This window comes from Artemia sp. Qi Xiang Cuo, chromosome 3, assembly GCF_049724085.1.
Source record: "Artemia sp. Qi Xiang Cuo chromosome 3, ASM4972408v1, whole genome shotgun sequence".
Taxonomy (NCBI): Eukaryota; Metazoa; Arthropoda; class Branchiopoda; order Anostraca; family Artemiidae; genus Artemia; species Artemia sp. Qi Xiang Cuo.
The window spans coordinates 14,415,440-14,559,618 of record NC_142796.1 but is presented as its reverse complement, the minus strand read 5'-3'; the positions used below and the strand labels follow the sequence as shown (position 1 = coordinate 14,559,618).

The 144,179-nt window shown below is 35.1% G+C and overlaps 3 protein-coding genes across 13 annotated transcripts in view; 1 reads left to right on the top strand and 2 right to left on the bottom strand.

Moving 5' to 3' along the window:
• LOC148953794 (uncharacterized) overlaps nt 1-15,365 on the bottom strand; it is a 27,212-nt gene extending 11,847 nt beyond the window's left edge. The window contains exons 1-2 of one of the 5 annotated variants that reach the window (XM_089085642.1): nt 15,240-15,365; nt 10,843-11,172 (exon numbers count right to left, since the gene is read on the bottom strand). In XM_089085642.1, the coding sequence (XP_088941768.1) occupies nt 10,843-11,172; nt 15,240-15,246 (337 nt within the window). In that variant the 5' untranslated portion in view covers nt 15,247-15,365. Of the gene's footprint in view, nt 1-10,842; nt 11,173-13,436; nt 13,584-14,713; nt 15,200-15,239 lie in introns of those variants that run through there. The other 4 variants (XM_089085639.1, XM_089085641.1, XM_089085643.1 and 1 more) reach the window with 4 other exon arrangements.
• A 14,719-nt stretch (nt 15,366-30,084) lies between these two features.
• Nucleotides 30,085-84,776, bottom strand: LOC148953793 (heterogeneous nuclear ribonucleoprotein U-like protein 1). The gene is made up of 14 exons (XM_089085637.1): nt 84,682-84,776; nt 81,670-81,871; nt 79,377-79,446; nt 78,200-78,244; nt 72,982-73,242; nt 58,483-58,722; nt 55,170-55,282; nt 52,881-53,144; nt 50,980-51,231; nt 38,703-38,871; nt 38,172-38,345; nt 36,749-36,978; nt 31,765-32,253; nt 30,085-30,319 (listed from the first exon to the last, which is right to left on the bottom strand). Exons 2-14 carry the CDS (start codon nt 81,862-81,864, stop codon nt 30,269-30,271), a joined length of 2,553 nt encoding a protein of 850 aa, XP_088941763.1. The 5' UTR covers nt 81,865-81,871; nt 84,682-84,776; the 3' UTR covers nt 30,085-30,268.
• Nucleotides 84,777-117,113: 32,337 nt separating this feature from the next.
• Nucleotides 117,114-144,179, top strand: part of IntS11 (integrator complex subunit 11) — a 191,858-nt gene continuing 164,792 nt past the window's right edge. For 3 of the 7 annotated variants that reach the window (XM_089086818.1, XM_089086819.1, XM_089086821.1), the window contains exons 1-2: nt 117,115-117,252; nt 131,439-131,536. In XM_089086818.1, the coding sequence (XP_088942944.1) occupies nt 117,225-117,252; nt 131,439-131,536 (126 nt within the window). In that variant the 5' untranslated portion in view covers nt 117,115-117,224. Of the gene's footprint in view, nt 117,253-123,545; nt 123,642-131,438; nt 131,537-144,179 lie in introns of those variants that run through there. The other 4 variants (XM_089086822.1, XM_089086823.1, XM_089086820.1 and 1 more) reach the window with 3 other exon arrangements.

Below are 144,179 nucleotides of genomic sequence, written 5' to 3'. Positions count from 1 at the left end.
ATATGAAAACAAGAAGAATGCAAATAAAGTAGAGAAAGCATTAAGATATGTACTAAGAAGGTGTGAAGTGGAGGCCATGGATAAAATTGCCGAGGATCTGGAAGTGTGGTAAATGAATTTCTTATGCACAATGGATATGAGATTAGAAATATGTTGCCAAAGATTAGGAATAGGGTTTTTGAAAAAGAGGAAGTACCTAGCGATCTTAGGAAGACCCTAATAACACCCCTTATAAGAAAGGTGATAATAATGAGTGTGGCGATTACAGACGCATTAGCCTGGTTTCTGCAGGAAGAAAATTAATGAGTTTGATGATAATTTTTAGACTTAGAGATGCTGTAGAACTACGACTCCCAATGTGGGGTGCACACCCCACCGTTCGACTAACTACACTTTAAAGCCTTAATTGTGAAAAACATTTTTCACGGGAATTACGTCACATTCATATTCGTTTAAAGAGCAAAATTGGTATTCCAATGTCGTCACACACTGTATAAAAGGTGTCGTATTCAGACAATATTTTTCATTGGTATAAAATATGCCCAGAGAACGACCCTAAAAAATATACCAAGTTAATGGCCTTTTAAGCTTTCTTCACGTGACTATACGTAAAATTTTGAATAACAACATTTAAAGTTAACTAGGGGGAGTATCAGGATTGTAGAAATGCTTAGGTGAAGCATGGCTAAAATCGGCTGGGAACCTCCTCTGCTTTACATAGTATTAAGAGAAGAAGACTGAGGTTTTAGGAAGGGTAAAGGATGTGCCGACCAAATTTTTGCTCTTAGGTTAATAATTAAGAAATCCCTGAATCATCATATACCTTTAGTCCTCAGTTTTACAGATTATGAGCAAGCATTCGATTAAGCAGATAAAAGAGCTTTAGCGAAGGTCTTTCCTTGTATGGTATTAATTAAAAAAACTTTTTCCACAAAATAAGTTTTTCAAAAAAAAGTAAAGAACTTTATTAAACCAAGAATGAACAAAAATAGAATCAAATAATCTACCAAGTATACAACTACCACAAATAAGTATCCATAAATAAATGGAATTCAAAATGAACAGAAAATAAAATAAATAACAGAGTCAGCCTCAAAACGAGCAGAAATCAATATGATTAGGGTTATAAATCCCTATGCTTTCTAAAAGCCAGAATATAATTTTTACTTTACTGAAAAAAATTCAAATGAATTTACTGAAAATAAAAAATGTGCACTGTCTGTTTAATACACATATGCTGATATTTATTCCTTAAAATCTTAATTAATTTTTGATTTCTAAAAGTTATAAAAATAAAAACATTTAAAAGAGTGTTTTTCAGGAAAGTACAAATTATATTCTGGCTTTTTAGAAAGCATAGGGATTTAGAACCCTGATCATATTAATTTCTGCTCGAATTGAGGTTGACTATGTTATTTATTTTATTTTCTGTTTGTTTTGTGTTTCATTTATTTATTGATACTGATTTGTGGTAGTTGTATGCTAGGTAGATTATTTGATTCTATTTTTGTTCATTTTTGGTTTAATGGAGTTATTTACTTTTTTTGAAAAACTGATTTCGTGGAAAAAGTTCTTTTCGTTAATTTCTGTTCGTTTTATATTGGCATAGTCTTTTTCAGGGAAATAGACTGAGCCTCTTCTAAAGCTAAACAAGCATCCCTTCCATAAAAACCTTAAATGTCCCCTAGGCATAACTTACAGCCCTTGTCCCTAGTCTCTGGGGTTTGTTTCAACCCCAAAACCCTTGTTAAATGATATTTAGACTATTTTGAATAGAATGGCTATCTCAATATTTCTATTACATGCATTTTGGGACAATACGACGTGTGAGTGAGGTGGGGGAGAGGGGAGGGGGGTAGCTGCCCTCCGATCAATTTGATTCTTAAAAAGAGCACCACAGCGTCTGATTACCAGTCTAAAGAGCCCTCTCCAAAGATTATATGACCATGCTTTCTATAAAAACCTTATATGCCCCCAGGGCATAACTTACAACCCTTGCCCTGAAGGCTGGTGGGGATTTGTTATCATCAAAGATATAATTTCCAGACCTTTCAAATACGTTGAACAAAATGGCTATCTCAAAATTTTGATTGGAAGTGTTTGGGAAAATAATGGGCGTGGGGAGGGGGTATTTGCCCTCTTATCACTTTCACTAGTCCCCTCAATTTCCAATTGAATGAGCCCTTTTTGAAGCTCCTACGGCAAAACTTTCTATAAAAAATCTTACATGCCCCAAGGGCATAACTTACGACCCTTGTCTTTAGGGCTATGGGGGGAGGGTTGTCAACCTCAAAGACATAATTTCCAGACTTTTCAACTAAGTTGAACAAAAAAAAAACATATCAAAATGTTGATCGGAAATGTTTGCGAAAATGACGGGCATGGGGGGGGGGTGATTCTCCTTATCTTTTAAAAACTTTCGACTATTAAAAAGGGCAATAGCCCTCTCAATTTTCAATCGAAAGATTCCTTTTTGAAGTTTTTACGGCAACGCTTTCTATAAAAACCTTATATGTCCCCAGGGCATAACTTAAAACCTTAGTCCTAAGGGTTGTGGGAGAGGGGTTGTCATAGTCAAAGACATAATTTCCAAACCCTTCAACCACGTTCAACAAAATGGCTATATCGGAAGTATTTGGGGAAATAATTTCTGGACTTTTCAACTACGTTGAACAAAATGGCTATCTCAAAATTTTGATTCGATGTGCTTGGAAAAATGGTAGGCGTGAGATGGGGGTTAGTTGCCCCCCAATCACTTTCGACTATTAAAAAAGGCTATAGCCCTTTCAATTTCCAATCGAATGGGCTCTTTTTGAAGTTTCTACGACAACTCTTTTTATAAAAACCTTATATGCCCCCAGGGGATAACTTACAACCATTGCCTTGAAGGATGTGGGGGGGGGGGGTTGTCATTCTCAAAGACATAATTTTAAGAACTTTCAACGACGTTGAACAAATTGGCGGTGTAAAAATTTTGATTGGATGTGGTTGATGTGCGTGAGAGGGGGGTTAATTTCCCTTCAATTGCTGCCGAATTTCAGAGTTCAAACTACCCCTTTCGATACTCAATCGATGCAGCTCTCTTCAAAGTTCCTACGACAACGCTTTCTATAAAGCCCTTATAAGCCCCCAGAGCATAGCTTATAACACTTGCCCTGAGGGCTCTGAGGGGGTTATCATCCTCAAAGACCTAATTTCCAGAAATTTCAACAACGTTGAAAAAAATGGCTGTCTCAAAATTTTGATTGGATGTGTTTGGGGAAATGGTGGGCGAGAGAGGGGGGTTAATTGCACTCCAATCACTTTCTACTATTAAAATGGGCATTAGCCATTTCAATTTCCAATCGAATGAACCCTTTTTGAAGTTTCTACGACAACGCCTTCTATTAAAACCTTATATGTCCCCAGGGCATAACTTACAACCCTTGCCCTGAGAGCTGCGGCGGAGGGGGGGTTGTCATCCTCAAAGACCTAATTTCCAGAACTTTCAACTACGTTGAACAAAATGGCTATCTCAAAATACTGATTGGATGTGTTTGGGGAAGTCGTGGGCGTGAGAGGGGGGTTAGATGCCCTCCAATCACTTTCGACTATTAAAAGGGCACTAGCCTTTTGAATTTCCAATCGGATGAGCCCTTTTTGAAGTTTCTACGATAACATTTCTATAAAAACCTTATATGCCCCCAGGACATAACTTACAAACCTTGCACTGAGGGCTGTGGGGGGAGTGTCCTCCTTGAAAACATAATTTCCATCTGGAAATCGACTATGTTGAATAAAATGGCAGTCTCAAAATTTTGATTGAATGTGTTTGAGGAAATGGTGGGCGTGGAAGGGGTGTTAGTTGTCTTCCAATTGCTTTCGACTATTAAAAGAGCACTAGCCCTTCCAATTTCCAATCTGATGAGCCCTTTTCGAAGTTTCTACGACAACTTCTTCGATACGACGTGCCCTGGTTTAAAAAAAAAGTAATAATACATTGTGCAGCGCTATTGCGCTGCCTATGATACAAGACAAATACATTAAAGTGGTTGGTGTTATGTACGAGAATAACACCGCTGCGGTTAGGTTACAAAATGAGTTTAGCATCTGGTTTCATGTTAAATCAGGAGTTAAGTAGGGTTGTGTTCTATCCCCATTTATATGCATCATTTTGATAGACTGTGTCTTCAGCAGCACAAGCAAGGTAATGGGAAAACACGGAATCAAATGGAGAAGAAAAAATCTCCTGGACTTAGATTATGCTGATGATTTAAGGATCCTCAATGAACATGCTAGCAAAGTGAACGAACTTTTAGAGGTTTTACGATTTCATGGTGCTAGAATAGGTTTGAAAATTAATGTTAAGAAGACTAAGTTGCTAAACCTAGGAATAAGTGCAGATGAAAAGGTGACGTTGGGTAGCAAGAAGACTGATCAAGTGGATAGCTTCACTTACCTAGGTAGGATTATTACTAAAGACGGTGGGAGCACTGAAGATGTCAAAAATAGACTAGCCAAAGCTTAGGGTGTTTTTTTCGAATAGGAAATAAGTCTGCAAGCCAAGATTAGAATACAGGAAGCTACAGTGATGACACTGGTCAAATACGGTTCTGAAGCATGGCCGCTCAAAAAAACGAGGAGGAGGATTTGCTAAATGTTTTCCAGAGAAATCGCCAACGGATTGTTTTGGGTACCCAACTGTCTGACCGTATTTCAAACAGAAGACTGTACAAAAGGTGTGGCTCAATTCCACTTTCTAGGGCTATAATATAAGAAAGGTCGAAATGGCTAGGGCATATTTTGCGGATGAAGGATGACAGATTGCCAAACATTGTCCTTTTTGGTCAACCGTCTAGGGCTAAACGGAAAGCAGGTCGTCCACAGTTGTGGTGGGAGGATGTGGTAAAGAAATATTAAATAGAAATAGGAATTTTTATTTCCTTTTCTTTTAGCACTGAGGACGCATTTGTGGAAGTCTTTGCCGAAATATCAGTCATTTATCATTTTAGTTTCCTTATTCACTGGCTGAAAATCACTATCTAATTTGGTTCTTAATTGTTTTTTTTCTTCTTCTTTGTTTTGTCATACTGATCCGACAGAGATTTAGCCTAAGGACGAGTGACAACAATTCTACATGTGTAATCAATCCTTTATAAGTAGCAACAATTAGCTATGAAAGAGACTAAAAAACAAATACCAGGGTCGTACAGATGGGGGAGGTAATAGGGCAGGTCCCCCTCGAAAACCTAATTTTTCACTCTATGGGAAAATCTTGTTCATTTTGTCAAATTTGTTAATGATTCCACCCCCTCCCCTTAAAAAAAAATTCTGAGTACATGCCTGACTCACAAAATCTTAGCTTATGAACAAATTTTATTTTATTTAATCTTTACTTGATCTTACTTGCATCTCTTTAAATCTTATTTAACAAATATATATATATATATATATATATATATATATATATATATATATATATATATATATATATATATATATATATATATATATATATATATATATATATATAAATATTTTAGGCTTTTGTTTTGTTTTGACATTATTCAATGTTTATTACAATCTTGCCCAATTTTCATTAACATTAATTTTTACCATTTAAAAGGCTCATATTTTACATATAAAGTATTTATATACCATACACCTCAATTTACATCATCAATATACATGAAATGAAGCTACACAATCCAACTTAGTACTGTTTATGCATACAAACATACCATACTTACTTATTCAACTAGCCTGATTACTTATCCTAAGCGTTTCACAAGACGTAAATGACATCAGAGGTTAGGAAGATTACTACTTGAAAGGGTCTGGATTAGTTGTGGATGTTCTGGATGAAAAACGGTAAAACATATGAAAATATATGCAGATAACAAAAAGAGATAGCAAAAGTGAAAAGGTGGCACACCTTCAGAGATCCCTAAATAAGCTATGTATGCACTAGAGTGCCCATGACCATTGTTGCTGCTTACCTAATTGTCCAAAAGCGTTTCAGTTGGCAGATAGCCAGACAGACAAGTATTTGTTGTTATCTTTTACAAATTACATCTGGGGAAATTAGGGTTAGCCAGATAACTCGTTTAAGGGATTCCTGACTAAACTCTGTGATTCTCACAAGTTGGAATTACAAAAGCATTGACATTTTTCAAAATGTTCAAGAGAAGCCAAAAACTGTTTTGGAAAATATGTCCCCATATCTCTATTGAGCTCCAATTGTGCCTTTCTGGCCATCTCATGGTGGGCCTTATATAGCAATCTTTGTGACTGTGAAAGAGTTATGTACTTAACACGTTTTGATCTGCAAAACTAGTCAAAATTTGGATAAAGCATATTTTGAGTGGATTATAGTGACCATTTGCATGTTGAGTTTCATCTACCACTCAGTTCTTTTGAGACATATGCTCCTTCTAGACCCAAGTGGTTCACTGAACAGAACTGGAGTCGTATTGATATATTTACTTACCAGATGCTACTTGATTCGTAGTTAGATGAGATAAGGGTTCCGTTTCATTTGCTTTCACGGGTAAAGTCTGACCGGCTTCTCGATTTGAATTGTTATTTGCTAGAATTGATCCATAGTAGGAAAACGGCTGCATCCGTTGCAGTTCCAACAGAAAAAATAAAGCTGAATACCAGTAAGAGAGGCTGGTCGGATTTTCCTGGTTTGAAGGTTGAAAAGTCTCGTCATGTGTTTTGGAGACAAATCTGGGTTGATTGTGAAAGACCACGATCAGGAAGTGTTTTAAAAATTAAGAAGTTGAGTAAACACCAATATAAAAAGAAGGTGAAGTCATGGAAAAGAAGTCTGGTTAAAGAGCTATTGCGGTAAATAAAAAAATCCTCATCAGCTATGGCGATAAGTGTCTAAACTTATCTGTTCTTCCTGTTTGCCACCTAATAGCATTGAAATAAATAGATGGTTTGAACATTTTTCTTCAATTTTTGCGGCTGATCCTCCATCATTAGAAAGTAATTTCCGGGACATTCTGATACAGCATTTTGATCGACTAAACCAATACAGTAACTGGCTTACTATTACCCCGTGATGTGTTAAATCTTTTGATCATCATCTTCCTCTAGGAAAATCGCCTGGGGCAGATGGTATTCAGCCGGAACATCTGAGATATGGTACCCCTAGACTGTTTAGTCACATAACTTTATTGTTCCAAGCAATAGTATTGCAACAGTCTGTCCCACAAGGTCCCTAAGGATTGTTCTCTGTACAGGTCCATCACTATTTGTTCAGTTCTAGCAAAGTTAGTGGAGAAGATACTGTGCCCTATAATGATGGCACGACCGGCTTTGGGTGACAATCAGTTCGGTTTCCAGTCTGGTCTTGGTGTTCAGAATGCACAAATGTGATTTTTATCCCAATTGTTGAAAAGTTTAAGAAACAAATAACTTCGTTATTTGTCTGCGCAATAGACATATCTAAGGGGTTTGATTATGTTCTACATTCGCAAGCAGTCCTGTCACTACTAAGGGCAGGAGTTGATCCCTTTGTCTGTAAATGTCTGTGGCAATGGTATCAAAAATCCCAAGTAAGAATTCGGTCTGCAGGACCGTTTTCTGGACCTATAGAGATACATAGAGGTGTCACACAAGGCTCAGTAATCAGCCCTGTGATATTTAACAATGCAGTATGTTCTGCGACAAAACTGATAGAAGAACTTTTGATAGAAGATTGAATTGATGCTAGCCATCTATCTTACACAGGTGATCTACTTTTGATAACTGACAATTTAGAATCTCTACAGAAAGCTATTAATGTCGTGTTGTCTGCACTTGGAGATATTGGGCTAACAATAGAGTTGTCTAAGACTGAATTCATTGTTTTTAACGACGAAACATTGCCAAATTGTGTTGTTGATGTTTGCAGGAAAACAGTTGTCCAAAAGGATAAGTTTGAGTATCTTACTTATCCTATGGGAATCCTATCAAAGCCACTAAAAATCTTTAGTAGAGTCACAATCGCTATGTTTTACACGGTAGCCGTTTTTCCCGGATTGCTTAGTATCCAATTATCCATAGCTCTGTTGTAGTGAGCTTTGAATGGGAAATAACACTAAAGTCTAGTGGTTGTGGCCTATCGCTACTACGAGGAGGAATGGCAAGAAGGAAATTACCATTTTCCTTTGCTATGTTCAAAGCGTTTACCAAAATATGTGATTCATGATTTATCGAGGATAAGTCTATGAATATCGAGGATAAAACAAAATCTATGAATAAGTCTAAATTGCAAGAAAGGGAGAAACAAATTGTATGACTCTTCCCTATATGATTGTCGTCAAATCAGTGTTACCAATTTGAGGCTTTAAGTCCTAACTACAGATAGAAAGGTCCTTGTATAGATTATTCGTTGTTCATTAGTTACAGATTATTCAAATATGTCTTATACTGGGAGATACAGCATTCTTAGGCGGTTTTACTATTTCTATGAGAAGATAAAGTAGAAGCACTGTTTAAAATGTTTATATCTAGCTTCAAAGCAATACAAAATTGAATGCAGCAAATCTTGTTAATAAAGACTTGCTATTTTCCTTCAGTAAGAACTTAACTATAAGCTATTAATGTCTATTTCTTATATCCTCAATCAGGCACATACCAAGAATTTTCTTTTTTATGGTGGGTGGGGGGGGGGGAGCTAAATCTATAACAGAACAAGCAAAAAGTGGCCAAATCTGTTTTTTTTTGTGGGACATACAGAAAAATTCACGATGTTTCAAAGGAGGGGGGGGGTACTGTCCCGAAGATCACCCTCCCAAACTGCATGAAAACTGCTCCCAAACTCCTACCAATGTAAAATTGTGACTGACGGCAGTCCGTCAGTCACATGCCTTTTATGCACCGATGCGCTTTTGCGCATTTCAAGGTAATCAGAGTGCCAAATGTATATTTGGCACCCTATAAACTATAAAGCCAAATGCATCAAATTACGCCTAATACAATTGTTCGTATTTCCCGGAATCTCTCATAGTCTAGAACAAGATTAGACCTTCGATTCAGTGCATTGCTTTACTTTGCAAATTATTGTTATCCACTATCATACGTGTACTGATTTTTTTATTATTATGAATGAGCATCGTCACCCCGAATCCATCTTAAGCTAAAAACTGCACATGTGAACCTTCCTAAAAGGCCGCTACAGTCGGTATGATTTTTATTCTATTTTTTGTTGGTGATTTAAGCAGCTCATTCATGTACTAAAGCCGCGTTTTTAAGTTCTCTTTTTTATGGATTTTTGTAAGTGCGGATAAATTTGTTTATCTTAGTGAATTAATTTAATTAATTAATTTTTAATCCTCTTTTTTATGGATTTTTGTAAATGCGGATAAATTTGTTTATCTTAGTGAATTAATTAATTTAATACAACATTCAGCATTTTTGCAGATGGGAGCTTGGAACCTCTATACTAAGGTTCTCTGATACGCTAAATCGGATGATGTGATTTTTGGGTAAAATTTGTTGACTTTTGGGAGAGTTTTTGGGGGATAGTTTTGTTTTATAAATATTTGCTTTCTTATAGTCTGCACCTGTGCCATGGAAGTCAATATTTACTTCCCTACCATTTTATGCTATTCTGTTTTGCAATATTGGTCATAATTGGGGATTTCTGATCATACTTACTGAGCTCCCCATTTACATGAAGAATATTTTTGGATTTGACATCAAGAGTGTAAGTATCTGGCTAATACTTTCATGATTTTTTTTTAAAGAAATTTGAAGGAAAATCGAAGTAAAAACATCAAACTTGTCTTCAATTTCGATTTATCATTCTGTAGACATCACTACCCAGTACAGGGTCAGTGTTATCTTTTCCTGAGTTGAAAAAATGTTCAACTTTTTGTTCAGCTTTGAAAGAAACAGAGATTTCGTTTTTTTTAACATTTTTCCAAGTTCAAATATTAATATTCAAAATATTAATATAAGAAATTACACCAATAAAAAACCGACCATTCTCTTCCCAAATATGTCGGCTATACCTCCGTGCTAAGCATTTTTTCTTTGATTTTGTCTACCCCTCTCCATTCCCATTTCTTGCCACACATCTATCAGTTTCCATGTTTTTACCACTTCTTTTAATTCGATGCTAATGTTCCTTTTAATATTTTTCCAGCTTGAACTCAAAATGTCTTTTTCTCCTGAAACATAGTTAAAGTCGCCCAATAGCAATAGCGGACCAGTTCTTAAACCAAATTCGTTCAAATTTTTTGGGTATTGCGAATATTTATTGGGAAGTCCCATATGGTTCAGAAACTCTTATGTTTTGCAGAGGTACCATATTTTTGAGACAAGTAAGAAAATGGATGAGTTGTCTACCCACTTCAAAAGCCGAAACAGAACAGTCCATGACTTTCTATTGACTAGTCTTGTGCAGTAAAATCGTGATTTTGATTTCATTTGTTTTTCTCCCTTCTATAGTTATTGCAATTTAATTTTGTAGTGTTGTGAGATTTTTTCATTCTTTTTTCTTTCGTTTTTATAACTCCTTTAAGCATTTACACTGTATTTGTATGAAGGGTTGAAATAAAATTATTATCACAATTATTATAATATTGAGAATATCTCAAGAACAAAAAGGAATATGTGCATTTTGACTAAAATAATGGATCAGGTGTGTTGGATTTTAGTAGAGTATAACTCATTTTATAATTCATTTACAACTCAAAAAATAGAATATAACTCATTTTTGACTGATATGTCACTTAACACATTTGGTATTTACACAGCTGAAGTGTTTCTTAATTTGCATCCTTTAACCTTTCAACAAAAGTATTAAAATGTGAAATATGCCCTTTGAATGTGATCAAAAAACTAAGATGAAGCCCTACTTACACCAGTCAAGGGTAACAGAAACTTTGCACATTTCTGGTTCTTTCAATGGTGTCTCATGGAAAAGAACTACGTCAGACATTGGATTCAATAGCCTCTTTGCAGCTTTTTCTTTTTTTGCTGCTATATGTGCTTTCCTTGCTGCGACATAAAGAGCTGTTTTGCTCTTAGCAGTATAATCTGTCTTAGTTTCAGTCGTTTCTTCTGTAACTCTGGCTTCATCTTCCCCTGGTTTCTCTTCTCTTCCCTCAGCCATTTCTAACTTCTGTTGAACTGTTTCATTTAGTTCAGTCATTGCCTCATTCTTGCGTGTGTAAACAACAGTTGTGCTGTCTGTAAGAGAAAAATAAATAAAACTATAAACAGCTGCAACTGGAAACTCATCTTAGTTTGTAGTTATTTGAGGTCAAGACGCAAGCCAACTCTATCTCCACCCCTGCTCTGTTTCAAGTTTCTGCTTTAGCTACCTTGTAATAACTTGTTAAGATTTTTGACATTTTGTTATAATCTCATAATGGTCTTATCTGTGACATCTCATTTATTTAAGATTAAATCTTATACAAAATGATAATTAAAACTCATTAAGATTTAGCAATGTTCAGTTAAATAGAATAACTATCTGTCCCTACCCTATTTATAGCTTCTGCTTTAGCCACTTTGTAAAAAATCCATTCAATGCTTAGGATTTTAATAATAACCTCATTGAAGCCTAATCTAAGATCTTCCTTGTTTCCCTTGGGATATTCATCTGAACTTTTCTAGGGATACAGACTTTGTGAATTCCAATAGCACATTCAAGTCAAACCTAAGCTGCTGTCACACAATATACAAATGGTTCTAGGCTGATTCCCACTGGATGTTGGTAGGGGTGCTACATAATTAAACCTACTTCCCTAGTATAGAAGATGAAGAGGTCTTTATTGCCCTTCAAGGAATTCAAACCCAAACAAAAAACTTCAGATGCTTCTTCCATTGTTTTAACTGTGGTGGAAAGCTTGAGTAACCTAGTTGTCATCAAGCTTCCCACAGCCATGTTCTTTAATCAACTTATAACAGTTAGAAAGTCCCATTAACACTAACTTCTAGAGCCAATATTAATATCTCCAATCACCTCCAAAAACATGGCAATGGGGAGATTTCCCTACTTTTTGACATCAGTGTAATATATTCTCAATGGTTGTTTATTATAGGAGCCAGAGAAACCTGGATTATCCCCACATGTCTGATCACTTGTTTATAGATAGGACCCTTCAACCCTGGAGCTGTTTTATAAGCTCTACACCATCTATGTACCTCTTGATAGTAACCCTAGGACTGGCCTTTTTGCCTTTCTCCTTAATGAATCCCAGACAACATACACCCATCTCTTGGAAGAGATCAGAGCTATAAAATGCCCCCCCCCCTCTCATCCAGTTGCCATAGGTAGACAGTGGTAGCTGTATCAGTTTCTGCCTTAAATTTAACATTTCCTTCTGTGGAGATAAAAGGTTGCTGCTTCCATCTGTGTCAGAGCATCTATTGGAAGTTTTAGGCACTCGGGCATCAGCAGCAGTACAGAATTGACTGATTTTTTGCTGCAGATTCGGAAAATACCAGCTTTAGTGTTTCATCCTATTGTAACATTGTATCATCATTGAAAGATCTCCAGGATGAGATTGGCAGTGATTTTGCTGAGTTAAAGAACTACTTCAAGGATAGTTATATGGGCCATCTAAGAGGAAACCAAAGGATCATCCCTGCTCCCAGTTCCTCCTGAGATATGGAATATCTGAAATTGATACACCCATAGCATTCTGCCAACTAACAACTTGGTGGAGGGCTGGCACACTTGGATGTAAGATTCCATAAGCTGTCACCACCCAAACTCCTGGAAGTTCTTGCATATTCCAAATTTCAACTTCATTCATTGTTTTCAAACAAAATACTTCGTCTTTTTTCAATCCTTTTTATTATATCTATGCAATAAACCTTGCAAAAAATCTTTGTCTAACTTAGCCAATGAAACTCTAGAGTTCAATGTGAATATTTCTGTACAAAAATAGGGCAATAAATTCCTACTTCCCTTAAATTTTTATTTCTGACATATCTTATTATATTAGCTTTGCTGTTTTTTTAAATTTAACTCTGAAGTAGAAATTTAGCCCATTTTTTAAAATAAATCATATATCAAACTTTACCTTGAGATATAGGCCTATATGACTTTTTCACATTGATAAAAAGTTTGGTAGGTAAATAAAGTTCAAATAGGGATAAATTGTCATGGATAGACAGTGTGGTCTTCAAAATTAGTGGGTATTTCATCACAAGTATATTTGAGAATTTACAGACAAAAAATTGAGTTATTTTTATGAAACTAACATAAAAAGTTATTATTTTTTCCAGCAAATAGTTTTGTTTGAAAACAATGTTCTTTGTTTTCACTTCAGAGAAAGTCCAATTTTGTTGCCTAATGCAACTATAACAATAGCCATCTGCATTTCAAGCTCTTTTCAAAAGCATAAAACAATTATCTGTGCAGTTAATTTTGGCTGTTAAGTTACTATTCCTTAATCAAATTTAATGAATTTTTAATAGACATTTTGTTTTTCAAATCTCACCTTTTTACAAGACTGGGAGGGGGAGCATAGAAGAAGGAGGATTACAAACCAACTCTTAATGTTTCAGAACACATAAGTTAAAATGGGGCTTTTTGTGCTTCTCAAGCTCTCCAGACTAGAAGTGGCACCAAAATTACATTTGGTGATCTCAATGGTGCCCTTTTCACGTCACTATTTCATTACTTATATGGGCCTCTGGCTCTTTTTCAGATTTCCTGAAAAAAATATATGTCATAAACTACTGGCCTATTAAGACAAGCCAACATAATAGTTATCATGCCTTAATCACCTTTATATTAAGAATTCTTTCACTATACCATTTTTGTGGGGGTAAAGTAAAGTTAACTCCTTTAAGGAATTATTTATGTTTTTTTTAAGGAACTTTCAAGTTTCTATTGTGTTTCTTTCTAAGGAGGAGTAATTCTGTATTGTTAATTCTTAGGCTACTAGAGTAGCTGAGCATTCTGTGAAAGAGTATTCAGATCCAGTAAAATTCTAGTTTAGCTACATTTTGCTATCTTGAAAAGGGGTTAGGATATGAAAATGAAACTTTCAGTGATGAATCCAGGGCCAAAAATATACTCAGAGAAGGTATTGCCAAGCTTTAATTTTAACCCTCATCTGATTTCCAAGTCTTAGAAATTTGCCAACTTGACAGGTTCATTACCAATTGGAATTTTGACATAACAATATTTTCCCTTAATTTCCAGTTTTTGGCTTCTTTTTCTCTGGTTTAAGTCTTAAAAGTGGAATCCCTGTTAATCAAATAGAATGTTAAGCCATAACAATGTTGTTCTTTCTTCTTAATTTAGGAGATGTATTTGCAGATCTTTGAAACCTCATAAATTGGGTTTGAGCAAAGTTGTGAAGCTGAAAACAGTTTTCTTGTACTTTATTTAAGCACAAGAACAATTTTACAAGGTTTCACTTTTGGTAAAATTCTAGTTTAACTACTTTTTACTATCTTGGAAATGGGTCAGGTTGGGAAAATGAAACTTTTAGGGATAGGTCTACAGATTAAAGGATGGGTAAATGTTTTGCAATTCATATTATTGACTTACAAATAAGGTGAACATACTACTCAATGCCTTTTTTTATGCTCTTTACCAATATAGTAATCATTTTTGTTGCAAATGAATTTCACCCTCACCCTATATATACTGATTCAGGGTATATATTTGCACATTACCCTATATTTCACCCTCACCCTATATATACTGATTCAGGGTATATATTTGCACATTAGGAGGTGGTGGTAAAGTTAAAACTTAGCTTACCTCTCATTTGCATCAGAAATAAATTTTAACAACACCCCCCTCCCCCTAATGTACAAAAATATACCATGAATTGATATATGTAGGGGTGGGGGTAAAATTCATTTGCAACAAAAATGATTACTATATTTCGAAATAGCATAAAAAAAGCATTGATTGGTAGCCTATGTTTACTTTATTTGTAAGTCAATAATAAGAACTGCAAAATATTTACGAAAGTGTGTTCTAAGATGGTATTTTGAAGTACCTATCTCCACTCCTCCCTCTAGATGGCAGTGACCTTTAAAAATGATTGTGTTATGAAAGTGACACCTTGCAAAACAGATCTTGGTATATTTTTACCAAATAATATTATTGACTTAGGCAACAAATAAAGTGAATATACCACTCAATGCCTTTTTTATGCTTTTTCCAAATATAATAATCATTTTTGTTGGAAATAAATTTTACCCCCACCTCTAGGCCTATATATACCAATTCAGGGTATATATTCACTAATTAGAGGTATGGGGGTAAATTTTAAACTTACCTCCCATCTACACCAAAGATACGAAAAAATTTGCTGCTCGCGACGCTTCGCGAGCGAATTTCATGATGAATTTCACCTTCATAGGTTGTGGATTTTGAGCTAGCCAGAAGACACCGTGCGTGTTCATTTAATGCTGCTTCTACGGTTACTGTAACTAACGACACTAACGGCATAAGTTGAAACTTTTAGGAAACGTTTAGGAAGAGTTTCAATTAACCGAAAAACCTATATGCATGCAGGCATTAGAAGGGCATATAAGTACTATAGGGCTCATAAAGACATAGGCAGCGATGCTTTATCATAGCTAGTAGTATCATTGATATTCTAAAGGAGCTAATTTGATTGAAAATTAGAAGTTCTAGTGCCCTCTTAAGAGTCAAAAGTGATTGGAGGGCAATCAGCCCTCCTCTTTAGCTCTTCATTTTACAAACCCTTCCAATCAAAATTTTAAGACAGCCATTTTGTTCTGCATAGCTGAATGGTCTCGTAACTATAACTTTAGGGTTATTGGGTAGGTCAACCCCCCAAGTTTCATAATTTGCCCATTATGCTTAAAAACTAAACGATGCTTGAAAATTAAATCAAACACACTGTTTGTATGCTGGTTGAAAATAAGATCTCAGCAATATACCAAGAACCATTGAGGGTAGTAAGTTCAAATTTTCGGGGCTACTTCTGCTCTTAAAATTTACCTGAGAAATACATGCATAGGGCTGGTCAGTGTGACGTCACACAGCTAGCTTGACCTTGACGTGTTAAATTCAAAATCTGGGTGAAACGTGGGCACCAAATACAAGGATATTTTATATAAATTTCCTTTTTTGTGCTTAAAGCTTATTCAATTGACTTTAAAGCAACACCTTAGGTAGGTTTCACAAGAAATGTATGCAAAATGATACTGATCATTGGTGTTTTGCACCTAGGTCAAGCTTGGCAAAGGTACATTTCTCAACTAAAATCTTCAAGATTGTACCAGGATTCCTCTGTGATGATTTAATTTCCTCAAGAATCAGCAGCTACACAAATACAGGGGGGGCAGCAACCCTTTGTTGATTGAGAGGGGGCAATGGTGGTCATCATAGGCTATAGGCTATGATGAATATTTCTATAAATAAAACAAATTATGATCAAAGTGATTATTGTCAAATCAAAATTGTAAATCACAACTACATATTCACCTCCACCTACAACAGTAGGTCAATTTATACCAAATCATGTCATCGAGTTAGGACTAAATTGAATACACCATTTAATGCCTTTTTTATGCTGAATAGGAATATAATAAGCATTTCTATCAGAAATGTATTTCAGCCCCCCCCACTATATAGGCTATACCTAACCTAACCCTAAATTGGCCGATATAGGGGGGGGGCTGAAATTCATTTCCGATAGAAATGCTTATTATATTCATAATCAGCATAAAAAAAAGCATCAAATGGTGTATTCACTTTAGTCCTAACTCAATAATATGATTTGGTATATATTGACCCAACAGTATAGTTACCCCTCCCCCACAAATGCTTTACATAATGCTCAGATAAGTTTGTCAGTTGCCAGTAACCTACCTTGCCTAGGCTAGCCATAATAACTTTTGATAGTATTAATATTTAATTTATTCAAGATTCAGCAGCTACCCATATCCAGGGGGGCAGCAACCCCATTGTTGACTGAGACAGAGGTGAGGATGATCATATATGATGAATACTTTTATAAGTAAAGCAAAACATGATCAGAGTAATTATTGTCAAATCAAAAACTTTAAAATTAGGCCTACTTACAAATCGAGGCAAAAAAATCAAATCTGACTTATGAATTCATGAGTAATACTTTATATTTTACATATATATATATATATATATATATATATATATATATATATATATATATATATATATATATATATATATATATATATATATATATATATATATATATATATATATATATATATATATATATATATATATATATATATATATATATATATATATATATATATATATATATATATATATATATATATATATATATATATATATATATATATATATATATATATATATATTGGACCCTTGCTGTCCAGTTTGAAGGGTATGCAGTGTATGATATATGATGAATACTTCTAAAACAAAACATGATCAGAGCAATTATTGTCAAATCAAAAGCTTTAAAATTAGGCCTACTTGCAAATCTAGGCTAAAAAATCAAATCTGACTTATAAATTCATGAGTAATAAAGAATGTTTTTAAGTCACTGAGGGTTGTTTTGCACATCATTATCTATTTTGAGGCCATTGAGAAAAGAGAATTGCCATCAGCTGCCAAAAATAACTTGCAACTACCAGAATGCTTGAACCCTTTCCACAATGCCATATTATACTGGATGCAACAGAGGCAGAGATTGTTATCCCAAGAAACATCTTGACCAAAGCAAACTTACTTTTTCAAACTACAAGCAGCATAACACATTCAAAGGCCTTGTTGGAATAGCCCCTTCCAATGCTTATGTGATGTCTCTGCCTGCAGATAGCCATTTGGTTTGGTTCCATCCTTTGATAAATTATAGGCAATATAACCAGCCAATATTGCATAAGCAGAAAATACTGCAACTGTAAACTCTGAAGGAGACTACCAAACAAATGTTATCTAAAGGGTCAAACTATACCAGGTCAACACAGTCTGCAACCTTTTATACCCACAGGAAATTTTTTGCACTGACTGTAGGCAAGGGCGTTCCAAGACTCATTTTATTGGGGGGGGGGGCAATCTGTAAATTTAACCAAATCACTACCTGATTTATGCCAAATTTTTTGCGGAAATCAATAATTTTGCTAAATTTTGGGCAATGTTGCAAAATTTCTGCTGAAATTTTCGCCTTCAGCAAAAATTTTACCAAATGCAAAAACTGTTGGAGGGGCGGCGTGCCCCTCCCGGCCCCGCTTTGGGACACTCCTTACTGTAGGATATGAAATTAGTTTATTTGTAAAAGTTTCAGTTTTTCTGTTGTATATCTTTTGAGCTATTTAAAATAGTGATGTTTCAAAAAATATAGATTTAAGATAGAAAAAAGAGTATCTCAGCTCATAAATAAGATAAGGAAATTAAGTTTGTTTCACATTAGATGTTTTAAATAAGCTTTTATATTCAGGATGCATGCCTCAATTGTCTACAGTTGATTGATGTGATACGCAATGTGAACACTTCTGGAGATACCAAGTTTAAAAAAAAAAAATATATTGGTGATTATAGTGAGCTTAAGACATATGCAAAATTTTAATGTGGCAGTCTGAGTAGTTTTAAAGCTATAACCAAATAATAAGCAAAGCATAGTGGCTATTCACTATGTTATCCTGAGGCCTGGTAACTGACCTATCAAGCTATTAATAGGATCTCCAAGTCTTACAAGCAGGTAAGCCTTCAGCTAGGGGCTTGGTAACACATTGATTTATATTACATGCATTAATATTTCAGGAAATATTGATAAACCTGGAATGGTGATTTACATACCAACACACTACTCCCTTACTCAAGAGTGTTTTGGGTTTCTGTGCTAGTGTATTTTGATTTTTATGGAACATTCTTAACTGCAATTTTGGAGGCCAGATTATGGAATTAAATTATATTTTTCTAGGACCAGTTACATATTACAGTTGTTATATGATTATTTTGTGATTTATGAATTAAATACCAAAAATTACAAATATTAGATGGCAAGTGCCAAAAAAATATTTTGGCAAGAAAATTGTCAAGGTGTTTTTAGATATTTTGTTTTTTGTTTGATAAAATACCTCTTTGGTTTACCATGGTATGCACTTTTTATTTAACTGTATAAAACTACTGTTATTTTTTAGAATTCTATGCTAATTGGTTTCAACTAAAAGTAAATCCAATACAGCTCTGCCAGTATCAGGTCCCTGCTAATTTCTTATAATCATCAAATGGATTGGCAACCAGTCTCCAGGAGGGGATAAAGGTATAAGAAATGCAAGATGAGTGGAAGTCATTACCTTAAAATTACCTTAAATCGCACTTGCTAGCAATAGGACAAATCCTGTGTCCACCAGCTTCAGTGATGATAGTTAATCATCATCTGTGGCGTCCCAAATGGTGCACCACGGTTTGTTGAGCCACTCCCTATCCACTGATGACTTGAACGCATCCACATAAGAGGTCTGATTCATAGATGGGTGTGTATCAGAGGATTTGTCCTGGGTGATTTGGTGAAAATCACAAAATTATACTTTTACTTTGTTTACAAAATTATACTTTTAGTTTGTCCAGGGGATGTACAGAATCCTGTCAAGAAACTAAAAAAAAAGATGCACAGAAACTGTCATAGAGACTATTTGATTCTAATTGGCCTTTTATTTTCAGGATGCCTCATTGTTTTGCTCCTAAATGCACACACCATTCAAGGTATTTCACCTGCAGCTTTTATCGATTCCCTAAAGAGGACAATGCTTCATACAAGCTCTGGGAATGTGCCACACGACACAAAGGTGTCAAACCAAATCAAGAGTCTAGGTTGTGCTCCTGTCACTTTGCTGATCTTAAGAAAAGTAATGGACCTACAATCTTTGAGTGGAATTTGAACAAGAGGTTTGAGTTGAACTTTCCTGATCTAGAGAGAAAAAGAGAGGAGTCAGAAGTAGTGGATATAGTCTTTAGTCCTAGTGAAGCCACTAGCACTGAGTTAGTTGAAACATCACCTTCTCCCTCAACTTCAACTGGTAATCTTGGAGTAATAAGGATGAACCCAGGTCCATCTCCAAGAAAGTCCAAGCTAAGAGTAGAGAAGTGTATCTTAGAGCATGAACTGGACCAGTTGAAGATTCAAAATACTGAGCTGATAAAACAGTTAGAATACAGGTCCTGCCACATGACTTTTAATGAAATCAAGCATGATGACAGGCTTGTAAGTTTTTATACAGGATTACCATCAACAGAAGTATTCATTGCAGTTCTTGATGTTGTGAAGCTTGTTAAGTTTAAATATGTTATGGACTGGAGTGTCTTAGCTCTTAAAATTGAAGACCAACTTTTACTTACTTTAATGAAGTTGAGGCAAAATTTCAAGTTTTTAGACCTTGCTGTCCGGTTTGGAGTGTCTACCACAACCTGTAAGAATGTGTTTGAGTCACTGATGGTTGTTTTGCAAATGATCTTCTTTGTTGAGGCCATTGAGAAAAGAGAATTACCATCAGTTGCCAAAAATAACTTGGAACTTCCAGAATGCTTCAAGCCTTTTCCACAATGCCATATTATACTGGATGCAACAGAGGTAGAGATTGATATATAAAAAAATCTTGACCAAAACAAACTTACTTTTTCAAATTACAAGCAGCGTAACACATTCAAAGGCCTTGTTAGAATAGCCCCTTCCAATGCTGTGATTTTTGTAAGTGAACTTTTCCTGGGTCTGTCAGTGACAAGGAACTGACAAGCCAGTTAAAAGTATTAGAATAAGTTTCAAGCGGAGACCCGATCCTTGCTGATAAAGGGTTCACCATCCATGGCATGCTACCTAGTGGTGTAGACCTTAATATTCCTCCATTTCTGTTTGGTAGACAATTTTCAGACGAACAGGTTAAGCTGACCACCAAAATAGCTCGAGCTCGAATTTATGTGGAGAGAGTGATTCAAAGAATAAAAACTTTTGAAATTCTCTCTAATGTCCCTTACCAGCTCCGAGGTGATTCATCAACAATGTTTCAGCTGTGTGGTAGTTTGGTAAACATGCAATCACCAACCATAAATCCCAGCACTGAATCTACTTCTGAACAAGCAAAAGTTTCAAAGCGGAAACAGAAAATGACCATATTTCTTAACAACCTGGAACAGAATGTTAATTCATAACCAGGGTTACCACCCCTAGTGATTTATCAATGTTTCTAGTGATTATTACATTTCTCTAGTGATTTTTTTTTTCTAAATCTAGTGATTTCTCGTGATATAGCATGTAGAATTATAATTCAGTTGAATAAAGCATACAGGAAGCCAACTAATAATAAAACAGAAAATAGTGGTCCATTTAACTTCCTAATATTTTCCAATTTGGATTTATGCAAATATCAAACAGTTTGTGGTAACAAACTGGAAGAATGGAGCAAAATGGCTTAATAGTAACCAAAAGTCTAAAAAACCAGTTACCCCCCCCCCCCCCCCCCAAGTGATTCATCACTATTTCTAGTGATTTTTAATGTTCTGTAGGGATTTTTTTCTGGCTACTGATTTTAATCTTTTTAATGTAAGTAATGGTTCAATCTTCACTACTAATATCTATTCAAAACTCCAATGATTCTCCAAATTCTATTATTTGTGATTCAAATTCCTAATATGCCCATATAACATCCTATTCTTTAAGTTATAGCTTCATGTACTAATGTATCAAACAGTTGGCTGTAACAAACTAGAAGAATGGAGCAACACGGCTCACTAGTAACTTTTTTACTAACTTAACTTTTATCAGCACGAGCCTTAACTTTTTAGTAAGAAAACTTTTAGCATGTTTTGATATCTGTGAAAATATTTCCATGGAAATAAAATTTCAAAAGTGATTAGAGAAAGATTAGAGATTAAAGTCAATTTTGAAATGAAAGTATGCTAATAAGAATTTTTCAGGCTGAGTTGTCCGCAAGAAATATCATGGAAGGTAGTGGGGAATTTTCAGTAAGGATGGAATTGATAAAAAGCTTTTTTATTATGATAAAACATAAACTATGTTGTTTTACAGTAATGTAGATTCAGATGAGCAGTCCAGACTCTTTTATAGCTTAAGAAATAGAATGTACAACTGTTACTAATAAACAAAATGTATTGGGAGAAAAATATTTTCTATGGATCTATATTGAAATTTTTGAAGGGTGGGACAAATTTTTTTCCATGAACATATAAAAAAAGGTCGTTTTCAAAATTGTTGCTGGTATCCCATTAATTATATTAGCTCAACTAGAGTAAAAAAGAAATAATTTCTAGAAAAAAGTAAAAAAGAAATAATTGATGAGATCATTAATAACCAATTTCCACAAATCAGAGGATTAGCCTAGAGTACCAATACAGGAAAGTAGAGGAACAAAGCAAGGATTTTGTTCTATTCTCTGCATACAGATGCCAAAAGACATTTTGAAAAATTTCAAGGGTAATTTTCGCTTGATGAAAAACAAAACCCAAATCTAAAGGTATTTTTTCAAATCTATGGGGGGGGAGTTATTTCAGCTCCTTCCTATAGGTAAAGAAACATAACTATTAATTACACTGATAAATAGTATTATATTTCTAGTGATTATTAGATTGATATAGTGATTTTCTTCAATAATCAAGTGATTTATGTGCTGATTTAGTTTTTTTTAAAGAATCTAGTGATTTTTTTCACCAAATAAAATGGGATGAATATATAATAGTTTAGAAAAAAATTTAGGCTATATATTTGCACATTAAGAGGTGGAAGAGGGGGGGGGGGAAGCATAGCATATATTACATATGTAACCTAACCTAGGTACCCCTCCCCCTATACCCCAAGAAACAACAGTTTAAACATTGTAAACACCATGAAAACCACGCGATGCATTCCATTTCTCTATAATAGTCTCTAGCAAATAACCCGTTTGGCGGGTTTTGTCTCTTATTAGTATATAGCAGCGACCATATAATGCAACAATATGGTTTTTTTTATTACAATTAACTTGTTTCTATAAACTAGTTAATCATGTCAGATGCATTTTTTGTGACTCTTTAGTTTTTAACGATGTTTGCAGTTTCTTTCTAGCCCTATACTATTTTACCTTAAAGAGGTCAAAGGATCTCTGAATTAGTCATTTATCCAATTTATTTATCCAATCACTTTTACAAGGTTTTGTTTACTTAAATAGTCAGTACCTTAAATTCAATTAGGATCACCAGAAGTCATCTATGTGGTCTTGAAACTGCTGTGTTTTTTTATTAGTACCTTAGCATTGATTGCTGAATAAAGGATATTTGTGTAAAAATTTTGATTTTGTTTTATTCAGAAAACATTTTTAACATGTTTGTACTGACAAGGGACAAGATTATCTATACTGCAGGCAATCAAATTAAATTGTAATAGGCTTTTTAAAGTATTTAGCACTGATGTTCATCTTCCAAAAGAATCATTAATATCATTCCAAATTTTGGAGGGGGGGGGTGTAAACCTCCAGAGAAGCATTTTAGTCACGGCAGTTCCAATGATGTACTTTTTATTTCAATCTGATGCAACTTAGATGAGTTTCACGAATTTTTTTTCAAGATTACAAATTAATGTGAATACTTTAGTCAACTCTAAAAGAATAAATAAAAAAATATAATAAAAATATTAGCGAAATTCTAGACACAGCCAGCACTCATTCCATTAAAGAAGGCAAGACCTCAAGTTCATGAAAATCTTCAATGCGTGGTACAAACATGCACCAAGAATCATCTCGTTCTATATGCATGGATACAGAATCAGCAGGCGACCAAACAAAAAAAATCACAAAACTTTCTGTTTGTCATATACATCTGCCCCTGAATTTGGTGGTAGTATTTCCGCGCAGTTGCATTGTTTTCTCTGAAGCAGAAACCACCACTGCTGTCTTTACAAATATAAAACTTGTCCGATTCAACTAAAGTCATAACAGAGCTATTCCTAGCTGAGAAAGGGCACTTAATTTCAAGTATACCGTCATTGCCAATAAGGCCATCAGGAGAGGCACCAATGATGCCAGAACTATGAAGCCACAAACCTATCAATGAGACATCTTTTTTTTGGAGCAATAAGCAGCAAGTGCAACTGGTTCATGGGTCCGTGCCCACTCAAGAGCTGCAATGGTTGATTTAGGACATTTATTTCCAATGATTTGTTCCACCAACTATTTTCTGGACTTTTTTGATTTTTCACTGAAACAAGACATAACTTCATTGAACATGCTTGCAGTTATCCGCCCTTCACGCAAACGGCACCAGAGATTATTTTTTGATTGTCCTTTAGACATAGTAGCAACACTAACAATTGTCTCCTGGTCAACCTTAAGCTTTTCCAGAACATATTTAAACTGAATTTCTTTATTCTGATCTGAAGCTTTGGCTTCCTTGATAATGCTAATTAACTCAAGTTTGTTAATCTCCAGTGTAGGCTCTGGAGTATTGAGCAAAAAATTCAAAAAAACTTTTGATCCTAAAGGCTTTATCTGCTCTGAAACTCTGTGAAAGAAATTGTCAGGTAGATTAATAGTTAGATTAGTTTTATCACCTCCAAAAAATTCACTAGCACTTTTTTTTTCAGCTGAAGTTTGTCCTTTTTGTTGCCATGTGCATAAAGTATCTGTACAGGTCAAGTTCTTGACCATATGAAGCATCACTGATGCCATATGGTGGCATCTATATTGGCCACGAGGGCTCTCACATTTCCCACCAGGAACACCACTGTCATTTATACTGACTTCCACTGCAAATATTTTTTGTTTCATTGATGCTTTGACCATAGCTTTAGCCACTCCTATCTCACCTGAGTACGAGAAGGACAGAAGATGGCTAGCTTTCAGAGCTTTCTCTCCTCTTTCAATTAATGAGTTTTCATCACCAAAGAACTGCACAAGAGCATAGAAGGATAAATCCATTTTGATCCTGAAAAGACAGAGATTATGTTAATAGGCTAAATAAATGGGAGAAAGAAAAAACAACCTGCAGTAGCTTCAGTCTCAGCTTGTACATATGTGTATTTAAAAAGAGAAGTCTCTAGAAAGGAATACAGAGGTTCTGATAAAGATTTATCTTAGAAATTGTACTAGAAGCTTTAAAGAGGATGTATGACTGGAGAGGCAACTAAGTAGACAGAATCAGCCCATTAGCATGAACAATGTGAGTAGACTTATGGCTTATCAGCTTGTAAGTGAATTTTTAGAGCTCTGTTGAACCGACAAGCAAAAAAAAAAAGGTTGAATATTGGCAAGTAATTTGGTTGACTGGATGACAGAGAATTTGACCAAAAAATATATAGCAAGAGGAAATTCCCAGGAGAAATTTCAGGTTAGTAGGCAATCAAACAACCAGCTAAATTGGGATTATAAATCCAAGTCATGCAAAGAATAGAAATGAATTTATTCCTTGGGCTATGTGACCCTACTCAACTCATAAATAAGATGAGGCAATGAAATTTGTCTTCAAATTAGATCTTTTAAATAAGCTTTTATATTCAGGATGCATGCCTCAATTGTCTATAGTTGATATGATAATTAATGTGAACACTTCTGGAAGTACAAAAAAAAAAAAAACATGTTTTGTTGATTATATTGAGCTTAAGACACATGCACATTTTCAATGTGGCAGTCTGAGTAGTTTTAAAGATGTTGTGACATATTGAAAAGGTTGTGGGCTGTCTTGACCTGCTATAGTTTGTTACTTTAGATAACATTTCTTTGGTAGTCTCCTTCAGAATTTACAGTCACAGTATTTCCTGTTTATATAATATTGGCTAGTTATATTGCTTTTAAGTTATCAAAGGGTGGAACCAAACCAAATGGTCACCTGCAGGCAAGGATATCACATACAGTGGGATATAACCCTCCTCTAATGATTTCAGCCAGTTGTTAAAACAGTAGGGTAATTTTATACAAGATCCCATAACTTATATAGTGACAAGGTGAAGAAACTGCTGAATTGCTTTGTGTAGCCTATGGTCATTCTTAATACTAATACAATAACCAATTCAATTGCAAATGTACCCTTCTTCCTGATGCTCTCAAGTATTGCCCAAGGAATATATATAAAAAAAATAAAACTATGCAATTCATACTTTTAATATGGAGGATTGCTTTACTGATCATGTTAGCATGTTTCTTTCCATTTGGCTATTATTCACTTTAAATTATTTCAAATAAAATTTTGGTAAATTATGTGCCCAATGACAAGATATATTTTAGGCTGAGAAAAAAATTAGTTTAATATATGATTAGATTGATGTAATGGAGAAATATGTTATTTTGGCCCTGTCAAAAGAATCAATATGTAGCCTACATTAAGAAGTGTCTTATATATAGTGTCATATATATTGTCTTATATATGGTATATAAATAAGTGTCTTATATATATAATAAATTTATATAAATAATCCTTTTGTTTGGTCTATGTTTTTGCCTGCTGCTACATCTTTGATGTTACACTGGAGGTACATTAAAGTCTACACCACTGGGTAGCATATCATGGATGGTGAACCCCTTATCAGCAACAACCATCAGTGACTTAATAAATTTCTTACAGGTTATGGCAGACACTCAAAACCAGACAGCAAGGTCCAATATAAATATATATATATATATATATATATATATATATATATATATATATATATATATATATATATATATATATATATATATATATATATATATATATATATATATATATATATATATATATGTACAATATGAAGTATTACTCATTAATTTATAAACTAGATTGGATTTTTTAGCCTAGATTTGCAAGTAGGCCAAATTTTAAAGCTTTTGATTTTGACAATAATGTTACTATGATTTTTTTTTGTTTTACTTATAGAAGTATTTAGTTGTGGGGGAGGGGTAATTAGACTGTTGTAGGTGAGGGTTCATTATATATATATATATATATATATATATATATATATATATATATATATATATATATATATATATATATATATATATATATAAAGCTTGACCTAGGTGCAAAACACCAATGATCAGTATCACTTTGCATACATTTCTTGTGAAACCTACCTAAGGGGCTTCTTCGAAGTCAATTTGATAAGCTTTAAGCAGAAAGAAGCAAATTTATATAAATTATCCTTGTATTTGGTGCCCACGTTTCACCCAGATTTTGAATTTAGAGCGTCAAGATAGGTGTGTGACGGCAGGACTGACCAGCCCTATTGAGTTACTCTTTAATTTCTAACTGTTGAGTACTTTCTTAACTTCCACCTTTAGTGCCTTTGACTTGGAATATTTAGTTTATATATTTCAATCTGTGTCAGCAAGTTTGTATCATTCAAGGATTTGTGAAATGAAGCAACAAAAATTTTGTTGGAACTCCCTAGCGGGATTCTGATAGGGAGAATGGGAATTCCCAAACGTCTGAACTAACTCTAAAGTGGAACAACTGCCTAGGTGTATTTCATGGAGTTTTTTACCTCTGTTAAACAGTGAACATTTCACAGATGTCACCGTATCATGTAACAGTCAAAGCATCAAATGTCATAGACTTGTTCTCTTATCTTGTAGTTCCTACTTTGAAACACTGCTTCTAGAGATTTCACACCCCCATGCTATTATTATTCTAAAGGATGTGAAATTTCATGATCTGCTAGCTTTGGTGAATTTTATGTATACAGGTGAAGTGACTGTTCCACAAGCTCAAACTAGTTCATTAATAAAAGTGGCTGAAATGCCACTCTCCAAGAAATCACTCTTTAAATGATTACTTCTAAATCCACCTTCTCTCCTATGGTAATATAGAGGTTCCGGATGATTTCTCATTGTAACCCACCCTCGCCCGAGCATAAGCTACACCTTGATCTGATTTATTAGCCTAAACTTAACTCAAATTTTCGGTGGTACTTCTGCTCTTAAAATTTTACTAAATCAAAAGAGTTTAATTGTATCCAGCCTGTGAAAGGGCATAAATATAATTTTTTGGGATTGGTATTAACTTTTATTTATCAGGTCAACTAGAGGATGTATATGACTAAATTAAACACTTCTATGTGTGTCATGATTTTCAAAAGAGTTTATGTTATTAAAAATCGCTGAAAAGTTTCTCCAGCATATAATAGAAGACCAAACTATAAATTCTTAAAGGAAAACCGGAAAGATTCAAATTCTGATTTTCTTTTTCCCTGAAAAAGACTATGTCAATATAAAACGAACAGAAATTAATTAAAAAGGAACAAAATGGTAAAGTGGAAATGGACATGTTTTTCCTGAGTATATTATTGAAAGGAAGAGACCACAGGGAACTGCCAAGTAGGAATAGGGCAACTAAAAAAGCAGAAAGCAGGTTGCAAGGGTAAGAAATCCAGACATGGAGGAATGTATACGCAAAATATTCCCTCGAGATTTCTCAAATTAACTGGAAGATGTGATGCAAAGAAATTTATTTTTATTTAAGCTTTAGAGTTTAATTTCAAGTAAGAAATTTTAAATTCCCTAATTTGTCGGATTAATTCAATTCTTAGACATTTTAAGGTATCACTGTCGGTCATTTGGATTAAAAGAATGTTTGCGACATGTTAGGATTCATGTGTCCTTATTTTCTTCCCGGGTTTCGCTCATGGCAATCAAGCTGAAAAGGAACTCTAACCCCAGGAACTCTTGCTTAGAAGAGATTCCGATAAGAACGAATACCAATTTAGTTTTCGAAAATTTAGAAAAAAAAGAGAACAAACTTATCGGCGCACCACTGATAAGTTTTTGACACCGCACCCCCATTTTTTTCTCGCTGCGCTGCGGCGAAGCATAATTAATTCCGCCGCCCCAGATTTGTAATTCAGCGCGGCTTGGAGGACTACTTGAAGCCATTCTCGGAACTAACAGGTTCCGAGCAATTTTTGGGGTACCAGAACCCATTCTGCCAAGCAAGTAATTCTCATAATGGTCAGTAGGTTTTCATTTCTCATTATAGAGCCTACACAACTTTTTTTTTCTATAATGTTGTCCGACAGGCTCATATTAATTTAAAAAAAAAAGTTTTTCTGAGGGAAGTAAAGAGCGAAATAGAAATTTAAAACTAACAAAAATTATGACTTCACAAGCCTATCTAACAGATATCGATAAAACTAGTGCAAATAAATCAGCTGGTGATATTTCCCTATCTTTGTAGGATTACAGACGCGTTCTTTAACTTTTAGTTACTATAGGCTAACCTGTGGTTCCCTCTTTACTAAGTTGCAGCTATTGCTTCAACCATGAAAAATAGTTTAAAAAACCTTCCCATAATGAAAGCGAAATTCTAACACAATACCCAAGATTGTCTGACATAAAAGGAAACAACCCTGCCTAGCCCAAAACAACCAAATTCCAACATAATATCCATGTAATAGCAGTGGGCGTACCAGGTTGTCCAATTATCTGAAAAACAACATGGACCCCATCCAAGAGAGAAATTTAATAAATAGAAATATGAGCAGACAAAATATCATCTTACCAATTAGGGATTCCATAAACATACCATCACCTTGAATGGTTAAGGATATTAGAATCTCTTGAAAAGGCCGATTAGCGTACCTACCATACAGGAGCGAATCCATGGACGTAGGGAGGGGGGGGCAAGATGGTTTGGAAAAAGCAGTTGATAAAACTCCATCACACTATCGACTGCCCCCCCTAGACAATATGCTGCCTACGCCCATGGGCGAATCTCTAGCATCTTTATTGGGGGGGGGGGGGCACGAGGGGTTCGTACCCGAAAAGTCAAGGGGGATCATTTTTTCCTTCACGTTATTGGGGGGCAACTGCCACTCCCCAAACGACGCCCTTGCTACCATAATTACAGTCTAAAATCTATGCTTTACTTCGAATTTTCTCAATTAAATAGCCGTTGGGCGAAAAGCCTGCATTACAAAAAAATATTTTCTATGTTTGTAAGAAAAAGGCACTTTGGAAACATATGCTTCAGTGATTATCTCACAATAAACTGTTTCAAATAGTTCAATAGCATTTCATTTTTCTAATTTTCCATAACACCTGTTTGAGAATTTGCTGAAGAAATATCCACAAGCACAAAAAAAAAAGTGAGATAAGCCATACAAAAATGCGATCAATTTCTGCAATACACAAGCTCATCAGATAGACACAGACAACAAAAAATCAAATAGATAAACGCCATTAAAAAACAAGTAATTTATTAAATGTCATACTAGTAGTCATTATAAAATATTTCTGCTTATGGAAACAGATTTGAACAGACACTAATATGAAATAAAGTGAGACCTTTACATAAAGAATCAACTAATCTACCATCCAGGAAACACTAGGTTCAGGGAAGATGGAACAAAGTTGACAATTCAATTTACTTCCAGTATCCTCGTGTGGCTCCTGTCCCTCCAAATCCACCGTATGACTAAAAATAAATAAAAATATATATACTACCTAATCAAAAATGTGTATCAGAGAGAAAAAGACAGAAAGAGAGAGAAGAATGCAGAAGGGAGAGAGAGGGGACGAGGAGGAGAACAAAGAGGTGACGAAGCTTGAAAAGTAGGCTGGCTTCCGAAAGTGGCACCTTCTTTAAGAAGGGAGAAAAACCGTTTACTGATTATAATATTTCGTCGCCTATATAGATTGCCAATTAGGCTGACATTCTTTTTTACTTAAAAAAAAAGTTTTCTCCCTTGTAAGTGAGAGGGGACGAGGAGAATGAGAATAAAGACCTGACAAAGCTTGAAAAAGTAGGGTGGTTTTCGAAAATGGCACCTTCTCTAAGAAGGAAGATAAACTGTTTGTTAATTATATTTCGTCACCTACATAGATTACCAATGAGGCTGACATTGTTTTTTACTTAAAAGAAGTGTTTTCCCTTGTAAGTGAGAGGGGACGAGGAAAATGAGAATAAAGACCTGACAAAGGTTGAAAAAGTAGGGTAGTTTTCGCAAATCACACCTTCTCTAAGAAGAGACATAAACTGTTTCGTCATAATATTTCGTCGCCTACACAGATTACCAATTAGGCTGACAATGTTTTTTACTTAAAAAAAAGTGTTTTCCCTTGTAAGTGAGAGGGGACGAGGAAAATGAGAATAAAGACATGACAAATGTTGAAAAAGTAGGGTAGTTTTCGCAAATGGCACCTTCTCTAAGAAGGGAGATAAACTGTTTGGTCATTATATTTCGTCGCCTACACAGATTATCAATTAGGCTGACATTCTTTTTTACTTAAAAAAAGTGTTTTTCCTTGTAAGTGAGAGGGGACGAGGAGAATGAGAATAAAGACCTTACAAATGTTGAAAAAGTAGGGTAGTTTTCGAAAATGGCACCTTCTCTAAGAAGGGACATAAACTGTTTGGTCATAATATTTCGTCGCCTACATAGATTACCAATTAGGCTGACATTGTTTTTTACTTAAAAAAAGGGTTTTCCCTTGTAAGTGAGAGGGGACGAGGAGAATGAGAATAAAGACTTGACAAAGGTTGAAAAAGTAGGGTAGTTTTCGCAAATGTCACCTTCTCTAAGAAGGGAGATAAACTGTTTCGTCATTATATTTCGTCGCCTACATAGATTATCAATTAGGCTGACATTCTTTTTTACTAAAAAAGAAGTGTTTTCCCTTGTAAGTGAGAGGGGACGAGGAAAATGAGCATAAAGACCAGACAAAGGTTGAAAAAGTAGGGTAGTTTTCGAAAATGGCACCTTCTCTAAGAAGGGAGATAAACTGTTTGGTCATTATATTCCGTCGCCTATATAGATTACCAATTAGGTTGTCATTCGTTGTTACTTCAAAAAATAAGTTTTTTTTCAATTTATTTATTTTTGAAAGTATCCATTAAAATTAAAACAAATATTTTAGTACCTGTTGCTGTTGAGGCCATGATGAGCCCGCATCATAATTTTGTCCATTCCAAGCACTCTGTTGGTACTGGGGATATGCGGTAGAAGCAGCACTGTACTGGTAGCTAGACTGATTCCACGACTGACCCCACTGCTGTGGAGAATTAGCGACTGGTGGCACCTGCTGTGGACTGGCCCACGATGATAACTGAGTAGCTGGCTGTCCCCAAGATTTACGAGGAGCAACTGCTTCCCTTCCACGACCAGCCAGAGATGCCCCAGCAGCGGGACTACCAAAAGACCTCCGTGGAGCAGAAACAGGCCTTCTATCGCCACCAGCACTGGCAGGTCCTCGTCCTCTAGTATGAAACATGGGCCCACCTCCTCTTGGACGGTCCATAGCTCTTGGTGAATACGCTGGTTCGCCAAAACCATCCTCATAGAAATCCCTAACTGGTGCAACATCACGACGATAGTCTGGAGCGCCACCATAATAGCCGTCATCGAAAGCCTAAATGACAAATTTAAGGTATGATCAAAAATTATAAACTAAATAAAAAACTATAAAATTCCATACATTTTAATTCATTCAACTCTCATTACAATTTAATTAGCAGAACCATTTCTAATTTGTATGCTGATTCTTGATATAAGACTTATTTTACGTTCGAAGTTACCAATTACAAGGACTTACGTTGTATTTTTACAGAAATTATAAATTCAGGTTTAAGCTTGCAGATTATAAAAAAAATTGCAATATAGGAGTCCATAATCACATATTCAGTAAATACTTTTACAAAAATCGTTCGATTTTGGTAATTAAGCATTCCTGAGTTGGTAATTACAAATATGAGACATTGTAACATGTAGGCTCAAAATAAACTGTAAAATATATACTTCACAAACTGTTTTTTTTTCTCAAACAAATCCGTATTGACGGATTTTTCAACTTGCAGATTGTATATCCGAGGCGGATATTGCAATGTAGAAGTCCATAAACAAACGTATTAGATATATTTCTAAAATGGCATTTCAAAAAATTCCTTTCTTAGAGAACTCAAAATAAACTGTAAAATATATACTTCACAAACTGTTTTTTTCTCTCAAACAAATCCGTATTGACGGATTTTTCAACTTGCAGATTTCTAAAATGGCATTTCAAAAAATTTTAAGCTTGTTGAGTTAACATGTAACAGCAATATAACTGGATAAGACCAAACAGAGGTATCTTTCAAACTTTCCGACTCATTTTTTTAAAGAAAGTGTGAGACATGTCACTTTTCATTTGAACGTTGTGTAAATTGTGTTCAAAATAGACGAAAGTAAAAAAAAATATGCCTTTGGGGATGAAATGACCTTTCAAAGCCTCTGAAGTAAGGCTGTAAATTATTTTCGACATAACACCTTTAAATTAGGTGTTGTTTTCTTAGACCACACTGCCGTTCTAAGACGAACAAATAAACTTTCAAATGGGGATAAATCCATTTATTTAGACAGTGAAAAAACAGGTACAGAAGTCCAGATATTTCGGTCACATATACAGCGACCATCTTCAGTAGAAATACAGTATTTCTACTGAAGACGGTCGCTGTATATGTGACCGAAATATCTGGACTTATCCCCATTTGAAAGTGTGTTTGTTCGTTGTAGCTACAGTGAAACCAGAGAGGTGCAGACTTAGTCAATAATTCATGCTTATAATAAAGAGAGGTCATTGTCATCAATTGAACGAGACCCACAAAATAACATAAATTACAAGAAATGATCAAGGCAAACTTAAAATGAACAGAAGTTACCACAACTAGAAATTTAACGCCCTCTAAGCTTATAAACCAAAGCTTTATTTGTGCTTCACTGAAAACATAACATGTTTTAAATGTTTCTTTTTTATAACGTTAACAAACAAAAAAACTTATGACATTTCCAGAAAAGAATATCATTATATACTTTCAATTTACGTTCACTAGTCCATTTCAGTAATCTTGGTTATAATTGTGATTTCTTTTTTTTTAACTTTTTTTTTGAAAAACTCTTTAGTAGAAAAGACTGTTTCTAGTAATCCAAGTAAAACGGTCCGACTCTTTGTTGGGTTGACAGACTTCTTACATCCAATAAGATAAATAAAAGTTCAAATAGGGATAAAATCCTTTTAATAGACAGTGATGATAGAAATTCACAAAAATACCAAATATTTCGGTCACATATACAGTGACCGTCATCAGTTTTAGTGACCGTCACCAGTTTTACTACTGATGACGGTCACTGTATATGTGACCGAAATATCTGGTATTTTTGTGAATTTCTATCATCACTGTCTATTAAAAGGATTTTATCCCTATTTGAACTTTTATTTATCGTCATGGAAAGGCAGTGTGGTCTCCGAAATTATCTATATCCAATAAGACATTAATAGATATAAGTAAAATTGTTATTATTTTTAGTTAATCCTTATTCTCTGCATTCATTTAGTATGTAATGGTTCATCAAGAGGGTAGATGTACCATTTTATCCAGAAGTTGCATATTCCAAGATAAGTTACCGCATTCACAGTCTAGATTATAGACTGTACCGATACCGATGCCTATGAAATTTCATGATCTAGATTGTCGCACGAACAGCATATTTAGAATACAAATTAAAAATTATCAAACCCTCCCCTAGCTCAGTTAGTAAGTGGAAAAAATAAAATAAAAATAGTGTAAATGACAAGGGAATGGGTCGATCTTATTTCCAGGCAGCAATATATATATATATATATATATATATATATATATATATATATATATATATATATATATATATTAAAAAAAAAAAAAAAAAAAAAAAAAAAAAAAAAAATCCTTGGAATAAAAACATGAATTAAGAGTACAAGCGACCCAGAAAATCGGTTGAATATAAATTTTGTGCATATTATGAAGTAAATATTGTGTTACGAATGTTTCCTTTAGGTGTAGTCAACCACTACAAGTTTATCAGAATCCCTTTGACTACCTATCAAATAAATTGAATTTTTACCCGACGTTTATACCGTATGTGCACATGCATATATGTATGTGCAATGTGAATTGTTTTAAATAAGCAATATTTTGGTTCATTTTGTCAGATAATCTTTTTTGCAGACTTATCCATCAATATTTGTATCAAGGACGATGTCTAGATAGGATACTGAACGGCTACGAACGTTCATTTCTCGGCCATTTCTTTATGGACCTTTACGATTATACAAATTGCACAGCATTTAATAGAGTCCAAGTTATATTATGCATATATCCCAATACACCTAAATGGTGTATACATCCAAAGAAACTTAAATGAGTCTCACAAAGGACCATGTTCTCCACACAGTAGCGGTTCTGGCTTCTCTTACACCCGTAACAATTATCTTGATTAGCACCCTCTCCCCCACAAAATTTTCAGGCACAATTTAAAAAAAATCCATTTATTAACAAAACTATTTCTAATTTATTAATTAATTAATGATTTAAGTTTTAGTTATTTTTTAGTTTATTACTTAATTAGATTCATTTATTTTTATTATTTATTTTTATCAACTAATTAACAATTTATTAATCATTTTCATTTATTAATTGCGACCTCTATTTTATTTAAATAAAAACAAAATTTCAAAAATAAAAAATAATAACCGTTAAATTATTTATTTGAAAATTTTGCGACCCTAAAATTTCTGCGCTCAGAGCAAGTTTCCTTTCTGTCCCTCCCCCAAAACCGCCTCTATCTTCGCAGATGCATTTTTGTAGAAAAATTCAACATTTTTCAGCTTTTCAAAACACAGATTGTCAAAATAAGTTGAATTTAAAAAATTTGAGGTACACATCAAGGCATTCACAGACTTAGAATCGCAGTCAATCAGAAAAACTTAAGAGCTTATAAAGAAAAGAGCATTTTATTTGCAATAAATTTCAATCAAATGAAAAGAAAATGACCTGGCTATATTGGAATAAGCCAGGAATAATAAGTGTACAATATGAAAAATGTAGTAAAGGCAAAAAATTCTACCAGCAGCTGGAGAAGGGGAATGAACGAAAATAAGATTTGAGCCTAAATAAAATAAGTTCAAGTGGCTCCTTTTTATGAAAGCTAAGAAAATAAAATGTAAATATACACTTGTTTAAAATATAAGGGTGGCAACAATCAGGGATGTTGGCATAAAAATATGTTTGATATTCATTTGTATAAATCCATTCTTTCCCAGGCGAGCTGTTTAAGTAATATTTAACTTCATTCTTAACCAACATCATTCCGCGCAAGTTAAAATTACTGACAAATTTCAATGTATTCTAGATGGGTACAGTACATGGGAATGCAAACGCTAACTATCCTAAACAATCTTTCGGATAATTCAGATGGCACTGTAGCAAAACTTTACGACTTCTCCGCGTTGGAAAAACGTTTCTTCGTGAGTGGAACTGCCCATGCCATCAAAGGTGGATATGGACGCAATAGTTCAACACACTCAAGAGTTTTGCCTAGTCTAGGGGGGCCACCATACAAACTTAAAAATACTTTGCAATATAAACAATTTTATAAATTATATTAAGGCTAAGGACTGCAAAAGATGTTCTTTTTCTGCAAAACGAAAAGCAGGTCGTCCTCGGTTGGGCTGGGAGGATGTCGTAAGAAAAGATTTAGGAGAAATGGGAACTTCCTGGGAGGATGAAAAGAGGGGGGATTTGAATAGATTGGGATAGAGGAGGAGCGTGCGTAACTGTGTTGGACTTAGGCGGCTTGGTGCTGCAGTGAGTTGGTAGCAGTAGTAGCATTAAGGCTTCTTGAGATAAAAAAGAAGTATAAATTACTACTCACAATAAATTTCACGCCCGCAATCAAATAAGTTTAATGGCAGTATAGCTGACATACGGTTGTTAACAATAAGAAAATCAAAAAGGCTGAAAATTCAACAGATCCTTGAGCTCAATGAGCATCACTCATTACTAACAAATTCCTGCATTATCGAAAAGTATGTATAGTAAAACCATACGACTTACTCTCTCGGGATAGACACCCCCTCTTGGGAACGGGGCTGCTCTTGCCATCATTGATGGGTAGGGAGCAAATCTTCCGCCAGGTGCAGATGGCATACGATCTCTGTAACCCATTGGACCTCGAGGGGGCTCAAAACTTCTTCTCGGCCCACGTCGGTCTTCAAATCTGCCTCGACTAAGGTCTCGGCTACGTGCGTCACGACCACGACCGCGAGTTCCTCTACGGCGCTTATCTAAAAGGTATAATATAATGTTATTGCTTCTTTATTATTGTACAAAAATAATTCAAATTTGACCGTATTTGGCAAGCCAATTTTTCCAAGACAGGGTTTGATATCTTTCATCTATAATAAGTCAATGAATGGGAAAATAGTAGTATTATGGAGTGTTAAATATCGTTATTTTTCAGGGTTTTCTTTTAATCCTGTTCTGCTGTGATACCAAACTGAAGATACTGAATTAAACGCATATCCAGCTATCGTAGAGATCTGATTCTGAGCTGAGATCGAACTCATTTATAAAAGTATTTACCTTTTTCTTCTGGGGTCTGGTGGGTTCCCCCACCCTCCCCCCGAAAATTCTCCCCATATGTAAAATTTATCAGCCTAAGGGAGAGTAAGACAAATAGAAAGAATGAAAAAAAGAGATTCTGGAATATTCCACCAACATTCCAATATACAATAAGAATGTGTACTATTTTAGACGGCCAAGCTCATATAAACCTCAAACCGCATGTCAATGACTAAATATTGGAGCCTGATCTAACCTCAAAGCTAACCTCTAACATCAACCATCTAAACCCTAAACCGCGTACCAATCACAGAATGTTGGACTTTTGCCCCATGTTATTTCTATATGGATAAAGACCTTAATTAGCTACAGAAGAAACTTTCAAAACAAACTTCATTTATAGGGCTTATTGTCATAAGTTTTCAACAAATAATACATGGGATAAATGTGAAGAAGGTGGGATATAGGATGCCAATATCTTTAATTTTATTTCAATAAAATTAATAAAATTATGGCAAAACCAATCATTCCGTAGATACAAAACACAACGGAAAGCAAAGAACAAGAAAGCAAAAGAGCAACATAACCACAATAAAGAACAAGAACGGAACAGATCAATAATAAAAAACAGAAAAGCAAAAGAGTAAAACGACCATAACAAAGAACAAAAATTGAACAAAAGACTGACCGAATCAATAATACAGAACAGAAAACAAAGGGCAATAAAGCAGAAGAACAAACTAACCAAAACAAACAATAAGAACACATCAATAACAAAGATCAAGAAAGCAAAAGAGCAAACTGGCCATAGCAAAGAATAAGAACAGAATAAAGAAAGGAAGGGACCAATACTAAAGAACGGAAAGCAAATAACAGGAAAGGAAAGAAGCAAATAGAAATTTAAAAGAAAGGATACCTCTATCATCTGGCTTTTTCTTCTTTTCCTGGGGCTGCTTTTTCTGTCCGTATCCTGCTTTCACTCCTTCTTCGTTATATGTCTTGACCAGAGCCTCAGCCTCTTCTTTATTCAGCTCCACGTATTCAACAATGTTCAACAAATCTCCCTCCTCAGGTGGAAGACGAAAGTTTGCTAAACACAAAGTAGTAATTTTAGAAAAATGTATAAATATATTTAATATTAAACTTTCTGCATGTAAAACAGAACATCCTACAATAGTTATCCCAACAGGGCTGGCCTTATAAGACAGAAACATGACGATTAACAATCATTCCACAGAGGGATGGTTGTTTTCTGTATACAAATATTGTGTTCTACAACAGTTATCCCACATGGAGATGAGGGAACTTTCAGAAATTTTGGCAAATAATTAACCATCTATACAGACAAATAGACAGAGAAAAATAATTGAGAGAAACTTAATGCTCTCAAAAAGTAGGGAGATAAAAAAAGTAATAAAAAAATGTCTTTCATAGGTTTTTTCTGTACCTTTCATTTCGAGAACTGCCTCGTTTGGCACGTCTTTGCCTTCTTCCGCTTCGCGTTTAGCAACGCGCTTCTTGAACTCTTCATCAGTTGGTACAATGACAATGGCACGTCGAATAAACTCTCCAAAGCATTTCAACTTTCGCCTCTGAGCGGATGGGTAGACGTTGGTCTGTATTGCATAGAGAGAGATTCCATAAAGAAATCAGTATATATATATATCAACAAATAGAATATATATCAACAACTAAAAGCCTCCGCAACCGTTTAAATGCTACTCGAGACTTTAAACAGAATAAGGGGATTCGGGCTTAAGTTAATCTTTTCATGCAAGCTATGTATGTTCAACGTCGTCGGTACACTTGCCCTCTCTCTCTTTAAGACCATTCCTCTTCATATTTTCCAACTTCAGGCAATATAGACTAGCCCCTTAGCCCCCTATGAGTACTCAACTGTTTTTTTAGTCACTAATAAAATATCTACAAGTCGTATAACAAAATAACTATTGAATGCCTTGCTAAAGAACAACTTTATAAATCCTCCACCTCCCTCGCCACATATTTTGCAACATTAGTGTTAACAGAGAACCACTCATAGCTTGCAACTGATTAACAATGCCCAGAATTTATCCCAGCTTTGAAATTGCCCTTTTCTAGCCTATGGCTACGGAGCTTATCATATTATCTATAACCTGAATAATACAAAGACTAAAAGTTCAAAAATTAAACTTCTAGTTACTGGGTACTAAACATATTTAGAACCCATGTGGCTAAGACTTTATACGAGAATTATAAGATTTTATACTCACCAAAAACAGAGAAGAGTGGAGGGGAATGGAGAGGGGGGTTGAATCGATTATAACAACAGCAAAAGAGCAATAAATGCCATGAAATGAGGCCTAAATTCCTCAATTCTTTATTTAAAATTATCCTAGCTCAATAAATACAAAAACTAATAAGTTCTTATACAAAATTGAACATGATTTGTCATGATCTGTCGGTTATTTGGTGCTAAGAGCAGCGTTGCCAGATAAGGCACATTTGCACCATTTGGTCACTTTTCTGAGGTGGCTGCAAATTAAATTCTTCAAATCAGCCTATTTTTCAAAGTGATTTATTTTTATATTGCACTTTCCACGCATATTCGTAAACAAAAATGGTGCCTTGGGCTCATTTGTGCTGTGCTATCTTGCACTAGGTATCTTGGAAAACTGCAGAGATTGTGTTTTTCAAGCTTCGCAACTCAAAAACCTTGAAGTTCAGATAGCCCTTATATATATTAACTATAATGAATTTTTTTTATTCTGTAATGCTCGATGCAATATTGAACAGTAATAGCGATGCATATCAGTGTTCACCTATCATGACCTTGAAGACTGCGAAGTAATTGCTTAAATGGAACAGTAATCCGCTATCAAATTATGAACTTAAAGTCGAACATTTTAGTTTTCTTCCTACGATTAAAAACAATAAAAAAAGACTAACTGTCCCTATAACTAGTCGTTTTCTCTTCATTGCCCAGTGCAAAGAGCGTTGGCTAATTTTCAAATATGGGCGACTGTGATTTTTCAAAATACTGCAAATTCCATTAAAAATTAAACAAAAAATAAAGTCCCCGTTTGAGAGAGAATAGGAGACAAGATTGTATTGATTGTCCCTGTCTTTCCTTTTGGGTCGAAAAAGTCGTTTCTTATCTACATTATCCGACACGGTTTTCTGGTGGTATCAGAATATTGTTGGGTATTGAGATTGCTACTTAAGTTGAACTTTTGAGTAATAAATGGCTGCAGACTTGAGTCTAAACTGCTGAGGATGAATGAATATAATTTATTTTTTACTGAGTGAACACCACTCTCATCCCCCCCCTAACTCCCAAATCCAATCTTTGAATTATTAAATAGCCTATTAAATTAGCTGATTATTGATGAGTGTTGAGCTGCTGTCCCTCCTTTCTAATATCTTCCAAATATCAAATAACTAAATTAAAAACTAGAATATACTAATAAACTATATAATATATAGTAAACTGTATACAATATTACGACCTTTCACAGCAATGTTAGGCAGTCGTCGTGATAAACAATCAGTCTATTCGTCTGATTTAACTTATAGGCTAGGACTATTTCTGTAAACAGAACAGTAATTGGCAATTATATTTTGATTCAAAACATATTCTTCCACAACAAAATATCTGCGTTGGATATAGAAGTGCAGCTGCTGCTCCCTCCCTTCAAATATTTGGTAACTTTTGCTCCCTTCTTAAAATCATACACAAATGCAAAAGTATATAATTTTTCAAATTAGCTTTTTTTATATAGGTTGCCTAGTACTAGAAGTGTTTCTAACAAGCAAACGTGAAAATTTTTTATTTTTCCTTATTTAAAATTCTTTCGATTTCCACTTAGTTAGCATTTGCGACTTTTCATCGCAAAAACAGGCGATAGTAGCGTCAATTATCAGGCTCTTAGTCTGATATACTAGCGTACAGACTACTGAATATTTCTTTAAACGAAGCCATGAGTGTCGATAAACAGGTTTTTCTACAACAGAAATATATAAGTTGAATATTAAAGAGCACTGAGCTCTTTAACTTTAGTAATAACGACCTTCTAATATTTAGTAATTTTTGTTCCCTTTCTACAATCAAATACAAACGCACTTAATTTTTTATCAAATTTGGTCTTTTTTATAGTTTTTTTTAGTGCTAGGAGCGTTAAAAAAACATTCAAATACAAACGCATTTAATTTTTATCAAATTTGGTCATTTTTAATAGGCTTTTTAGAATTTTCTGCTTTTGGCCGGGGGTGGCAATGCATGGTCTAGGATAAACCATTCGATGCTTCCCGTGTCCCCCCCTCCCCAGATTTCTCCAGGTACCCATTTAGAGCTGGGTCGACCCTGGCTGAACTTACAGAGTTACACCATTGACCCCCCCCCTCCAAACCAAAAAAACAGGGGCACCAGGACTCGAACCCCCCATTCTCAAAATTTCAAGTCTAGCGCGCTAACCACTCGGCTAGGACGGCAAGGAGTCCTATTTACACTAGTAAATATGACAAATTATGACTTTTACCAATTCAGAATCCTGTAAATTAAAGACAACTAAATTGAAAATAAAACGGAAATCTTTAGCTTATAATGTGTCTTTTCATAGCAATGAAAGAAGTAGTAGCGATGAAGTATCAGTCTGTTCGACTGATACAGGTTATAGACGGTGGACCACTTCCTTTCAGTAATTAGTCGATATGGCCTTCCCGACGACGGACTAATTCCTCAAATAAAATGCCCATCGAAAGGGAAGTTTTGATTCAAAACAGATTTTTCTGCAACAAAAATATTTCAGCTAAAACTAAAGTTTGTTGAGATGTTGTACCCTCCCTTCCGACATTTGGTAATTTTAGCTCCCTTTCTGCTAGTAAATACAAGTGCAAAAGGACATAATTATCCACGTGTTTTGTCACATTCTAATCTAGGAGTTCTGACGAGAGGTAGGTATCCCACTTCGAAAAGGTTTTAAGTAGACCGAGACGAACTGGCCGAGAAAGCATCCCTTCTGCCATTTCTTAGCCTGAAAATTGACGAAAATCCCCCAACATCTGCGGACATCTGCGTTGCAGTGAAGAAACTCAAGAGTGGAAGATCACCCGGTGAAGACTGCATAACTTCGGAAATGATCAAGGTATCATTGACGACACGCCTCTCAGTGTGGATACCACAGATTGCAACAGTCTGGCAGTCCGAAAAGGTCCCTGGCGACTGGACCAAAGGCATAATTTTAAGCTATTTAAGAAAGGTGATGCACTTATCTGCGATAACTGGCGAGGTGTAAACCTAATATCAGTACCAAGAAAGGTTGTAGCGCTTTTAATACTGGAGCGCCTGAAAAAAGCACTCAATCCGTTTCTGAGAGAAGAGCAACATGGCTTTTGTACAGGTAGATCTTATTCAAACCTCATATTCATGCTCAGGACTCTGATAAAAGACGCAAATGAGTGGTCCAACAAGATATATATGCTCTTCATTGATTTTGAAAAGACCTTCGATTCTGTGGACCGTGACACACTTTAGGAAATTCTACAGTATTATGGTAACCCCAAGAAAAGAACAAGTTTGATCAGGGTCTTTACAAAAATACGGTTTGTTGCAAGATAGAAAACGAGCAACTAGATACTTCAAAATATGTCAGGAGTGCGACAGGGATGCGTTTTATCACCGTTTTTATTTGTTATTGTAATGGGCCATGTTTTGAGAGAAGCGACTGGCTTTCGAGTAACAGTCAGAAATAAAATCCTCTCAGACCTCGACTTTGCGGATGATGTGGCACTTATGGAAATGAAAAAGCAGCGACTCCAGGAGCTCCTTAATAAAGTGAGCGTTAAAGCGGATAAAAGTTGGCCTAGACATCAACATAGATAAGACTAAATCAATGGCAACATCAGGCTCGCCAGTCAAGCTCCTGTACAAAAATCGTAGAGTCGAACAAGTCCATGAATTTAAGTACCTCGGAAGCTGGATCGACTACTCAGGAGAGGTGCAAAATGAGGTCAAGAGAAGAATTGGCATGGCAAACGCTGTTTTCAACTAACTTAAGCCAGTATGGAAATCAAAGAAGTACTCACTTGCACTAAAGCTGCGACTTCTTAATAGCAACGTTTAGTCCGTGATATTGTATGCCAGTGAGTGCTGGAAACCTGATGTTAGGACAGAGAAAAGACTCACAGCTTTCGAAAAGATGTGCTTGAGACGCATGCTGAATATCGGTTGGCGTCAAAACGTCAGCAACATCGAGATCCGCAGAAGAACTGGCCAGCCGATTATTACTGAAGTGCTTAAGAAGAAGAGGTGGAGCTATCTTGGCCATGTCCTTCGGATCGAGGACTCCAGAATCCCGAACCAGGTTCAACAATGGCAGCCGCTTGGGCGTCGACAGACGGGAATACCGAGAAACACGCTCAGACGCACGTACGATCGTGGTCTACACAGTGCTCACATATCACTACAACCACAGTGAGAGGATGTAATCGACGCAACGCCAATACGTAACGTTTACCGAGGCTTCGTCGATGCCCTATGCGCCACAGATGGCTCAGGAGGACCTAAGTAAGTAATTTGGGAGTTCTAGCTTCCTGCTGAATAAGACAAAGGGTGGTTAATCCCGGATTAATATTCTGTACACTCAAATAGCATTTATTTTGAAATTTAGATGTGACTTTTCAAATAAATTTATTTGTGATAAATCACAAATAATATTGGTGACTTTTCACAGAAAAATGGCAACGAACAATCACCAGTTGGTCTGATAAAGCCTTACAGACTACGAATAATTTCCTGAAACGGAGTAGCAATTGACAAAAGTCGGTTTTAAAATAAATTTTACAAATTGGGCTTGGAACAAAGTTACAAGCACTAAGACAAATAGTGCGTTCCCAAAGCTCAAATAATAAAATACCCACTTTAAATAGAGGCAAGTTTTAGCTACGACTAAGCTAGTGTTAAATCCTACCGTGAGGTATGCATAAAAAAATAATTAAAAACAGTAGCGTGTACTCTGCTAAGGGTCAGAGTAAAATTTATTTCAACTGCTCTCTTCCTCATCCCCCATCAAAAATTAGAATTCGCCCCCCCCTCTTCCTTAAGATAAAAAGAGTAGACTTATCAAAATTATAACTCTGGAACTATTCCTATTCAAAGAGAAAATATCCCATCCCCTAAAAAAAGTCTAAAATTGATATTTTACTTTACAAATACGACTTTTTCCCAAATATGGAGCGTATACCTACGCTCCATAAGACCCTTAAATGCCAAGTATACACAAAGAACATTTTAAAACATTCATCGAAAACAGAATTATTCACTATGAAACGATCAATCGTCAAGACTTATCCATCCCTTCAAAGAAGGTCGTTAAAAAAATAAGAGCTACAGATACATTCCTGATGTTAGTTACCTTTACATAAAGGTTAACTATAGCAACCATTAAAACCAGCTCATCCTACTCCAATTTTACGTTCTTTTTGAAAGTTTACGTTCGCAAGCTCGAAACACATGCCACACGAACGTAGTTTTACGTTCGTTAAACTTGCGCTTCAAAGAGCAAAGGCAATTCCATGAATAAAAAATTAAATTCGCATTAACAACATCGTCAGAAAAACAAGCTAACGTGCAGTTGTTTACGTGACCGTTATGAGTTAAATACGTTTAATCAGAGGCAAGACTATAGCGTTGCCTATAGTAAAGGACATACGGCTCCAATGTTTTATTATTTATTATTTTTTTTTCCCCAGAGGCACTTCAAATGGAAGGGGTCTTCGTATAAGCTTCAAAGGGGGCTCAGTTGATTGGAAATCGAGAGTTCTAGTGCCCTTTTTAATAGTCGAAAGTGATTGGAGAGCAACAAGCCCCTCCCACACCCATCATTCCCCCAAACCCATTCAATCAAAATTTTGAGATAGCCAGTTTGTTCAGGGTAGTCTATTTCCAGATAGAAAATATGTTTTTGAGGAGGATACTCCCCCACAACCCTCAGGGCAAGGGTTTTAAGTTATGCCCTAGGGGCATGTAAGGTTTTTATAGAAAGCATTGTCGTAGACTTCAAAAAGGGTTCATTCGATTGGATATTAAAAGGGCTAGTGTTCTTTTTAATAGTCGAAAATGATTGGAGGGCAACTAGCCCTCCCCCCCACCCATCATTTCCTCAAACACATACAATCAAAATTTTTAGATAGCAATTTTGTTCAGCGTAGTTGATTTCCAGATAGAAAATATGTTTTTGAGTAGGACACTTCCCCACAACCCTCAGGCAAGGGTTTTAAGTTATGCCCTGGGGGCATATAAGGTTTTTTATAGAAAGTGTTGTCGTAGAAACTTCAAAAAAGGCCCATTCGATTGGAAATTCAAAGAGCTAGTGCCCTTTTTAATAGTCGAAAGTGATTGGAGGGCAACTAACCCCCCTCTCACGCCGACCTTTTCCCCAAACACATCCAATCAAAATTTTGAGATAGTCATTTTATTAAACGTAGTTTTAAGTTCTGGGAATTAGGTCTTTGAGGATGACAACTCCCCACAGCCCTCAGGGCAAGGGTTGTAATTTATGCCCTGGGGGAATACAAGGTTTTGTATAGACAACGTTGTCGTAGAAACTTCAGAAAGGGCTCATTCGATTGTAAATTTAAATGGCTAGTTCCCTTTTTAATAGTCGTAAGTGATTCTAAGGCAATTGCCACCCTTCCACGCCCACCATTCCCGAAACACGTCCAATCAAAATTTTGATATAGCCATTTTGTTCAACGCAGTTGAAATTTCTGGAAATTATATGTTTGAGCAGGACATTCCCCCCACAGTCTTCAGGGGCAGGGGATATAAGTTATGCCCTGGGGGTATATATGGTTTTTATGGAAGGAATGCTCGTATAAACTTCAAAGAGGGCTAATTTGATTGGAAATTGAAAGTTCTAGTTCACTTTTTAAGCGTCAAAAGCTATTAGAGGGTAACCAGCTCCACCCCCCCCCCAAATGCATCCAACAAAAATTTTAGTAGAGCTATTTTGTAAAAAATAGTTGAAAGTTTTGTTATATTGTCATATAACAAAAATTCTGGTGTCGACACAACCCCCAAGGGCCCGGGTGCATGCATTGTAAGTTATGCCCTGGGGGCATATATGGTTCTTATGGGACGGATGCTCGTTTTAAATGCAAAAAGGGCTGATTTGATTAGATATTGAAAATCCTCGTTCACTTTTTAATAATCAAAAGAAATTGGAGGGCACCTACCCTCTCTCCACGCCCTTTTTTCCTCACAACCGTCCGATAAGAACTTAGAGAGTTTTTTTTTTTAATAGTTCAAAGACCAAATGACAAAAACTCAGGTGTCGTCAGAACCCCCCAGGGTCCGGGCCAGGCGTTATAAGTTATGCCCAGGGGCATATATTGTTCGTAGGAAAGGGATTCTCGTATAAATTTCAAAGAGGGCTCATTTGATTGGATATGGATATTGAAAGTTCGAGCTCACTTTTTAATAGTCAAAAGAGATCCGAGGGAAGCTGCCCCCACCCACGCCTTCTTTTTCAAAACCCATCTGATGAAAATTTTGAGATAGACATCTTGTTAAAAAAAAAATAGTTCAAAGGTCGGATAAGAAAAACTCCGGTGTCAATACAATCCCCCAGGGCACAGGGGATGATGTTCTAAGTTATGCTCTAAGGGCATGTATGGTTTTTATGAAAGGGATGTATGTATAAACTTCATAGAGGGCTCATTTGATTGGAAATTGAAAGTTCTAGTTCACTTTTTAAGAGTCAAGAAAGTTAAACTAGTCCCCCCACGCTCTTTTTTCCACCCGTTTCCCCCCTCCCCTCTTAAGGATATAATCATTTCATGAACTTTGACAAATTCTGAGTTACAAAAGCGAAACTTTCAGAAACTGATCTGCAGAAGACACAAAGTTCAAAGAAATCGTTTTCAAGTTCATTACTTTTCTGCATCCTGATGTATAAGGTCTTGAAAAATGTGCCTTAAATTTGAAACATGAAATAATCTTAATATGGCTCAAAATCTTACAAAATTTGGATTTTCTTTTAGAAGGCTTGAGACAAAGACAAGCAGATTTAAACTAGAATTATTGAACATGATAACCCCCCCCCAAAGGTTGATACAGGTATAGGATCTCTTAAGTAATTTCTGAAAGTTCAATTCTCCCAATGCAACTATTTTCCAAAAAAGCAGAAAAATATATCTGGAATTTCAGCTGAAGGTAAGCTAAAAGATCAATCACTAAAATTTGTCGATTCCTAAAAAAGAAACAAAATACAAAATTTGTCTCCATCACTCTTTTTCGTTTCGCCTTTTTTGAAACTACACCAAGTTAATTGGATATTGTATTCAAAAGCTAATGTTCATAGAATCGAAATACCTCCACATACCATTTGATGGACTCTTGAATTAAAATCAAGTTCGTGAACTACGATGAAAAAGTTGAGAGACTAAAAAAAAGAAGAGCCAAGACAGATAGTCTGGGTGAGAGGCAAAACTGGCATAAGCCTTTTTCAGAATTGTATATAATTGATGTCACTTCATTTCATGACTCCGGGGGGAGGGGGCATGATTACCAACGCTGCAATTAAATTTCATTCGTAATATAATTTGATAGTAATATAAATACTAGGAAATTTACAGTTCTCGCAAATGTACAAAGAATACAATAGATTCAATGAAAATAGTTGTTTATTATTATTCTTTTTTAAGATTGACTGTAGCAGTCAATAGCAATATATCATCCGAAGCAATTTTATATTCTATTCAAAAATTCACGCTCGTAAACTTGAAATTGCTCTCGTAAACTTGAAATTGCTCTCGCAAAACATATGCTACAAAAAAGAGGAATACTTCTCCTTAAATCACCTCATTCGCAGAAAAATATTTAGTTATTTACTAATAAAACAGCAATCGTTAAGACCTATTTGACTTTGAAAGAAGTCAATAAAAAGTATCGCTGTACAATATTTTTCTTCGTTTGTGGCTTATTTTTCTTTCTTTTTTAAGCCAACTCATTCTACATCAATTTCAGCTTAAAAATCCACTCAGCTTAGAATACCTTATTACAAAATACGCTGCTTGATAGTGGCTTAAAAACTCAACTTAAAACTCATAGTGGCTTTCAATTTATCTGGCCACTTCACCGAATAAATTTTTCTTCTCTTTAACTTTAAAGTGGACTTTAGCAGTTAATAAAGCTAGTTTATCCAAACAAAAATATTTTGCCTCAACCGTCCCCAACCCCTAGACAAATTTTAAGATTTCCTTCCCTCATCCCTTCCCAAAACTCTCTCTGGAATTTTCAACCTGATTCCTCAAGCCATGTTCAAAATGTTCCAAATACATGTTTTGATACTGGATTTATAAATTGCCTTTCAATTTGCTCTTCACTGTGGCAAGGCGAATTGGCCTTCGTCGTGGCCACATATTCTAAATTCCACCAGAAAGTATTGATTAAACTAAAAATTTCATACAGCTTTCTTCGTTTGTAGCCTTTTTTTCCTTTCTTTATTAAGAGTGACTTTAGCAGTCAATAAAACTAGCTAATCCTAGATCGATTTCATAATCGGCCTAAAAGTCCACATTCATAAACTCAAAACATAATCTTTAATATTTTTAAATATATTGTCTATGTTCAGTTTTTATATCTATACTTAAATATTTTATGTTTTGAAAATCTTATAGCTATGTTTAAAAAGACATGCTTATGATTTTATACCTATGCTCCGTAAGACCCTTAAATGCCAAGTATACACAAAGAACATTTTGAAACATTCATCAAAAACAGAATTATTCACTATGAAACGATCAATCGTCAAGACTTATCCATCCCTTCAAAGAAGGCCGTTAAAAAAATAAGAGCTACACATACTTTCCTGATGTTAGTTACCCTTACATAGGTTAACTAAAGTTTACATAAAGGTTAACTATAGCAACCATTAAAACCAGCTCATTCTACGCCAAGTTTACATTCTATTTGAAAGTTTACGTTCGCAAGCTCGAAACACATGCCACACGAACGTAGTTTTACGTTCGTTAAACTTGCGCTTCAAAGAGCAAAGGCAATTCCATGAATAAAAAATTAAATTCACATTAGCAACATCGTTAGAAAAACAAGCTAACGTGCGGTTGTTTACGTGAACGTTTTGAGTAAAATAGGCTTAAGAGAAATGGTCATTACTGAAACGTCAAAATCGACTCAACCTTTTAAAATATAACCTTTGTCATTCTATAATCAACGTGTGTAATTTCCTTAAAAAAGACACGCATTTTGAATTGGAATAGGAACCGAAACAACGGTTGGAATTGACTTGCAGTCAATAGAACCAACTCATGCTATGTTAAAATTATATGCTGAATTTTACGTTCGCAAACCGTAAATATCTTTGCTTTTACACAACGTAGTTCCTAAGGAGGAAAGTTAATTCTACGAATCTTAATTAAATTGGTGCTCACAACAACAGTTGAACAAGCTAGCATGTAGTTATGAGCATTAACAGAGTTATGAGTTATGAGCATTAACAAACGTTTCCTAAAACATTTATTGTAACTGTCAATTTCTAAAACTGATTCAATCTTTATTATATTACTACTATCGCTTTTCAAAGAACGAATCATGGGTATAGAACTACGATTTGGACATTAGAAGCTAAGCAACGAATTTAACTGACTTTAGTAGTCAACAAATAGCTTTCAATCCAAAAATGTTAACAATCTAATCGAAACTATACGTTTGTCAACTCGTGATACATGCCACCTTCGTTCGTAAAACTTACACTCCCAATAGGACGAGTGTTCTCCGAGCCGTAATTGAATTTGCGTTCGTTTACAGCCGTTGATTTATCGATTGTTAAAATCGATTCAAACTTTTTTAGATAATCGTACAAAAAACGGGGGTTAAAGGCTTGGATTGACTTTAACAGTTCTAACAACTAGCAAATCTTATGGCAACTTAAAGTTTACGTTCGAAAAACTCAGATTCAGTTACGTTCGTGGAGCTTTGCACCCTAAAGAGTAGGAATAGTAATTCTGAATATGCGTTCGGAACATTGATCGCGAAATAGTTAGCGCGTACCTGTTTGCGCAAACTGTCAATAATAATTATAAAAAAGTTCACCAAACCATTCAGGTGTGGTCATTACTCAACTACTGAAATAGATACAACCTAATAAGATAAACAACTATCAATATTTCAAAATAAATATGTTTATATAACCGAAAATTGATATTGGCCAAACAGCTACTTGGATTAACTTTAGCAATCCACAAAACAGGCTCATTCTATGCCACTTTTACATCCCAATTTAAATTTACGTCCGTAAACTTAAAAGGCGTGTCATATTCCACGTAACGTTCCAAACACAGAACGTTTTCCTAACATTTCGATAACCTCCAAAGAGAAACAATGGCAATTCTCTTAGCTGAAAAACTTGCACTGAAAAAAAAAAATTTAGAACGAGCTAATTTGCAATATAACGTTATGCAATATAACGCAAAGTAAAATTATATTTATCTAAAAAACATTACGAGAAGTTAAACGAAGATTATAAAAAAAAACCGTTCGGTAAAACGCTTACGGCCATTACTCTATTGTTAAAATCGATTCAACATTTATAAGATAATTACAACCATTTTTTCAAAGGGATACAAGTAAAGGACCGGGATTTAGACAGGAGAGGTGAGACTTGAGATTTGGAAGTGCGGGGGGGAGGGGGAGGCAACTGGGTTCAGGGACTTAGTCTTGAGTATACCTGATCAAGGATATAGTTTCTTCTTCTTTTAGCCCCGATGACTAAAAGACGGTTGAGACATTCGGTACATCTTTGAATCAATTGATCCCAGCGACCAGCATAGTTCTTCTTCCTCGTGAGTCCAGCGACTTTCATTTTATCCAACATGGAGTTCGTACCAAGAATATTGTAATTCTTGTCCTTGTTTTCAGCGGCATATTTACTTGCCCAAGTTGTTTTCCCTGAACCTGGCAGACCACACAGCATTATTATCTATAAATGAGAAAAAACATATATGAAAAAAGTGAAAAAAAAAACAGGTCTAGTGACTTATAAAGAGACTTTCGATGATTATTCTCACTACAAGAAAGAGTTTAATTTAAGAGAAAGAGAAAAACGGGTTCAATTTAATAAAGCAGTGACAGGCGTACTAAAAAAAAAGCAACAACAAAATATTAATTAATAACAAAAAAATAAAAAAAAAATCCAAATATTTCAACTCCAAATCCAGGAGCCTTTATTAACGAAAAAACAAACAAACTCAGTTTATCATTTAAAGAACAACAGAAACAAAAAAGAAGAAAGAACAAAAGACGAAACAAATAAATAAAACCTTTTCTCTCTTAAACTCTTTCTTGTAAATGGAAAAGCAGTGTGATCTAAGAAATTATTTACTAATTTGCATTACACTACATCAAAGAGCGGAGTAAATTGACATAAATTAGAGGATTTTGATTTGCTAGACTATCATGCCCATCCACGTACACAGGAGCTTGTCTCGGGGATCACTAGTTGATTAAAAAGAGATAAAAAAACGGAATCGGTTAAGGAAACTGAATATTTTAAATTTAATGTCTGCTAGTTTTTTTGTTATATAATGCTGGATTTTTATTCAGCAATGCCAGGTAAATAGTATATTACAAACTAGGAGCTTAGCATTTCTATTGTCACACATGGATGTTCAGCTGAAACTGGAAAAGAAAACCTATATTTCCTGTAGCATCTGTGTTTTTTTTAGTAGTTTAATGTTTGGAAGCACTGAAGTCAGTTTTATGATAGGAAATTGGTAGGCAATTGTTTTTATTTGGCTGCATAGGGTTTCTAAAGAAACATATCTAACTAATTCAGGTCATTCACTTAATTCAACTATTAACAATTCAATGAAGAGCAAATTAAAATAATCTTATTTTAAGCGCTTTCTCTTAGTGTAAACTAGTGATTAGACACATATAGGGGATGACAGGGAAATTTGATACCTTCCCAATACATCTATATATATATATATATATAATATATATATATATATATATATATATATATATATATATATATATATATATATATATATATATATATATATATATATATATATATATATATATATATATATATATATATATATATATATATATATATATATATTGCGAGGGTCAAATTTTTCAGAAAACTGCAAAATTTGAAACTTTGCTTTTTCTCCTCACTCGGATCTTCCATTCTCTTAGTTGGGCCTCATATCGCTTGGACCTACGGTCAGAGGTGCACTAAGGGAGGGTGTGGCATGGGTCCCCTAAAATCCAAAATTTTCCCGAATTTCTTATTTAAACTTAAAAAAAAAAAAAAATTATTATTGGGTCCCCTTTCGCATACATACCTGCCTTCGGCCGTCGAAAAACTTCACTAGTGCATTCTCTATTTAAAATAAAAACAACTATCTATAGAATACATGAGAATTTCCGTACAATGGCTGTTTTTGAAAAGTTTGAATATAGGTAAAATTTATGTTATGTCATTTATGCAAGTGCCAATATTTTCATATCGAATTTCCAATTTAACAAATTCTTGTTAAAAAAAATGAACAAATTTTGGATTTTGGTTTGAAGTTCCAATCTACATAAAGAAGATATTCAAAACCAATGGCTCACCTCACATTCTTTGCGAGTAGGAGGTGGTTGAGGTCCTTGCACCCTCTCTTCTACAGGAATTTTCCCAATAAATGTATAACCTTCTTGAATGGGAAACCAAGGTGTCTCCATCTGACCAAAGTTGCATTCAAAGTCGCAGTTCTTAGTAAGAACGTGGGGAAAGAGGGCTCTGTTACCAAGTTCCTCAGAAGTGATTGCAAAGGCTTCTCCGAGGTCCTTGTCGTTTTTTGCATAAGATATCTTGGCACCTTCTTCACCGATATCCTTGAAAAGAAAACTAAATCGTTAATTTTACTAAAGAAAATTATATCCAGCAATAATTAACCAAAGAAAAAAAAGAAAAGAAAGAAACAAAAACATGAGGTAATATACATCCTAACACAATATTAGGTTTTCGCTGGTACTCTTACCGACGTGCTACCTAACACTTTCTGTTAAGTTTTTGTAATTATAATGCAATAAAATGTATAATAAGGGGTAAACATTGAACTAAGACAGTGAAAAACTATACAAACTAATAAAAAAACAAAAGAAAAAATAAACTGAATGTTTCGGCTGTACATCCGGAAGCTTTTATAAACGAAAAAAAGCTGTTTCAGCTGTGTAGTCTAGTTTTTATTTCTGCGGATAATGGCTTCCAATGTTGAACCCAAATTCTTTGGGTTTGTTAACAGGATATTCGTTTTTTCACTGTCAAGGTCAAGGCGACTTGGAGTTTGTTCTAGGAGGCGGGGCGAACAAAACAATTTGGAGTATATAATTTTTTTTTCTTTTTTTATACCTGTCCTCCCACCAGCTGTGCTTTGAGCTTTTTTTAAAATTTGCTTTCAAAGCGATTTAGTAGCAGCAAAGAAATGTAATGTTTTATTATTTTCAAGCAAAAATGCCTTAAACGACGGTGTAAGAAATACCAAGTAACTGTGGCAATTATTATTGCACACAAGATAATATGTAAGTAGATCTTATGAATAATTTAAAAGTCACGAATTTTCTAAACTCTGTTACAGATAAGACCGCAGTTACTTGTCGGAGGGACGTATTAAATAACATGTGACTGCGGCAGTTATTATGTTAGTAGAGCCCACTATAATTTAGAAAAACGACGGCAACAACACGAGGATGATATAACCGAGGTTTCAAATTCTAACAGTGCTCCCAGTTCTTAAGATTCTGCTCTAAGCAGCCATATTTTTGAATACTCTAGCCGAGCGATACTTTTTTAAATCACCTCCCTCATTAGTAAAGATTTTGGGTAAGTTTTTCGGTGGGCAATAGAAGTTTAACTTAGGTTAAATAACAATACTTCTTTAATTAGATATTGGTGAAAGTATTCACTCAAAACATTATATGCAAATTTAATTAAAAACAATTTAACAAATTTGACTCTTAAAAAGGTTACTAGAACTTTCAATTTCCAATCGAATGAGCTCCTTCCAAAGTTTTACGACAACTCTTTCTGTACTAAGTACCTTAGTCAGAAAAAAAATTCACTGTGTTCACTTTCCTCTTTAATTTGACAGCGCTATTGCCCTGCCTATGATAGGGCTAGAACACTGTTTCTGATATGAAACAACCAAAAATTTGTTCTGTCGTGAATGAAAATTTCAACGCCTTCTCACTGAATTCACCCGAATGATAAATAGCTAATACCAATGATTCTGTATCAAACAGACCTTTTAGGCTAGCTGCCGGAAAAACGATAAAAGCATTAAAAATCGGCTCTTGATTGGTATTCACCTCAATGAATTGCCTTGTTTCGTGTTTTTTTCTTCAGTCCTGGTTGGACTGAAGCATCTTCCTTGAAGTTATGATTCTAGGACCGTTTCGATCTTTAATTTTAGTTTTAATGATCACGCATTTTATAGCCAGTCTTGTTTTATTTTTGTCTGCGCTTTGCTGGGGACGGCCCTTGGAAATGGAGCAGAAATATTCAATTGGATATAAAAAAATTTCAATGTCTTAAATTAATTCCTCATTATCATATCTATTGTTGTTTGTTCGATAAAATCGTTGTTATTTAAGTCCTACTGTTCCCTTTTCGAAATTTACAGTACAAATTTATAACATTGGAAATAATGATAAGCTTTTGGAATACTATAACACAGCCCCTTACAAAAAAAAAGAAAAAGAAAATATCGCAAATTTCCAATCTATTGTTTTGCACTTTGCACTCTTCCTTTAAGGGGAAAAAGACCCCCTTTCGACAGGACAACCAGCATTCTTAAAGGCCCTTTCAGACTGCCCACACTTTAAGAAAGAACGTGAAGGAAATATAATAAACCATCTCACCAAGTAAGCTGTTAAGACATCATTAAGTCCAAAGGTGGTTCCGTAGTTACTAAATTTCAGGTCTACTGACTTTTTGCCTGTTCCGCCATAACCATAAGACAATGGCTCTTCACCTAAAATAAGTAAATAAAAATAGTGTAATTAGTACAATCAGAAGAATTATAATTTATTCAAGTTATAAATAGAACCTTCTCTTTTGGCTACAGAGAAAACTCATATTTTAACCAAGAATACACCCCTTTGCTTCGAAAAAATTTGTTTGGTAGATAAAATTAATTAGATTAACTTAATTGGGTAAAAATATAGAAAGAAAATTCAGCCTAACTAGCAAGCTAATTGCGTAAATTGGCCAACCTAGTCAAATGACTGAGATTAAGTATGATTCTTGACATTTGAGCTAGTATTTTCCCGAGTACTTTTTCTCTGGAAGGAGTCAATCAATTCTTTCTAATAATTTTTAGTTTTAATTGATAGCTTATTTAATTAATTAATGACTTCCACGTAAACTTTAGCTCTACTGAATTTTTGGCAGTGCTACAATAACCATGAGACAAAAGCTCTTCAACTAAAATGAGTTAATAAATAACACAACTATATATTAAGAACCATAGTGTAATTTCGTCTCTTTTATGGGCATAAATTTGCTATGGGGAACGTGAGGCATCTACCCCTCCAGACCCCCCCCAGCGAAATGTGTATAAGAACTTGGTTCTAGTGGGGCCTAAGTTTGAAAACTGTAGAAAACATGTGACAAAACTAAGTCAGTTTTGACTTGCTTTTGTAAGTCAAAACTGAAATTTCCTTCATTTTTCAAGGAAAATTCCTGGACGAACAGTGAATTGTAATATAATTTCTTCAAAACTAACAAAAAGCGCAAAATGAAAAGTGTTTTCAAAATTTGACTGCATTAGGGGGGAGGGGTAAACATTGTATGACTACAAGTGGAGGTATACTTGCACATGCAGCATTTCTTTTATTAAATCAATTACCACAAATACAAACTAAGTATAACATGGGAATTCAATTGATGATAAACCCGTTATTCACTAGACGAAGCAGGATTATCTTTATCCAAATTTACTAAAGGTAGTTGATAAATTTGAAAAGTCAGAATCTATCTTTTATTTATTATATTTTTATTATATAAAAAGATCTACTACTGTAAATATAAAAATGCTAAATCAATAAGCTAATAAAAATAAACAAATATAAAAATGCTAAATTGGCAGTGGACAGTTTATTCAGTCATCAAAGCACAATTACTTTTATTCAATGTTGTTACCTATAATAATAATCTGTATTTAAAATATGTCGATTATGATCATGAAGTAGAGTCTATAGTCTTTGGGCCTTTTCTTTACGATATGGGCCTCTTCTCTCCAAATTAACTGCCTTCGGCTAGGGCTGCAATGCGTAGTTGGGGACAAATCATCCGAGGATTCCCGTGTTTTCCCTCTAGATTTCTCCAGGTACCCATTTAGATCTGGGCCAAATCTGGCTGACCTTACAGAGAACCACCATTAACCCCCGTTAAAAACCCAATCAGCGACGACACCAGGACTCGAACCCCTGTTTTCAAGAGTTTAAATTCAGTGCGCTAACCACTCGGCTAGGACGGTCAACTATCGCAAATTCGAAACAATAAATATATAAGCTAATAAAGTCTTGACTAATAGTCTTCGGAAATTTTTTTATGACATGAGATCAACTACCACAAATACGAAATGCTAAATAAATAAGCTTATAAAAATGCTCAAGTGGCAATAGACACGTTATTCACTCATCAAAGCACGACTATTTTTATTTTTGATTTACTTTTAAACATCGTCAAACATACATGTCAACAAATCTGAGTTTGAAGTACAAAGGACAACGAAATCCGATCCTCTGAATTGGTTAAGCAGAAATTTACAGATATCTATATGTTTAAAAAAATTTAAGGAAAAACAGACACTTCAATTTTTTTTTACAAAAAAGACCTTTCAAATATAGTTATGCAGTTAATGCTAGTAACAAGTGCAAATTAAAGGGTGAAAAATCAAAAAAAAAGCTAAAAATATTCAGCACCAAACACGTTCAGAAAATGTAGCTTTCTTTTGACGGTGTAGCTGTGTTTGGGAACCAACACTGTTAATGTTCGAATTTTTTTACAGAGGAAAAGTGGTGTAACATTCAACTAAGTTATCGTTAATTTTCTCATGGCTCAACACAGTCGAAAATGTGATGCGGCCTTTAAAACTCCATATTTTGAAAAAAAAAACGAAAGAAAATCTGCACAAATATACCTAATTATTATAACCAATTTTTAACAATATTAAGTATAACAAAATTAGGTAGAATAACCATACCTAATTGGCCCATGGCACAAAAAAAACTGATTGATTCGCTCCACACTTTAAACTAAATCTTAACTTTTGAGAGCGAAAATGGTGTATCTTTTTTTCTCGAAATGCAGTCTTAATAATAGGCCATTTAATTTTATTATTTTTAGCCAAGCCAAACTCATACAGCCAGGTAAATCTAAATTTTCTCCCCTTCCGTAAGGTGATACGGTATCTTAAAAATCGTCTTGCGAGCTTCTGGGTCAGCTGTCCGTCAAACAGACGAAGGGCCCATTAGCGAATACTCCCAGGGGACTGGCTATAATCGAATTTGTGGTTTGACTGAGTAAGCTTATCAACCAAAGTGGGTGACACAGGGAACTCCCAAAGCGGTCAAATTATTCAAATGATGATTCCTTTGAGCTGATTTTAGCGTTTTGATAGCAGGTATGCCAAAACATATTTAGGGACCACCCTTTCCTGACCTTCGAAAAGAAAACTGTTATCTATTCAATCAATCAGACTTCACACTTTCTGACGATGTAAGCTTCATTAAAACTAAACGATTTATAAGATTTCATGGAAAGCAGGTGTTGGTTTTTATTTTTCTCTCAATCATTTTGAGCTCTTATCCAAACTCTACAAGTTTCGGCAAGACCGCCAAATTAATTGTAGATGGTTCGGCCAAACAAAACGAAAAAAATTCTAAAGCACGAGAAAGGGTACCATATGAAATATATACGAGATAGGCGCCAAATCCCTTCAAAATACAATTCCATAGCTATAGCTATACTTCAGTTCATTCTCAGTCTTTTTAAAAATTCTAGATTGTTGGGGTATACATTAACCTTGTTCGACACCTTTATTTCTAAAATAAAAAGCCAAAATATACATATCCTAAACATGTAATACTTAATATATTATACATATAGATAAAAATACGTATTATACAGAAAATATACAAATTATTTACCTAGTTAATATATTCTTACCTAGCTGCATAGTAGAATCCGTAGCTGAAAATCCCACACGAACAACATGGGGATTCACTTCAGCACCCAAATGCTTAACATCATTTTCTTTGGTAATCTTCACTTGGAATACAATCTTCCCTTTGGCAACACCGTAAGTACACCGTGCACCAGCCCACATGTAGCCAAAACCACTAGTAGAAATTGGAGAAGCTTTGTTCATATTTTCCTTGTCAATAACCAAATGCAGGTCACTATTATCTAGAAAATTAAAATTATAATTAAAATTTCATTTTAGATAAATCAAATGTTACCTTACCTTACTATGCCTTATTGTTTCATCTGGTGTGTCTTGGTCGCATGCTCACCGATGGTGTGCGTAGCGCTTCCTTCGACCCTGAGAGCAAGTCGTGGCTGGGGGGCAAATCATCCGACATTTCCCGTGTTTTTACCCCAGATTCCTCCAGGGACCCATTTAGAGCAGGGTCGACTGAGCTTACAAAGTCACACCGCTGACCGCCGTTCCAAACCAAATAACACAGGACTGAAACCCTGCCTCACAGACGAAGCATTTCAAGTCTAGCGCGCCCAATATATATTCAAGAAAAAATTAGAAAAACGTTTAGTTCAATAATACGGCTACGTCGTATCTATAGTCATAATATTTTAGGTTCTCTTTTTAATGCGGTTGCCCTCCCGCATATTCACTATCCTTCCCTTCTTTTTCGAGATCTTTAAAAATCCGAGATTTTTATATTCGCATTGACTATTTTAAATATTCTAAGTTTCCATTTAGTTTTCCAATTTGATTTGATAACACTGAATTAGTCCCGAGACTTACAATTAGAGAGGTTGGAATTAACTAAGATTAAGATAATTTCTAGATTAAGATTAAGAAAATATGCCCTTTTTTCCAGAATTGAAATATGTTTAAAATTTTTATTTTATGTACATATTTTATCAACTTATATTTTTATGTCTATTGTAAATAGCTGCTTTGTTTCATTTGCTGAATAATGTTTTCAATTTTATTTATGTATTTTGTATGCTCCTCAATTTTGAGGGAAATCAATAAATTAATGAATTCGAATGAATTATGCATTAGAAGAAATAAAAATAATCTAAAAACTAAACAATCAAAATTGTATTTTATTAATAAAAAGGTTTATTAAAACAGAATGTTTTACAATACTACAATAGCTTTATGCAGACACAAGCATGCGTATATACATAAAAAATTAAAATAAAATTCCACCATAGCAACTCAAGATAAACTCATTGAAACAGACATAATTATAGTTTTTTTTTTACATATGTAGCTTCTAATTGATAAGCATCTCTTCTTTTAATTGGTTTTTGGCCATTGATTGCCAGTCTAGTTATTGCAGAGCGATCAGAATAAATTCTTATAAACTGCCGAAATCTTCTCTATCTATCTGTTTTAATCTTATTGCTTAAATAGTATATGCATTTTTAATATTTATAGTCTATTCAATTTATTGATTTCATCTAACTTTTTCTCTTTTATTATTTTTTTTAGTCTTCATAATTTTTTTTTCTGGTTTGATCTAGAGCTTAATTGAATCGTATCTCCTCCCCTTCTTTACCGGCTTAAGGGACTTGAAGGATTATTACTACGTATTCAATACATTTCGAATTAATTAAGAATAAATCGTATTACTGCTTATATTTGAAACACTGATAAAATTATAAGTTGAAGGTTTTAATTATCCCATTTATAGTCAGTTTCGCATTTTTCAAAATTATTGATATCAATATCTGCCGGTATTTTTCTGCGGTATTTTTAAATTAATGCATTAAGGATATGCGAAATCAATTATTTGTGTTTATATTTTCTTATAAGTTTAGATTTTTTTTAAAAACTCAGTGATAAGGCATTGTAAATGAGCACATTGTGCATTTTTTTTTCGTATTGGCTAGTAAATTTGATGGAGAACCCCAATTTTTAAAGAAATGTAGTTTCACATAATTTTCGGGGTTTCTTGAAACTTATTTAATTCAAAGGTTTTCTTTAGGAATAAAACCGTTCAAAGCGTCAGTCAACACATATGAATACATTTAAATAAGTTTCAAAGGCCAAACAAAAGCCAAATCAAACAATAAAAAATGTAAGTACAAAGTACAAAAAAAGTACAAATTAAAAAAATATAAAATAAAATACAAAGTATAAAAATAAATAACAAACTCAAACAGGCCATATTAAACAAAGAAACTAGTTTACCAATAACTTTTTCAATGGCAGACTGTTTCTTTTGGAGAGTTTAGTATGACAATGGTTTACCAGTAACTTTTCAATGGAAGGTTGTTTCTTTTATTTAGAGAGCTTAATATGTTTAGAGTTTGGAGTTTAGTATGTTTAGTTTGGAGAATTTAGTATTTTTTATTTGGAGAGTTTAGTATGACAATGGATTACCAGTAACTTTTTCAATGGAAGGTTGTTTCTTTTATTTAGAGAGCTTAATATGTTTAGAGTTTGGACAGTTTAGTATTTTTTATTTGGAGATTTTAGTATGACAATGGTTTACCAATAACTTTTTCAATGGAAGGTTGTTTCTTTTATTTAGAGAGCTTAATATGTTTGTAGTTTAGTATGTTTAGTTTGAAGAATTTAGTATTTTTTATTTGGAGAGTTTAGTATGATAATGGTTTACCAAAAACTTTTTCATTGGAAGGTTGTTTCTTTTATTTAAAGAGCTTAATGTGTTCAGAGTTTAGTATGTTTAGTTTGGAGAATTTAGTATTTTTATTTGGAGAGTTTAATATGACAGTGGTTTACCAATAAGTTTTTCAATGGAAGGTTGTTTCTTTTATATGGAGACTTTTAATATGTTGCTTTGACAAGTTTTTCAGGAGATATGATCTGCAGTATTAAGGGATTCCTTGTGATTTAATTAAGGGTTCTGCAGTGATGAAACAGTTGAAGAACGTCAGCCTAGATACGTAGAAGAAGAAGATTATTCAGTCAAAGAGGTCATCATACAAAGGATCATACGCAGTATATAAATAACTGGCAAACAAGAACAGGCCATATTGATTAGAAATAAGAGATGTTAAATGAGAGAATTTGTTTATCAAGCATGGGAAGAGGGTGATCATTTTAATGCAGAGGTTCTGGTGTATTAACAATAATCATTAAATAAATCAATAAATCATTATATATAATCATTAAATAAATCAAGCATGGAAGAGTGATCTTTTTAATACAGAGGTTCTGGTATATTAACAATAATCATTAAATAAATCAATCAATCATTATATATAATCATTAAATAAATCAAGCATGGAAGAGGGTGATCTTCTTAATACAGAGGTTCTGGTATATTAACAATAATCATTAAATAAATCAAGCATGGAAGAGTGATCTTCTTAATACAGAGGTTCTGGTATATTAACAATAATCTTTAAATAAATCAAGCGTGGGAAGAGGGTGATCTTTTTAATACCGAGTTTCTGGTATATTAACAATAATCATTAAATAAATCAAGCATGGAAGAGTGATCTTTTTAATACAGAGGTTCTGGTATATTAACAATAATCTTTAAATAAATCAATCAATCATTATATATAATCATTAAATAAATCAAGCATGTAAGAGGGTGATCTTATTAATACAGAGGTTCTGGTATATTAACAATAATCATTAAATAAATCAAGCATGGAAGAGTGATCTTCTTAATACAGAGGTTCTGGTATATTAACAATAATCATTAAATAAATCAATCATGGAAGAGTGATCTTTTTAATACAGAGGTTCTGGTATATTAACAATAATCATTAAATAAATCAAGCATGGAAGAGTGATCTTTTTAATACAGAGGTTCTGGTATATTAACAATAATCATTAAATAAATCAAGCATGGTAGAGTGATTTTTTTAATACAGAGGTTCTGGTATATTATCAATAATCATTAAATAAATCAATCAGGGAAGAGGGTGATCTTATTAATACAGATGTTCTGTTATATTAACTATAATCTTTAAATAAATCAAGCGTGGGTATAGGGTGATCTTTTTAATACAGAGGTTCTGGTATATTAACAATAATCATTAAATAAATCAAGCATGGAAGAGTGATCTTTTTAATACAGAGGTTCTGGTATATTAACAATAATCATTAAATAAATCAATCAATCATTATATATAATCATTAAATAAATCAAGCATGGAAGAGGGTGATCTTTTTAATACAGAGGTTCTGGTATATTAACAATAATCATTAAATAAATCAAGCCTGGAAGAGGGTGATCTTCTTAATACATAGGTTATGGTATATTAACAATAATCTTTACATAAATCAAGCGTGGGAAGAGGGTGATCTTTTTAATACCGAGTTTCTGGTATATTAACAATAATCATTAAATAAATCAAGCATGGAAGAGTGATCTTCTTAATACAGAGGTTCTGGTATATTAACAATAATCTTTAAATAAATCAAGCGTGGGAAGAGGGTGATCTTTTTAATACCGAGGTTCTGGTATATTAACAATAATCATTAAATAAATCAAGCATGTAAGAGTGATCTTCTTAATACAGAGGTTCTGGTATATTAACAATTATCATTAAATAAATCAAGCATGGAAGAGTGATCTTCTTAATACAGAGGTTCTGGTATATTAACAATAATCTTTAAATAAATCAAGCGTGGGAAGAGGGTGATCTTTTTAATACCGAGGTTCTGGTATATTAACAATAATAATTAAATAAATCAAGCATGGAAGAGGGTGATCTTCTTAATACCGAGGTTCTGGTATATTAACAATAATCATTAAATAAATCAAGCATGGAAGAGTGATCTTCTTAATAAAGAGGTTCTGGTATATTAACAATAATCATTAAATAAATCAATCAATCATTATATATAATAATTAAATAAATCAAGCATGGAAGAGTGTGATCTTCTTAATACAGAGGTTCTGGTATATTAACAATAATCATTAAATAAATCAAGCATGGAAGAGTGATCTTCTTAATACAGAGGTTCAGGTATATTAACAATAATCTTTAAATAAATCAAGCGTGGGAAGAGGGTGATCTTTTTAATACCGAGGTTCTGGTATATTAACAATAATCATTAAATAAATCAAGCATGGAAGAGGGTGATCTTCTTAATACAGAGGTTATGGTATATTAACAAAAATCAGTAAATAAATCAAGCATGGAAGAGGGTGATCTTCTTAATACAGAGGTTATGGTATATTAACAATAATCTTTAAATAAATCAAGCGTGGGAAGAGGGTGATGTTTTTAATACCGAGGTTCTGGTATATTAACAATAATCATTAAATAAATCAAGCATGGAAGAGGGTGATCTTTTTAATACATAGGTTCTGGTATATTAACAATAATCATTAAATAAATCAATCAATCATTATATATAATCATTAAATAAATCAAGCATGGAAGAGGGTGATCTTCTTAATACAGAGGTTCTGGTATATTAACAATAATCATTAAATAAATCAAGCATGGAAGAGGGTGATCTTCTTAATACAGAGGTTCTGGTATATTAACAATAATCTTTAAATAAATCAAGCGTGGGAAGAGGGTGATCTTTTTAATACCGAGGTTCTGGTATATTAACAATAATCATTAAATAAATCAAGCATGGAAGAGGGTGATCTTTTTAATACAGAGGTTCTGGTATATTAACAATAATCATTAAAAAAATCAAGCATGGAAGAGAGTGATCTTCTTAATACAGAGGTTCTGGTATATTCACAATAATCATTACATAAATCAAGCGTGGGAAGAGGGTGATCTTTTTAATACCGAGTTTCTGGTATATTAACAATAATCATTAAATAAATCAAGCATGGAAGAGTGATCTTTTTAATACAGAGGTTCTGGTATATTAACAATAATCATTAAATAAATCAATCAATCAATATATATAATCATTAAATAAATCAAGCATGGAAGAGGGTGATCTTATTAATACAGAGGTTCTGGTATATTAACAATAATAATTAAATAAATCAAGCATGGTAGAGGGTGATCTTCTTATTACAGATGTTCTGGTATATTAACAATAATCTTTAAATAAATCAAGCGTGTGAATAGTGTGATCTTTTTAATACAGAGGTTCTGGTATCTTAACAATAATCATTAAATAAATCAAGCATGGAAGAGTGATCTTTTTAATAAAGAGGTTCTGTTATATTAACAATAATCATTAAATAAATCAAGCTTGGAAGAGGGTGATCTTTTTAATACAGAGGTTCTGGTATATTAACAATAATCATTAAATAAATCAAGCATGGAAGAGTGATCTTCTTAATACACAGATTCTGGTATATTAACAATAATCATTAAATAAATCAAGCATGGAAGAGGGTGATCTTCTTAATACAGAGGTTCTGGTATATTAACAATAATCATTAAATAAATCAAGCGTGGGAAGAGGGTGATCTTTTTAATACAGAGGTTCTGGTATATTAACAATAATCATTAAATAAATCAAGCATGGAAGAGTGATCTTTTTAATACAGAGGTTCTGGTATATTAACAATAATCATTAAATAAATCAAGCGTGGGAAGAGGGTGATCTTTTTAATACCGAGGTTCTGTTATATTAACAATAATCATTAAATAAATCAAGCATGGAAGAGTGATCTTATTAATACAGAGGTTCTGGTATATTAACAATAATCATTAAATAAATCAAGCATGGAAGAGGGTGATCTTTTTAATACAGAGGTTCTGGTATATTAACAATAATCATTAAATAAATCAAGCATGGAAGAGTGATCTTCTTAATACAGAGGTTCTGGTATATTAACAATAATCATTAAATAAATCAATCAATCATTATATATAATCATTAAATAAATCAAGCATGTTAGAGTGTGATCTTCTTAATACATAGTTTCTGGTATATTAACTATAATCATTAAAAAAATCAAGCCTTGAAGAGGGTGATCTTCTTAATACAGCGGTTCTGGTATTTTAACAATAATCTTTACATAAATCAAGCGTGGTAAGAGGTTTATCTTTTTAATAACGAGTTTCTGGTATATTAACAATAATCATTAAATAAATCAAGCATGGAAGAGTGATCTTCTTAATACAGAGGTTCTGGTATATTAACAATAATCTTTAAATAAATCAAGCGTGGGAAGAGGGTGATCTTTTTAATACCGAGGTTCTGGTATATTAACAATAATCATTAAATAAATCAAGCCTGGAAGAGTGATCTTTTTAATACAGAGGTTCTGGTATATTAACAATAATCATTAAATAAATCAAGCATGGAAGAGTGATCTTCTTAATACAGAGTTTCTGGTATATTAAAAATAATCTTTAAAAAAATCAATCGAGTGAAGAGTGTTATCTTTTTAATACCGAGGTTCTGGTATATTAACAATAATCATTAAATAAATCAAGCATGGAAGAGTGATCTTCTTAATACAGATTTTCTGGTATATTAACAATAATCTTTAAAAAAATCAATCAATCATTATATATAATCATTAAATAAATCAAGCATGGAAGAGGGTGATCTTCTTAATACAGAGGTTCTGGTATATTAACAATAATCATTAAATAAATCAAGCATGGAAGAGGGTGATCTTCTTATTACAGAGGTTCTGGTATATTAACAATAATCTTTAAATAAATCAAGCGTGGGAAGAGGGTGATCTTTTTAATACCGAGGTTCTGGTATATTAACAATAATCATTAAAAAAATCAAGCATGGAAGAGAGTGATCTTCTTAATACAGATGTTCTGGTATATTAACAATAATCTTTACATAAATCAAGAGTGGGAAGAGTGTGATATTATTAATACCGAGGTTCTGTTATATTAACAATAATCATTAAATAAATCAAGCCTGGAAGAGTGTGATCTTCTTAATACAGATGTTATGGTATATTAACAATAATCAATAAATAATTCTATCTATCATTATATATAAACATTAAATAAATAAAGAAGGGAAGAGTGTGATATTATTAATAAAGAGGTTCTGGTATATTAACAATAATCATTAAATAAATCAAGCAGGGACGAGGGTGATCTTCTTATTAAAGAGGTTCTGGTATATTAACAATAATCTTTAAATAAATCAAGCGTGGGAAGAGTTTGATCTTTTTAATACCGAGGTTCTGGTATATTAACAATAATCATTAAATAAATCAAGCATGGAAGAGGGTGATCTTTTTAATACAGAGGTTCTGGTATATTAACAATAATCATTAAAAAAATCAAGCATGGAAGAGGGTGATCTTCTTAATACCGAGTTTCTGGTATATTAACAATAATCTTTAAATAAATCAAGCATGGAAGAGGGTGATCTTTTTAATACAGAGGTTCTGGTATATTAACAATAATCATTAAATAAATCAAGCATGGAAGAGGGTGATCTTCTTAATACAGATGTTCTGGTATATTAACAATAATCATTAAATAAATCAAGCGTTGGACGAGGGTGATATTTTTAATACCGAGGTTCTGGTATATTAACAATAATCATTAAATAAATCAAGCATGGAAGAGGGATCTTTTTAATACAGAGGTTCTGGTATATTAACAATAATCATTAAATAAATCAATCTATCATTATATATAATAATTAAATAAATAAAGCATGGAAGAGGGTGATCTTCTTAATACAGAGGTTCTGGTATATTAACAATAATCATTAAATAAATCAAGCATGGAAGAGGGTGATCTTCTTAATACAGAGGTTCTGGTATATTAAAAATAATCTTTAAATAAATCAAGCGTTGGAATAGGGTGATCTTTTTAATACCGAGGTTCTGGTATATTAACAATAATCATTAAATAAATCAAGCATGGAAGAGGGTGATATTCTTAATACCGAGGTTCTGGTATATTAACAATAATCATTAAATAAATCAAGCATGGAAGAGGGTGATCTTTTTAATACAGAGGTTCTGGTATATTAACAATAATCATTAAATAAATCAAGCATGGAAGAGGTTGATCTTTTTAATACAGAGGTTCTGGTATATTAACAACAATCAATAAATAAATCAAGCATGGAAGAGGGTGATCTTTTTAATACAGAGGTTCTGGTATATTAATAAAAATCATTAAATAAAAGAATTAGGTACTTGTCTGTTAAACGAAACACACCCAAGAGGTGAAGTTAGGTTAATCCTATTGAAATATACCAAAACATGACGATAATATAATTTATTCCAACATCATAGGTTTCTCACTAAAAAAAAAAAAAGCAAATCATAGCCGCTTCCCGAGTGGCAAACCGGTTTGTGTCAGATCTTAGACTGCGTAATCCTTGAGCGTTTTGTTGAACAGACAAGTGCCATTAATTATTTTACTAATTAATGGATTTTATTTACATTAATCAAACAAGTACATCAACCGCCAGAAGTAAAGTTGTTTAGGCTAAACACTTTATGAAAACGAAAAAACCTACTGTTTACATTACAATCATCTAAGAACAAAAAAAAACAAAACAAAAGAAGATTTTTGTGAACAAACAACTCTTTTTTGGTCCTTTCTCAATAAGAATACCAAAAAATGCGTTTTCAAAATTCTTGAGGGAGGGGAGGCGCCTTAAAACAAAGCAAGTTCTGTAGGTTGTTTTAATCTGCTTTATCCCGTGTTATTTGGTTCCTAAGATGTTTTAGACGTTTTTACGTTTAAGTCCAATCCTGTATAATCGGTTTAAGAAGCAGTTAGAAACTCGAACTGTCGACATCAATATTTTTGTCATTGTATTGGATGTCTAACAAAATTGCATCCTTCAAGTACAAAGGACACCTAAAAAAAATGTATTTTCCCCTGGATCCATCTTGGGTCTAGTCCTGACTAAAAAAAAAAAAAAAAAAAAAAAAAAAAAAAAAAAAAAAAAAAAAAAACTACATAATCGCACGAAAACTGCTACTTTTTAAACAAAAGTAGCAAAAATAACCAATGACTACATTCATCATCTTGATAAAATGATACAAAAAGAGAAATTACATTCTAATAGTTCCATTGTAAAAATGTGCTTTTATTTGGTTGGTTTATGTCAGTGACGTATTCGCGTACGCCAATCACACATTTCCTAAGTTTGTTGCAGCAGAGAAAGTCAAATAGCCTCGCATATAATAATATAATAATATATGTTGAAAACCCGTCGTATACAATAAATGTGCAATGACAGAGTATACAAAAATGCAAAAAGAGGAAACAAAACGATAATATGCTAAAGAAAAAAAAAATAATAATAACAACAAAAGCAACAACTTCTTAAATAGTATACAAAATAGTACGAAAAGTGGAAACAGAAAGATAACATACTCAAAGATTACAACAGAAACAACAACTTCTTCGAAAATAGCAACAAAGACAACAACTTTTGAAAAAAAAAAAGAAACAAGAGGGAAAATTAAACAAGCAAACTTGCCCACTCGTGCTTTGGAATTGCTGGTTTTGTTTTTTGCCGGCTAATAAGTGTCTCAACAGCTAGATTTGGGTCCGCTAGGTTGTAGCGCCAAATCCGAAAACTATTTTTTGTCTAAGGTGGCAATTTTAGTAGGTACTTTGCAAAACGGAAAAATGGAGCGGATTTTAGACTTTTCACGGTTTGCCAATAAATTCCAGAAAGGGGTCACATATAATATATGTGGCAGAGCGGTAGCGTTGTAAATACTTGCCAGTAGTGGACGGTTAAATCTCAGAGTGGATTTAACGATCAAAGCATAGGAGCTGGAAACTCGCCGTTCAAGAAGTGAGATCAGGAGGGAGCGGGTATGCTGTAATGAGGAACCTATTGGCAGCCCAAGATATACTATTTTATCAACTGGTTTTACTGAGCAATCACCTAGTGTGATATTAGTAGGAGGGTCATTCTTCCAATTATAAAGCAAGACTTCCGAATTTTGGGAGTTAAATCTCAGACTGACTTTCTTGTCGTTGGACTGCAGACATGAGAATATTTCTGAACGGCGGTTAAGCGTCCGACTGAGATTCAGCGTGTCATCAGCATAGCATACTAGGGAGATGTCAATGGAACTGAGAATGCATGATGAAGGACAGCTGTCTTGAGGTTCAATAATGTAGTTGTTGAAGAAATTGGGGGATAAAACTGCTCCCTGAAGGAGCAGTTTGACTGCACCTCTACGGACTGGTATCAAAGCTGACCGTGGGGCTGGCGGAAGGCCTTTATCGGGAGGGAGCTTGAGTCGCACACAAAGGCAAGAATAAAGATCACGGAAAGCCCGGATGATATTTGAGTTCACTCCTCTTTTAGCTGAGTTTAGCAACATAAGCGCATGAATCAATGAATCAAACGCTCTCTGCAGGTCTAAGCCCCTGATCGCTAGACTTTCTCCTGATTTGTGTGCATCCAGGAGTGCATATGCAACGACATGGAGCGCTTCCACACAACCAATGCCGCGTTGGAAACCGAATTATCTTGGTGGACTGCAACACAGTTTTTCAAACTCATCTACGAATAAAAGTTCAAATAACTTGCAGAGAGAGGTAGCAACCGTGATTGGACGGAAAGAGGAGCATTGCATGGTAACATTTCCTTTTTTAGGAACTGGCGTTAAGATCTCCAATTGAGAAAGTGGTTAGGACAATACCCTGAATGAGGATAATCTGCATCAGGAGGGTTACATGACTAATGAGAGCGGGCCCACCACTTTTTAGATGGAGTGCACTGATCCTGTCAATCCCAAAAGATTGTTTAGGTTTTAGGTGAGAGATGGCCTTGCATACAGCTCCCTCCGTTACAAGATAATCACTCCGAGGACAACTATCTAAGAAGTCATCCAACTCAGCTTCGTATCTTTCGTTGAGGGATGGGTCAGGAGGCGAAAATTCTGACTCATAAAATGCGTACTATTCAGAATCAGGGTCAACAGATGCGGATGAAGACTCATCGCTTTTAGAGGACAGAAAACGCCAAAGGAGTGAAGGATTAATTTGGCCCGTGTAGATTCGATATCAATCATCTTTTGTCTGTGAGCTTTTAGCTCCTTTGCGAATTTTCTTTTTGTGAGCAGGCGGATTGAATTGACTACCCCCGAACGGGGTCGTCCACAAGAAACCCAAAGTTGAAGCCAAAATTTAGACTTAGAATGGGTATCCACTAACTGGATTTTCAGACCAGCCAGGAAGGGTATGATGACGGGGTCTACTTAGAGGGACGGCAGCTTTTTCAGCACAGCGAAGGGCATGGCCAATTTCTGCGCAATAAAAGTCAACTGATAGTTGTGTTTCCTTCCTTGAAAGAGCAGTTAATCCAGAGAGAAGATGGAAAGGGACACGGATCTTACTAAGGACTCTGGCGGCTTCTTCTTGAAATAAAACAGGGTTAATTTTACGCCAATCACGGCGAAACCTAGGAGGTGTTTTCGAAGTTGTTTGCGTTTGTGTATCTGAGCTGTGGCAAGGAATCTCGGCTGAGAACTGTATTGGTAAGTGATCAGACAGCTGAAAATCAAGCACAACCTTGACTGGCAAAATCCTGAGATTTGAGGACGCAACGACGTGATCAAGATCTGATGTGGACATTGAGGTGTGTACATGTATAAAATTTAAATCTTTGCACTTGAGGTCAAACTGGTCTCCAAAAATACCAAGCAACAACTTAGAACGTAAAGACCTAGATAAGAGCGGTTCATTCAAATTGCAATTGAAGACACCAACTAATATGCATTGAAGGTTTAAGGATCTAATACGGATAATACACTGGCCGAGTTTATCACTAGAATAAGTAAAAGCACGCTCCGAACGCTCATCATGGTAATTTGTAGGCAAATATACATTAATGAAAACACAGCCCTCAACATGGATAGCCGGAAGACTATAACTAACTTTAAATGCGCTAGATCTTATGGTCAAAAGACCGATAATGGCAACACGGCCGGAGGGTCGTCCTGTTACACTTAGCTGCTACGCTAAAACAGAATAAACCAATACTGAACTATTAAAACTAAGAATACTTTTACTGCGGCTTGTGACGAAATGTTCTTGTAAACAGACAACTTAATTTTGCTCAAAAACAACATCTAAGATCGGAATTTTATTCGCGAACGAGCCATTAATGTTCCGCGATCAACATTTAACTGCAGAAGCTTCAGATGTCATTTCTTTTGTGGATTACTGTTTGAGGGACATTTTACACTGTAACACGTGTGACTACCGATTTTACATTCAACGCAAAATGACGGCTGTCTGCATGGTTCATCTCGTGTAGAACGATGTTCACTTGAGGCATATCTAGAGCATAAAAGTTCAGCCATACACTGGGAAGCGAAATGACCGATTTTGTGACAGTTATAGCATCGTCTTGGCAAGAACTTAAACGGATCAGCAGGCAGACGCTCGTAGCCGATAATCACCGAAACACTCAGAAATTGTTGGAGCTCACTGAAAGTGTCAAAATACACTTTGAAAGAACGGGATTTTCCGCACTGTTCAGTCTTTGTACTATTCGGGATTAGATTTTTTAGTCCTTCACAGTTTATATTCACAGGGACATTTCGAAGCACAGCTATGTACAGGGGTTCTCGAACAGTAATTTTGAGATCGGGCTTGGAAGATTTCGCTTTCTCAACGATTTTCGCTGCTGCAGCTTTCGACCCATTCGTTTGCAGATTTGCGAAGTTCACTAATGTCATTTGTATGACATTAAGGAACATGATTGGTCCTAGAGTTCCTGCATAAAACTTAAAGCCAATTGGAACAATGAAAACTTGAATTCCATCTGGTTGATTCTTCTGTATGAAATTTTAAACCAATAAAAGAACGGGAAGTCACCAGATTTTTTTAAAAGTGAAAATTCCTATTCAATATATTCATTATTCAATTAGTCAATATTTATAGTAACGTTTTATTCAGTGTTTAACTATTCAATATTTCTGATTAATTGCCAAAGCTTGGCAAATCCAAGAAAATCATTTTTTCGAGGGGACATACCACTGCTACCAGGTATTTTGGAGACTACTTCTAGACATCTTACTATCACAGTAGTAAGTTTTATAGAAGTTATACAGGCGTAAAAGACAGTGATATAAAAATCGTTGAGTGCTATTGATCGTTATGTTCATTTGTGTATGCTGTTTGTGATGTGCGAATATGGCTGTGTGTTGTGTGAATATGGCTACTATGTGAATAAGTTGTTTGTGTTTTAACAAACATTTGTGTTTGTGTTGTTGTGTATATAGCCACTGGCTTTAAATTTGTAATGAATATTAGCTTCATCATTTTAGATATTCCCATTTTATACAGCCTAAATATTTATACACTATACACCATAATTTACACGCATAAAATGAAGCTACACCATCCAACTAAAAGCTGAGATTCTTATATGTTTTCCTTAATTTCAGTCCTTCAACAAAACCAATATCACAAAACCTAGTTTGTTCCCTCACAATAAAAATATTAAAATGCGGGATACGTCCTTTTTGATTTGGTCAAAACAATGAGATGACTTGGTTTGGTCAAAACAATGAGATGATTTGGTAAAAACAATGAGATTTAGTCAGAACAATGAGATGATAAAAGACTTACACCAATCAAGAGCAACAGCATCGCTGTCTATTTCTGGCTCTTCCAATGGAGTCTCTTGGAAAACAATTGGTTGATCTTCCAACTTTCTCTTAACTCCTCTTTCATTAGCAGTTTTAGCATCAGCTTTTTCTTCTTTGACTGGGGCTTCACCTTCCACTGATTTCTCTTCTTTTGCCTCAGTTGTTTCAGGCTCCTGTTTGACAGTTTCGTCCAGTTCAGCCATTGTCTCATCTTTGCCACCATAAACGGCAGTTGTGCTGTCTAAAATAGAAAATCGAATGAAACCATGAACACCTATAGCTACAAGCTCCTAAAAGTATTTAGCTATTTGACGCCGAGACACAGGCTGACTCTTTCTAGACCCCCACTTCATTTCAAGTTTCTGCTTTCACTACCTCCCAAAATATTTATTAAGCATTTTGGTACTTGGGCATTATATGTTCAGTTACAAGGAAACCAGTCACGAAAAACCCATAATTGACGGGTTAATTCAAGACACCTCTAGAAAGTAATGGAATGCATAGCGCGGTTTTCATTGCGTATACGATATTTAAACTGTTGTTTTTTAAGGGTTTAGTGGATGGGGGGGGGGGCGAGGTACCTAGGTTAGGTTACGTATTTATTATATGCAATGCTTTAGCGTCACTTAGTCACATAAGCTGCTGTCACACGATACAATAATAGTTCTAAGATGATTCCTCCTTGGAAATCGGTAGAGCTACATGAGCACAACCACTGCTTTAATCTAGAAGTTGAAGAAGTCCTTTATGCCCATAATGAGACCCGAAAACGAGATAAAGATACCTCAGACACTTCTTCCTACATTATTGCGACTGTGGTGGATCATTACACAAAATAACAAACAAAAGCTATCAAAAGGTTTTAGCGACTAGTCAAAATACAAACACTCTTTGTCATTACCTTGTTTACGGCTTCAGCTTCAGCCACCCCATACAAGATCCATTTAAATTTTGGGCTTTTAATTACAATTTTATTGTAGCCTAATCTAGGAGTATGTTCCAGCTTCAACGAAAAAGTTTATAATATTTAACAACATTAAATATTTTGTTCCAGGTGAGCAACTTAACTGCTGGAGCAATAGAAAATTAGCTTCGCATTAAATTTTATTCAACAGTTAATTAGCGTCTGCAGTTGAGTAACTTTTTCACAATTGTCATCAAATTGCAAATGACCTAACTTATAAGGATTATTATGTATCAAGACATTAACACTCATATTTTTCATGTTTAACTCACTGAAATTACTAATATTTTATTAGTCACTAACTAGTCATATAACTAGCGTCTGCAGTTGAGTAACTTTGCACAATTGTCAGCAAATTGTAAATGACCAATTCTTATAAGGATTATTATGTATCAAGACATTAACACTCATATTTTTCATGTTTAACTCACTGAAATTACTAATATTTTAATAGTCATTAGTTAACAAGTTGTTCCAGGTCTGCAGTTAATTCGTATTAAATTTAAAGCAAATACGTATTGAACTGAAATTCCCACTGTAAACGCACCTTAAGACCTCTCTTATCCCTCATAAGCTATCAAATTGAACTTTCTAAAGGAATACGGACTTTGTGAATTCCAACACTATGTTTGTGTGACTTAATCAGCTGTTACACCAAATACAAAACAGAGCAAGATTGAAATGATTTCTTTCACAAAAGAAAACTTTCAAAATCAACCACTAACATTTATACCTAAAATTATCCTTGAAAGCTGCTTTCTAAAAACAGTAAACTTTTCTATCATTAGTGACCATGCTTCTGCACTATAATTAGTTGCGCAAATCCATGTCCATTAAAATACCTGTGGCATTTTAATACTTTTACTTTTTCTTGGCTCACTCTTTACTAGTCTTCATTTACTTCATTTACACTCTTTACTAGTCTACAAATGTCCTCACACATACATTTCTATAGTCAGAGGAAAACAATGTGCTTTTAGCTATTTCACTTTTTTTTAAATATCACTTAAATTTTTAATAAAATATACTACGAAGCTGTTAACTTATATTCTCATGATCGTTTAACCCTTTCCGGCACGAATTATGAAATCGTCAGAAAATTTCGCTTTTTTTTACGTTTCCTGTGTCCCTGGGCTTAGAAACCGACAAATATTGAACTAAAAAATTTTTATTCCAACTATGAAATGAAATATAAGGTGGTGTCTGGTAGAGACCACTTTGAAACATGTGCAGAAAAAACCTCACTTCTAGTGAAAAGAACTAAAGCAGTTCTTTGTGTAATTCATGCACAATAGAACTTTACAAACTGAACATTGCTATTTTGTGCGATGGGGCTTAATCTTTGTACTGCATTGAGCACATCTTCTTGAAGTAGCTTGAACAGGTAAGTGTTTTGATTGATCCTATCTCTTTTATGGAAGAATGCAAGGCTTGAATTTGGGAAAAACTTCCAATTTTCTGGATGGCTAACCACTCTCACCCTCACACAAATAACTTCCAACCAAACCAGTGACAATGTGAAATCTAAATTCTTTTAGCGTCATCTTGTTAGCACCTGGTATAATGGACAACTTGAACAAGACAAAGGCATTGATCGTTGTAATGTCTACGAAGTGCCACAGTAGGCGGTGCCACCACTCTCTGTCTTTTCTGTCAATCCCATTGAGACTTCAATATATCAGTTTTGTTGACACATCCCATAAACTTGTAGTACTCAATGACCACTTTGGGCATGTAACTAGGGTAATAGATCCATCTTTCTCCTTCCTACCGATCCGTTTCACTTCTCTTTCCTTATGAATCGTCAAAAGAAGTTGTACACATCATTTGTCCTTCCAGTATACACAAAAGATTCCATCTGAACTCACAGCGTAGTCCGAATCACCTCGTTTCAGCTCTTTTTCGGCTTTGAGTTTGGGAAGACCTTTACGGTTTGCTCGAACTGCACCACAGCAGTAGAGCTTGTTCTTCTTCCCTTTTTCCATGAGGTTTACTGAACTGAAGAAATTGTCACAATAAATTTGATATTTTTTGCCTTGCAATCCCGTGGTAAGATCAATAACTACTTCTTTTCTAAGTCCAAACTTTCTAGTGTCAGATAACTTCCTGGTGTAGACCTAAAAATCACAAACGAAACCGTGCGTTTCTGCTCTGACCCAGATCTTGTAGCCTCGTTTTATGAGCTTCATAGGCATATACTGTTTGAAAGCAATGCGTCCTTTGAATTTGAGCATGCTTTCGTCGACGGCCTGCTCTTTGGTAGGCTTTTAAATCTTTCAAAAGCTTGAGCATAGTTCTTCAATCAGAGGCCTGATCTTGTAGAGTTTGTCATAGTTGTCACTTCCTTTCTGAGGTAAGATCAAATTGTTATTGAGATGAACATGAGCAAGAAACCAGCTGAAACGGCCTATATTCATCAGTCCAGAGATGTAATTATCTCTGATTTCATCGTGACTTGACCAGAAATCTCGATAAGATGGTACTGTCTGACACCCATAAGCATACTTATTGCTAAAAAAAAAAAAACTTTCCTTTCATCTCGAGTAATTGGGGTGAACGAAACACCTTTCTGAGTAGCTTAGAAGTTTGTTTGAAATACGATGTGGTCAATCAGATCAAGAATTTATAATTAAAAATAAAAATGAACAAATTTATTTAAGATTTTAGATGCTAGACTCAGTTTTGTGGAAATTGCTCAAGTTTCATTTTTTTTGTTGAGCTGCTGAAGTGGTCTCAAGCTCAAACCATGCAAAAAAAAAAGAACTTTTTAGCATATGCTGCAAGGTGGTCATTGGGGATGACCAGCCTCTCATGTCCAATATCTCCTTATCATGCTTCATATCTGAAACTGTGATGCTACTAACTTGTACTCTAGTACACAAAGAACAAATTGACAGAAAAAAAATATTGAAGATACTACTATTACCAAGTATTCTAAACTGTTATACTTTTTTTTTAAAAAACAGCATGTGGTCCAATCGAAATACTAGATATCCCCTTACTAGGTGTCAATTGGGCTTCCCATAAAATTTTTCCCGTCAGATAGCATTGCTAGGCATATGCTAGACCAGTGGTTTAATATTTTTACCACATACGGATCATGGTAAAAAAAATATAAAAAGGTGGTTTCACGTTGGAACCACTTCGTCGGAAAGGGTTAAGAGTCAAAATTTTCATGTTTCTAGAAAAAACAATAGCACGAAAAAAAAAGGGTAAAACCATATATGTTTGATGTAGTCAGCTAAGGTGTGAAACCCAAATCCCTGCAGAAGTGTCAGATACCTCTGGTACAGGCCTCTTTTGGCATCCATCTTAATTTTGTTTAAGGAATAATTAAAGTTATTCTTGTAATAGGCTTTCTAAAAGCAGCCTACTCTTCTATCACTAGTGACCATGCTTCTACACTGTAATTACCTGCAAGTCCATTAAAATCTCTCAAGTTTTAACCTCTGTAAGGTGTTCATTACAAAGATAAGAAATGTGCTCACACACACATTTCTATGGTGAGAGGAAGACAATATGATTTTAGCTATTTCATTTTCTTAAAAAATATCCCTAATGTTTTAACAAAACACACTATGAATCTGTCAAATTGTATTCTCTGTGATTATTTAAGTGTCAAATTTTTCCCTTTTATTACATTTCTAGAAAGAACAAAAGCAAGAAAAAAAAAATTGATTCAGTCAACAAGTGTCAGATACCTTTAATGCAAGTCTCTTATGGAATTTGTCATGGTTTTTATTATTTTTTTTTTTACGGAATAAATGCCTCTAATGCATAAGTATACAAATGCATCTGACCAACAGCTCCAACAATATTTGTAACTAGTCAATAATTTCAGTAGTTCAAAAGAAATGTTCTGAGTTTTTATTGTCATGGTTTTTATTAGTTTTTTTTACGGAATAAATGCCTCCAATGCATAAGTATACAAAAGCATCTGACCAACAGCTCCAACAATATTTGTAACTAGTCAATAATTTCAGTAGTTCAAAAGAAATGTTCTGAGTAAGTGGTCTATTTCAAGAAAAAAAAGGGGGAGGGGGGGCACTTAGGCTAATGTATTTTCTTTTTTCAACAATGGCCTATACATAGCTCCTTTGGGAATATATATTTTCTAAGTGCAGGTGATCATATCTGCACAGGGTAAAAATAGATATTTTCTAAGTGCAGGAGATAATATCTGAACAGGGTAACAATAGCTATCATGAACAAAGAGAAAACAAAACATAATTACCATCAGCTGATGGCTCTTTGGCTTCACTTGCACTCATATTTGGATCTAGAAAACAAATATAACCATCACTAGAGGAAATAAAAAAAAATACCGTAAGATATTGCAATCTCCAGGACCACATTGCTTCAACCAGTGCAGAATATGGACTAGGCATGCTTCCTCCCAAATAAATCAGGATTAAGTATTATAGAATTCAGGGTTTTATCCTTAAAATACATACAAATCTGCCCCCCCCCCCAAAAAAAAACAACACACCATAAGCACTTGACAAGGTTAAAAACCCTTTCAAACACAAGGTGGTGGGACATAGTAGTTTAGGTAGCGCATATCATTTTGTGCTTCTCAAGATAACTTTTTTTTTTTTTTTTTTTTTTTTAGGAGATAAAACCAATGAAAATTACTGTTATATATAGTCAGTAAAAAAGCTTAGTGTCACAAACATACTGGCATGAAAAGGATTTTCTGGATTCTTGTGTGTTGAGCTGTTTTTTTTACATGTTATAATGAAAAAAAAAACCTGCTCAACATATTTTTCATTCACAAAGTACAAATGACAATCTGGACTTTTGAATGGTTAGAGAATTAGAAGAATGAGCTTAAAAGGCAGAAAATGCTTAATAAAGTAAGTGAGAAAATTCAGTAGTGAGAATGAATTTTACAAATTACATAAAAAAGAAATAACACATTGAACATGAATATTTAAAATAATTGGCTAGTAAGGCTAAAATATTTGTAACAAAACATACTGATACCAAAAACCAATTTTCCTGGAACTTAATATTATATATTAAATTTTTTTACACTTCAATCTTCAGTAAATCAGGAATGACACCCAGTGTACCAACATAGGATGAAATTCCCCATGAAAACAGGGAAACAATCCAAACATTTTGGTATAAAGATGAAATTCATTCAACCCCCCTGAGAAAGAAAGTCATATCCCATTCCAAACACCAACTGCAGGATTATCCATACATAACTACAAAAAACAGGGCTGTGGAGTTGGAGTAAGCTTTAAAACAGGGATGTGAAGTTGGAACCATGGAGTTGTTTTAATAAATTTTGGCTGAATGGAGTTTGAGTTGGTTTATAACTTATAAGCAATTCCATATACCTGAAAAATATACATATGGAACTGAATTATCAATGTTTAACTAGCTTGAACTTTTTGCCTTACCTTCCACAGCTTTTGTCTCATGAGTTTCTTCTTCCTTTGTTTGGTCTTGCTCTTCAGTCATTGACTCATCCTAAATTAAGCAAAAAAAATAAAATAATTAAATGCCTATTGAGAAATTCACAGCCAAACTTAGAACCATTGACAGCCCCACTACATCTTAAGAAAACCCTATGAATTTTAAGAGAATTGGATAATTGTATTATGAAATGACTTTTTTGAAATTTGTCAAATTTCCTATATACCAATAGCTTTTCTCACAAATTGAAACTTCATATAAATACCTTTAAATAACTAAGTTATCAGTTTTATAGTTTTCTTAACTAAATTTACAGTATTGACAATCTCAGCATGTTGACATAAGCTACAGCAAAATTACTCTTTATTTCTTTTTTCTATAAAGGAAATAGCAGTGCATTTATTTAATGAGTAGACATAGAATATGTGCATCTGCCACAACAGCTTCATCATGAACATGTCACAAAAAAAAATAAAGCAGCTAATACTACTTTAACAAAAGTATTTTTGGTTGAAAACATAAAATAAACCACCTTAAATTGTGAATAAACAATACATCAAAGGGTATTTGTATGTTATAGTTCCTATGTTAAGTTCTTCATCTAAGTTAAACCTGCTTCTCTGACTAATCCTAATGAAATATCACAAAATATAATACCTTAGAAACAAATTTGGGCTATATATTTACACATTAGAGAGATGGGTAAAGCATAGAAGGTCTGCATGCAAAATGTGTTAGGCACAATTATTCTGCATATTATGAAGTAAGAATTGTTTTTTAACTTCAAACTGTCCTAATACTTTACCCCTCACCCCTAATGTGCAAATATTTAGCCCAAATTATATATTTCCTGTCTATTCTGTCACTTGTCTCTGATTGTCCCACACTAAGCTGAAAAAAAAACTAACAAAGAGACCAGTTCAACAGGGCATCAATGGATAAAGAACTTAACATAGGTGCTATATCATATACATACCCATCTAGGAATTAGGAATACATAAAGGGAATGCCCCCCTAGATTTTTAGAAGTACCATTAATACATATTTATCCAAAAAATTAAACACAAGAAAAAATCTTACACTTTGGGAAAATACCTTGACTTGTATCATCATTAAAATAAAATTGTTGCTCTCCCCCTCCCCTACATCTTTCTATAGTTGGTGTAATTTTTTTTAGTAAGTCTATGAAGTTTAGTTGTATCCTTATTGACAGTGATATTGACAGTTGGAGCGCAAGTAATTTATCTAAAATATAATATTAATTATACCATCTTGTTTACATCAAATATAATTCAAACTGTCCTAGTAAGTGGTAAAGTTAGATCCTAATTTAACCAACGTTTTTGGATAGTTTCAAAACTATATGTTTGACCATTGGTTGACTGTAGTGCAAAAAAAAAAGAAATATATTCAGAAGTAGGACAAACATCATAGAAACTCAACAGCAGTTACTAAATGGTAAAAGAATGGTCTTGTCTTTAAGTACAGTCAGCTTGAGTCACAGTCTGTTTAAGTTCACAGAATATATATCCCTGTGAAGCTCCTACTCTGGAGATTTTAATGATTCATGCTTCCTTATAAAACATTCCTGCCATGTAATTCTGAATAACCCTAAAGCAAAGGGTATCAGTGTGATAAACAGTGCTTTCCTAAAAAACCACGAACATGCTAAAAAAATTTTTTTTATGAAATCTGAATAATTCACTGGTTATTTCAAAAATAAACTTTCAAATTCTCAACTAGCCTTTTAAGGATTTTTTTGAAGATACCATTCAGTAATGACACCTGTCATTTCTGAAAAGAAATAAATTAAAATTTAAAACTTCAATCAAGAAGTAAACTTGAAAAATAGCAAAAAACACTAATTTTATACTTAATACTAATTTTTGACTTTTTTGGGGGGAGGGGGTTACTAATTTTTGACTCAATTTTGGACTAATTATACTGATTTTTACCTAGGTTTTACTAATTTTCGACTTATTTTCAACTTGGTCAAATTTTTTTTTTTTTTTTGGGGGGGGGGGGGGTCATACCGGGTAACCCCCCTGGATACAGCCTTGATTTTTGGTATTTTCACAGAAAAAATTACCCCCTCACCACATTTTCACAAATCAGCACTCCTATGTCAACTTAAATGGGAGCCTAACTGCAAATGGTCCATTACCTTGGTTTTGAAACTCCCAACATATGCCTAGGAGCTCCTGTTTAGTAAAAACCTGAAGAAAACTCTGAACCTCTCTCTCTCATGTTTAAAGTATTATGTTCTAACTAACTCACCTCTTCAGGCCCTTCTGCTTCTTGTTTTTTAGCACCTTCACTGGATGCTTCTGTTCCATTTTCCCCAAACATTGCTGCCTTTAATCTTTCCACCAAGTCTTTTTTAAGACCTTTGCTATCTAGCCCTCTGTTAGTGAGCTCAGTTTTCAAATCAGCAACTTTCATCTTTTCAATATCATCCCCTGAGAGAGCCATTTTGGTGCTAAAAAAAATTATATTTTTAGTGGCTATTTTGGCATGTTAGATTTTGGTCTGTAATAAATTGAAAATTGTCTTCCATAGGTTAACTTTTGTTGTTTGCAGAAAGTTAACTATTAAAAAAAAAACAAAAAAAAAAAAACAGAATAATAAATTCAAGATCAAGCTCAAATTTTGCATGTATACAAAGTGTGCACAGGTCCAGTAAAATTGCACTGGAAGCCATCTCTTTCTTACATCTTCAAGGATATTAATTCAGAGAGTACACAAAGGATAACATATTCTCTATTGAGTCATTAAAAAAGTTTAATTGGTCTAAACAACATTGTGATAAGGCAAGATTAAAGACTAGCGGCACATCAGATACTTAAAAGCACTTGTTAATTTAGCAGCATTAAAACATGCAGTGGCACTGCAAGTTTAAAACAAAACTGACATTGCCCAACTGTAGGGCAAAAACTGACATTGCCAACCACTCAGGTTGAATTGAGGCATTGAGGTTTGCAAGGTCAGCCTGGTAGCTGAATTGTAGGGTATTTTCTTCTTCTGGTACCACATGGCTGCCACTGAAGGACAACCTTTTATAGTCAAGTTTCAGACATGCAGATCACATGACCAAGGTATCTCCACTTCCTATATTTGATCACTTTGGTTACCAGCGGATATTTAGAATGCATCTTAAGCACATGATTTCACACATGGTTTCTTTTTAAGTATTTGATCTGTGTGCCAAGTTTCAGAACCATAGCAAAGTGTCAAGAGGACATTGCTGTTGAACAGCCTCAGCTTGAGTTGGAGAGAGTACTTCTGGCTGCACCAAATTTGAGACAGTTTCCTGAGAGATGCATTAGCCTGGCAGATTCTTAACTTGACTTCTCACTGACACAATCCTGGGTAAATTTTGACCAAATCATATTATTATGACTTACAAATAAAGTGAATATACCACTTGATGCCTTTTTTATGCTCTTTCCAAACTTAATAATCATTTTGTCAGAATTGAATTTTACCCCCAAACCTATATACCAATTTAGGGTATATATTTGCACATTAGGGGGGTGGGGGTAAAGTTTAAACTTACCTCCCATTTACCCCCCCCCTAATGTGCAAATATATACCCTAAATTGGTATGTATTGGGGTGGGGGTAAAATTTTTTTCCAACAAAAATTATTAACATATTTGAAAAGAGCATAAAAAAGGCATCAAGTGGTATATTCACTTTATTTGTAAGTCAATAATATGATTTGGTAAAAATTTACCCAATCCTGAATTGGGGATGGTACTTCCTTGGTACTTGAATTCTATGACTTGCTCTATCATCTGGTTATTGCATTGTAGGTTGAGTAGAGATCTAGTGTTTACTATACTTTTTGTTTTGATGGTATTTATCTTAAGGCCAAAAGGTTTGGCAGTGTCCCTGACTTGGTTAAGGCAATGCTGGAGCTTTTGTTTGTAGGACTCTAGGAGGCTGATTTCATCAGCAAAATCAACATCTCTGACTGTCTTATTATCTAACTGGATCCCATGTCCATTGTAGGTCTGGAGAATATAATCAACAATAAAAATAAATAGCAGTGGTGATAGAATACAGCCTTGTTTCACCCCTGTCATGATACAAAAGTAACAGGTACTCCCATCACTTGTCTTCATATAGCATTCTGTGTCTTTGTAGAAGGCTTCAATGATTTGAATGAGCTTATCAGGAATACCATAGTATTGGAGAATGTTGCAGTATTGGAAAAACACTGATGGTGATGAGCTTCACTGTATAGAATATTTGAAAATGGAAAAATGTAATCAAACAGCCTATGTTTATTTTTCACAATTTTGATGAAAATAATTGTACAACAGTGAAAATAGTGATGATAAAGGTGCTCCCCTGGAAAATTTGTTAACTAGGATTATTATGCATAGCCTATTATGAAGTAGGCCTAAGAATTGTTTTCTAACATGTCTCTTTATGAGCAGTAGGCTAATGATTCTAAATTTATACCCTAACAGTTTTGCTTGGATGGTAGAAAAAAGCCTTCAAGCTCTCCTCCATAAGGAATATCTTGACATAATTTTATCAGTTAGACTAGCCTATATATTTTATAGGGCAGCTACACAAGGCTATGTTGGTCAATATATACCAAATCATATTATTGAGTTTCAAATAAAGTGAATACACCATTTGATGCCTTTTTTTATACTGATTACGAATATAATAAGCATTTCTAAGAGAAATAAATTTCGGCCCCCCCCCCTATATAGGCTATACCTAACCTAACCCTGAATTGGCATATATAGGGGGGGGCTGAAATTCATTTCCTAAAGAAATGCTTATTATATTCGTAATCAGCATAAAAAAAGGCATCAAATGGTGTATTCACTTTAGTCCTAACTCAATAATATGATTTGGTATATATTGACCTCTATGTTAGCCTATGTAACAAACAATGCCCAGTTTTACAATTTGTGATGTTTGTTAAGTTGTCTATTTCTTAAAAGAGGAGTCTGTCTGTCTAAGCTAAAGAAATTAAACTGCAACAACAATGGATGAGAGGGAGTAAAATAGACTAGGCTAGTAGAAGCTTCAGAGAGCCTTCACTCTGTATACCTCCTACTAATTTTTGAATTATTCCAAAACAAGCATTGTTTAAAACAATGGCAGCCAAATAAACCTGTTTGCCAGCACCTCAGCAACACAACTCATGGTTACATGTAAAAAACTTTTAGTATAATTTCACCAATAGTTTCTTTAAAGAAATTAGAAAAATCTAAATCTATTAAGATAAGGCGAGCTAAGGACTAGGACCAAATATAAGTTTAACCTTTCAAAAAATGTCAATCTTTCCGGCAATCTTACATAAGACAAAAATGAAGGCCGTAATCTAGAATTCTTCTTAAAATCAATGAAAATGATGATTGTTTTTGTAAATGCGTTTATTGGGTGTATTCCTTTTCAGACACATTTTTATGCCAATGCTGTTGATCAACAAGAAATTCGTATTCTAGCGACAAACAGCGGTCTTGTTGACGAACATTGCGGATTATAAGGACACGCAACTGAAACCATTGCTCGCCACCCTGTGGATCAAATCAAATAGGATATTTATAGGCAGAAAATCATGGGAATCCATTTGTCTTACAATCTCAGAAGAGAAAATCAACTATTTTGAAATAAATGTAGTTATTTTTATTGTTAACTAAAACTCTTTCCTAAAATGAGACAGAAGAAGATATTTTCTTTTAAATGATATAACTCTTTTTTCTCTAAAAGGTACTGGAGAAATTTTGTTGTGTAAGTCTGAAACTTTCAGAATTTGATCTGACAGTACAAATAGTTGCTAAAGCAGCACCGAATTTTGATTCGGCGGCAGTAGACGCAATCATGCACGAAGGTAGCACACCACCGGTGGTTTGGAAATTCATTTGGTGATGCACCAGTTAAACTGGTCGTAGGCACACCGTCGATCGACTGAGGCTTGTCCTATATTAAAAAAAAATTCAAAAACCAAAATTTGTATCAGCTCTTACTGGAATTCTTTCTGTTGTCTAAGCTAGATGTCTTGGGATCTACAATTTCTTTTACAAGACATCCATAATTTCAAAAACAAGACATGGAGCTTAATGTATCCTAAGCATTTTCTTGACCAAAATTACCAACACTAATACCTTAAACCGTATCCTAATCGGATTGATCCTATAAAATAGGGAATTAAAATGAATATCCTTGAAACATATCTAATTCTAAATGGCTACTTTGTAAAACCTTTCGAAAATCTGAAAATTAAAACTTGTTCTATGCTTGGATTTCTGGTGCTGTAACCTGCAATCGGTTTCTTTGACTACCCTACCCCTGTGTAATAATTCCCTGAAGCCTCTTTCCGTCATTAACTAAAAAAAAAATTTCACAAAATAAGTTATAAAAAAAAGTAAAGAACTCCATTAACCCAAATATGAATAAGAATAGAGTCAAATAATCTACCAAGCATGATAGTATCCCAAAACAGTATCAATAAATAAGTGAAACTGAAACAAACAGAATTTAAAATAAAAACAGAGTTAAAACTCAAAATGAGCAGAAATTAATATGAGTTAGGCTCAAAACCCCTATTCTTTCTAAAAGCCAGAATATAATTTGTACTCTACTAAAAAAAATCAAATGAATCTACCGAAAAATGCGCATTGTCAGTTTATTATAAATATGTTGATATTTATTCCTTAAAATCTTAATTAATTTTTTGTTTCTTAAAGTTACAAAAGTGAAAACATTAAACAGAACTTTTTTAAGTAAAGTACAAATTATATTCTGGCTTTTAGGAAGCATAGGAGTTTTTAACCTTACTCATATTAATTTCTGCTCATTTTGAGTTTGACTCTGATATTTATTTTGATTTCTGTTCGTTTTGGGTTTCACTTTTTTATTGATACTGATTTGTTGTAGTTGTAAGCTTGGTAGATTATTTGATTTTATTTTTGTTCATTTTTGGTTTAATGCACTTCTTTACTTTTGTTTGAATAACTTATTTTGTGGGAAATTTTTTTTAAAATTAATTTCTGTTCGTTTTATATTGACATAGTCTTTTTCAGGGAAAAAGAAAATATTAGTTTGAATCTTTCCGGCTTTCCTTTTAGAATTTATAGTTTGGCCTACAATTTATATTCTGGAAAAACTTTATCAGTAATTTTTAACAACATAAACTCTTTTGAAAATAATGACACAAATAGTAGCGTTTAATTTAGTCATATACATCCTCTAGTTGACCTGATAAATAAAAGTTAATACTATTCCCAAAAAACTATATTTATGCTCTTTAAAAGCCTTGATATACACACTTACACTGTTTTGATTTCGTAAAATTTTAAGAGAAGAAGTAGCAATAGAAGTAGCTAAAAAAATTTGAACTTAATACCTTCAGTCATTCTTCGTATTTTGCTGAGATGTATTATTTTTAACCAGAATGCAACCAGGGTGTTTTGATTTTATTTTAAAGCAACTTTTAGTTTTAAGTATAATTGTCAAATTACATAGCTGGGGGAGGTTGACCTACTCAAAAAAAATAAGGATAACGCTACTAGACCATTCAGCTATACTGAACAAAATGGATCTCTTAAAATTTGGATTGGAAGTGTCTGGAAAATTATGAGCTAAAGAGGAGGGCTGATTACCCTCCAATCACTTTTGACTCTTAAGAGGGCACTAGAACTTTTAATTTTCACTCAAATTAGATCTTTTAAAATATCAATGATACTACTAGCTATGATAGAGAATCGCTGCCCATGTCATTATGTGCCCTATAGTGCTTATATGCCCTTTTAATACATGCATGCATATAGGTTTTTCGTTTAATTGAAACTCCTCCTAAACGTTCCTAAAAGTTTCAATTTAATGCCATTAGTGTCGTTAGTTACAGTAACCGTAGAAGCAGCATTTTAGAAGCAGAAAATGAATACACACAGTGTCTTCTAGCTAGATCAAAATCCACAGCCTATGTAGGCATTAGAGAATATTTCTGTTTTACGGATGACAACCTACCATCAGTATGCAGGTTGTCAAACGGGCGAATAAGCAATATCTAAGGAACAGTTTCGTGTGTAAAACTTACAACGCTTGTTGTGGGGGAGGTTGAACGAACCAAAAGACAATATTTGCAACATAATACTAATGCTTCTACTCCTACAACTAATGCTACTGTTACTGCTACTACTACTTCTGCTAGTAAGGCTAAGACTACTACTATTAACTATACTACTATAGTTACTGGTGCTACTAATACAACTAATAAACCTAAAGGTATTAGGGTGAAAATTTTGGGCATTTTTGTGACTGTATTGAAGTAAATCGAATCACACTATGCCCATATAGGTTGTCAAGAGGATGTATCAGTAATGCTTCGAGACCGGTTGATGGTATTAAGTTAAATTTTCATCGTGTGTGCAAGGGAATGTTGAAAAAAGGTGCTATTTGCATACTGCTACTAATACTGCTAGTGCAACTATTGCCACGCATAATTACTGAGCCTTTCAACAATGCTGAAAAAATTGATGTCTCAAAACTTTGTTTGGATATTTGTTATGGGAAATGATGGGCGTGAAGGGAGAAGGTTCTCTCAAAATCACTTTGACTCTTAAAAAGGGCACTATGACTTCCAATTTAAAATAAAATGAGGCCCATCTGAATTTAATATGACCCCCTTTCCATAAAAACCTTATATGCACCCAGGGCACAACTTAAAGCCCTTGCCCCAGGACTCTGGGGGGTTGTGCCAACTCTGGAAGCATTGTTATATGTTCTTTGGACTATTTTAAAGAAGATTGTCATCACACGATTTCAATCAGATACGTTGTGTGAACGGAGACAGTTTTTTTTTGGGGGGGGGGACTAAATGTCCTGCATCAGTTTTGAAGCTTAAAAATGGACTAGAACTTCCAATTTTCAATCAAAATAGCCTTTTCTAAATTTAAAGAACCACCACTTCCATAAAAACCTTAAATACCCCCTGGGCTTAACTTACATCTCTTGATCTCTGGGGTTTGTTTCAAACCCAAAAGCCTTATTATATGATATTTAGACTATTTTGAACAGAAAGACTATCTCAAAACTTCTATTAGATGCATTTCGAGACAATACTACGTGGGTGTATGTGTGTGAAGGGGGGGTAGCTGCCGTCTGATCACTTTGGCCTTTAAAAAGAGTACTAGAGCGTTTGATTACCAATCCAATGAAGGACCCTCCGAAGTTTATAAGACTACGCTTTGTATAAAAACCCTATATACCCCATGGGTATAACTTACAATCCTTGCCCTGAGGGCTGGGGGGATTTTTTATCCTCAAAAACATAATTTCTGGAACTTTCAAATACCTTGAACAAAATGGCCGTCTCAAAGTTTTGATTCGAAGTATTTGGGAAAATGAAGGCCGTGGTGGGGGGGGGGGGCTCATTTGCCCTCTGATCAATCTCGGCTAATAAAAAAGGCTCTAGTCCTCTCCAGTTCCAATCGAATGAGCCCTTTTTTAAGTTTATACGACAACGCTTTTTATAAAAACCTTATATGCCTCAAGGGCATAACTTAAAATCCTTGTCCTGAGGGGCTAGGGGGGGGGAGATTTTCAGCTTCAAAGACATACTTTCCAGACCTTTTAATTACGCTGCACAAAATGGCTATATCAAAATGTTTATCAGAAGTGTTTGGGCAAATTATGGGCGGGGTGTGTGTGTGATTCTGTGTCCAATTATTTTCGACTATTAAATGGCGATAACCCTCTCAATTTCTAATCAAATGAGCCCTTTTGGAAGTTTTACGACAACGCTTTCTATATAAACCTTATATACCTTCAATGCATAACTTACAGCCTTAGCCCTGAGGGCTGTGGGGAGGCGGGGGTTGTCATACTAAAAGACATAATTTCTGGACCCTTCAACAATGCTCAACAAAATCGCTATATTAAAATGTTGATCAGAAGTGTTTGAGGAAATGAGGGGCGGGGCGGGGGAGGCATTTGTCCTCCGATCGCTTTTGACTTTAATAAGGGCACTAGCCCTCTCAATTCCCAATTAAATGAACCCTTTTTGAAGTTTCTACGTTAAAGCTTTCTATAAAGACCTTATATGCCTCAAGGGCATAACTCACAATCTTTGCCCTAGGGGCTGCAGGGGGTTTGTCATCCTCAAAAACATGATTTTTGGACGTTTCAACTGCGTTGAACAAAATGGCTATCTCAAATTTTTATTGGATGTGTTTGGGAAAATGGTAGGCATGATAGGAGGGATAGTTACACTCCAATCACTTTTGACTATAAAAAAGGGCACTGACCCTTTAAATTTTCAACCGAATGAGCTCTTTCTGAAGTTTCTACGACAACACTTTTAGCCACCATTAGTGCTTCTTAAAGTACTAAGTTCGATGTGTAGTTTTTCCGTAATTTAGAACAAATTGACTACCTCAGAACTTTGACTTGATGGGTTTTGACACTCATTATGAGAAAATAGTGTTTTGTGCTACAAAAATGGGGAAAATGTCACTCTGCTGTGGCACAATCGTTTTACCCACTTAAAAATTGCACTAGAGCTTCCAATTTCCTTTTCAACAAGCCATTTCCAATATTTTATAACCATTAATATGATATGATCACTCTTGGAAAAAAGAAAAACAATACAAATGAAAACCCGTTCATGATCATTCATCTCAGGAAAAAAATTAACATTTTTGTACATAGGAGGTTGAAACCCTCACTGTAGAGTTTTTATATGATTAATTAAAAAAAAATTCCGAAAAATAAGTTTATCAAAGAAAATAAAGTCCATTTTAAACTTAAGCTCAGCAGATACCTGTTAAAATTCAAATTCATAACAACCAGAAATTACTATAAAAGAATAAATGAAATCCAGAAATTAAACAAACAATCATAGAAAAAACATACAACAAGTAATAATATAAATGAATAAATAGATTTTAAAGCGAGGAATGCTTAGATTGAATATGAAAATCAAGCTTAAAACGAAAAAAAAATATTTTCCTATTGAAGTATAAATGAAACTTAAAACGAACAGAAATTAAATAAATGATCAATGCGAACAAACATACAATAGACATTAATGTAAATGAATAAATAAATCTTGAAACGAGTGAAACTGAAGTTGAATATGCAATTGAACATGCAGAACTTTCGATTTAAATCGAATGAGGCTTTTTCATAGTCTATACGATTACCGCTTTGATAAAAACCTTATATATGAACAATAGACAGCTTGTATAACTTGTGGACGATTGACAACAATGAACGGATTGAAAAAATAGCTTCAATAAGGGTGGTTAGACCATTTCACTTGCTGACACAAAGAGATCATGACTGTTTGGAATTGACCTTAATTGGATTTTGTGTGCCAAAGCAATTTTGCATCTATCGCAGAGTATGTATTTTAACCTTATTTTAAGTATGACAGTTATTTTAATTATTTTAGCATTTTCAAGAATTTCATTTGAGAGAATTTCTGGGTGTAGTTGTATAGCCAAATCTTTATTTAGTTCTAATTAGTTTATTTTGATATGTCTTAACGTCCCCTCAAAGTTTCTATATACAGTTATACATAATAGTTACAGTTATTGAAACCTTTGAAAAAATGGAAACGGATACCGTAAGTTCTTTTCTTAATGGATATTTTCTGCATAGTATGGAGAAAGAATTGTTCTCTAAACATGATGATTAATTAAGAGCCCTTATGTAGGCTAACTGAAAAAATTGAAAACTTCTTTTAATTTATTTTTTATTTTTATTTATATTGTTCCTTAAACTGCCTCCCTTTACTTAACGTCTTTCTTAATGTGCAAATATATAGCTCAAGTTAAATATTATCCTTGAGTTTCTTCGTTGCTAAATTAAAGTAGGCTTTCCTCTTTAGTCGTTGAATAAACTTAAAGAAAAAATCAAGCATCGTAAATTCATTGAAAATAAGTAGGATTAATTCTGGTTAGGCCTATATATTTTAGTATTTGCGGGGGAGGGCAACGGAAGATTGTGGTAAAGTTAACTGAAGTACTCCTAAGAATGATAAATAAGTAGTTTAAAAGGTTTTTTTTAGTTTTTAATAATTTCTTAAGAGGAGGCCACTCAGAAGTATATTTTGGGCACAAAAGTGACAATTTTTTCTTTTTTATTTGACAATCTATTGAACCTAATTGCAAAACTTTTTATTGAACCTGACGTTAGATCATTGTTCGTGAGGAAATATTCTCTGTAGCTGGGGAGCCTTTGCCTCTCCACTAATTCGAAATATAGAAAGTTGGGTAGAACCTCTTCCCCCAACCTCTCCCAAGAACCTCCTGAACAAAAGTTACCGCTCCTGTCTTTTTCCTCTGAATTTATAATAATTTATGGAATCTTCAGGTTAGATAGGGAACCGGCGTGCCGTTCCCGAGAAGTTTCCCAATCCGTCAGAAATTTTTTCATGGTAAATACCCCCTGGTAAAATCCCAAATTCTTTACTTTTAATTGATTAAATATCAATTTTTACAACCATCCCACCCCCTTCCTTTGAACTAATTCTGTCTAGGACTGACGATTAAATGAGAGTCAATATGTTCTGGTGTTAACACATATTTTTTTAATGTGAATTATAAAATACTATGTTTGAATACAAACAAATGTCTACCGCGTGTCTTTACCTTTCTTGGTTTTTCCACCATTCAAATATAAGTAAAACCAATAAATCAGATTCAAATTGGATATAAGATAACATTTTGTCATTGAAATGATCGATTGTCTTTGTGACATGTTTCATTGTTAATAGCCTCATTTATATGCTAATTGTAAATATTAAAAACTATTATATATATTTTTCTAATATTTATCTATATCGTTCCTGAGAGTGTCTCAATTTACTTTATCCCCCCTTCTAGTCTGAAAAAATATATAGCCCAAGTTACATATTCATTTAGAATAAGTATTTCTTGTTATATATTTGTGTATTTGGGGGGGGATTGGCGGATGATAGTGGTACAGTTAAGTAAAACGTTGTTAGGAAAAACAAAAAAGTAGGTAAAAAGTTTTTGAATTTCGTGAGGATCTATTCTTCGTACGGACCCCAAGTCCCTTTTTCTGCTAAGTTTAATTAGTTCATATTAGTGTATTTTGATGTGTCGCCGATCACTTTTGACTCTTAAAAAGGGCACTAGAACTCTCTATTTCCAATCAAAGCAGCCCCCTTTGAAGTTTATGCGACGACCCCTTCTATAATGAAGTGCCTCTGGGAAAAAATAAAGGGAGTGTAGCAGGAGGCGTGCTGCACTCCAATCACTTTTGACTTTTTGAGCCCTCTGAGAAGTTTATACGAGCATCCCTTCAATAATAACCATATATGCCCCCAGGGCATAACTTACAAGGCCTACCCCCGGGTCCTGGGGGCTGTGTTGACATCGGAGTTTTTTGTTATCTAAACCTTGAACTATTTTTATCAGAATATATATCTCAACAATTTTTATCTGATGCTTTTAGGGCGTGGAGGAGGGGAGGGGGGCTAGTTGCCCTCCGATCTCTTTTGATTCTTAAAACGTGAACAAGAACTTTCAATTTCCAATCACATGATCCTTGTCTGAAGTTTTTACGAGCATCCCTTCCATAAGAACTATATATGCCCCTTGAGCATTACTCATAACGCCTGCCTCCGGGCCCTGGCAGGCTGCGTCGACACAGGAATTTTTCTTATCAGAACTTTGAACTATTTTTAATGAAATGGCTATTATAAAAATTTTATTGGATGGGCTTGGGGAAAAAGGGTGTGTGGGGGGAGGGCTAGTTGCCCTCGGATATCTTTTGACTCTTAAACATTGAACTATAATTTTCAATTTCCAATCAAATGAACACCCTCTGAAGTTTATACAAGCATCCCGTTATACGCCCCAGGACAATACTTAAAACGCCTATCCCCCGGGCCCTGGGGGAGTTTTTGTTATCTCATTTTTGAACAATTTGCAAAAAACTGGCTTTCTCAAAACTTGTAGCGGATGGGTCTGGGGAAAAAAAGCGAGGGGAGGGCTAGTTGCCCTTAACTCTCTTGAATCTTAAAGAGTGAAGTAGAACTTTCAATTTCCAATCAAATGAGCCCTCCATGAAGTTTATACGAGCATCCCTTTCATAAAAACCATACAAGTCCTTAGGGCATAACTTAGAACGCCTTCCCCTGGGCCCTGGGGGGTTGTATAGACACCGGATTTTTTCTTATACGACCTTTGAACTATTTTTAACAAAACACCTATTTTAAAATTTTCATCAGATGGCTTTGAAAAAAGAAGGCGTGGGGGGGGGTAGCTGCCCTAGGATCTCTTTTGACTATTAAAAAGTGAGCTCGAAGTTTCTATTTCCAATCAAATGAGCCCTCTCTGAAGTTTATACGAGCATTCCTTTCATACGAACAATATATGCACCAGGGCATAAATTACAACGCCTGCCCCCGGGCCCTGAGGGGTGTGACGACACCTGAGTTTTGTTATCTAATTGTTCAGCAATTTTTAACTTAATGGCTATCTCAAAATTTTTATTGCATGCATTTGGGGAAAAGGGGGTGTTGGGGGCTAGTTAACCTCCAGTCTCTTTTGACTCTTTCCAGTCTCTTTTGAACTTTCAATTTCCAATAAAATGAGCTATCTGTGAAGTTTTTACGAGCATCCCTTCAATAAGAACCATATATTCCCCCAGGACATAATTTAGAACACCAGCCCTCAGGCCCTGGGAGGTTCTGTTTTTTTTATATGATCTTTGAATTACTTTTAACAAAATAGTTATCTTAAAAAATTATTGGATACATTTGGGAAAAAAAGGTTTGGGGGGGGGAGGAAGCTGGTTACCCTCTAATATCTTTTGACTCTAAAAAACTGAACTATAACTTTCAATTTCCAATCAAATGAGCCCTCTCTAAAGTTTATACGAGCATTCCTTTCATAAGAACCATATATGCCCCCAGGCCATAACTTATAACCTTTGCCCCTGAAGAGGGGCAAAGGTTATAGGGGAGTGTCCTGCTCAAACATATAATTTCCAGAACTTTCAACTACGTTGCAAAAAAATGGCTATATCAAAATTATGATTGGATGTGTTTGGGAAAATGGTGGGTGTGGAAGGGGTGTCAGTTGCCTTAGAATCACTTTCGACTATTAAAAAGGGAACTAGCCATTTAATTTCCAATCGAATGGGCGCTTTCTGAAGTTTCTACGACAACGTTGTCTACACAAAACCTTATATGCCCCCAGGGCATAACTTACAACCCTGCCCTGAGGGCTCTGGGGGAGTTGTCAGCCTCAAAGACCTAATTTCTAGAACTTAAAACTACGTTTAATAAAATGGCTATCTCAAAATTTTGATTGGATGAGTTTGGGGAAAATGTGGGCGTGAGAGGGGGTTAGTTGCCCTCTAATCACTTTAGACTATTACAAAGGGCATTAGCCCTTTTAAGTTCCAATCGAATGAGATGTTTTTGAAGTTTCTACGGCAACGCCTTCTATAAAAACCTTATATGCCTCCCAGGCATAACTTAAAACCCTTTCCCTGAGGGTTGTGGGGGAGTATCCTCCTCAAAACCACATTTTCTATCTGATCAACTACGCTGAACAAAATTGATATCTCAAAATTTTGTTTGGATGTGTATCGGGGAATGATGGGCGTAGGAGCGGGCTAGTTGCCCTGCAATCACTTTCGACTATTAAAAAGGGCTCTAACCCTTTGAATTTCCAATCGAATGAACCTTTTTTGAAGTTTCTACGGGACAGCCTTCTATAAAAACCTTATATGTCCCCGGGGCATAACTTAAAACCCTTTCCCTGAGGGTTTTGGGGGAGTGTCCTCCTCAAAAATATATTTTCGATCTGGAAATCAACTACGCTGTACAAAATGGCTCTCAAAATTTTGCTTGGATGTGTCTGGGGGAATGATGGGTGTGGGTGGAGGGGGGGGGGGTTAGCGACCCTCCAATCACTTTTGACTATTAAAAAGTGCACCAGAACTCTCGATTTCCAATTGAATGAGTCTTCTTTGAAGTTTCTACGACAGCCCCTTCCATATGAAGTGCCTCTGGGAAATAAAATAAATAAATAAGTAAATAAATAATAATAACAGAACATTGGAGCCGTATGGTCTTTACTATAGGTAACGTTATAGCGTTGCCTCTGATATATTTGATAGTTTAATTTTCCTCAGGATTAATTGCCTCCTTAGAAGTGTTTTTCCTGTTTTCAAAAATCAGGCTGTTTTTCTAGGATTGTACCTGTGAACTTAGTGAACTTTATATATTCCCGGAGTATTCCGATCATATTGCAATCATTAGGTTCCTCGGAATATTGTAGTCATAGGCAGCGCGATAGTGCTGCCTAAGTAAAGAACGATGTTGCAAAAAGTATTATTTATTATTTTTTTTGTTACTTTTAGACCAGGGCACTTCGTATCGAAGGAGTTGTCGTAGAAACTTCGAAAAGGGCTCATTTGACTGGAAATTGGGAAAAGCTATTGGACCCCCCCCCCAAATCAAGATGCAAAAATAGACGTTATATCGTAGTTTTTTGGCTGTTTCAACGGGGCCCTAGCAACTAGGTCCGTTGGGGGCCCCTTGCAACCATTTCCAACAGGGGCCCTAGCGATCAATTTGGCTGGGACCCTTGCAATCAATTCCACAGGGACCCTAGCATCCAATTTCACCGGACCCTAGCAACCAATTCCACCGGGGGCCCCTAGCAACCAATTCAAACGGGGCTCTTGAAATCAACTTCACCAGGAGCCCAAACAACCAATTACAGCGGGAGCTCTAGAATCCAATTCCATTAGGGCCCTAGAAACCAATTTCACCAGACTCCTAGCATCGAATTTCACATGGGGCCTAGAAACAAATTCCAATTCGGGACCCGCTAGTCAAGTGGGAAACCCCTTATTTTAATTGAGAATGACATATTATCGCATGATATGTTAAAGGTCAGGGCCCCCAGTCAAGTGGGGAACCCCCGGCTGTAACCGAGATTACGTAGTCTCGCGTGACATGTTAGAGGTCAGGGCCCGCCAGTAAAGTAGGAACACCCCGCTGTAACCCAGGATGACGCATTCTCGCCTAACTTGTTAGAGGTCAATGCCTGCTAGTCAAGTGGGGAACCCCCGGTTGTAACTGAGGACCGCACATACGTGGATGTTACGTAATATTTTATAATATTTTCTTCCGGATTTCATTTTTCTTTTAAGGTGTTTTTTTTATTCAAGTCGCTTTTTTTCGAACTTCTATTTTCTTCAAGATTTGTTTTTTCTTCATCGAGACATTTTCTTCAAGGTTTTTTTCTCACGGAACCTTTATGTCACAAAAAGTTTTGTCCACTTTAGGAATCGAAAGAGATTTCCCTCCAATGGAACTATGCATTAGACAGCTGGACCAAGACAGCCTTCCTAATATTACGATTCGGAAAATAATTTCTAGTGGAAATAGTTTGGTTAAGCTTTGGATCGCGTGTTTCATATGTCTGGAATAATTGACATGCGGGGGAGAAAATCAGTTTCTGGAAATTGGTTACATTTGACGTGCATCTTGCTTGCTAAACTCTATTAATGTTCAAATGTGACCTAGACAATGCTTTTTTTATGAAAGTTATTTATTTACAATAGCTTATTAAGTGTTAGATTTCAGTCCCCCTCCCCCGAAAAACGAGGGGCGTCTACTGCCATTTTGTGCCATGAAAAAACATTTTTTTTCCAAATAGGATCAAAATATAAGAGAAATCGATTTTTCATAGGCTAAAGCTTTAGAACAGGAGGTTTTAAGCCATATCTTGGCAGAACACCATGGAGAGGGCGTTTAATACCATTTTGTGTCATACTAGGTCAACTCCAGCATGGCACAATGAACCTGCCCGACGGTATTCTCTGGTGGACATTATCACACCTAAGACATTTTCAACCTTTCCCCAACAAAAATAAGTTTATAAACTAAATAACCATTGTTTTTATTTGAACTGAGGGAACATGCCATTTCATCGTTAGATTGTAATGTTCCTTGGTATTTCACGCTCCCTTCTCCTTATTTCCAGTGATTTTGTAAAATATTTCCCTTTATTGTTAAAAGAACACAGAATTTAAAACATTTTGTTGAATAAGCCTTTACCGTATTCCCACAACATGTAGAAATCCAGAAGAATCCTTAGAAATCCAGATCAATATATAGAAATTCAAGCAAACTCATGCAGCAGAATCTACCAAGCGTGACCACGACATAGCAGGGTAAGAATGCCACCTAGACAGCCAACTGTCGGCTAGAAGACAATCGCACCAGTAGACCATTCCATTAAAGTCAGAGTCTGAAGAAATCAAGGACAATCTCTAGAAAACAAGACCAATTGTAGCGATAAAAAATTTTATGGGACTGGGCTTAATTGCGGTAATGAAGATTGACCGCGTCAAATGTAATCTTAGGCTTTAAAGCCGTGAACTTACACCTTATAAGTCCTCCGATAGAGCCACGTATAGCGCTAAAGATTTTGCCATCGAGGCCTGCGCCACAGCAATGGGGAGTAAGGCAGATTTATTACCGCGCCACCCTCAATTATTGAGAGAAAATAAGATGTGTAGCTATATAAGTGTAACCTCTTTTCCTCGAGCTATCTGGAGATCAGATTCCTGGGAACATACCTTGGAGACATACGAACTATATAATTTCCAATAAAATGAACTATCTGTGAAGTTTCAAGAACCATAACAGGCACTGATGTCATGCTAATAGGTCGATAATTTTCAGCAAGGTACTTTCTACCTTTCTTAAATAATAATTTAAAAACCTCTTTCCATAACACAAGATTTTCAAAGAAAAATAAAGAGAAAACAAGAGCAACAAGCATTCATTTTGCCAAAATAAGTGACATGACACTTATTCTTTTTTTTATTATTTGTCTTTAATTAAGATAAATATGAGCAGAAATAAAGCCAAATAATCTTCCAAGCGCAAACTTATCACAAATCACCTCCGATAAAATATGTAAATATGTAATTATATAAATGTATCCTCTTTTCCTCAAGCTATCTGGATATCAGATCCCTGGGAACGTACCTTGGAGACATACGAACTAATTACCTGTCGTGCGACTAGATACAGACATATAAAACAAAATAAACACAAATAGATGAGCAATAGATTTATTGTAACTTACAGTTTAGGTGTACAACAGGGCTCACTTCAATTGACAGCAAATAATAACCAAGTCTCTACAATGACTGCATAATAATTTGAATCGCAATGCCTGAATGCCAATATAATTCTCCTCTTAATAATCTTCCAAAAAGCACTTTTACCCCACTATCAAACATAGTTTTTTGTCCTGCGCTCTAAAAGCTGACCCACAATTGGCTCAAGTGGCCCAAGGATGCGAACTCCTCATCCAATAAACTGTTTTAAATATTTTTGATGATTTAAACGTTCACACACTCATATAACTAAGACTTCCAGCGAACATTGTATTTTGTAGTTTTTTTATTACCACTATTCTCGGCTAAATTCAAAACCATCTCCCGTGATTAGCGCCGAGATTTGGCTGGAACTAAAAAGCAGTTTTTTCTTTTTGCTGATTAAGAACTTTTCTTTTTTGAAACGAGATTTAACTTAATTAGAGGAAGTCGGAATTATCTTTAGAAAGAAGGAACTTTATTTTTGTATTTTAAATATATCACATTTTACTCACGGTACACAATCGGGAGAAATCAAGAGACCAATGCATAGGAATCAGTAGATCAGTGCATAGAAATCCAGAAAAAACCGTAAAAATCAAGACCAAACTGAAGAAATCTAGACAAGCCCATAGAAATGAAGACCAAGCCATAGACATCAAGAGATCGATACGTAAAAATCTAGAGCAATCCCACAGAAATCAAGACCAATACATAGAAATCCAGACGAACTCGCAAACATCAAGAGATCAATATATAGATATCCACAACAATCCTTAGATATAAATATCAAAATATAGAAATCAAGACCAAATCATTGAAATCATGACCAATAAATAGAAATCCCGACGAATTCATAAAAATCAAGTCCAAACTGTAGATATCATAAATCCGAACAAATTCATAAAAATAAAGACCTAACTGTAGAAATCTAGATCAACTCCATAGAAATTATAACCAAGGCATAGAAATCCAGATGAACTCGCAACAATTAAGAGATAATGTCTAGAAATCCAGAATAATCCTTAGAAATCAAGACCAATACATAGAAGTAAAGACCAAACCATAGAAATCAAGACCAATACATAGAAATCCAGACCAAAACATAAAATCAAGAATCAAGATTATTGATTCTTATTGATTATTGTTGAAAACATAAAAATCAAGAATTTTTCTAAAACCTATCACTTGCTATCGTCTTTGTCAACCTGCAACTATCACTAATTGTGAGAAGAGTTCGTCCTTCTCTGATACACTTATAGTTTTTGCGGATAGTTTTTCCGTTCAAACATGATTGCCCTTTTTGAAAGAGTTATTCAGTGGTTTGATGTTAATTATCTGGCCTTAAATGTTGAAAAGTCAGGTTTCCTTATTTTCTCAAGGGTTTCAGGGCTTGTTCTGGTTTAAATGAAATATATGTATCGAGGGGTTCCCTTAATAGGCCTAGGAATCGTTGTGTTCGATTCTTAGGCGTCCAGCTTGATGAAAATCTCTCTTTCAAGCCTTTTATTAAAATGAGACACATTTTTTTTTAATTTACAAATTTTTTAATTTACACATTTTTTAATTCAAATTGAAATACATTTTTCCAGGGTCAATACTTAGACTCCTATTCTACAGCCTAGTTTAGCCTTTTGTTTTATGCTGTTTTATTATTTGGATGTAAACTTTTCCCTCATCACTGAAGCCACTTTTAAAACTATATGATAAAGCAAGGATTCTTATACAGGATACTAACTGTTACCTACTTAAACCTTTACTTGACTTAAGATCTCTCTATTTTCTGTCTTTTGCTTCTTTTAGTTGTTTGAGGCTTCCTGCTGCCCTATGTAATAATATATTTTTTTAATTTCCTAGCATTCGACTTATTTTTTCCGCACTTCCAATATTTTACAAATACCTTATACTCCGTCAATACGGTCTGACTTTAACCCTTTGATAGCTTGCACTATGATTTGGAACACTCTCCCGGAGTTTGCGCGGGGCTGCCACTCGTTTGGTATCTTCAAAAAGTATGTTAGAGATTTTCTTGCAAGTAATAATTTTTTTCCCGGTTCTCTGATGAGTTGATGTCTCCGGATTTGTTCTGCAATTTGTTTGTGTGTTCTATTCTCTTTTTGTGTACTGTTCTATTATTTGGATGTAAACCTTTCCCTCATCACTGAAGCCACTTTTAAAACTATATGATAAAGCCAGGACTCTTATACAGTAGCACTGCCAATGATATTTCTTATATCCCCTTTGGAACTATTCCTGAAGAATTGCTGATACGTCCCTTGACACCCAGTATGGGACTAGTGTTTTTGACTTAATTAATTACAGTTACATTGTTACCCAACATTTTTGCCTTTATATCCTTAGCCTTAGTAGCAGTAGTAGTAATAGCACCGGTAATAATATTAGCAGCAGTAGTAGTAGTAGTAGCAGTAAAAGTAGAATGAATAGTATTGGTCTTAGCTCTAGTATCAGTAATAGTGGTATGAGTATTAGCAGCAGCATTATGATGTAAATATTCTCTTTTGGTTAGTTCAACATCCCCCACAACAAGCCCTGTAAGTTTCAACTTCACACACAAAATTGTTCCACACGAAAACATATTGTACACACACCAAAGATATTGCTTATATGATCCTTTGGCAACCTGCATGCAGAAGGCGTGTTGTGATTCAGTTCAGCTCCCCCCCCCCCCCCCAAAAAAAAAATCCTGAAAATTTTACCTTCATACCCTTTGGCATATGTGTAATAGTACCAGTACTACTCACAGTAGTAGTACTGGTATTAGTAACACTAGTAGTAGCATTAATAGTAATAGCACTAGTACTAGTAGCAACACCAGTGAAAACTATATGTGTCTTGAACAGTCTTGGAAAGTACAAATTAAAGTAAACTGAATATATGCTATATAATGATATTAATTGTTGGAAGATCATCAGTTCAAGATTTTATTTCACTGTAATTTTTATTGTCATTTTCAAAGATGTAATAACTGGAAAAGAAAATATTTGTAATATAGTTCATTTTCAGTTAAGCGCCGATGACGCAGTATCCTTTAGACTTATATAGTTAGGGAAGGGGACAATATTGAAACTCTTGTTTTTAGTGAAAATATGTTTGTCGTAAACAGACTTGGAAATAAAAAAATAAAATTAATATGAATATTTGATGTATAATGATGTTTATTGCTGAAAGCTCAGCAGTTCCAAATTTAATTTTACTGTAATTTTTATTTTTAATGTTGCAAAAAGTACAAAAGAAAATATTTTTCTTTGTAAATCGTTTTAAGTAAAGCACAAATGACGCAGTAGGTCTTAGACTTCTGCAGTGAGAGAAGGAGGAAATACCAAAACTCTTGTTTGTAGTGATTTCCGCTTGTTTCAACCTTGATTTATATATTTATTTTCATATTCAATTCAAGCTTTACTTGTTTTAATATTTATTTAATCATTTAAATCAGTAAATGTTGCATTTTTTTCTTTGACTGTTTATTTAATTTCTGTTCGTTTTAGGCATCATATATTCTTTATTAGTAATTTGTGGTCGTTTAGAGATGGAATTTTAATATTTATTTGTATCTAATGATCTTAAGTTTATTATGGCCTTTACTTTTCTTTGAAAAACTTATTTTTAGGAAAGTTTTTTTTGATTAATTTTCGTTCGTTTTTTATTGCAAAAAGTTTTAAGTTTTTAAAAAATTCTTTATTTCCAAATCAAGCTTTTTTTCAACATCAAACTATCATCAAAGTAACAATATTAAAGTAACAAAGTAAAGAAAGGATCAAAGTAAACAAGGTATCACGGTAAACAAAGTATCAAAGGAACAATCAGGAACTTGCATATCTTACAGCCCTTGCACCGTAAATGAAAGCTGGCACGTAAATCCCTAAATCCGAGTATCAATATAAACAACATATCAAGGAAATAATTAGCAAGTTACGTAACTCAGAGCCATTTCTCCAAGGCGGGGGGGGGGGGTACCCTGGAAGATGGTTATTTGGCCTTAGACCTATTTTGAACAAAATGACTATCTCAAAATTTTGACAGGATGTCCTTTGGAAAGTCCGGCGTGGGCTAGTTCCCATTCATCACTTTTTACTCTTAAAAAAGGAACCGGAACTTTCAATTTTCCGATCGAGTCATCCCCCTCCAAAGTTGATACCACAACCCCTTCCACAAAAACTTTATATTCTAATAATGGGCCGAATTATAAAAGTTATAATCCTTGCCCCGGGGGATATGGAGGATTTCTCAACCCCTAAAGTATAGTAAGACTCTTAAAAAGTGAACTAGAAAATTCAACTTCCTCTCAAATGAGCCCGCTCTGAAGTTTATACAAACACCCCTCCCATAAGTACCATTTATGCCTCCAGGGCATAACTTACCACGCTTGTCCCAGGCTCTGGGGGGGTTGTGTTACGGAGTTTTTGTTATCTGATGTTTGAACAAATTTTAACAGAATGGTTATTTCAAAACATTTATCGGATGGGTTTGGGGAAAAAAGGGGTGGGGGCTAGTTGTCCTCTAATATCTTTTGACTCTTAAAAAATGAAGTAGAAGTCTCAATTTTCTATGAGACCCCCCTGAAGTTTACATGAGCACTCCTTCCATAATAACCATATATGCCCCCAGGGCATAACTTACAACGCTTGCCTCCGGGAGCTGGGGGGTTGTGCCGACCTAGGAGTTTTTGTTATTTGATTTTGGAACTATTTCCAACCAATTTGTCATCCCAAAATTTTAATCAGATGAATTTGGTGGAAAAGGGGCGTAGGGGGGGGGGGATTGCCTTCCGATCTGTTTTGACTCTTCAAAAGTGAACTAGTATTTTTAATTTACTATGAACTCAGCCCCCCTCAGAAGTTAATCTGAGCACCCCTTCCATAAGAACCATAATGCCCCCAGAGCATAACTTACAACGCCTACCCCCAGGCTCTGGAAAGAGGATTTGTGTCAACTCTAGAGTCTTATTATTGGATGTTTGAACTAATATTAACAGAATGGCTATCTCGACACTTTTATTTGATGGGTTTGCAGAAAAAGGGTATGGGGGGGGGGCTAGTATCCCTCCGATATCTTTTGACTCTTAAAAAGTGAAGTACAACTTTCGATTTCCTATACAAAAAAACTCCCTGAAGTTTATACGAGCAACCTTTGCATAATAACCATATATGCCACCAGGGCATAACTTACAACACCTAGCACGCGGTTGTGCTAAACTAAGAGTTTTTGCTATCTGATCTTTGAACTATTTTTGACAAAATGGATATCTTAAAAATTTTATGGAATGGGATTGGGGGAAAAGGTGTGGGGGAGGGGCTAGTTGCCTTCCAGTCTTTTTTGACTTAAAAGTCCGTTCTTATTACGCCGTCGTCTGTTCTTACCCAGATTCGTCTACTTAAGAAAGGTTAAGATCCTGGCTCAGATGGGTTTCAACTTTAACACCTGATGTATTGTACCGAAAAGCTTGTTGAGCATATCACACTTGTCTTCCAGGCTTGTATTGCGCACCATACCCACTGCTTTATGTGAGGGTATCATGACTCGTGTTCCCAAAAATATAAGGATCCTCAGTCTTGTGATTCTTATCGTCACAGTTTGCTCAGTCATTGCGAAACTCTTGAAAAGATCCTTCCAATGAAAATTTTGGATAGGTGTGATCATGGTGATTATCAGTTTGGTTTTCGTTGGAGCCTTGGCGTCGGAAACGCTCATGCCGTCTTCATTTCTATTCTCGAAAAGCATGTGCCATTGATATATCTTTGGCTTTTGACTCGGTCCTTCACTCGCAAGCTATATTGACTCTCCTAAAATCAGGAGCAAATCCATTCATCTGCGCCTCTATATGGCAGTGGTATCAGAAGGCGGCTACTCACGTACGAGGGGAAAGTCTTTATAGTGGCCGGATTCATGTACGTCTTGGAGTTAAACAGGGACCGGTCTTAACTCCTGTAATCTTCAATAAGGCAATCCGTTCTGCCACACGTAGAATACCACCTTTTCTGATTGATCCGTCTATCGATGCAAGATTTTATAATTTTTATAATGTATTACAGGCAATTACTTGTTAAAAAAAAAAGAAAAAAAAACTGTCTTCCTAATTTAGTAACTGAGATACATGAGCATTTGAACCTTGCTCATCCATCCAATCACCTAAGACGAAACAGTATATCCAAGCCGATAATCCGAAAATCAAGTCCAAAATAGAGCAAAATCAGCATTAATAAGTATAAGTCACTGTCCCAAAACCAAGCCATAGCACCTTCAGTCTACAAAATATAATATTCCCCAAGTAATCACCACATATCAGGGCTCCTTAGATGATAACTCATTGCCTATATATCTTTCGGCGCTTAAATTTCAATTCCCAGGCAAAATGAGCGCGCCATGCCATAAAACTATATGGCATACCCCTATGTAGTGACACCTGTGGAATATCTATGAGCAAACACAATACCAAAAAATATAAAAATATACCCAAAAAATTTTCCAAGCTTCCTTAACCATCATATACCTAGCACTAAATCAAAATAACAACATCCTAATTCTGAAAGAATATCCTTCAGCCAGTATAGCTCCCTAATTGCATAATCCTAACTGTCAGTCAAAAACTTTTCACTTTCGCTCAATTTATTCGAACTGATTTCCATACATCTTACGTTGCTCATTACCTGTATGTGTCAAAATATACCCTAAATTTCAAAATTATAAAGGGAAGAGAGAAAAATAATCATCCAACCAGCTACCTCAAAATATCATTCAAAATATCTTGATAATTTTCAATATACTTAATTAAAAGTTGATTATATTAAAAATTAAGCTTTTAAATTGCCAAGTAAGTTTATTGGTGGAAAAACCTCTTACAATTAGCTTATTGCTAAGTATTTGACTTCTACTTTTAAAATCAATGTATTTGATACAAATTCGTGCATATTTAAAGGGTTCGGAAAAATGTAATGAATATGTTATATTCAAACGTCTCTTACTTTTAGGAAATGGAAAATTAACCATTTCAAAATTAAAATCATCTGTCTTATTATATGTTTTAAAAACAAATGCATTATTTAGTATAAAATTAATATCTAAATCTAGAAAAAGGTCATAATTCCTTTTCCCATTGCTGGATTCTAGCTTTAACTTAGGTGGATATATCCTATTTGAAATCTCTAAAAAATCTGCACAATTTATCACCAGGAGGTCATCTAAATATCTTTTATTATTTGAAAGCAATATTTTATATTACTTGTTTTTTTTATTATCAATAATAAATTCATACTTTAAATAGCTTAAAAACGGGTCCGCTATAAATGGACTAGCATCCCCCCCCCATAAGAATTCCAATACTTTGATTATACAGATTACCATTAAATTTTATAAAAGTATTAAATAGAACAAATTCTAGTAGATCATAAATCATATCTAAGCTATAACATATTGGACTAGTGGTACTGTTAAAGTATTTAGTCCATCTCGCCTTCCTATTATACGTATCAATTTTTGAAAAAGGCCAAATTTGGCAAAAGAAAAGCTTTCTTAATAATATTCTTTAAATTTACATGTACTAAGTTAATTGGTAGATTTGTATATAATGTAGTGAAATCAAATTAGTCCAATCTTTGGGCTGAAACTAAAGCCAGAGAATCAATTACTTGCAATGAATTATTAACACTCCAATGAGACTTGAGATATATGAGATATACGTTTATTAAAAAAGAAAATAAACACTATTCGCCATTTGCCTGCCAAGAAAGGCAATAAGCTTGAAAGAGCAAGCAAGGTTATCACTCTCAGCTAATTAAAACAACATTCATACCGAGCCACTCAACACACAAGAAACCCATCTGATGAATGAATAAACGAAAATAAGAGAGAAAGTGGAAAAGACAAGAAGTAGATAGAAAAAAAACTGGGGAAATACCATAAATAGAATGACAACCTGGAGTGGGCTTGACATCAAATTCACTCACGAGATAAAAGAAACTTCTTTGCCCGTGACTTGAAAGCCGGAAGACTAGGCGCATTTTTCCCACGTTCGGGCAATATATTCCAAACATGAAGACCATAATGGCGAATCACAAAAGATGCCCGAGCAGTGCTCCTAAACTCATGAATTAAGTTATCAGCTTTTCTTGTATTATGATCATGACGGTCTCTATTAAAAGTAAAAAGATTTTCAAAAGCAGGGGTGAGCAGCTGATTAAAATATTTTTACGAGAAAATCGCGACTTGGTAATCTAGAATTTGGGATAAATTCATTAAATTATTATTTTTAAAATGTTCATGAGCACGAAACTCATCAGAATCATCAAATTGCGATAATGATTTTACAGCTCTATTCTGAAGTTTTTATACTCTTTTGTACTTGCCAATACAGAGTATCCGTAGCTAATATATGGATAAAATATAGAAAAATAAATCATTTTTAGGATCTTTTTTGGGACTAGATTTTTAATTCTTCGCATCACCCCAAGGCCTCTGCTTAACTTTTCAGCTATTGCACTTAAATGGTTTTTCCACGACAGGTTTTTTATCAATTAAAAACCCAAAATACTTCGTTGTTGCTACTCTCTTTATCACATTTCTTGTACCGTGATATGGTCATTTCCAGCACTAGACGAAAGTCTAGAAAATATGATGAAATAAGTTTTAGAAAAGTTTAGGGTTAACATATTTTGCTGAGAAAAAGTTAGAAATTGAGAAACTGCATTATTAAGTTTATTATACAAAACATCAAGTGAAGGCGCTGCCAGAAAGACCAAACTGTCATCTGCAAACAGGATGACACCAGCCTCTGACAGGTAATGTTTCACTCGATCAATGAAGATAATGAAAAGTAGGGGTTCCAGGATTGACCCTTGTGGGACCCCGCACTCCATTTTCTTTTTTGAAGATAAATATGACCCATTTTGAACTACCTGATACCGATTGTGTAGATACGATGAAAACCACTCCAGGCTTGAACCCTTCACCCTAATCGAGTTAAGAGCTTGAATAAGCTCTGAGTGGTCCACAGTATCGAACGTTTTTTTCATATCCAAAAACACAGCTGCTGGTATGAGACCAGTTTCAAGTGCATCACTATTCCAATCAACTAATTTCAGAACTGCTATAGCCGTAGATAGCCCTTTTCTGAACCCAAATTGATTCTCCATTAGATTTTATTCTTTTCAATATAATAACTTAACTGGGCATGTACCACTTTCTCATATAACTTAGAGAAAAGTGGGAGAATAGATATAGGTTTTCGATTTGATGGGTCATCTTTTTTCCCTCCTTTATGAATAGGAAAAACTCTTGCAATCCCTAGTGCTTCCGGGAAGACTGCAAGATCTAGAGAAAGGTTGATGAGGTGTGTCAAGACAGGTAATACACTCGTTTTTGTGGCTCTTATGAGTTTCAGCGAAACATCATCCATCCCGCGAGAGCTTGACTTCATCGTAGCCAGGAATTGTGCTACTTCCCGTTCCAAATATCTTGCAAACTCAAAGGAATTCTCACTTGCAGGCTGTCTTTCAAAGACAGATCCAAAAATAGCAGATTTGCATAGTTTAGCCCGTGCTTGATCACAAAGTCTTTTTCCTTCATTTGCAAAATAACCACACAGAAATTCAGATATATGTTGAGAATCAGTAAGACGACCTTCTGTCGTCTGCATGGCTCTCACCTCCTCCTTACTATGAAATTTACACAAGAGTTTATTTATTGTTTTCCATGCATTTTTCATATTCCCTTGATTTTCATGAAATTCATTTTGGAAATTAAGTTTCTGAGCATTCCGTTTTACTGAATTTAAGATATTCCGAAATCTTTTGAATTTTATAAAATTTTCATCTGAATGATCCTTTAAATAATTCACATAAAGTTTGTTTTTCTGCTTTATTGAAACTAAAATAGCTTTTGTTATCCATGGTTTCTTAGGAAACTTTCTTTTACGGTTTATTCTTCGCAAGGGACATGTTTCATTCATTACATTCGTCACTATATCATTAAACAGATCATATACAGTATTTCGACACTTTTCCTTTATTACGCGCGAGACATTTGTTTCATCAATCATATTTGCAAAACTCTTAAGGTTTTTATTATTCATTTTACGGTAAAACGAAGCCCTTTCACTTTGTTTATTTTCCTTTGACTGATTCAGCTTTATTTTACTTATTAAAAGGAGGTGATCCGAGCCATCGGACACAACCACATCTGCTTGGGATCTTTCAAGCAATCCACCATTAACGAAATAATTATCAATTAAAGATGCCGAGAGATGCGAAATCCGAGTTGGAATAGTCACAAGAGGAAAACTATCATGTGACACCATCGTATTAACAAAATCTGAGCTATTCGTTCTTTTCAGTAAATCTATATTAAAATCTCCCATCATAAATTTCTTGAAGAGTTCAAACTCTTCAAGAAAAAAACTAATGAATTGAATGAATGAATGAATTTTATTAATAACCTGTCTTACAATCAACAGAAAAAGACAGAGCACAAACTAGAAAAGAAAGAAAAAGCAAAAACTGGCAAGAAAAACAAATACAAACAGAAAGAGCTACATAATAACACAATTATTTGAGAAGGTGGGCCCACTCGTGATCCAGAAGCTATTTCGCAACAATATGGCGGTTTCTAACAAAAGGTGGAACTTGAAGAAGATATCGGGCATACTTGAAAAATACCGACCTTATGTCTTTCTTGTTTCGTGCACTCAGGAGCTTCCAAAAAGGAGACAGGTACAAGACATGAGGCAAAGCTACTGCAATATAAAGACGAGCCAGATATTTACGGCTTGAATTGGGACGACTAGTGACAACACCCGTATAGGCAATGCGTACTTTTTTAGAAAGGTGTTCAATAAGCAAAGACTGGGTCTCTCGAAGATTACGACCAATCGGGAGGCCAAGGAACGTAAAGTGACTAGACGGTGTTACGGTAATTCCACCAAGTCTGACTGTAGCATTATCTTCAGGGCAATTAAAAAACAAAACAGCAGACTTTTCTACATTAAACTGCAAACTAATATCAGCATAACTTTTTTCAAGACGCGAGAAATTATTTTCTAATGAAGAAAGGAACCAAGACAGATTTAAAAGATCATCTGCAAAACCCAGAAGTGACAAGTCAATATGCTTGCAAATATAACTCGGAGAGATAACCTGTTGTGCATCATTAACACTGTTATTATACAAAGTAGGAGACGTTACAGCCCCTTGCTTAATTCCCTTATGTACGGATATCTCCCCACTAAGCTCACCATCTTGCAAACGAACACAAAATCACATGACGGATATTAGATTAAACTTAGAAATTGTTTTAATAATGGACTTAATCCAATATGATTAAACTTAGAAAAAATTTTAATTCCTGAGCAATATGACTCAAATTTATTTTTAGTTTCTCTTAAAATACATGACAGGTCAGTCGCCGCAACTCTGGTAGGGCATCTTGCTGCACCCGCAATAAGCGTGGTTTCGGGGGATTTTTATGAGATTTTGCCGTCCAATTTAAAAAAGAAAATTTTTTTTTCATTTTCATTGACATTAAGATTTTTTTTTAAAGTATATCCTCTATTCCATTCAATAGACTATTCTTAACATCTTGAAAAGAGTAGGAAGAGTGAATGAGTTTGGTTTATGATGAAAGATTGTGTGACGCTGCTCAAGCCACAATAGTGGCTTAATAAAACGTCTTACATTCTTACCATTTCTACGTTTGTTGATAATGTTATTCAAAAATTTGGTAAGTGCCAGTTAAGTATGATGTACTTATTAGTTGAAAATAAAAGTCATCTCATCTCTTGAACCATTTTATATGTATTCGTTGTACTAAGCTCCTTTGTTAAAACATCACAGTATAGCTTCTGACAAATTATTTCAAAATTATTATTCGCTTTATTATCTGTGCTGACACGTGTGTGTGTCTCCGATAAGATGTTTCCTCTTTGCTTCTTTTATTTTGTTTTGTTTTTTTTCTTTTAAGATATATTATTAATGGCTATCTATATACAATATATTCTATACAACATGTATACAATATGAAACCATATTATGTATCTTTAAATCTGAGGATTATGAGTTACAGTATGTTAAACGTGTATTATGTTTTATTAAGGTGTTTTCTGTTATGATAGCAATTATTTTTTTTTTGTGCTTAGTGTTATTGCCGAGCAAAAATATTATTGTTGTTCTGGTGTGGTTCGCGTCTTTTGTTTTCTTTTTTACTCCTCTTGTGTGCATTTTTATATACAGTGGGTACAAATAAATTATTTTTAAAAGTGAGCTAGAAATATTAGTTTCCTGTCAAATGAGCCCCTTCTGCTGTTTATACAAACACCCCTCCAATAAGAACCATATATGCCCCCTGGCAAAAACTTACAACGCCTGCCCCAAGTCTCTAGGGCGTTGTGTTATGACTTGACTTTTTGTTATTTGATGTTTGAACTAATTTCATCAGAATGGCTATCTAAAAAGCTTTTATCAGATGGGCTTAGGGAAAAAAGTGCGTGAGGGGGTTAGTTTCCCTCCGAAATCTTTTGACTCTTAAAAAGTGAAGTAGAACTTTCCATTTATCGAATTCAATTGGGGAAAAAAGGACTTGGGGAATATTTGCTCTCCGATCCCTTTTGACTCCAAAATGGGCGCTATAACTTCCTATTCCAATCGAATGAACCCCCTCCAAAGTTTATGCGACTATTCTTTCCATATGAAGTGTCTCTGGGGAAAAAATTGGAGCCTTAGTTTAGTTGTGGGCTAGCTGCCATTGGATCAATTTTGACTCTTAAAACGAAGACTAGAACTTTCAATTTCTAATTATTTAAGTTCCTTCCGAAATTTGTACGACAACCTCTTCCATAAAACCCTTACATGCCCCCCGGGGTATAAGTTACAACCCTTCCCCCGAGTTTCGGGAGGAGGGGGTATGTCGAGCCCGAGGTTTGTCATCTGATCGTTTGACTGTTTCAAAAAAATGGCTATCTCAAAATTTTTATCGTATACATTTAGGGAAGAGAGGATGGGAGGGGGGGGGTAGATGCCGGCTGATCACTTTTGATTAATCTTAAAAGGATAAATAGAAATTTCAATTTCCCATCAAATGAGCCACCTCTAATGTTTATACGACCACCCCTTACATAAAACCTTATCTTCCCCTGCGGCATGACTTACAACACATTCCCGGGGCTCTTGTGGTTTGTGCTGCCTCCTGAGTTTGTGTTATTTGATCTTCAAACTGTTTTGAACAACATGGCTATATACAAATTTTGATCATATGCATTTTGGAAAAAGGCGACCTTGGGAGAGGGGGAGCCCAGTTGCCCTCCGATCACTTTTGACTCTTGAAAAGGGAACTAGAAGTTCCGATTTACAATTGAATGAGCCCCGTTTGAATTTTATACTATCATCCCTTCCATAAAAACATTACATCCCCCCTTGGAATAATTTACAACATATGTCCCCAGGTTCTAGTGGACTGTATTATCCCTGGAGTCTTTCTTATATGATCTTTGATCTAGTTTGAACAAAAAGGCTGTATGAAAAATTTGATGAGACGCATGTGGGGAAAAGAGGGTTGGTGGGGAGGAGGGGGGCTAGTTGCCACCGGATCACTTTGAATCTTAAAAAAGAATTAAAACTTTCAATTTCGAATCATTTGAGCTCCCTCCGAGGTTTATGCGACCACTTCTTCCATTAAAACTTTATATGCCCCCAATGCATAAGATACAAGCCTTCCCCTGGGTCCTCGGGGCAGGGGGGGGGTATGTGACTCCTAATTTTTTGTTATTCTCATCGTCGGACTATTTCAAACAAACTGGCAATCTAAAAATTTTGATTTAATGCGTTTGGGGAAAAGAGGTGTGTGTGTGTGTGTTTGGGAAGGAGGTAGATATCCTCCAATTCCTTTCGACTCATGTAAATGTAACAAGAAACTTCAATTTCCAATCAAATGAGTCACCTCTGAAGTTTATACGACCATCCCTTACATACAAACCTTATATAACCCCGGGGAACGAGTTAAGACACGTGCCCCTGGGCTCTGGGGGTTTGCGTCAATCCCAGGGTCTTTATTATGTGATGTTGAACTCTTTTTAACCAAATGGCTATGTCAAAATTTTTATAGGATGAGTTGTCCTCCAATCTCTTTTGACTCTTCGAAAATGAACTAGAACTTTTCATTTCCAATTAAGTGAGCCCCTCTCTGAAGTGTATACGAGCATCCGTTTTATAAAAACTATATATGCCCCCAGGGCATAACTTACTAACCCTGGTTTACTAAACCTGGGGTTTGTGTCGACCCCAGAGTTCTTATTATCTGATGTTTTAACTATTAATGGCATTCTCAAAATTTTTATCGGATGTGTTTGGAGAAAAAGGGTTTGGGGGGCTAAATGCCCTCTGATCTCTTTTAACTCTTAAAAAGTGAATTAAAACTTTCAATTTCCAATCAAATATGCCCTTTCTGAAGTTCGTACGAGCTTTCCTTCTGTAAAAACCATATATGCCCCCGGGGAATGACTTACAACACCTACCACCGGGGGTAGTGTTGACCCCGGAATTTTTTGATATGATCTCTGAACTATTTTTAACAAAATGGCTGTCGCAAAATTTTATCTGATATAATTGGGGGAAAAGGGGCGTGGGGAAGCTAATTGCCTCCCATCACTTTTGACTCTTAAAAAGGGCACTAGAACTACCAATTTCAAATAGAATGAGTTCTCTTTGAAGTTAATACGGCCACCCCTTTCATATGCCACTAGGATGTTATAATAACAAAGCATTGGAGCCGTATGGCCTTTACTATAGACAACGCTATAGCCTTGTCTCTAGCATATACCATATATCAATAATGCATGAATTTACTTACTTAGATTCCTTGCCCTGATAGCTCTGGGGGATTTGACAACCCAAAAGACGTAATTATTGGTTCTTTAAACAATACTGAAATAAATAACTGTCTCAAAATTTTTAATGGATGCGATTTGGGAAATGATGAGCGTGATGGTGGGGGACTGATGGCCATCCAACCACTTTTGACTATTAAAAGGGGCACTAGTTCTTCCAATTTTTTCAGGCAAATGGGCTCCATCTGAAGTTGATTCGCCCACCCATTCCAAATAAAACCTTATATGCCCCGGGACATAACTTACAAGTCTTGAACCAAGGCTCTAGGGTGTTGTGTCAACCCTGTAGGCTTTTTTATATGTCTTTGGACTACTCTTAACAAATGGCTTTCTAATAATTTCAATCAGATGTGTTTGAGGAAAAGAAGGCTTCGAGGTGGGAGAAGGGTAGCTGCTCTCCCTCACTTTTGACTCTTAATAGGGAACTGGAACATTCAATTTCCAATCAAACGAGCCTCCTCTAAATTTAATACGACCACCTTTCTCATAAAAACTTTATTTGATCCTCGGGCATAGCTTAAAACCCTTGCCCCTAGACTCTGGTGGGTTTTTTTTACCCCGAAGACCTTGTTATATGATCTTTAGACAATTTTGAATAAAATGGTTAATTCAATGTTTCTATTGGATGCATTAGGGAAAAGAGGATGAGAGGGGGAGTGGTGCTAGTTGCCCTCCGATCATTAGTGACTCTTATAAAGGGCTCAAAAACTTCTGATTGTCAATAGAATGAGCCTCTCTGAAGTTCTTACGACTGCCCCTTCCATAAAAACTTTATATGTTAATAATAGACAACTAGTATAACTTATAGCCCTTAATATGAGGGTTGTAGGGGTTGTCATCCCCTAAGACGCACTTAATAGACCTTTAAACTATTCCGAACAAAATGGATATCTCTAATTTTGAATGGATATTTTTGGATAAGTGTCGGTATGGGGGAGGGGGCTAGTTTTCCTCCATTCACTTTTGACTCTTAAAAAGGGCACTAGAGCTTTTAATTTCCGATCGAATGAGCCCCATTCAAAGTTTCTAAGACAACTCTTCTAGACGAAGTACCCTGGTCAGAAAAAATAATATATTGTGCTCACATCGTTCTTTCCTTAGGCAGCTTTATTGCACTGCCTATGATAATAGTCTTGGATATTTTTGCGATTTTATTTCTTGTGAGATGAGGATCTTAACTTTAACTTTCAATTTCTATACAAATTACCGAGAGGTCTCACAACGGACTTATTTAGACCACAGTTATGAGCACTAAGCAAGAAATGACTATACACACCGGGATCGAAAGTCCTGTTGACATATAAACCTGCAGCAATCAATTCCTTACCATTACGATTACACTTAGGAGCTATAAGTAATCTATAAGTAACAGTTCAAAAATTTTGCATAACACAGGGACAACGGTGATCTGTGGGTGAGAGAAATACTGCGAGGGATCTATGCCCCTCTTGAGAATATGGGTAATATGTCCAACACTAATGAATTTTGAAAAAAAAAACAGTAGCAAATATCATTTGTAAAAGTAGAGTTAAATTCTCCCTCAACTATAGTCTACCAGTAATGAGATTCATAACGGAAACATTATCATAGACATTATGATTTTATTTTTATTTTTTTAATTTCTAAAAGCCCCACAAACAATGGATCACGATATAACAAATTCCGAACTTTCAACCGACTCTTAAAATTTCACACTAAATCAGATTTAAATCTAGCTTATAGTTCTGGGTCGGGAGGTGAAAACTCAGAACAGAAATATTTAACCCGACATTCTTAAGAGGAAATAAGCAACCAAAGGTTCCCAGGCTAATGACGTGTCTTACCACGCACGAGATTCCCAATTTTATTCTAGAAACAAGCACTGGTTTCTTCTATAATACGGAACCTATGCTTTTCTAGACTCTCCGCAGCTTTTAACTTAGCAAACAGACGGACTCATGGATGACACTAAACCTTGGCTGGCCATTATCACACCACAATTAAAATCAAACCCGAGGGTACAAAGGGCCTCAAGAAGGTGAGGATTTTGATTTCAGTGAGGATCCACAGTACCGATCCACATAATTCGGCCAGGCACGGCAGTAGCCTCAGTAAGTCCCAAGACATGACAATTTTGATCTAGTATATATTAATTGAAATCTGCTTATCTCGATGATTATTATATTGGGTTTATTTTATATTTTTCGTCATTTTTTTTATGAATCAAAGCACCCTGTTCAAAGTATAGATAGTTTGGCTGCTGCTACTCCCCCGTCCGTTCCTTTGTGTTTTATTACAAAACGCTATGTAGTTTGAACAGTGTGTTTTAATTTCTCAAAACACCTGAAATAAATGAAAAAAATAAATAAAATAAAATCACTATAGTAATCAAAATGATTTGGAAGAACTAATGACAAAAAAATTAACATTTAATGAGAGTAATTTTTTGAAATCTGAGCAGTTCAAGGTTTTAGCTTTTATTCAACAGTGATTTTTTTCTATGTTACAATTAAAAAAAAATTTTTTGAAACATATATGTTTTTCAGAAAAGGGTGAGTGAAGTAAAGGACTTTAGAAGGATTATGGCTGAGGAAAACAATGGTATAAGGTTTTAATTATGCCAGTCTAAAGTTTTGATGTGACTCTCACTTTTGTTTCCAATTATTTTCGGGATATACTTTTTAATTAGTAACATATTAGAAGAACGGTTGTCCAAATGTCAATATCAACTAGAGGAGTCGGCTTCGAGGGGGCTGCAGCATTCTTAGCATTCAGTGTAGTAATGGATAGGCTATAAAAAACAAAAAGAAATTAAATTAATTTTTTTTTATGAAAGTAAAGAATGACATTAAAAGTTAAAATGAACAGAAATTATTCCGTGCACTAGAATAACTGCTTTCTTTTCAATCCCCACTCTTTGTACTCAAATTTGAAATTTTGTTTCAATTCTTTAAGACAGTCAGCTAACCACTAGGGAAATTGATTTGAATAAGACACATTTTTGGGATGCTAAAAAACTATAGAATAAATAGCAATTTTTGAAGAGGCAGCAGTCCCCTTTATATGTGGATCTGTTCATTTAAAGTTTTAATGCCGTTCTTTACTTTCATTTGAACAAACTTGGCTTTTTTAAGTTAATCAGTAAAATGACAAATACGTCTCATTAACCGCTTAAGCAAAAAACGGATATAATAATTGAAATAGATTTCAATAAGTATTTTGGGACACAAGTCAAAGATAATAAATCCTTATTGAACAAGAAAATAAATAGAATTATTAAAAATGCACACGTTTTAACAAGGGATGAGGCTGAGTCGAGATTCGGCGTTTTTTCTGGAAAGCTGGGATGGAAAACAAGTAATGTAGAGGTAGACTTTTACTAACGTTCGATTCCGCTATTTCGAAAATCAGGAAGTGAAGATGGGGTGTTTTGTTTCCTGGGAACCTTTTCAAGCGCTAAATTTGAAAAAGGAGCTATGGAACTTAACTAATAATATAAAGAGGCTTCAGAAAACTGAACGAAACGGTCAAATGCATACATTTCCTCACTAATAAAAATCTAAAAGGAAAAAAAAGATGATTGGAGAACAGATCGAAAAACCAGAGAATGGAAAACTGAGAGACATATAACAGTCTACCGTAGATACTAGATAGACTACATAACGTAGACTGCTACCCGTCTCCTAGTTTGAAACAAAACGCTAATTGTAGAGGCACACTAACGACATAAAACGTATTTTGTACAGCAAACATTTGAAATATTAAACAATGTGCTTTCTGCCTTGATGCATATCATCGAATCGTATTTCTCAAATAAAGTTTAGTTTTGAAGTATGGCTGAGATTCATGTAACTCCACTAGGTAGGACTAAGCTAATTTGATTAAAGTATGATGTAGGCTTGAAATCATAAATTTGTTTCCCTGCCTTCTTTGTTAACTACAAAAAGTCCATTGCACATCTCAATAGTAAATCAAAATGTAATTCATCTGTCTACTGGTTTGTTGAAGAAACCCAGAAAGTTTGGATAATGTTTATATTAACAGACTATTCAGGTAGGTAAAATATAAACTTACCTCTATAGTCACAATTGCACCCTCAATCCAAATGTAGCCTATCATGCATTTGCTAGGCCTATGGAAATGAACTTTACCCCAACCACTATCTATATATACCTATTCAGGGTATATATTTGAATATTGTGGGGGGGGGGGAGGGAGGAGTAAAGTCCAAACTTACTTCTATAGTCAGAATAGCACCCTGAATCTGAATTTAGCATTCATTTGCATCTGAAATGAACTTTACCCCCATCTCTCTAATGTGCAAATAGCTATATTTCCTGAATTGGTATATATAGGGGCAGGGTAAAGTTCATTTCCAACACAAATGAATATTAAATTTGGATTCAGGATGCAGTTCTGACTATGTGGATAAGTTTCTTTCTTAGCTACCTAGATAGGCTAGTCTGTTAATATAAACCTTACATGAAAATTTATTTAGTATAGGCTAGGGGGATATAAAGTTGGCTAAAAGTTTCATTAGCCTCTAATATTCTAGTGTTGTTTTTTTTTTGGTAGGCTATATACTGGGTGAAATATAAGACAAGCTATTTTTGGATATCTTGGGAAGGGGTTAGGTTAGGAAAATGAATGTTTCAGTATGAATTCAGTGCCAAAAACATACTCTAGAAAGGTATTGCCAAGCTAGTGTCTGAACCCTCTTTTGATCAGGCCTTCAACAAGGTACCCCAAAATCAACTGCACTCTAAATTAGCCTATCTGCTGCTGGCATCAATTCAGCTATGATAGACAGCAAAAAAGTCTTATTATTTGAAGTGGGTGGCCTGTCAATCTACTTTGATGAGGCCATGGTAGGCTAGGCTAATGAGTAGGGTACCAGAGGGAACTGCACTAGGCCCAACCCTTTTCCTAATGTACATCAGCAACATTGTCAAACATGTGGATGATAATATGCATTTGTTTGCTGATGATTGCCTTAAAATTAGGGCTACCTTAAATTTGCACTTGCTAGCAAAATGGTCAAATCCAGTGTATGCCAGTTTGTGATGATGGGGCTACAGGACATCTGATGCCATATTTTTTGGCATTACAAACCCAAAGACCATCCAACACAGCATTGACAGGATCAGACTCAAGACTGGCTTCTCCAATTCCATACAACCAAATGCCATATTTTGTAACTTAGACCCAACAACCCAATGGCTGCCTTCTCAATTTTCAATCCCTCCACTAAAATAAGGGTGCAGAACAGAGAAGAAGAAAGGAACCTTGGTTACATTGTCAGTGACAAGATGAGGTTCCACATGTTGTTTCCAAAGTAAATTCCATCCTTGGTCTGTTGAAATAGACCATCAATAGCTGAGAGGCAACAATATTCATAAAAAATGCACAAAGCTCTCTAGACCCCATCTTGATTTTGGCATGAGTCTTGCTGGTCCTTCTTATTATCAAGATGTAATGCTCATCAAAGGTGTTCAGAGATGAGCAACAAAATATGTGAAAAGCCTAAAATTAGCTTCAAAAAACTGCCTGAAGGTACCTAGCCTTATCTACAGATGTATGCATAGCAATCTCATGCTGACTTAGAAACTTCAAAAGGACAACTCTAACATCTTCATCAGCAGCCATAGTACCAGCCATCCTTGTAATGTTCTCTCCTTTGTTTCTTATTTTATACATTTAATGACCCAGGCACCTGCAAAAATAAAATAAAACACAAGAATTTAGAATATTAGAATATCTGCATCTTCTCTCTTCCAAAACCAGATAGTGTTATATCTTCATATTGCCAATGTCAAACAGTTCGTGGTAACGAACTGTAAGTAAGGAGCGACCCGGCTCAATGGTAACCGAAACTCTAAAAAACGGGATTTTGATACCAATAGATACATCAAAAGAATCAGATTTTAATTCTGATTTCAAATATATAAGTTTCATTAAGTTTAATCTTACCCATCAAAAGTTACGTGCCTGAGAAAATTTGGCTGATTTTCGAAAAAAGGGGGAAAGACCCCTAAAAGTTATAGAACCTTAATGAAAATCACACCATCATATTCAGCGTATCAAAGAACCCTACTGTAGAGGTTTCAAGCTCCTATCTACAAAAATGTGGAATTTTACATTTTTTGCCAGAAGAAAGATCACGGATGCGTGTTTACTTGTTTGTTTGTTTGTTTTTTTTTGTTTTTTTTTCCCCAGGGGTGATCGTATCGACCCAGTGGTCCTAGAATATCGTGGGAGGGCTCGTTGGAACGAAAATCAAAAGTTTTAGTTCCCCTTTTAAGTGACCAAAAAAAATGGAGGGCAACTAGGCCCCCTCCCACGCTCATTTTTTCCCAAAGTCACCCCATCAAAATTTTGAGATAGCCATTTTGTTCAGCATGGTCGAAAATATGATAAAAATGTCTTTTAGGATGACTTGATCCCCCAAAGTCCCCAGGGGGAGGGCTGAAAGTTATGAACTTTACTCAATTTTAACATATAGTATTGTTTATTGGGAAGTATACAGACTTTTTCTGATGAGATTTTTTCTTTTTGTTGGGGGACGGAGAGGGTTGGGGGCTATATGTAAGGATCTTTCCATGATGGAAGTTTTCATGGGGGAAGGGACATTGCTAGGAAGGGGGCGCCGGATTTCCCAGCATTATTAAAGAAAAAGATCAGGAATTAAATAAAAAAAAAACAAGTTTTTCAACTGATCAACTGATTGTGATTAAGAGGTCATTTTTAAAGAACAGGAAAACAAGTTCGAACTATAGTTTAAAGAGCAGTGTATTGACTAGGGGGCGAACCCCCTAATATACATGTTAAAATTTTATGAATATAGAAGTTCGTTACGTAAGTTAATTCTTAGTTACGTATATTTATTACTAATAAAAACGTTCGTAAATAAAATTAAACAAGTTTTGAGAAAGCCATTTAACCAAATATAATATGCAAATTTTGTTTTAATTATTCATGTATGGTGAGCCAAAATCCAAACCTGCATTAATTCAAAAACGTTCAAAAATTAAATAAAAAAAACAAGTTTTTTTAACTGAAAGTAAGGAACGACATTAAAACTTAAAACGAACAGAAATTATTCCGTATATGAAAGGGGCCGCTCCCCTCCTCAATACCTCGCTCTTTACGCTAAAGTTTGACTTTCTCACAACTCTATTTTTTAAACAATAGAAAAACTTTAGCGTAAAGAGCAAGGCGTTGAGGAGGGGACAGCCCCCTTCATATACGGAATAATTTCTGTTCGTTTTAAGTTTTAATGTTGTTCCTTACTTTCAGTTAAAAAAACTTGTTTTTTTATTTAATAACTTTCCAGATTGAGGCTTAGGTTCATATGTATCACAGGCTTCACTGTCCTTCTGGAATGGGTAGTTCTACAATGTCCAGCATTTGATGCAACTGGGTTGGCCTGGTTGTCAGGGGTAACATCTCTGCAGTTCTTCTTGGGTAAGGAACTGGTTGTTTCAGTGTCACTGATGTTGTTACCAGGTAATTTTGCACAAGAGAAACCTCCAAATAGATATTTGTAGGTTGGTTCTTTATGGGTGTCATTGACCTAGATATCTGTTTTCCTCCAGTAGATAAATCAGCAATTGCACCTAATGTACAGCATATCTATTTCTTGATTCTGATTTTGTATCTACATTGGGTAGATGCATTCTAGACAGGGCGTCAGCTACTGGAATCTCTTTTTCAGGCTTGTAGTGAAATGTCAAGTTGTATGGCTGTATACTCAACATCATTCTTTGTAGGTGTGGTGGCACTCTGTTGATTGGTTTGCTCAGTATTGGCTCAAACGGTTTGTGATCAGTAGTCACGCGTGCTTTCCGGCCGTACAAGTAATGATGAAAATGCTTACACGCGAAAGCTATTCCCAGCATTTCTTTTTCTATTTGCGAATATTGTTTCTCTGTCTCTGATAAGGAACGTGAAGCAGATGCTACTCTGTGGCCTTGGCTAGTTCTCTGAGTGGCTGATTCAGGGTTGACAAATTTGGAATGTATCTAGATAGATAGTTGTACATACCCATCAATGTTTGGAGCTCTTCTTTGTTTGATAGAAATGGCATTTTACTGATAGCATGTGTTTTGTTTGGATCAGGTTTGACTCCCATGATTGTCATCAGGTCAAAAGTGCATTTTTCTTTATTAAATCTCACTCCTTGTTCTTGTGTTCTCTATAGCACTGACCATAATACCCAATCATGCTTGTTGTAATTTTTTGAAGCTCCAGCAATGTTGTTGACTATCAGTCCTATTGCTAAGCCTTCAAACACTGACTGAATGCGTTTTTGGTATCTGTCTTGTGCAGATATGAGTCCAAACAGGTATCTTTTAAATCTATACCTTCCAAATGTGGTGTTAAAAGTAGTGAGATTTTCTGATTCTTCATCTAATAACATTGACCAATGTCTGCTCCTAACATCCAGCTTGAAAAACTTTTTAGCTCCATGACACTTGGCAGCCACATCTTCAAGGCAAGGTATTGGGTGATAAGGTGTTCTTATCCACTTATTTAAACTGGCAGGATCTAAGCATATTTTCAGATCTTCATTTGGTTTTTGAACCAAGACGAAAGAGTTAACCCATTCTGTGGGTTTTCTCACTTTTTCTGTACTGCCAAATGACTCTAATCTGTCTAGCTCTGCTTTCAGTTTTGGCTGGATAGCAAATGGTACGCGTTTAGGCGGCTGTACTGTTGGAATTGCTTCATCCTTTAGATGTATGTGGCAGGTCCCTGAGAGCGTGCCAATGCCTTCAAAGACGTCTTTGTATTCTGATAAGGTTTGTTGCACCTCTTCCCGCATCTTAGTTGCTGAAATTTGGGTATTGCTAATGCCAACCCTTAGTATGAACTAAATCTAGTTCATCTTTTCACTGGTTTGTTGACTCAGAATTGGTCCCTTGTCTGTATTGACAATATAGAACAAGTGTTGTTGTTGGGTTTGCTTGTACTGTATTCTGATTTTCGTTGTTCCTAGCACTGGCAATGCTATTGCCAAAGTAACTGGTAAGTATATCTCTGGTTTTGGGATTAACTTTTCATATTCACTTGCAGGTATAACATTGATTTCAGTGCATATGTCAATTTTTAATCTGATCATTGTGTTGTAGTTACGTAGGTCTAGTTGAATGAATGGTTTCTTTTATTCTGCATACGTTTGACCTTTATCAATGGCTTCAATGTGGAATTCTTCTGGGTTTTCAGTTTCTTCATTAGGTTCCTGCTCCAGTTGGTGAACAGATTTGCTGCAGCAGACTTTGGCAAAATGATTCATCTTGTGGCATTTTGAGCAGCTCTTTCCTTTGGCTGGCCATCCGTTTTCTTTTAAGTATAGGTTTCCACAATTGTAACAGCTATTTGATCTCAAGTTTGAATTCTTCTGCTTCTTCACAGCTTCAATTTCTTTTTTTATGTGTCCCTGATTTGTGCTTTTGTTCATTTGTGCTTTGGTCTCCTGTATTGTTTCAATGGCTCTATTCAAGGTAAGTTTGCCTCCTTCACTTGGTAGTTTTTCACATATAAAGTCATTATATACACCAAAAACAAGTCCATCTCTGATCATTGTATCTTTGCTGTCACCAAAGTCACAGTCCATTGCAAGGAATTTTAACTCAGTGATGTAAGCTTCTATAGTTTTGCCATCTCTTTGATTCCTCTTGTGGAAAATGAATCTTCCAAATATCAGATTAGCTATAGGCTCAACATGTTCACTGAACTTATCAAGATATACTTTTACCCTGTTTGTTTTCCAGGCTGAAAACATAAGTTTGCAGTGTTGCCTGAACCTTTTCCAGACTGATTTCAGGTTGTGTGATGACCCATCAATTGTTGGAATTGGTGAGCCTTCCTTCCCACTTCTGACACCATGTGATGTTCTTTCCTTTGTTTCTTATTTTATACGTTTATGACCCAAGCACCTGTAAAAATAAATAAAATAAAACATAAGAGTTTAGAATATTAGAATATCTGCAATCATCACACAAGAGGACACTCCAAGAAGCTGCCAAAGCTATGCTTGCAATTGAGAATCTGTCAAATGTACTTCTCAAGAAGAGTCATAAACCATTGGAATGAATTGAAGGACTCTACTGCCAGTGCTCCCTCCATCCAGTCTTTCAAATACCAACTTGACAAGGAGTAAGAGAAGAGGCAGTGGATGTTCAAGTAGGAGCTATCAACTCAAGAGCACTACAGTTCCAGAGGACCTTAAAGCTCTCAAATGTAATAAGGTGATTAAGTTTAAGGCAATTTCTAAGTTTTTTTTTCTCTGGTTTTAGTTTTGAAAATATAATTTTGGTTATTTGAGTAGAATTTTAAGCCACATCAATGGTTTTTTTGTCTAAATTTAGGAAATATATTTACATGTCTTTGAAACCTCATAAATTGGGACTGAGCTAAGTTGTGAACCTGGAAAATACTTTTCTTGTACTTCATCTCAGCTGAAGATTTATTTTTTTATTTTTCACTTTTATAACACAAAGATTTTGCCCTCTAGAGAGAGAAGGGGTAGAAATAGGTACAAAATACCATCCTGGGACATACTTGAGTCTGTAGATGCATCCATGAAAGTTTTTTTTCCTAACCTAAGCACTTTCCACAATAGCCAGAAGTAGTTCATCTAGAATTGTACCTGGTCAAATAATATATTTTCCATCAATTCTTTAGTTGCTTGATGCTGTCAATGTTGCTTCTTTACCATTAAATTAATTTGAAGAGAAGAGTCATAGGTCAATATATATGAGATTCTGTAAATAATGTAAGGACATGGTGACTTTACTAATTAATTGTTTTTTGTTTGCTCTTTTGGAACATCATAGTCAATTCACTTCCTAATACCACCCCCCCCCACTCTGATAGTTCCATAGCCCAACAAATATTTAAAAACTAAAGGAAAACAATGAAATTATTACATTGTAATATCCAAGGTATTCCTATTAATATGAAAATCAAGCTTCCTCTCTTTATTATTTAAAATCATTTCAAATAATATTTTGGTGAATTATGTACTCAACTACACAAACAGATAAATTGCAAACAGCGTTTCTACTATATCCTTTAAGAATCTGTTGGAAGTTTTCCATATAATATCTGTAGATTTTGTTGTGGATTCAGTAGAAATTGGTGTAAGTCGCGAGGTGCCACAAAAGTCTTATGATATTTTCAATAGGATTCCACGTTTTCTGAAGATATTCCATAGATTCTGTAACTACATTCTTTTGTCCATAGCCATACATCAAATTACAAAGATCTATGGAAAAATCTGTAGAAATGGAAGCTCTGATTACAAACTGAGAAGATAACTAATTTAATATAGGAAATAGACTATAGTAGATGCATGACTAGATTGATGTAATGGAGAAATATACTATTAGTGTTATGTATGGGACTATCAGAAGATAGATGGGGGGCATTTGCAAGTGAATTTCATTAATTTATTTTGGACAGAATATACAAAGAGAAATTAATTACTATATTCACCTTGTCTCTGTGGCAGTTAAGGGGGGACGCCAGTCCAAAGCCGTTTTGGCCGATTTGAGCCCTTTTCCTGGTCGGCAAAAAGGCTCAAACAAAAAGGTATCAGATTTCACACAGACTTGAGTAAACAAACGCGAAGAGGGCGACTTCCAGGGGTTCCTTACGCTTTTGAACAAAAGGAAGCGTTAACCCTCTCAGCATAATTTATGCGCCCACATCCGTTTGATTCCCAGCATTTTAGGCTCTGTGTCGGGTGATAAGCAATTTGAAACGTTGGTATGTAAAGTATTCAAAGGGACTGCAGTCAGCAAGTGTGTTTTTATAAAAATATGCTGCAACTGCTTCAATAGAATATTTTTCGCTGCATTTTTAATTACCAATTACGACAATATTGACTGCAGCGAATCTTGCAGGCAAACCCAAAATAGGTTTTCGAGTTTTTTTGGGGATTTCAGGAAAAATAGGCGTCGGCTTTAGCATTTTGCTAAATCAAAATGTTCACCTGATTCTATTCTATTAGAAAAGACTGAGACCGCCTAACTGCCTCAACTATTAATGTCAGACAAACTCAAAACGCTTACTATGGGAGAGATAGGAAGGTCGCTTCAAGTATGGTCGCCCCTGCAGTTAAGTCTATAAAATCTCATATATATTGACCAATTTTTCATGTTTTGACCATAAGGAATTATATATTCGTCATGCAAATTCTATTTTGAACCCTGAAGGTGACACCTTATTTCTCATTTATTTTGCTTATAGACTTGACATATAGGCATACCATTTTTTTCAAAATTCATTCCTAAGTTAATATTTCATATTCATTTATTTCACATTCATTTTCATATTCACTCAAAACGTATACTACCTACCTGATTTTTTAAATAAAGGCATACCATTTTCTTCAAAATTCATTCCTAAGTTAATATTTCATATTCATTTATTTCACATTCATTTTCATATTCACTCAAAACGTATACTACCTACCTGATTTTTGTCTTGAATCTACTGTTTATTACATTACTATAATAAAATTGAAAAAAAAAGAATATAAAAGAAAAGAAGAACTTGCCAAACTGAATATAAGCCAAGCTACCAATCATTTTTATTTCATAAATTGTACAGAGAATTGTGTCCAATTATGAGGAACCATATATCACTTTACACTTTCAAACCAGTTTTAGAAAAAACATATTTTATACAGTATAGTAAGTTAATCAAATTTACAGTATAGAATAAAAATCAGACAAAAGTTGATAGAAATATAGCATTTGATTTTCTTTCAATGCCTTCTTCAAACATAATTATTTCTGCTATTGCAACGTGCATTTCTGCTCCCATCTAATGGAGCCAGATATGGCCCTAGGCTACAAAAGTAGGCTGGTTTATTTTGTGGTCCTCTTCACTTTTAAATTGGCTTTAGTCGGGATTTGGACCAATTGTTGACAGGAAATCATAATAAAAAAAAATCAAACCTATTAAATTAACAAAGTTTTGTATATAGCCAGGGGCTGTGCCTGACCTCATTATGGGATGTGGGAGGCTGGGCTAGGATGCAATTGTAACAGTTTTGATTATGAAATTTAGAAAGAATATTGAATATGGAATTGAACAGTATATTTCTTTTTTTTTATCTAGTCCTGCACTATACTGTACTGTAAATTCACTATTTTTTTAATTAGCAGTATAAACCCACTGTTGATGAGGATTAAGAATTAAAAATAATATAATCCAAAAAAATAAGTAAATTTTTGTACTGTATATAGTGTAGGGCTGATTCCAACCTGGGGTAGAAGGCTTTAATGCAGTACAATTCTAGATGAATAGCTTTCTGGTATCTTTGAATTTAGTTGAGTTTAGGCAAGTAAAATTTTCAGGAATGGATCCCCTACTCAGAACACAGACCTTTGATGAACTTGGACAAACTTTGCATAATAATATGAAACTTTCATAGAAAAATCAATAGTACACATAAGATCCAAACAAAGTGTTTTGAGCCTAAATCTTTGTCAAGTCTTGACTTATAAATCTTTCAAGAACTTGGAAAAAATGTGTCTTAAATTAGACAAAATGCCATTGCAAAGTGGCTAAAATCCCTACTCACATATTGGGAATGCATTTTGAAAACCTGGATTTGGAGAATAGTGGGATTAAACCATACCTAAGGACAAAACATTTTTTTCTTATCTAAGCTAAAATAGGTAATGACCTTTCTTTTATTCAATTTTCTTAGCCTTACAAATTTGGAAGGAGTAGAGATTAGAACTTAAAAACAGCTTTTCAGGGTATACTTGTGCTTAAGGCTCTGAATTCATTCTTGAAAATCTTATTATGGTTACACAAAAATTTTTCAAGATAAAAATGTCCATTATTCAGGATTTTCCCCTGAGATATAGTTGTTGCAGTATTAAATATTGTATCTGGAAGGTAGTTTTGAATGGTATTACCCTTGTTATTATACTGTTTAGTTCAGAGAACAAATGATGTGCCAGGATTACTAACGCTACTGTAAATAGTTTGTTTTCTAGTAGTTTTACTGTTGTATGATGATAATAGTGATGCTTTCCATTTGTGCTTGAGCTCTAGCTCAACAAACATTAGTTACAAAATTTTACCGAAAGTAATACATAATAACAACTCAGTCACTGGAAAAAAGGGTTGAAACTGTTTTACACCAACATTGATACAGTAACAAACAAGCTTCCAGAATTGAACCTGGCAGCCACCACTGAAGATTATGATGTACTGTGTGTGTGAATTGACCTGCAACCCACTGGTCAATAACTCTAGAACTAGAATAAGAACTCCAGCAACACACTGGCGCAAAACCATATCAGGACGTGGATATTGCCTGTTCTCAAATCTGTCTATTAACCCCAGGAGAGGCACCGCCATCTACATAAAGGAGGGAATACAGGTTAGAGATTTCTCTTCCATCATGATTATTCCCCATGGGTTGAGAGTGGTTTTTTCAGTGTTATTAATGAGGGAAAACCATTACTGATAGGTTGCATATATAGAAGCCCCAGTTGCCTAGATGCCCTTGCATCTTACCAAGCTCTAATTCAGTTGGCTGAACAAGCATCCAATCATTATAATCAGGACTTAATTCTTCTTGGAGACCTGAACCTACCAGATTTGAAATGGGTTAAGGGCTTGGGTTTATCAACAAAGCTCTATTGTCAGTAATTCATTTGTTAAATATTTGGGTAGCAATAGCCTATATCAGGCAATAGACCAACTGACCCAGTATAAGAATAACCAGATGCCATCCATACTAGATTTGACAATCACTAATAACCCAGGATTGTTAGTGAACATTGACTACCTTCCTCTCATTGGTGCCAGCAACCACGTCTGCATCTGTCATGACTTGCTGCTTAGTCAATGAACAAACAGTTGTACTAAACAAACTTACACCAACTACATCAAAATCAGGGAGATAATACGGGAAGCAGAATGGGACCAAGCGACTGTTGAGTGAGACATTGAGCTAGCCTGGAAGAATTCTAACAATACTCTGCTCCAAGCACTTCAAATTCATTCGTGAAGACACCAAAAACACTGCCACACCTGAACTGGCTTATTAAAAATGCTATGAAACATAAGAAGAAGGCTTTTTCAAAGTATAAGAAATGCAAATGCACACATTACTGGGATTGCTTTGCAAGAGCAAGGAATAAACTGAGGCAACTGACTAGGCACTTCATAGCTGACTATGAAGATAACTTGTCATTGAACATCAAAGACAAATCAAAGAGGTTCTGGAGGTATGTATCTTCTGAAGATAAGAGTAGACAAACTATTCCATTCCTCTCAACCCTGAAGGAAAAAAGCTAGAAGATCTGGAGAACATTGCAAATTTGCTGAACAACACATTTGGATCCAACTTCTCAGTGACCCCCTGACAAGCCACCATGCCCTGCCCCCAGGGTGGTCAAGCACCCAATACCAAAAACTTATGTCACAATAGATGAGATTAAGAAAAGGCTGAGTAAATTAGACACCAACAAAGCTAAAGGCCCAGATGGTATACATCCCAGGCTCCTTAAAGGACTTGGGGATATAGTAGCCAAGCTGCTCTTTTTGCTATCCAAGCTTTCCCTTTAGAGTAGTTGCCTACCTGCAGATTGGCAGACAGCCACAAGTACTCTGATATTCAAGAAAGGATCTAGAACGTAGCCTGAGAACTATCAACCCATTAGCTTGACCTTGGTTGTGGCCAAACTTTTTGAAGGGATAGTCAATGATGCAATCATAGCGCATTTGACCAAGAATGGCCTTCATTTTGGTGGTCAGTATGGCTTCACGAAAGGCATGTCTATTGAAACAAATCTAATACTAGCTTATGAATCTATAACTGATCTCCTGGAGCAGGGTTTTCAAGTCGATGTGTTTCTACTGGATCAAGCTAAGGCCTTTTATAAAATGTCTCACTGCTACCTGATGATCAAGTTGTCAGTATATCAGATCGACAGTGACGTTGCCAAGTGGATCCACAGCTTCCTACCTTATAGAATCCTGATTGTCCTTGTATATGATGAAAGAGGTGACCTCATCTACTCCACACCAGTTCACATTAAGAGTGGTGTCCCCCAAGGGACCAAACTTGGCCCAACAATGTTTGGCCTCTATGTAAATGACACTCCTGAGGTGGTCAAGAATGGCTTGGAACTTTATGCAGACGATTCCAAACTCTTTGGTTCAGCAGCCTCAACAGAAAATCACAAGAAGATCTTAACAACCTCTGTCTGTGGGCAACAACCTGGACACTCGAGTTAAACCCATGCAAATGCAAGGTCCTTCATTTCGGTTCTAACAATCCCTACCATTGTTATCACATGGTTGACTCTGTAGGTGCCAATATGCCCATTCAGAGTGCCAAGGAAGAGCCTGATCTTGGGGTTACCATTGACAATAAGCTTAAATTTCATAGTTACTGTCGGAACCAAGCAGCTAAGGCTAACAAGGTCCTTGGTTTGATCATGCATTCAGTGACAAGCAGCCAACCAAGAGTTATCAAGAAGCTTTACATAGCCCTTGTTCATCTCTATCTTGAGTTCAACATGTTTGTTGCCAACTCGCACTTTAAATGTGACATGGAGATACTTGAGAAGGACCAGCGTAGAGTAACCAAGCACCCTGTTGCCAAACAACAAATCTCCTACAAGAAACGACTAGAAAAGCTTGACCTGTCTACCCTAATGTACCATAGAAAGAGAGGAGATGTCATGCTTGCATTTAAGATGACAGTTGACACCATTAAGCCTGTTTTCAATCACAGTGAATACACCAGAACACAAGGAAACCCCAAAAAAACTGCATAAAAAATCTAGCAGAAAGCATGACAAGTTCAACTTCTTCACCAATTGCGTTGTGCCACTGTGGGGCTCACTCAACGAGTCTACCGCGTCGGCCAGATCAGTTGACAGCTTCTAGATTAGTGTTGACCGTGATTGGAGCAGCAAGTCATGTAAGACACAGTGTGACAAACCAGTATTATCAAGCAGGGTCTATTAGGTGCAAATGCTCAGTAATGGCACCATATACAAACTGCCACTTGTTACCCTCTACCACCTGGTACAGTCATCCGAAGTTGCTGTTGTGCTGTGGCCTCGATTTTAAACTGTCCAGGTAATGGCTGGCGTGGGCCAGTCATACACCTGGAGGGTGGCCGCTACTGAGTGGGTTTAAATTGTAGAGCTTACACCACCTGTGCCACCCACCCTTTTAGCCCTCGAACACGCCCGGTCAGCAACACATCTAGTGACACCCAACGATGAAATGAAAGTGTCCTGTATATATGTAAATAGTGAAGATCCACTCATGAACTGTGACATGTATATCAAGTCAACGCTTCCTGGTGACATCTACAGGTTCTTCAACCTTAGTCGCTAAAAGATGCGATTCAGGGTAATTGAAGGTAACTATTAATAATCAGGCAAGAACTAGCTACAACAGTAATAAAATGTGTACTTCCTTCTTATCAAAGTTGATCTTTATATTTACTTTGTGTTTAAATACATCCCATCTCCCTTAATATCTGGAAAGTTTGTGAATCCAAAAGTTTCTAGCATCCAAAAGTTTCTGTGTTTCTAGCATCCAAAAGTTTGGCAATTCAGCAACAGTGTTGTATGTGTCCTTTTCTGCAAGTTGTCTATGAGAAATGGGATCAATGGTCTCCCTGGTAAATAAGAAGACATTTAGAAAATGCATAAAATAGTAACATGAGAAATATTTACATAACTCTTGGTAAAAAGCCAAGCTCTTGGCTGGACTCTGCCCTCTCTCCGGAAAATTTTCTGGCAGGGCTTATGACGTTAGTCTTTCTCTTTTGGGTCTTGGTGCTGCCCCACTTACAAATGTCTCTTCAACTTTTGAAATGTTCATCAGGAAGAGGTCTCTTTGACTAATATTAGTGTTAATTACCTATTCTTCCTTTCCGTTCTATGTAGCCTACACAGATGGGCTAGATTAAGAAAATTTTAAGATGTTTCCTTGGTCTTCTTGATACTATTAAAACTAGGCTATATGGTTTGCAAATACTTTTTCAGGTGCTGGGCAAGATGTTGGGAGAAGTTGTATACTTGCATCCATTGGAAGCAAAAATATTATGCTTGACTGTGGTATGCATATGGGGTATAATGATGAGGTAAGATTTTCTTGGCTTTAAATCAGAAATGTCAATGATATGGCTCATAGGCATTGGGTGGCCACTTGAGTAGGCCTATTTAGTTTCCCCTTTGCTTTGGTTCAAATGAATGAATGAATTTACTATATTACAATAAAAAGCTCTAAAAATTACCAAAAGAGGGCAGAGCTCAAATTTGGGGAACCAGTAGTGCAAATGAGCATCACAAGACTATTTATCCAGCCAGCCAAATTATTTATCTAGCCAGCCAAATTATTTATCTTTGGCATTTCACAAGATGTAAGTGATTTTAGAGGCTAAGAGGATTGGTACCCGAGACATTCTTGATTAGCTGTCAGATAGGTTACACTTGCTAACCCCCATAAAATGAGGATAAGGAAGGATAAATGACATTGTACATAAACAACAACTTTTTGCCATTTTTTTTAATTTGCCTTTAGAATCAAAATTTAGTTGGTTTTAGTATCTCCTGTCATTGAATAGAATCAGCAGCTAGTCATTAAAAAATGCTGGAAATTTTGCTTAGGGATTTTGTATCAAAATTTAGTTTGCTTTTAGTTCGCTCCTGTCATTGAGTAGAATCAGCAACTAGTCATTAAAAAAATGCTGGAAATTTTACTTAGGGATTTTGTAATTTACTACCCCAGTGATACACCAAATAGAAATTTTTTAGAATAGTCTATTGCCTAAAGCCCTGTCTTACATTAGTGCAGCATTCAGTCTTAATTGACAAATAGTTTTACCCTTGACCTCTGCTGGACTTTTTATAAATCCCATCACTGAATAGAGTCAGTCAGTCTGTAGTCACAGCTACTCTCGTGGTTTTAACTTTGAACTCGAGTTGACTTTTAGTAGATCGTGTTACAAAGAAGGGTCAAAACATAGTCACGTAAGAATGCTGAAAATGTAGCTTATGGATCTTATTATTTCCCACCCCCAATGATGCAGCAAGTCAGAATTTTTTTGAATTATCTATAATCTGAAGCCCATCACTCGTTGGTGCAGTGGCTTCTCTTAATTTATGGGAAGTAAGCTGGAGTCTTGGGAAGTAATGTAGATATAGAGAATGGTGCTAAAACAGCTTAACTAGAACAGTATCCTTTTCTTTTTTAGTCGTTTTGATATTGAAGTAATTCCTGGCTATTGTCTAGAATGACTAATGGTTTGGAAGGAAGGAAGGCACGGTCTCTTCAAACCATCTTGTATTTACTAATAAAAAGAGTAATACAGAAATGGTCTCTAATTGTCTAAGAGGTCTTGTGAGTTAAGACAAGGCGAAATTTTTTGTAATTTTAAAGAAAAAGGTCATAAATTATTCTTGTTCTCTAAACTGAGAAATTTGCATTTGTAGTCTTTTTTTTTTTTTTTCAATACAGCTGTAATACAGATCAGCCTCGTTATTTACATTTTCAGTTTAATTTTGACTTATACTGTGCTGATTCTGGCAAAATATTCCTCCACTTTCTGAAAGGAAAGACTTTGTTAAGTTCTTTGGGTAATATTTTCTGGCACCTTTCTTTATATGCTGGAACTTCAGACATTTTCAAGCTCATGTTCTTAAAAGGGAGGTCTCTAGAAGAAGTCCTTTGATTTTTAAAAAATTACTTTTGTTGAAAAATTCACTGCAGTTAAATTTCAAGGAGTTCCGATCTTCAAAGAAAATTGTCTTAATATTTTCCCTTTTATAATCAATAATCTTTGTCAATATTTCAGTCTGTATTGCAAGTTTAAAATGACAGGTTTCAACCAAAACTAAATTTTAAGAATTGTTTAGTTATTATCTCTGCTGGTTCCAACTGGTTATTACCACCATTGATTGTTAAATGATTGATGGCTTTTTAACCTGCTGGCGTGTTCCAATCCTGTAGCATCTGGTCATACTGTAACATCTTGACGATGTATGTTTTTCTTAGAACCCAGTGGCCTCATATCACATTTATTTTTCTTTTCTTACTTTTTATCACAAGCATGTAGCTTCCATAAAATGTTAGGGTCAAATTAGTTTTTTTTTTATGCCAAATTATTACAGCTCAAGTTTTTGTTTTCTATGAATCATAGGTAGCGCGATAGCGCTGCCTAAGTAAAGAACGATGTTGGCACAATGTATTATTTTTTTTTGTTTCCATACCCGGGCACTTCGTATCGAAGGAGTTGTCGTAGAAGCTTCGAAAAGGGCTCATTCGACTGGAAATTGGAGTGGCTAGTGGCCTTTTTAACAGACAAAAGTGATTGGAGGGCAACTAGACCCCCCCCCACGCCCATCATTCCCCCAAACACATCCAATCAAAATTTTGAGATAGCCAGTTTGTTCAGTGTAGTTGATTTCTAGATAGAAAATATGTTTTTGAGGCGGACAATCCCCCACTACCCTCAGGGCAAGGGTTTTAAGTTATGCACTGAGGACATATAAGAACGATGTTGGCACAATGTACTATTTAGTATTTTTTTTTCTTTGGACCTAAGCACTTCTTATGAAAGTAGTCGATATAGAAACTTCAAAAGCGGCTCATTTGCTTGGAAATTTAGAGTTCTAGTACTGTTTTTATTAGTCGAAAGTGATTGGAGGGCAACTAAACCTCCCCACGCCCATCATTCCCCCAAACACATCCAATCAAAATTTTGAGATAGCCAGTTTATTCAGCGTAGTTGATTTCCAGATAGAAAATATTTTTTTGAGGAGGACACTCCCCCTATACCCTCAGGGCAAGTGTTTTAAGTTATGCCGTGGGGCATATAAGGTTTTTATAGAAGGCGTTGTCGTAGAAACTTCAAAACAGGCTCATTCTGTTGGAAATTCGAAGGGCTAGTACCCTTTTTAATAGTTGAAAGTGATTGGAGGGTAACTAGCTCCCCGACGCCCATCATTCCCCCAAAGACATCAAATCAAAATTTTGAGATAGCCATTTTGTTCAGCGTAGTTGGTTTTTCAGATAGAAAATATGTTTTTGAGGAGGACACTCCCCCACAGCCCTCAGGCAAAGGGCTTTAAGTTATGCCCTGAGGGCATGTAATGTTTTTAAAGAAGGCCTTTTCGTAGAAACCTCTAAAAAAGATCATTCGATTGTAAATTCAAAGGTCTAGTACCCTTCTCATTAGTCAAAAGGGATTCGTTGGCAACTCGTCTCCCCCCACCCACGCCCGTCACTCCCCCAAACACATCCAGTAAAGAAAGAAAAACGAGCAAAAATGGGGTTTTTATAGGCCAAATGACGATACTGAAAAAACAAAGCGAATATTTCGAGAGGACAAACGCCTCTCTTCTTCAGCGCGAAACGAAACGATATAACAATAAAAGCCAAAAATTAAAAGAGTTAAAACCAACTACCTAAAAACCATAAAAGCGAGTTATTCGCCAATATCCGTGATTTGCACAAAATCCAAAAAAACATGAACTGCCATCGACAGATACTAGCGAGCAACTGACAAATGAAAGGAATCAATTCATTCACTCGAAAAAACAAAACGAACCATCAATTAAATAAGTTGGAAAACTATGTCGTTTGATTTCGGATTTTAATTAAGGCATTTCTTGCAGACACCCTTTGAGACCTAAGGGGTTGTTCACGTGTTTGATTAGATGACTGGGAAAGTGGTTCAAGGTTTATTTCAGGGATTACTAACGTATCAGCTTCTCTTTTAGTAATCCCTGTAATAAACCTTGAACCACTTTCCCAGTCATCTAATCAAACACGCGAACAACCCCTTAGGTCTCAAAGGGTGTCTGCAAGAAATGCCTTAATTAAAATCCGAAATCAAATGACATAGTTTTCCAACTTATTTAATTGCTGGTTCGTTTTGTTTTTTCGAGTGAATGAATTGATTCCTTTCATTTGTCAGCTGCTCGCTAGTATCCGTCGATGGCAGGTCATGATTTTTGGATTTTGTGCAAATCGCGGATATTGGCGAATAACTCGCTTTTATGGTTGTTAGGTAGTTGGTTTTAATTCTTTTCATTTTTGGCTTTTATTGTTACATCGTTTCGTTTCGCGCTGAAGAAGAGAGGCGTTTGTCCTCTCGAAATATTCGCTTTGTTTTTTCAGTATCGTCATTTGGCCTATAAAAACCCCATTTTTGCTCGTTTTTCTTTCTTTATGTGATGTCAGGCCAATGTGGTTTAAGAAATTATCAACACATCCAGTACAAATTTTGAGGCAGCCATTTTGTTCAGCGTAGTTGATTTCCAGATAAAAAATATATTTCTGAGGAGGACACTCCCCCACGACCCTCAGGGCAAGGATTATAAGTTATGCCCTGGGGGCATATAAGGTTTTTATTAAAATCTTTATCCTAGAAACTTGAAAAAGGGCACATTCGATTTGAAATTCAAAGGGATAGTACCCTTTTTAATAGTTGAAAGTGAGTTGAGGGCAACTAACCCCCCTCTCACGCCCGCCTTTTCCCCAAACACATCCAATCAAAATTTTTAGATAGCCCCTTTTTTAACTTAGCTGAAAGTTTTGGAAACTAGGTGTTTAAGGATGACAGACCTTCCCCCCACAGCCCTCAGGCCAATGGCGGTAAGTTGTGCCCTGGGGCATATAAAGTTGTTATTGAAGGCGTTATCGAAGAAACTTAAAAAGGGCTGATTCAATTGGAAATTGAAAGAACTAGTGCCTTTTTTAATTGTTAAAGGTGATTGAATAGCGACTAACGCCCCTCTCACGCTCATCATTTTCTAAAATACGTCCAATCAAACCTTCAAAATATCCCTTTTGTTCAAAGTAGTTGAAAACTGTAGAGATTAGCTCTTTTATATTCAAAACCCCCCTCAGAGCCCTCAGTGCAAGGGTTGTAAGTTATGCTCTGGGGGAATATAAGGTTTATGTAAAAAGTTGTTGCATAAATCATAAGCAGCACGATCGCGCTGCCTAAGTAAAGAACGGGGACACTCGATAACGAGACAAGAAACGGGGACTAAGTAAAGAGGAGGACACTCCCTAACAAGCCTCAGGGCAAGGGTTTTAAGTTATGCCCTGGGGGCATATAAGAACAGGGCACTTTGTATCGAAGAAGTTGTCGTAGAAACTACGAAAAGCGCTCATTCAATTGGAAATTGGAGTGGCTTGTGCCCTTTTTAATAGTCGAAAGTGATTGGAAGGCGACTAACACCCTTCTTACGCCCACCATTTCCCCAAACACATCCAATAAAAAATTTTGAGATAGCCATGTTGTTTAACGTAGTTGAAAGTTCTTGAAATACGGTCTTAGAGGATGACAACCATCCTAACATACCGTAGGGTAAGGGTTGTAATTTATGCCGTGGGGGCATATAAGGGGTTTATAGAAAGCGTTGTCGTTTCCAAAAGGGCTCATTCGATGGGAAATTAAAAGGCATGGTGCCATTTCTAATTGTCGAAAGTGATTGGAAGGCTTGCCATTTTTATAGTGAAGATCGATATGGGTGTAATGCATTATTTTTTGTTGTTGTTGTTGTTTAGACCCGGGCACTTCCGTATCGAAGGAGTTGTCATGGGAACCTCGAAAAGGGCTCATTTGATTGAAGATAGAAAGGGCTGATGCCCTTTTTAATAGTCAAAAGTGATTTGAGCACAACTAATCGCCCTTCCACTCCCACCTTCCCACGCCACCCCACCCATTTCTGCTTTTAAAATTTAACCAAATCAAAATAGCGTAAGTGTATCCAAGCTATCAAAGAAAGTAAACAGATTTTTTGCGAATGGTATCATGTTTTCAATTTTAGGTCAACTAGATGAGGTATGCAACTAAATTAAACAGTACTGTTTGATTCGAGCTTTTTAAAAGGGTGTATTTTTATCAAAATTGCTGAAAATTTTTCTCCAGCATACAAATAGCAGGCCAAACTATAAAGTCTTAAAAAACGAAAAGATCTAAAGTATTATTTTCTTTTTTCCTGAAAAGACTATGTCAATATAAAACGAACAGAAATTAATTTATAAAACTTTTTCCACAAAATAAGTTTTTCAAAGAAAAGTAAAGAACTCCATTAAACAAAAAATGAGAGAAAATAAAATCAAAAAATCTACCAAGCGTGAAACTACCACAAATCAGCATCGATAAATAAACGAAACCCAAAACGAACAGAAACTACAATAAATAACCGAGTCAAACTCGAAACGAGCAGAAATTAACATAAGTTGCACGCAAAACCCCTATGCCCTCCCAAGGCCAGAACAAAATGTGCACTTTACTGAAAAAATACAAATGAATGTGCATTTAAATATACAGTTTAATATACAGATACTGATATTTAGTTATCAAAATGTTAATATTACTTGATTTATTAAAATTGTAAAAGTAAAAACATTTAAATTATTTCAGTAAAGTGCAAATTTTGTTCTGGCCTTGGGAAGGCATAGGGGTTTTGCGCCGAACTTATGTTAATTTCTGCTCGTTTTGAGTTTGACTCAGTTACTTATTGTATTTTCTGTTCGTTTTGGGTTTCATTTAATTTACCGATGCTAATTTGTGGCAGTTTCACGCTTGCTAGATTGTTTGATTTTATTTTTGCTCATTTTTTTAATGGAGTTCTTTACTTTTCTTTGAAAAACTTATTTTATGGAAAAAGTTTTTGAAATTAATAATTTAAAAAGCATACACACCATATATATTAAGTCATGGCGTACTCGTAGAAAAAAGAGGAGGGATGGAAAGGGAAAAAAAAATCCTTTTCTATTTTACAAAGATGACCATAGAGCTGATTAATAATTAATTTTTTGACTTTATAAAATAGTGGATATTCCACATGGAAAGAATTCTGTTTTTATAGAATAACATTGATGAACTATCGCCTTTACTGCCAGCTCAAGGAACATTTATTGTCAATGAGTCTACACCGTTATTAACACCGCCAGTGGATTTTCAGGATTGTGCAGTAGTTGATAATGATTTAGAATGGCAACGGGACTTCTGTAATAATTGTTTTGGGGATATAGCTAGCCTAGAGGACCTAAATTGAGACACAGATATGAATGAGGGCCTGGAATGGACAAATAGATTTATAAACGAATATTTAAGTGATACCCCCCCAACTGCATCTAAACCGGGTTCGCATGCTAATATGCATAATCAAATTGTCTCACAAGACAATGCTGGCTGGCTTGATCAACTATCCCCAAATACACTGGAAGGTATACTTAGTGAATGGGGGGATTTCACACCACACCCCCAGCCCACTATTGCAATTGAACAGACTGGTGGTGATGCTATTGAATCGGGAGATTTTATGCAACTCCCCCCCCCCACTATTGAGGTGGACAAGAGTAGTGGTGATGATAGTGAAAAATTAGCGTCATCAGTAGATACATTACCAGATTTTTGATTGTCTAACTTTACTTGCACCATACTAATGTATACACCGCCGCTTTCGGTGACCCCTTTAATTCTTCAATGTCAGGGGGTATAGTAACAGACCCCCTGGCTATTACTCATTCCTACGTTAACAAGATTCGAGCTCATCTTGAACAACAGATGGGGGTATGGGGAGGGAGGGACAGTTTAAAAGCGTCAATAACACTAAAAATATATTATTTAAATGAAAATGCGAGCGGTCATTATTCAATATATTTGCATCCAGAGATGTTAGCAATTCGCCCGCATTTGGCGGAGGTTGTTTTGGATTGGGTCAACCGCATCGTAACTAAACTGGATAATTATAATAAGGGGGGTAGTGGGTCGGTTGCTTTATTCATAGAACATCTAAGTGTTAATATTTGTAGATTCGAAAAAGATTTTATTTTAAGAGATGGTGCTGGGGGAAGGAGGGCTATTGAATTAATATATCATTCAGATTTAAAGTGCTGACAGGGAATACAACGAATCTCTTTCGATGGGAGGCTACAGTGTTTCAATTATGCATTTTTGATTGCGGCCTTTCGACCCCTGCGTGATAATGCTTCTAAGAAAAAGTTGGACAAATTGGCATCCAATGGGTATAGGTCAAAGTTTCCTAAAGTAGATTTCAATTGTTTAAATGGTCAATTTCCCGTAACACTAAACGGGATAGATATTTTTGAGTGGGCTAATGAACATTTAAAGATTGGTGTTACGATGTTAAAGTATGAACAGAATTCGAGGAGGGTCATCGTTCGAATAAAAAGGGTGTATTATTTCCAGTGAGGGCTCCGTCTATTGAATCAGCGAAGCACTGGGTCTGGCTTCTATACACGCGTCCTTCAGAGCCCGATTCAATTGGACATTTTAATCCAATTATGGATATTAGTAGGGTTTTGGGGGAGATTAAAAATTGGGGTGAATGCTACTATTTTCAAACAGGCCTGTACTGATTTTGTACTGATTTAAAGCTAAAGCATCACATGAAACACTGTAAATGTCATGGATACCAGGCTATGCAAACGGTTAGCGGGGATAGAGCGATCTTGGGTTTTAAGAATTTCCAGAACTCGCTCCTGCAGAGCAACAAGATCGTTTTGGACTGTGAGGCCAAACTCACAGGCGTGTACGATTCGTCAGATCCAAATCGTGTTAAAACACGTGAAGCCATAGGGGTGTCTTACCCTCATGCGCAAAGAGACTCTAGTAATACCATGCAAGTGTTGGATGTAGTTGAGTCGTTGGGTGGGGAAGACTGCATGTGCACAGCATTGACCAGTCTGATTAAAACAGCGATTGGTGCAATTTAACGCCTGCGCTATACACACTATCCTATGGTTCTATCACCAGATGACAGATTGGGTATTAAAAATCGTAAAATATGTTGGGTTTGTAAGGGAGAATTTGATGATGGTACTGGGAATGGGGGTAAGAAGAAGGGGATCGATCATGATCATTTATGGCAGGAAATTCAATGGGAGGGAGTACCTTCAGAGGGATGCCACATCAGTCGTGCAATATAAACGTTAGTCAGCAATATTTCGTACCGGTTTTTATTCACAATTCCAACTTTACCGGCGTGTGCCCTTATGGCCAAGGTGGGAGTTGTATCTAACGCATGGGTAGATGGTTCTCTTTCCTATAATATCATACCTAAATAATAGGAGAAGCTGCTGCTGCTAGAATTCCTGTGGAAAACAGTAGACAAGGGTAACACGTGCCTGAATAAAATCCGTTTTTTATACTCTTTCTGTTTCTTCTCTAAGTTAATTGATTCAGGTACAGAAAAGCGACAATTTTGATAGTTTCCCTCTGCTTAAACAGCGCTTCCCCGATGATGAAATGTATGATTTATTAATATGTAAGGGCATATACCATATGATTACTACAACCCTACCTCAAGGCTAGATGAGGTGTCATTACCACCTATCGAAGCGCTATAAAAATAATTTATCGATAGCCGTTGCCCCACTGCCAACTAGAAATCTGTAAAGAGGGATGGGGCAAAAGGACGATGTAAAAATGAATGAGATTACTTTAAAATGCACTTAGCCGGTGATATACTGACTCTTTTAAACCTTGTTTGTAAAAAAACAGATAAAACCAACAAAGAAATTGGGTAGAATTTAGGGTATTGTTTTTCTACTCCTCATCTGATGATGGACTTGATTTTTAAAATCAGCAAAAAAAAAAGGTCTGATCACCAACGTGTATCAGCATCTATTTGTAGAGAGATCAATGAGGGGTTGGTATGTTTTTCACGGGGACCGTATCTTGAAAACTGATCCGACCGGACTGCACATCAATGAAAAGTCAGATGCATTTTTTTGGAATAAGAAGTCCCTTTAGCCGTTCGTAATGTCTCGCTACTGTTTGCTGTATAGCAATTAAAAATGGCTTAACGATCTTTGTGCTTCGAATTTCCCAACATTGCTAGCGTTGAGGAGAATGGGGCGCAAGGATGGTTTTTTAAATTCACGGCGAAATACCCATGGAAATCCATGACTCGGTAAAAGACTTTGTTTTCCCGTTTATAAATAGACTGGTGGGTAGGGACTCTATAAGTCCATGCAATTTATATTTGGTAGAGGATGGGAATATGCAAGGTGTGCTTTCAACGTAGAAACTTATTGCTGATCTAAACCCAAAACTGAATATCGTTGTTCGCCACATGGCATTGAGATGAATGGTATCAAATGTTTTCAAAGTTACAAAGATACATAAATCCCAACATTTTGGTCAAAAGCCTTGCATGAAAATATTTATTGATACTTTCTTCAGTAAACATTCACAAACTGATATTATTTTAAGTGTATTTATTGTTTAATAAAAAAGTGTTTTTCCCAGTGCCTATTTCAAATAAATGTTTATGTTTTTGTAAATAAGTAAAAAATCTCAATTAAGAGTATATATTAAATATAAAGTGCTTTTTTCTAATTGTTTTATTATTTATAAAGTGCTGCTTTTATGTTAAAAAAAATAAAATATGATTCTTTATTGGTTTTGTTCTTTGAACGTACTAGTAGTAATAGGGAAATTATTTAGTCATTAGACATCTATAGTTTACAGTTAGTTTTAGGTGAGCTGTTGAAGCGAACAGCAATATGTATCACTTTAGAACACCATCCAGATTGTTTCTGTGTGGTCCATCAATGTCAGGCAAAACGAAACTCTTAACTAAATGATTAAAAATTGTGACAAAATGTTTATGGAAAGGCCGAAAAAAATCCGCTATTGCTACAGTGTTTGGCAGGAGTCATACGATAAAATCCAAGCTATTGCCACATCGGTACAGATACAATTTATACAACGATTTAATGTTTTTGATATTAATGAACCAAACTTTTTCTTCACTATTGGTAATTTATTTGAATCCATTGCACAATGGTCTCAGGAAATACTACAATTTTTTGCTCTTAGCTCTCGTAATGAACAGATTTCTGTTACTCTAGTTCGACACAATATCTTTCATCAGAGCAAGTGTATGCGAACACTTGCTTTGAACTGTACTACTATATCATCTACAGAGTTGTTTGTGATTCTAGCTCGCTAATAACTCTCAATAAACCAATATACCCCGGCGCCCCTAAATTTCTACTATCAGCGTACAATCAGGCAACTAATAAACCCTACGGCTATATTTTATTGGATCTTATTCAAAATAAACCCAAGGATTTACGTGTAGTCACAGATATTTTTGACAATGAAATTACAGTATACCTTCCCGTGAACAGTAAAAAGGGGTATTAGTTGCCATGATGACACTAAAGAAACTACGTGAAAATAGACATTTGTTTTCTGTTCTAAGTACTTCAAAACCCCGACTTAGGAAAGCCATACTCACACATGGTATTGACAACGATTTCATTAATCTAATATCTGAAATTTGTTTAAATTTAACTGAGGGCAATGTTCAACTGCCAGAAGTAGTTAAGTAACAGGCAAAGCAACATCGTTACATTGTACGTGTATTGGCTTGTAAAAAGGAAGGAAAAATTTAAAAGGAAACTTCTTCTTCAGGCGGGTGGTAGCTTTTTTTACACTTTTACTGCCTTTTTTACACTTTTAAACCCTATAAATTGACTCCAATAGAACTCTCTCGTTCACCAGTGAAACACTTTGAGGACAATCTAAGTAAATTCATTAACAATGAGAATATTGGCAATAATAAAAAAACTACTTTTACTTCAAGTTGCACTTCGCCGAGTGGAAAAACATAAGCCCTATTTAGCGAGACCAGTCAATGTGATTGTCATTGATCACAAGAAAGAAACATCTCTTCAAGATTCTGCTATTGATGCTGGAACACAATTAAAGAAGGAGGAGGAGGAATAGAACTCAATAGTGTCGAGCATTGGCAATCTAATGCTACACTCATATCGTGAACCAAGTAAATGACCCACAAAACATCCCATGAAAAGCGGAAGAGATACTAAATAAGCTTATTTACAATGTAAAGAACTTGTTAGTAAGGAAACAATCTGTAATCTTTTTTTTCCCGTCTTCGATATGCTCGAAAATCGTATAAAACTCTTGTAATTTGGCACTCATTTCCATAACTTTCTAAGCTTAAAAGACTTCCTTAAAAGCCTCATTAGAAATAGGTGGAGTCTAAGAAAGTTTAATGAAAATAGTCCATCTTCATCATCATCAACATTAAAACAAGAAGAAGAAGAAGAAGAAACGGGTGAAGATTTTAAAAAAATCTTGGAAAATACTAGCACACCTAGTAGAAACATTGATTTGACGATGAGGACGAGACCGCTGATAGCTAGAGAAAGGTGAAGACGTATTGATATCAATTCAACGTCACCATCATCACTCACTAGTATACAAAAGGGTAGCGGACGTTACACTACGTGTTTACGTTAAAAATGGTTGAAGTTTTTAAACAACTTTGTGAAAATATTTACGAGATGGAAAATTTAAGCCTTCCCACAACCCTTTCCAAGCTCAATGTCTTTCGCGATAAAAGTGTACAAGACTACAAAATGAATCAAGTTGCACTCTACATAGAAATCATAGGCTTCGTGGTAATCATTATCGAACAACTAAAGTCTTTTTCCCACTGCACATAATGCAAGCAGATCTCTTAACTCTAGATGAGATTCAAAGGCGCCACAATACACCATACAAGTATAGTCTACTTACAATCAGTGTTTTTAGTCGCTTTGCGTATGCCATTCCATTGCGGACAAAGAGAGGTGTTTTATTTGCTCAGGCTATAGAAAGTATTCTTGAATAAGATTCGTATAAAAAAATTCAAACGGATTGGGGTAGTGAATTTGTTAATCCACATGATGATAAAGTACTAATGAAATATAAAACAATG

Bases quoted from the DNA above. Each gene is read 5' to 3' on its own strand.
- LOC148953793 (XM_089085637.1), bottom strand. From the start codon at position 81,864: ATGGCTCTCTCAGGGGATGATATTGAAAAGATGAAAGTTGCTGATTTG. The intron at 73,243-78,199 runs GTAATTATGTTT...TTTCTATTTTAG, and splicing joins CAAAGAGCCATCAGCTGATG to ACAGCACAACTGCCGTTTAT. The intron at 38,346-38,702 runs GTACAGAAAAAA...CTTTGTGTTTAG, and splicing joins GGCAGTTCTCGAAATGAAAG to CAAACTTTCGTCTTCCACCT.